This window comes from Adiantum capillus-veneris, chromosome 20, assembly GCF_014529385.1.
Source record: "Adiantum capillus-veneris isolate H3 chromosome 20, ASM1452938v2, whole genome shotgun sequence".
NCBI classification, from domain to species: Eukaryota; Viridiplantae; Streptophyta; class Polypodiopsida; order Polypodiales; family Pteridaceae; genus Adiantum; species Adiantum capillus-veneris.
Genome location: NC_140950.1, coordinates 12,831,213 through 12,975,391, shown reverse-complemented (window position 1 = coordinate 12,975,391; position 144,179 = coordinate 12,831,213). Strand labels below are relative to the sequence as shown.

Here is a 144,179-nt window from a genome sequence, read left to right as displayed (position 1 = left end):
GCTTGATGCAACTATGGACAAAGAAAACTATCAAAGTCATTTGCATACATACAAGGCATTGATTCAAAAGAAGAGAAGAAGATAGGAAGTAAAGCAACAAGAATTTCAAGTCCAAGAAAAGGCACATGCATGTGGAAGATTTTGGAGAAACTTGAGAGGCAAGCGGGTTGAGAATTTTGGTAACTTGAGTTTAGTGGATATGTACACACATTGTAGGCAATTATATGAGCAAGAAAATACTGAAAAAATGCCATTTTATGGTTCACTCCCATGTATGCCGTCTTTTTTTACTATTGAGGATGTATGCGGTGGGCTTGAAAAGTTGGCCACTCGCAAAGCGGGAGATCTTCAAGGTATCAAGCCGGAGATGATCAAATGGACGGGAGATTTTACCCATGAGTGGATGTGTGATATGTTCAACCTTTCACTTCAACATGGTATGCCTTATGATTGGAGTACTAATTGGGTTAAGCCTTTGCATAAAGGAGGGGATGTAAAGAATGTAAGCAACTACCGGACTATAATGATTGGGTCTCTTATGGCAAAGTTGTTTGGGTGCATAATGGAGATGAAATTGAGTGATTGGACTGAAGAGAATGACAAGCGTGCAAAGGGACAAGCGGGTTTTCGTCGATGCCATAGCACCATTGATCATCTTGTCACTCTTCGTGTTCTCATGGAGGAAAGTCGGTTGAAAGGCAAGCGATTGTATTGTTGTTTTGTGGACTTTAAGAAAGCCTTTGATATGATTCCACGTAACAATTTGTGGAGAAGGATGGAAGAACTCCAAGTGCCAAGTGAGTTTATGCTTGCGGTTTCTCGAATCTATGAGAAGGTGATTTGTCAATTGCGCATGGGAAGAGAAATTTCAAAAAAATTTGTAAGCACTATTGGGGTTAAACAAGGATGTCCATTGTCACCAACTCTCTTTGGTCTATGCATCGATCAATTGGAACAAATGGTACTTGACTTTATGCAAGAAGAAGGCATTGAAGAGGTCACTATTTGCAATGCGGTAATTATGCTTTTGTTGTATGCGGATGATGTAGTGCTTCTAGCACACACTTTAGAAGATGCACAAAAGCTTATGGTTGTCCTTGAGAACTTTTGCTTGCATAGTGGGCTGATTGTAAATGAATCCAAAACAAAGGTTATGCTTGTGAAAACCAACCATAAGGAGAAGCCATGCATTGTGTACAACAACGAGACACTTGAAGTTGTTGAGAGCTTTAAGTACCTTGGCCTTGAGGTTCCATCCAATCACAAGTGGCATGAATGTGCTATGCGTCGTTTGGAAGCGGGAAAGAGAGCATATTATGCATTTGAGAACATGTGTAATGCGGGAAACATCAAGTGTTGGGTTCTCAAGAAGTATCTTTTTGATGCATTGGTGACACCGGTTCTTCTTTATGGAGTTGAAGTGTGGGGCGGGAGCATCTCAAAGTCTACTTGGAAAGAGTTTGAGAATGTCCAAAAGAGTTTTCTTACAAACTTTCTCCAAGTCAAGACACAAACACCATATATGCTCCTACTTCTTGAGTCGGGATCTCTTCCAATTGAGGTTATGGGCATGGAAAGGGTTGTGGAGTACATGATAAAGATGCGTCAAAACCCCTCACATCGACTTCCTACAATTGCATGGGAAGCAAGCAAAAAAGTTCAAAAGACGCATAAAAGCAAGATCTTGAGCATGGGATGGATGCAAGACATAAAGAAGTGGTTTGGGAGATGGGATGCATTACACTTGCTACATGATGCTTCAATTGACTCTCAAGTGAATGAAGCTTTTCTACAACGCCAATGTATTACGGCTTGGGAGAAATCCGGTGGGTCACGCTTCATACATTACACCACCTATATTGCCCCCAACTACAAAACCATGTTCTTCGCTGAGAGAGGAAACCGTACTCACACTTACATGCTTGAGCCTATTCCCTTGTCCGCGATACGCACTATCGCAGCAATTCGGCTTAGCTCCCATTTCCTTCGATGCGAGATAGGGCGTTGGGGCAATGGAGAAGAGTCAAATCGATTGTGCACATTATGCTCACTGCAAGTTCGAGAGTCTGAGTACCACACACTACTAGAGTGCTCAACTTTTGATCACATCCGAACTTGCTTCTCTCACATTTTCAGCCATAACTTAGACCTACACACTTTCCTCTCCCAGCCAAAGTGTGGGCTCTCCATTGCGACTCTCATCACTACAATTTTGGAGCATCGAGAGTCACTCATCAGCCATACACATACTACATCACATGTAAATTTGGTCCCATAGGTCATATTTGACCTCCGAGGACGATAATAAAATCTATCTATCTATCTATCTATCTATCTATCTCTCTCTCTCTCTCACAGAGTACATTGCTGCCTCTCTCTCTTTGTGTAATGTCCAGATGTCCCCACTTGTTCACCTTTTGTTGCACCAGCCCCTGTTGACTTCCCCTAGCTCACGCTGATGACCCTCTCCCTCTTGCAACTTCCCCAAAGTTTCTTTTTATTTGCAACCATGTGAGCTTCTCTGAATATGGCTATGTGTAATAGAGTAAATAGATTTCGCATATAGATCAACCAACACATTGTCAAGCACATTATGTTTCTCCAACAACCCCTCATCCTGTCATGACTTCTCTCACCTATCGAATGGCTTCCATACATCCAAGCATAGATGAACACATTTGAAGACTCGGCCATTCCTTCAAATCCGCTAAAAACAGATTCGAAAATAGCACAGAGCTTCCTTGCCACATTTGAAGGAAGGCCATTCCTTTGCATTTGTTGATAACAACGGAAAGCTTCCTTGCCACACTGCTCTCTCTCTCTCTCTCTCTCTCTCTCTCTCTCTCTCTCTCTCTCTCTCTCTCTCTCTCGGGAAGGCCATTCCTTTGCATCCAGTGAAGACAAATCTTCCTTGCCACAATGCTCTCTCTTGCATGGCTATCTATCTTTCCATTTGCACACTAAGTAACACACTCTCATTTGTGTACCTTGAGCTTCCTTCATCTTCTCCAAGTTGTGTGCGTTTCTTTGCAACCCTAATTCCAACAATTGGTATCAGAGCAAGTGCCGTCCTCCCAGGCTTAGCCACCAACAACTCCAGCATACACATGCTCACTTTCTCTGATTTCTGTGAGCTTTGGCGAGCGTTTGAAGGTCGACAAAATTTCGGGTAAGCTCGTAGAGCTTAGTCTGCTCAGATTTCTGATTCGGGCTCATTTTGGCCTCCATTTCCACTACAGGTAGGTCTGCACAGGCAATTTTGTCATTTTGTGTAAAATTTTGTCAGTGCCATTTTTTGCATAATAGGTCCTATACAGTCTACATGTTGTGCTATATAACACGTGCTAGTCTCACTCAATTTCTCCTCATTTTGGGCAGTTTTCACATCAGGTGCATACATTTTCCATGGCTGGGTGAAAGCATGTATAGGTGAACCGCTTTTGCCACTATATAGTATATGGTTTTTGGGGTTGAGAAAATGGGTGGTTTAGGCGTTTGAAACAGTGGGATTAAATTCAAAATTTATGGAAAAAAAGGTGTAAAATTTGACGTGTAAGAATGGCGCTTACTCATTAATGATCACCTCAAGGTACGTTCAAGCACTTAATGCAAATATTCTCTTGAGTCTTGTCCCTCCCACTCTGTCTCGCTCGTTCCTCCCCCCTCTCTCTGTCTTGCCAGCGCCATTCAGGTTTCTGATTCCCTCTTTCCTCCTTCCTTTGCGTTTCTCTGCTAGCCGAAGCAACAAGCAGCAACATCACAATACCAGCAAGCAAATTCAGGAGGAGTACTTTTTGCTGGGCTGGTCATCAACTTCAGTAAAAATCCCCTGCAGCAGCAACAGGTATGTGTCATCATGTAGCTTGAAGCATTCTATCTCAATGTTGGTTGAATTTGAATGTGGCTGGTTTTCCTAGGTAGCATTTCCAGGTAGCATTGATCCATGTTTTAACATGCTTCATGCAGATGTAGAAGCGTTGTATGCTTGTCTCTGAATGTGTGGCAAGATAACCAAAGGGGGCTTGGCCTAGTGGTTAAAGTGAATGGGTGGGTGCGTAAGGACCCAGGTTCAACCCCTGGCGATATGGTCTGCCCTCTGTTGGGTGGCAAGATAATCATGGATTGTAACTATTAATGATGCATGTGTAAGTTTAGAATTTATTTCTGGAATGTATATGCATTGTGCACATCTAATTGATCACCCTTGTGAATGCTTTATAAGAATGAATCATGCAGCTTGAAGCATGAATGCAGATTTTATCAACTGTGTGTGCATGCTTATACGAATGCATCATGCAGGTTCAAGCATGAATGCATTTAACTATTGATCTTATATCTATGTGGCATTTGTGATTTTTTCAGGATGAAGAACCAGGCTACAAAAGGACCTTAAGACTCTGACAAGGGTACACCTAGGAAGGGAAAGAGCTCTATGCAGAAGTCACCTATCAAAACAGGTTAGATGCATCATGCATGCATTTCTAAAATTGGTTTTATGTCTTGTAAAATTTCTGAATTTTTTGCACATGCATGCTACAAAAAGAACTTATGAGTCCCCCAAGGGTACACCTAAGAAGCAAAATGTTCAGCAGGTTAGATGCAGGTATTTCCCCCATGGATTCAATTAAAGTGTTGCTTTATTAGGAAAAAGTAGTGTGCACACCACTAGTAAATATCAAGTGGGTGAACCCCACTTTTTATGGGTACATCACCACTGATAGGCTGTGTTGAAGTGGTGCACCTGCAGCACCCTTTAAAGTTGGGCGGAAACCATGGTTGCATCACTACATAGTTATGCTAATATGGTGCACCATCTCTTAAAAGTGATACTGGACCACTTTAAAGTGCTGGGCAGCACTAAAAAGAGGTAAGGTTCTAGTAAAAACTGGTGATACAATGGGTGCATCACTTTTCAGTGGAAAACCCTTACTATTTTGTGGTGAAGCATCACTTTTAAGCGAAGCATCACGATGGTGCACCACTTTTCAGTGGTTTTACATACTTTTAAGGTACCGAATAACGTTCTAGTTAAGAAGCACCACTTTCTAGTGGTAAACACAACTATAAAGTGGTGCTTCTTAACTAGAACGTTATTCGGTACCTTAAAAGTGTGTAAAACCACTGAAAAGTGGTGCTTTTTAACCTGAACGTTATTTGGTTTAAAGTGGTAAACACCAATAAAGTGGTGCTCATCGCTTTTTGTGGTTCAAATCACATTTAAGTGGTGTTTATAGTGGTGAAGACCACTATAAAGTGGTGAACATCACTATAAAGTGGTGCTCCTTAACTAGAACGTTATTCGGTACCTTAAAAGTGTGTAGGACCACTGAAAAGTGGTGCTTCTTAACCTGAACGTTATTTGGTATAAAGTGGTAAACACCAATAAAGTGGTGGTCACCACTTTTTGTGGTTCAAATCACATTTAAGTGGCGGTGCGTGATGGTCAACCACTTTCAGTGCTGTAGAACCACTTTTTAGTGATGCTTTACAAAAGTGCAATAATTGTTATTTCTGCATCTTTGCTAAAAGTGGTGGTTAAGTGCTTTTAAGTGATGAAGCTTTACAAGGAGATACCACATTCTATTGGTGAAGCACCACTTTTTAGGAGTGTAGCACCAGTTTTAAGTTATGTACAACAATTCACATCGGTGTAGCACAACTGAACAGTGGTTCAGTCCACTTTTATGTGTTGGAGCACCACTTTAAAGTGGTGAAGAAACTCCAAAAGGGGATGTATCACTAGAAAATAGTGGTGTAGCAGGACTTTTTAGTGTTACGTAACCAGTTTTAAGTGGTTGAGAACCATTTAGTGGTACACTACCACTTAAAAATTTTGCAGTACCACTGAGAATGGTGCAGAAATCATTTCAACCACTTCTTATTGTTGATAAAACAAGTTTAATTATGGCTCATTACATACTAACATGCATTCTTATATGTTTTTACAGGGAGGTGGACAGTACCACGAGTGGCCTTACCCACTCAAACAAAATTTTGCTTCACCAAGGAAGATTTTCATACCGAATATGGGCTATGCTTGGTTGGCCAGGATCCGAAGCTCCTATGTGATGATGATTTCTCACATGAGGAGTGGCTTAGTGTATGTCTTTACAAGTGCCACCAAAAGGAGAAGATGCATTTAAAGGGGCTGAGGCCTGAAATGTATGAAGAATGTCTCCTGCTATACCACAAAGTATATCAGGGAGCTCCCCCAAACAACGAGGTAGGCATGCATTTTGCACATGGATTTACTTGGCAGAAGTGCAAGGCCACTGAAGATTCTGAAGGTTTAGTTGCATGGGCTGTGTATACTGAAGGTGTTATCAAAATGTTACGCCAACAGAAAACTTTAAATAGGAAATTGGAGAAATGGAGGTCCACAAACGGTCCATGTCTTGGAAGCGAGTGGAAATTTAATGCAAAAAATATGCCTAATTACACTGACAGTACTAGCACAGGCTTTGACTGGCAGACATACTTAGGTGGACATCAATTTTTAGGGCAGGCTAAGGAGGAATTTCTAAAGAAGCGGGCCTTTGGCTCAATGGGAACATTTGGAATGTCAAATGTTTCCTCGACTACATTTTCTGCGTCAACGGCTGATGTAGCAGCTATTTCTAACATGAAGGCTAATGCTGCTGAAAAGTTAAAAGAGAAGCAGCAATGTCTTGAAGCAATAAAAATTACTTTAGATCAATCAAAGACAAAGAGAGATGAGCAGGTTGGTTTGATGCGAGGCGCCGCCAAGATCGTAGAGAGAATGAACAAGGATATGGAGGAACTCAAGTTGCATAAGGCTGGGCTTGTACCAAACGAGGAAGCAATGGCAAAGCTTGAGACCTTGATTCAAATCAGAAAGGAGGCTCTCAAAGACATGGGACTTGATATTGAAGTGCACAATCTCGATAACCTAGGTTAAGAGGCAGCACAGTTACAGGTATGTAAGCTTGATTGATTCACCTAGTAGTAGTTGATATTACTTAAAAGTGGTTAAACTCTAATTAGGAAAAAATGGTTAGAGACCATTTTATATGGTAAAAGACCACTTAAATGTGTTTATATAACACTCTTAAGTGGTACCACATAAAGTGATGAAGACTCTTGAAAGTAATGCACAAACACTTATACTGTTTTATAAAGTACGCAGTGCTATTTTTTTACAGGGTCAGCATGACACTTTGTTATGGGAAGTAGAAGTGGCGACAGGGCATCTTCGATTTGTGGAAACGATTATTAATTTGTTCAAGTCAAGAATGCCTATCCTTCCTGTCAGGCCGCCTGTTCATTTGGGATCGGACAATAGCTGTGTGCAGTTAGGTGATTGTGTTGCTTGTGGGATGTCTATCATGCAGACTGTTGTTACCGGTGTCTACATGCTCCGGTGTCAGCATCCATATCACCCACTTTGTTTTGTAACTGCCTGTAAGTCTGCCGGCCAGTGTCTATTTCATGGATGTGAGGAGCCTTTAAAAGATGCTTTGAAGCTGCTGGCACCTGGAGAGGCAAACATGGATGAGCATGTTGGTATACAGGTAATCGATGTTTTTATACCTTATGATATGAAGATGATTGTAGATTCATTTCTTGACCATTTTGTTTCTTTTCTCCATGTAATTGCAGAGAAAGATCCAATGGAAGGCATCTTTGGATCTCCTGCTAATGGAATTGGTAATATTCTGTGGAACATTCTTCTCTTTGAATGTTCACATAACTTAATATTGAGTATTATTACATTGTCTTTTATGTAGCACACTCCCAAACTGGGTCATCATGCAAGCCCAATATTGATAGTGTAAAGAAAGAGGATGCAAGAGAGCTACACAAGACAAGCACACACCACACAGAGATGGAAAGCTTCTTCTTCTTCGCACAGAAAAGAGAGTACAAAATGACTAAGTGCTAAAACTGAAAAGTAGCACATATGTACATGCGGTCACTAAGTGTGAACTCGCTAGAAGCGTACTAGGCTGGCACTATAAGTGTAGTCCAGCTGTAGAATCACTTGCAGAGATCCTCCATGTCAGTCACCTAACGCGCCAATGAGTAAATGTCGTAAGCGGCCAAGACCCGTAGTGGATGCCAGCTCAAGATGTAGAGCTCGACATCTCAACACTCCCCCTTGAGCTCTGCATGTCGCAAAGTCCAAGGATAGTCCGAAAATGTCAAAGCTTCTCAGCTCCGAGGGCCTTGGTAAAGATATCCGCTATCTGCTCCTCTGTGCTGACGTAGACCAAGTCGATGTCGCCCACCAACACTCGCTCTCGAACGTAGTGGTAATGGACCTCTATGTGCTTGGTCCTGGCATGGAACACTGGGTTCCTAGCCAACTGCATGCTGCTGAGGTTGTCACAATGGATGACAATCTACTGGTCCACGTGCACTCCCAAGTCCTCAAGTAATGTGCGTAGCCAAGCTACCTCGCACGCCGCAATTGCTGCACCTCTGTACTCGGCCTCTGTGCTCGATAAAGCAACCGTAGGCTACTTTTTGCTGCTCCAAGTAACAGCAGCACTCCCAAAAGAGAACATGAAGCCACTCCTAGATCTCCTATCAACAATGCTACCTGCCCAATCTGCATTTGTATACCCATACAATGCTAATGGTGCATCTGCTGCATAGAACAATGCGTAGTCAAGAGTCACTTGCACATACCGAAGTGTGCGTCGTACTCCATCCAAATGTGGCTTCCTCGGAAGCTGCATGAACTGACTCTCCAAGCCTACTGTGTAGCTCAAGTCTGGCCTCGTGATAGTCAAGTAGATTCGACTACCCACAATCTTCCTGTACATCTTGACATCCTCAACAACATCACCCTTCTCTGCACTCAGCTTTGCATTCACATCCAAGGGAATAGAAATTGGCTTACAATCAGCCATACCATACTTTGACAACATGTCCAAAGCATATTGTCTCTGTGACAGCCATACACCCTCTGGAGTCCTGATCACCTCAATGCCAAGAAAGTAGCGCAACTCGCCCAAATCTTTCATTTCAAACTCCTATTTGAGAAGACCCTTCACATGGTCAATCTCCATAGCATTGTCACCCACAATAATAAGATCATCTACATATATGATAATGACCACAATCCCCACATCACTCTCACGTACATAGAGTGAATGATCAGCATGAGCTCTCCTAAACCCAATACTGACAAGATACTTGGAAATTCTGTCATACCATGCTCTAGAGCCCTGCTTCAAACCATACAAAGCTTTGAGAAGTCTGCATACATAATCTGGGTAACCTGGATCGACATAACCAGGTGGCTGATCCATATACACTTCCTCTTGCAACTCACCATTCAAGAAGGCATTCTTTACATCCATTTGATGCATAATCCATCCTCTAGATGCAGCCACTGCTATGATAGCTCTCACAGTCGTCATCTTTGCCACTGGAGCAAAGGTCTCCTCATAGTCTATGCCATACGTCTGTGCATAACCCTTTGCGACCAGCCTTGCCTTGTGACGCTCAATGTTACCATCAGCCTTATGCTTGGTTTTATACACCCATTTACAACCAATAGATTTCTTGCCACTTGGCAATGGCACCAACTCCCATGTGTCGTTTGCTTCCAATACATCCATCTCTTCATTCATTGCATCATCCCAATGCACATTTCCAACTGCATCCTCAAAACATGTGGGCTCCACATCCTGTATCACCTTAGCCATGTAGGCTTGGTGATGCGCTAGATATCCATCATAAGTCAATTTTTGAACTGGATTTCTGACTCTGTTAGATCTGCGCGGTCGTGGGTCACTCCTTTGCCCTCTAGCATCTTCTTGTACTTTCCTTACACCAGGTGTCCTGACAGCCGGAATTCCAAATTCCTCATGAAGACTTTGTTCAGAACCATCTGAATCCATGTCTACATGTGAAAAACCTGATGATGCATCAGCCATAAAGGGAGGTTCATCAACCTTTTCCTTTCCTTTTCGTAATACATTCCCTATACCTGCTAGTGGAGTAACCTGCGTACGTAGTCTACCATTCCATGGCTTCTCAACAGAGCCACGAGAAGAGGACTCTTGTGGTCCACTCAAAACCTGTGACTGTGGCCTCACATTTTGTACAACCACATCATCTTTTACATCAGTCCCAATAGTGCCATGTGCATTAATGTACCAGCTGCTCATCTCATCAAAGACTACATCTCTGCTCACTCGTAATTCTCGTGTAGTAGGATTGTAGCACCTATACCCCTTTTGTTCAAGGGAATATCCCACAAGAATACATTTCTCTGCTTTAGGATCCAATTTCCTACGCAACTCATCTGGTACATGCACGTAAGCTATGCAGCCAAACACTTTCAAGTGTGCCAAATCAGGCTTTGTACCTGTAAACTTTTCCTCAGGCGTTACATCATGCACCGCAGCTGTAGGTGTCCTGTTCATAATGTACACAGCTGTATTTACAGCTTCAGTCCAGAAATGATGAGGCATGTTCTTCTCATTCATCAATGCACGTGCAACCTCTGCAATGTGCGTGTTTTTCCTTTCAGCGACCCCATTCTGCTGTGGAGTATATCTGCATGTAAACTGCCTGCGTATACCATGCATTCGCAGAAAATCTGAAAAATCATTGGAGAAGTACTCTCCCCCTCCATCTGACCTCAATGTCTTGATTTGCATATCTGTCTCCTTCTCAATCATGATTTTGAAGTCCTGAAAGTGACCAAACACTTCACTTTTGTTACGCATGAAGTAGACCCATACTTTCCTTGTATGGTCATCAATGAAAGAGACATAATACTTGCAACCATGTATACTTGCAGTATCGGTTGGACCCCAAACATCTGTGTGCACCACCTCAAGTGGCTTTTTACATACATTGCGCTCATGTGGAAATGAGCCCTTTGACTGTTTTCCAAACTGGCATGCTGCACACACTTTATGCATACCATCGACCTTGAATTTGGGCAAACCTTTTACAATCTATTTTGATTGCATGCTGCGCAATCTCTGCTCATTGACATGGCCAATCCGTTTGTGCCAAATGTCAACATCAGCCACAACACTTGTGCCCTGTGCAAATAATGCATCTTTTACCTCAGACATGTCTACATTCAGCGTAAACATTCTGCCCACACATTTTCCCTCTATGATCAGCTTACAACCATTCTGGAAATCTTCTACATAACATCCATTTGGATTGAAGCGAACGTGCAAACCCTGCTCAACCATTTGTCCAACAGAAACAAGATTCTTTGTAATGTTTGGGACATGAAGTACATCTACTAAGTACTTTGATTTGCCACTCTTCGTATTTAGAGGTATGTCCCCTACATGAGCAATGGGGTGAGCTGTGTCATCTCCTGTCTGCACATAGCCTGACACATATGGTTTGCGCATATCTCTAAACCACTCTCCACGAAACTTCATGTGATTAGAGGCACCTGAATCCACATACCAAACATCATCTTGGGTGGAATTCTCTGCAGTCATTGTATTCATTACATGCTGCATAATAAACATGCGCTCGTTTTTGCTGTCATCTGCATCTCTGCTAGTAGATGCATAGTTGCCATGTTCTCTCTTTCCACTTGCTTTTCCCTTTGGACAGTCATGTGACATGTGACCTCTTTCACCACAAGTCCAACATTCTCTGCTATCTGCAGTATGTTGCTGCCTGCTTGATCCTGCACCACGACCTCTTTGACTCCCCCTGCCTTGAGACTGGTTTCCCCTGCCACCTATATTGTTTTGATTTGATTGGCCTTCTTGAAATTGGCCCCTACAACCCCTTGGGCCTCGACCACGACCTCTACCTCTACCTTTATTGGAGTTAGAATAGAAGGCCTGCTCAGAATTATTTCTGCCATGAGAAGAATATGTGTCAAGGTTCTTCTCCTCAAGAATAAGCATAGAAATCAAATCTTGGAACACGGGGATGTCGTCTCTTGTATTCATGGAAGACCTGAAATGTACATACTCATCTCCTAGACCATCCAAGCATGCACGGACAATGTCATCGTCTTCCACTGAGACTTTAATAGATCCAAGAGCCTCAATGATACTCTTGATCTTCAAGGCATAATCATTGATGGAGAGGTTGTTCCTCTTAACTTGATTTATCTCCGACTTTAGTTGAAGCTTCCTGGCCTTGGTGTTCACCTCGAACACTCTACCTAAGTTTTTCCATGCAATGGCGGGGGTTTCAGCATCTTGTAGATAGCCCATCATGCCATCTGTGATGCTCATAGAAAGCCAATACATCACTTTGCTCTGGCCTTGTTGCCAGTCCCTCAAAGCTTTCCTTTGTTCTGCTGTAGCATTTGCCTCGGGAATCTCTGGTTCCTTTTCATTGTCTCCTTCTACATAGTCCCAATAACCTTTTCCTTTTAGGAAATTTGTTATTCTGAACTTCCATGCAGGGTAGTTATTTTTCTCAAGCTTCTCAGTGACAATCTGACTGAAACCGTTAGACATCTTGAAGCCCTAAGACAAAATAGCTGCAATCTGCAAAAACCTGCAAATCTGCAAAAACCTGCAAATCTGTTGAACCTGCTATCGTGGTACCTGTAACGCTTTCTACACTCAACGAGTGTCCACAATCAAGCGTACATACAACCACTGTACTTGTACAGTAAATCTCTGTATACTGCACTTTGGAGACCTATTCAGAAACTTGTACGAAAAACTTCGACATCTGGTCGTGGATTCCGAACGAAGGGATTGTGATGCTCTTGCTCTCTTAGCCTCTCTTGCCTGCACCAGGCTCTCATACCATGTAAAGAAAGAGGCTGCAAGAGAGCTACACAAGACAAGCACACACCACACAGAGATGGAAAGCTTCTTCTTCTTCGCACAGAAAAGAGAGTACAAAATGACTAAGTGCTAAAATTGAAAAGTAGCACATATGTACATGCGGTCACTAAGTGTGAACTCGCTAGAGGCGTGCTAGACTGGCACTATAAGTGTATTCCAGATGTAGATTCACTGGCAGAGATCCTCCGTGTCGGTCACCTAACGCGCCAGTGAGTAAATGTCGTAAGCGGCCAAGACCCGTAGTGGATGCCAGCTCAAGATGTAGAGCTTGACATCTCAACAAATAGCATGTGTGGTGGGTGCGGGGATAAGAATGCATCCCAGAAACAAGAAGGTGAAGACACTCCGGACCAACAAAAGGCTAAAAAAAGGGCTGAAAAAAGAGCAGATGTAGTGGGAGCTCAAGGTGATGCATCCAAGGAGTCAGCCGAGGTGCCTCTGAAGCCAGAACCTGCAATGAACAAGGACATAGAGGACGCTGAAAAATCATCTGAGAAGCCAATTGAAAAGGATACAACAGTGAACTTGTCTGATGAGGACTCAGAACTTCTTATTTCACAGGTTTGTGCAGAGATTTTGGGGCGTAGGAAAAAGAGGAGCAACACTGAAGAGCGCGCCACACCAAAGAAAAAAGCTAAGGTTGCATCCGAGCCTCCAGAGCCTACTCCATGAGGTAAAAAATCCAAGGAGCCTTCATCTACTCGGAAAAAAACTAACCTCCAAGCACCCAACCTTAAACCTCCCAAACCAAAGTCCCGCAAGAAACTTCTGTAGCCCCTATTAACCTTTTGTGCTTTGTAGCCTCTTTGTAATTTTGTCTTTGTACCCTCATTTTGATGATAATGAAACGACGGCTTTATTTTTCATTCACTAGTTGTTTATTGCTCATTGATTGTCTATTTATTGTACTCATATTATTCATTGACTGTCTATTTATTGTACTCGTATTGTTCTTTCCGACATCATCATGAGCATCTTCAAGTAGAGCTTATTTTTTCTCTCCAGTATCTCCTGCCAAGTGGACTGTTGCCATAGAAGTTCAGGAAACTAATGAAATGGAAATCAATAGCCTGGAAGGTATACTTTTCAAGTGTATTTTGAAAAGGTTAATATGTCAGTCTGATTGAGGTTTTTAAGGCATGCTACTTGTCTATGGCAGAACTTAGCTGGATTGGAGATGTTCAAGAATCAGATGAGAAGGTTGAAGACATACCGGCTAAGCAAGATGCAGATGTAACACCAAATAAAGTAGAGGAAGACCAGGAACCAGCAGTTTGCCCCAAAATTGAGGAGATTTCACCAAACTGCCCTGGATGGGGATATCTTGTTTCGAATTTCTTCAAGATCAAAAAGCTCATCATCCTTGATCTCGATGGACTATTCGTGAAACGAGATGTAACCAAACGTGATCCAAAGACTGGACAACTTAAACACCCTCCACGTCTAGCTTCCGACAGAGTTAAACTAAAAAGAGTGGACGAGAAGTTGTGGATCTACTACCGTAGAGATGTTGAGCAATTTTTTTGGGATTTGAGGCAAATAGCAGATGCAATGATTTGGAGCACTTGTACTGCTGCTAACATTGAGCATATCCTCAGTACATGTTGGCCAGACATATGGGAACATAGGACTTATTACTTAAGGGATCTCTTCTCAAACTGGCAATGTGAAAAGTGGTCGTATTTTGAAGAGATTGTTGGAGCTCCAAGAGACCTTGCAGGTGAACCTGTGTCTTTCAAGCCCCTTTACCATGTTTGGAACAAGTTTCTAGAATACGACTCCTCTCGGACATTGCTGGTAGATGACTCCAGATATAAAAATCTGCGCAATGTCTGGGACAACTGTATATGTCCACCCACCTTTGATCCTCTTGATGAAGAACAAGACCCTGATTACCTCACGCGCACACTGTTGCCATGGTTGTGCAGATGGGCACTAACCCCCAATACCCTGGAGTATACAAAGGCAAACCCCATCAGCAATCCCAAAGATGAACTTTCGAGTCTAGTCTTTGAGCACTTTGTTATAAATGAAGATGAATGAGATTGTACATCCGGAAGTGCCAAAAACGTTATATATTGTACATTCTTGGTGGATATGTAGACGTTTCTGGATAATTGTTGTAATATACTTTTTGTAATATACAGAAGTACTGGCACCTTACTGTCTCTGCACTATACATGTCTCTACACTTATGAATGTCTCAGAACCACTTTTTAGTGGTGCTAAACCCCTAAAACGTGGTTAAATTTTTATTATGTTATTGCAACACTTGTTCTGGAACTGCAACACCATTTAATGGTGATTTTTGGGGGGAGTGGTGAAGCATTCTTAACCACTTTTTAGTGGGGCTAAACCACTTTTTAGTGGTGCTAAACCACTTTAGTACCACTAAAAAGTGGTAAATTTTTATTGAGTTTTTCTAAAACTGCAACACTTTTTAGTGGGGCTAAACCACTTTAGTACCACTAAAAAGTGGTAAATTTTTATTGAGTTTTTCTGAAACTGCAACACTTTTTAGTGGTGATGTTTGGGGGGGGTGGGGGGAGTGGTGAAGCATTCTCAAAAACCAACATGTCAATTCCATCGTACGTTTACACCAATTCCATCTTGTTCAATCTTTCACTAGATGATATAAAATCAGATTTGATTTACAATTCAAAGGGCATGCTATTGTATATTGCCTCATGGTTTTCATTGGAAAGTTCGAACACTTCTCCTATGCCATCGAGCACTACAGGCTCCATAGGGAACTTTATTTACCTTATCAAGTGGGAATATATGAAAACTACTGGGTTGTTATCCCACAGCTCATACAAGTTTGCTTGTAGGGATTTATACCAATGGCCCGTGACCATATAAGTATGCTTCTCTATCTTGTTGCCCCATGCATCAATTTGCTCGTCAATTGTTAGGCCCTTAGCTACTACACACTTCAAAATGTAGAAGTCGACAGCCTCCTCATTATTCTCTTCAGAAGTGACAACAAAATTGTCTCCAGGTGTGAGAGCATCGCTTAACGAGTCATAATGACCTGCATAAGTGGCACCATGGAACTCCGTATGACTGGGAATCATTAGCAAGTGGCTCCAAAGTGTGATATTGCCATGTCTCCACATGCGATCTGTTCATACACTTTCTCCAATGGCCAAGCCTGCAAGGAAAACAAAAGCATGACAACCGTTTTGATCGCAATGCATAAGTGTTGTTCTCAGATTACCCATTCACACAGTGCATTGCTCTTGAGCCCTTCAATGGTTTGCAGTCCCATTGATGGGATCACTGAACATCGCCTAGCTTGACCTCCCAGAACACCCTACTGACCTCCCTCTTTTGCTTGTCATACATAGTAGTGGTGATGTTTGGGGGGGATGGGGGGAGTGGTGAAGCATTCTCAAAAACCAACATGTCAATTCCATCGTACGTTTACACCAATTCCATCTTGTTCAATCTTTCACTAGATGATATAAAATCAGATTTGATTTACAATTCAAAGGGCATGCTATTGTATATTACCTCATGGTTTTCATTGGAAAGTTCGAACACCTCTCCTATGCCATCGAGCACTACAGGCTCCATAGGGAACTTTATTGCCCTTATCAAGTGGGAATATATGAAAACTACTGGGTTGTTATCCCACAGCTCATACAAGTTTGCTTGTAGGGATTTATACCAATGGCCCGTGACCATATAAGTATGCTTCTCTATCTTGTTGCCCCATGCATCAATTTGCTCGTTAGTTGTTAGGCCCTTAGCTACTGCACACTTCAAAATGTAGAAATCGACAGCCTCCTCATTATTCTCTTCAGAAGTGACAGCAAAATTGTCTCCAGGTGTGAGAGCATCGCTTAAGGAGTCATAATGACCTGCATAAGTGGCACCATGGAACTCCGTATGACTGGGAATCATTAGCAAGTGGCTCCAAAGTGTGATATTGCCACGTCTCCACATGTGATCTGTTCATACACTTTCTCCAATGGCCAAGCCTACAAGGAAAACAAAATCATGACAACCGTTTTGATCGCAATGCACAAGTGTTGTTCTTAGAATACCCATTCACACAGTGCATTGCTCTTGAGCCCTTCAATGGTTTGCAGTCCCATTTATGGGATTACTAAACATTGCCTAGCTTGACCTCCCAGAACACCCTACTGACCTCCCTCTTTTGCTTGTCATACATAGTAGTTGCTCCAGTACTGAGATGCATTCTCAAAAAAGAGACAACTTCAACTGCACAAGTCAACCGCACGCTATTTTGCTTCAATTGCTCATGAGTTAGAGCCCTTTTAATGATAGCCCCAGCCCCATCATGTTCCCCCTTTCCATGTCCTGAGCAAAAAAAATTCCAATTCATTTCCATGCCAGTAAGGCTCCAATATCTAGCAACAAAGTAAAACGGTCGCTTTGCTTTAAATTGTGAAGCTGCGCCATCTGACCAAACCCAATGTTTTTTAAAGCTTAGCCCTTGATCTCTCAACCATTGAGCATGTAAGAGAAAAGCATGCTGCACAAATAAGGTGTCATGTTGTTTATCATCTGAGACAAAAAAGTGCATGGTCTTCTTTATTGCACCTGATGCGATGCGGAAATAAGTAATCGGGACAAAGATAGTGACCTGCTTAGTGTACCAATGCATTGACTGGATCTCATTTTGCTCCTTGAAGGAGTAGTTCTCTGCAAAGTCAACAACGGAGACAACCACATCATCTGGAAACAAAGAAATGCAGTCCTTGAACTGTTGTGCTTGCCACCTAAATATAAAATTGTGAGTGACATACTTCTTCAAGTGGTGTGGGTACACTTGCAAAAGTTCTCTAGGCAGCATTTTCTTGTGGACAATGTCTTTCACAGTGCTCTTTCTAGCTTCATTGTTTAATCCAGTGGCACCCACTATATTTTCAAAAAACTTCACAGATACTTGCTTACTCTGCTCAACTTCTTCTCTTGGACAGATCTGAATATTACCTACACCGCATGCATTGCATGTTCCCATTAAGCATTGGTAGCTATGGAAACTATGTTCTGCAAGTATAGGGCAGAGTATAGACTCCAACAGTGAAGTGGTGCTCATACCTGCATTTTTGTATGCAAGACATCCATGGTTGACAACTTCATCATGATGAAGGCATATAGGACAACTGCACATGCAGCAAGAACCATGAAGATCAAAACTTCGAGTCCGCATGTGATTTACTGCCTCTTTAAGGAAAATCATTTGTACATGCACAATACAACAGCAGGTGTAGCGATCCCTCAATTTTCGGACAAAGAACGGTTTCATAGACTCGAAGCAAAGTTGTGAAATTTGAATATCTGCATACTTTGTCTTGAATCTTAAATAAAGCTCCACCTGCAATATACATGTATACAAATGTTAAAAATAAACTTAGCATTCAAAACTGGTTAAATTGTTTTAAAACATTAAAAAGTGATTCTATATCACTAAAAACTGGTGTGCACCACTAAAAACTAGTAATGATACATTCAGTAGTATTGTTTTACCTGTGAAAATAATGCACCACAAATACAAATTAGTGTAGAAACTAGTAACCATACAAAAAGGTAGAATATTAAGAGGTTGTGTGAGGACAACTTAATAGTGGTGAGAAACCGCATTCAACGTAACTAAAAAGTGGTTTGGCATGACTTAAAAGTGAATTCAAACCACTTTGACGGTGATGAACCGCCAATAAAAAATGGTGTGCACTACTTGAATATGGTGGGCAACGATTAAAAAGTGGTGAGTAAGGACATGAAAGTTCTGGGGAAGTTCAGAACTAGCACTTAAAAAGTAGCTGGGAGGGACAAAATACTAGGCGACAGACCAGCATTAGCACTAGATAGTAGTCCAACACAACTTGAAAGTGGAGGAGCTCTTGTGAAAAGTGTTTGATGACCACTTTAGAGTGGTGAGCGACTAGTTCAAAGTGGCCAGTCACCAATTAAAATCTAGCACTTAAAAAGTAGCTGGGAGGGACAAAATACTAGGCGACATACCATCATCAGAACTAGATAGTGGTCCAACACAACTTGGAAGTGGAGGAGCTCTTGTGAAAAGTGCTTCATGACCACTTGAGAGTGGTGAGCAACTACTTCAAAGTGGGCAGTAACCACTTGAATGTGGATTCTGGTCACTTGAATGCGGTTTTTGGCCACTTGAAAGCGGGAACTTGCCACTTGATTGCAGTGACAAGGTTTTAGCTACCACTTGAAAGTGGTGTTTTGCCACTTGGGAGTGGTGCCTCATCACTTGCATGGAGTGATGATTGACGTAGTGACTTAGCACATGAAAGTGGTGTCTCACCACTTGATGACCACTTGAAATTAGTGAGCAACTACTTCAAAGTGGGCAGTCACCACTTGAACGCTGATTCTGGTCACTTGAATGCGGTGTCTGGCCACTTGAAAACGGGAGCTTGCCGCTTGATTGCAGTGACCAGGTTTAAGCTATCACTTGAAAGTGGTATCTCACCACTTGATGACCACTTGAGAATGGTGAGAAACTAGTTCAAAGTGGGCAGTCACCACTTGAACGCGGATTCAAGTCATTGGAATGCGGTGTTCGGCCACTTGAAAGTGGTGTCTCACCACTTGCATGGAGTGATGACTAACGTAGTACTTTGCACATGAAAGTGGTGTCTCACCACTTGATGACCACTTGAGAGTGGTGAGAAACTAGTTCAAAGTGGGCAGTCACCACTTTAACGCGTTTTCTTGTCACTTGAATACAGTGTCTAACCACTTGAAAGCGGGAACTTTCCGCTTGATTGCAGTGATAAGGTTTTAGTTACTACTTGAAAGTGGTGTCACACCACTTGGGAGTGGTGCCTCACCACTTGCATGGAGTGATGGACTGACGTAGTGACTTAGCACATGAAAGTGGCTTCTCACCACTTGAATGCGGACAGACACCACGTGAAAGTGGTTTTTATACTTGTAAGTGTTGTGTCCACCACTTCATTGTGGTGTGACAGCACTTGTAAGTGTTTACTAACAAAATGTGTTCAAACTCCACTAATATGGTTTTGGTTACCATCATAAGGTGGTGGGCACCATTTGTGCAGCAGCAGTAAAAAGTCTATGGCACTACTATAACTGCTGCACCATGACTAAAAGCTGCTACATCACTTGGAAAAAGTGAGTTGCACCACAAAAAATGTGTGCACCTGTAACACCCCTACGAGTTTGTAAAACACGTCTGTTAGCATTGGGTAAACAAGACTTTTTAGTGGGTGAACACCACTTTGTAGGGTTTACGGTGAAGCGTTGGTGCATTTCTAGTAAAAACTGTTTCTTAAACATTAAAACCTGCTGCAAAACATTAAAAACTGGTTCAAAGACACTAAAAAGTGGTGTGGAAACACAAGTAAAAGTGCTTCAAAAACATTTAGAACTATTGATCAAATTTTAGAAGTGGTTCAGATTCAATTAGAGACCAATATAGTAATGTTTCACCACTTTTTAATGTTGCAGCACCACTAGAAAGTGGTGCAAAACACCAAAACAAGCTGTAGCACTAATAAAAAGAAGTATAGAAACATAATGTTATGGCAGTAATGAGTTGTAGCACCAATAAAAAGTGGTATAGAAACATAATGTTGTAGCAGGAATATGAGTTGTAGCACCAATAAAAAGTGCTAAAAAAATATATCAATTACCTGAGGCTCCTCAAGAAGGTGGATTGGATGCTTTACATATGAACATCTAGCTAGTCTCTCACTGCAAACATCTTTCTTGTTGGGGGACACCCTCGTCTCATCCGTCCAAAATTGAAAGACTATGTCTTTAACAATTTGAGTGATGTGAGTTCTCCGTGCATCATCTCTATGACACTCAGATGCAGGGAACGAACCGTCGGATTCACTTGACACTATTAAGTGATGTTTGGCTGAATATAAGTTTCTTTTGTGGATCCCCATAAGCTTGGCAGCTTGCGGTATGCTCATGTCAGTGTTTTGCTCCTTGCTTCCACCATTCACCAACATCATCATTGCTGATTTCTTCACAAAAAACTCGTCTGAAGATCTTGGGACCTTCACATGATTCAAAGTGTTGCGGATGTTTCTCAGCATAATTGCTTCCAACTCTTTGGATTTAATCTGCATAGTAAGGAAGCAAGGATGTTGAAGAAAATCATCAAAGATTCCTTCCTACCACTTGCATCCATTCCCACGGTTAAGGTATCAAAGTGTTGTACCATAGATTGACATATCCTTCATTTCTTTCTTTCATCCATCTCCCTTGTATTGCTTTCCGTCACAAAGTTGACCGTTGCCTAACGTTGCTTTCGTTTCTGAGCAGCCCAATATTCTCTCATTAATTTTCTGTGTTGAAGTTGAGCTTCTCTACTCAATGACGATGAGCTGATAGATAGTTCTTCATTGTGCTTTCAAAGGATTGCTCTACAAGAAATACAATACAAATCATAACTACACGCTATACTTTTAATTAATACATGGCACTTCTTGCACTAATTAGCAAGATACTAACAAATCATAATAAGTGTTTACATACCTCAAGAATCATCAAGTAGAAGAGGAACCTATAGAGATAGAGTTTGTGAGAGAGAGAGAGAAAGAGTGCTAAGAGAGAGAGAGAGAGATGAGCGTGAGCTCAGACACAAGAGGAGCCATGCTTAGAGAGAGAAAGAGAGAGAGAGAGGGGGCTGAGCGATACAGAAATCTCAGCAAGAGCTCTGTGAGAGAGAGAGAGAGAGAGAGAGAGAGAGAGAGAGAGAGAGAGAGAGAGGAGCTAGATAGAGCTCCAAGAGAGATCTCAGAGACAAAGAAAGCTCAGACAGGTTGAAGCGGCCCAACGTTCAGCAGTAAATTACATTTAGTCTCATTAATTGTGGTACGTTACATTAGGAGACTTAATTGACGTACCTTAGGAGAGCGATATTCTTTTTGAGATTTGAAGCACTTTTAAAACACCCACTTTTAAGCGCAAAAAAGCAATGTCCTTGACATTACTTTCCAGGCCACCTATACATGCTTTCACCCGGCTGACAACAACACAGATGTGTTCATGATGTTTGCTGTCGAGGACAGGTTGGATGGGGACAATTATCCCTATGTGGGCTTACATGATGCAACATGTTCTTGTGTCAAAGGGTGTCTGAAACATTGTGCAAGGCATTGATGTACATCCTGGTTCTGAGGATGTAGGCGATGTTGGGGATGTTGCAGGTCTTGCTGCAAGAATTGCTGTTATTAGAGTTGTTTTGGCCATGGCAGAACAAGCTCGTTGGGACGTAAAGGATGCGCATGCTCATGCATTGATTGTGTTGTGTGTGAAGCGTACCATTACTCCTCACATTCATTCAGCGAAATTTGCAAAATAGGCTTGGGATATTCTAGCAGGTCTTTATGCAAGCCGCAATGAGGCTAAAATTGCTTTGTTGCATAAAGAGTTGGAATCAGAGATTATGCACGAGGAAGATGATATGGACACTTTCCTTGCTAGTGTCAAGGATATCAATGAGCAACTTATTTCGGCAAGTGAAGTCATTTTAGACAGCTCCCTTGTGTAGACTGTTCTTGATGGCTTACCAAATTCTTACCAGACTTTTGCTAGTACTTGAAGACTTATGACCCAAGGAAATCCTAAAGTTGTCAATTTTGATGCATTATGCACATTGCTGTTGCAAAATTCACTTTCCAGAAAAACAGGACTAGGTGGCGTACAATTGAACATGCTTTTATTGCTTCTTAAAGAAAGGGTGGTAACAACAATGCAGCCACTACTTATGGTTCTGCTGCTGCGAGTGGCAAAAATTTTGTTCCTAATGCTTCTGTTGGCAGCAATTCGTCTGGAAATTTTGGTGATAAGGGAAAAAAGAAGATGCGTTGCCATTATTGTAAACCTAATGATCACTTGATCAAGTAGTGTCCTAAGTTGAAGTCCAAAGAGGCTAAGAACAAATAGGGTGGCTCCACTGCAAATGCTGATTCCACTACAGATGCAGCCATTTTTTAGTCTTCTATGAAAGGAGACTATGATGCTGATGCTGATGTTGATGTAGAATGGGCTTTTAGTGCAGAGTGCACTTACAATCCTGTTGTCCATGATGCATGTATGTCGATTGCTGCAGATTCACATGGGTGGTATTTCGACAATGGTGCTACAAAGCACATTACCTCACATCGTGAATTGTTCACCTCTCTCAAGTTTGTCCCTCATGGGAATTCAGTCACTTGTGCCAACGATGCCTCTTATCCTGTTCAGGGAGTTGGAAAGATTGTGCTTACTGCTGCAAATGGTAGTTCTTTCACACTTGTTGATGCACTTTATGTACCTAGGATCAAGAAGAATCTTTTGTCTGTATCTGCACTTGCTAGACTTGGACTTGTAGTCAAATTTGTGGATGACAGATGTACAATTCATGATCTCAATTTTGGTGATGCAATTGTTGCATTTGGCCTTTTGTGGCCTGGGTTGTATAAGCTCACTTGCTATGACAAGTGTGGACAAAATTTTGCAAATGCAGTTGCAGATTCAAGGGGTGTTTCAGATGCAAAATTGTGGCATGTACGTTTTGGGCATCTGAATTTTGTCAGTTTGTTGCGTTTGCAGAAATCTGATATGGTTGCTTCTTTCCTGTCTCTTGAAGCACATGTCAAACATGTTTGTGAAGGCTATATTTTGGGTAAAATGCAGCATTCTAAGTTTCCAAAGGATGGGTAAGTTAGGGCCACATGCAGGTCGCAGCTTGTGCAGAGTGATATTTGTGGGCCCATGGAAACTCCGTCCTTGGGCAATTACCTATACTTTGTGAGACTTTCATTGATGATTACTCCAGGCATGCATGGGTATTTCCGCTTAAAACGAAGTCCGAAGTTTTTATGTGCTTTAAACAATTTTTGGCTATGACTGAAAATGTCTCGAAATGTACTGTGGGCACTCTCCGTTCTGATCGAGGGAGGGAGTATATCTCTCATGAATTTAATGCATTTCTGGCTAGTCATGGGATAAAACACCAATGTACAGTGCCTTATACGCCTCAACAAAATGGTGTAGCTGAGAGGAAAAATAGGTCACTTACGAAAATGGCACGATGTATGGTCAAAAGTCAAGCTTTGCCGCATTCTTTTTGGCTTGAGGCCATCATGTGTGCCACTTATGTACTTAACAGGTGTCCTACAAAAGCTTTGTATTCTATTACTCCATATGAAGCATGGCATGATAGAAAGCCTTCTATTGAGTACATGCGTGTTTTTGGCTGTTTGGCATATGCTTTGGTGCCACAAACACAGCGCAAAAAATTGGATGATAAGGCTGTCAAATGTATTTTTGTTAGTTATAGTGCTGAAAGCAAAGGCTACAGGTTGTATCATCCGCAAACAAAGTGTATTCTGGTTTCAGGGGATGTAGTGTTTGTGGAAGATTCTGTTCAGCCCTTGCTGTCATGTACTAGAGACAGTAATGTAAGCTCACATGACATTTATGACACTTTGTTGCCTCTTTTTAGTGGTGGAAATACGAATGTAAGTTCTAATGAGGCAAATGTACAACCTATGGGGGTTTCTGAAAATGTTACAGATCAATCTATTATTGATGCAGATGTTCATGATGTACTTGATGAGGAAAGGGCTGAAAATGAGTAGGCTAGACGTATGCCAAAATGGCTGGTGCATACATTGCGTGATAATAAATTAGATGCACCTTTGTCTAGTCATACTTGTTCAGGCTCTGGCCATGCATCTTATGCATCAAATTGTTATGCTTTGGCTGTGTCTAGCTTACATGATGTTGAGGAACCTCTGTCTTTTGATGAAGCACAGAATTAAAAAAAATTGGATGGCTGCCATGCAATCAGAATATGATGCCCTTATAGAAAATGACACATGGACTTTATGGGATTTGCCTCCTGGCAAAAAGGCCATTGGTACGAAGTGGGTTTACAAGTTGAAATGCAAGCCGGATGGTGAGATCAATGGCCATAAGGCTCGACTTGTTTGCAAAGGGTTATGCACAGTAAAAAGGTATAGATTATGAAGAGACTTTTTCTCCCACTTGTCAGGCTACTGTGCGTTTTCTATGTGCACTGGCAGCTCATTTTGGTTGGGATGTACATCAATCAGACATTGTTACTGCTTTCTTGAATAGTGACATATTTGAGGAAGTTTATGTAACGCAGCGTCGCGGTTTTGTCAAGAAAGGACAAGAGGACAAAGTGTGCAGATGTAAGAAGGCTTGTATGGGTTGAAGAAATCTCCTCATGTTTGATATGAGAAAGCCGACACTCATTTGGTCAAACAAGGCTTTCGTAACAGTTCAACAGAAAGCACATTGTATGTAAAGCATGAGGGTGATGTACTTCTCATTGTGGTTCTTTACGTAGATGATTTTCTGATCACTGGACCAAATGAGAGATATATTGCTGAATTTAAGGCTGATTTGAATGCTACTTTCAAGATGAAAAATTTGGGACTGCTACATCATTACTTGGGTATACAGTTTTAAGCAGTGTGATGGTGGTATTGCCTTGTGTCAAAAAATTTACATAGAGACATTGCTATGTAAGTTTGGAGACTTGAGGATTGCAAACCTATTGCCACTCCCATGGAAACAGGTTTAAAATTAAGTCTTCATGATGTTGGTGATCTTGCAGATATCACTCTTTGCCAAACTGTTGTTGGATGCCTCATTTATGTATGCAATACGAGGTCGATATTCAGTTTGTAGTCTCATAGGTCAACAGATTTATGCATAGCCTAGGGTCTAAGCATTGGCAGGCCATCAAGAGGATTTTTCACTACCTTAGTGGCACCTTACATCTTGGCTTGTTTTATTTCAAGGGGGGATCATTGCCACCAAACTTATATGCTTTTTCGGACTCAGATTGGGCTGGTTGTTTCGACATGTGAGTGTTCACAAGTGGTTTTTGTTTCATGCTTGGTAGTTCATGTATATCATGGTTGAGCAAGAGCAACCTATTGTGGCCACTTCTAGTTGTGAGGCTGAGTACATGGCAGTTTGCATAGCTACGGTTGAGTGTGTATGACTCAGATGCCTTATGGCTGATTTGGGTGTTGGACAGGACACTGCCAACACTATCCACACTGACAGTCACAGCACATTGGCAGTTGCGAGGAACCCAGTTTTTTATGCTCGCACAAAGCACATTGAGGATGCATTAACACTATGTCACAGAGAGTCTCTCAGCAGGAGAGATCAGCTTGGCTTATGTGCCAACATAGGACAACCTTGCAGATCTTTTCACAAAGGCATTGTCTCATGAGAAGCTCGAAGCTTTCCGCAAAACTTTGGGCTTACTCCCCTTTGTGGACCGATCATGTCCTCAGGGCATGGCACTTCCCTTTGCTCATGTGCTAGCTCTCGTTCACCGCATCACTACCACATGTATATGGTGACACTTACTGATAAAGGTTGTGCCTCCAAGTAGTTCTGCAAGCATTTGCATCACTCTCATCAATCGCATCACATAACAAGAGTTAATCTTCCCTCCAAGGAGTAGATGTCCTCCATATAGGAGTTGGAAGAGGCTTTAGTTGCTCACTTTGGGAAGATCTTCGAAGAGCCCCCCCCCCCCCCCCCCCCCCCCCCCCCCCCCCCCTTATACAAGAGGGGGACATAAAAAGAGTTAAACTTCCCTCCAAGGAGTAGACGTCCTCCATACAGGAGTTGGTAGAGGCTTTAGTTTCTCACTTTGGGAAGACCTTCGAAGCCACCCCCTCTCATACAAGAAGCTAGACAATCATGCAATATTTTCTATTGCACGTTGCTCCAATCATTTTTGTACAATAGGCACAAAATTTGGAAGTTGCTTTCACGGAGACAAAGTTTGCTAGACTTGGGCACATGGAAATCTCTTAGTTGGGATGGGCTTACTTTCGAATTCTTCCTATCCTTTTGGGAATACCTTAAGCAACCATTCCCTCTCTCTCTCGGAAGGAAGGGCTGCTCAAGCAATTGCCAAAGCATGCTTTATGTGAGCTATTTTTTCATTGGCAACCCCTCATTCTTATGCTAGTGGTCTACAAATTGATGGCCAAAATGATAGTCAATCATATTAAAGATTTACCTGCATCAAGGACTTCATCAATCCCATTATGGTTTCATACTCCATCGACAAATCACTGACAACTTGGCGAATGTTATCATTGGCATGTAATATGCAAAATACACTCAGCAAGATGTATTGGTCATGCAACTTGACATTGAAAAGGCCTTTGATATTGTGCTTCGGGACATTGCACAAACAATGCAAAGGCTAGGATTTGGGCCAAAAGTTTCACAGTTGGTCTTTCTCTTGTATGCTCGGAGTACCTCTATAGGTTTGTTGGGTGGTTCTCTCACAAGCCCTTGGGCTCTGGGACGTTTAGTCAAATAAGGATGTCCCCTTAGTGCTTTGCTTTATGCAATTTCCTCTCACCCCTTGCTGTTGCACCTTGAGGCCCTCACTTCTGTTGGCCATTTGCCTTCGCTGATGACTCTCTATTCATGCGTAGGAACCATAAGGAGAAGAATAGTAGATTATGCATGTTCTGCATTTGTTTGGTTTTGCAGTTGAACATCAGGTCAACTTTTGTAAATCAAAGGATGGGATCCAAGAGAGCTTTTGAAGGGAGATTAGGAGAGAGCTTTTCCAAAGCCTCTTCATGGAGCAATATTTTTGATGAAAAAGCTTTTTTCACCTCTGACGCAGAGAGTTTTTTTTGGAGGGAGCATTTTTCCTCTCACAAACTATTTGAAAATTCAAAACAATGTACATTCTCATCGGAAAAATATTTGAACTTTTGTAACCTTGCACATTCTCATCAAAAACTAGAATGCTTCGAACAGTTTGGAGGCACTGGTTCACACAGGCAGCCTCTGTAGATCATGGAATTCTCCATTAAAAATCACACACAATTTAGAATATAAATTTTCATTGCACATAGCACAAGATCAAAAAGATGCAATCCACTTTCTCAATTGATTAATTCCAAGAAAACTAATTACAATATAAAAGGAGTTACAAATTGTGCCGCAATTGCATATTGGCATCAAGGGTTGTTATCAAAACAATTTAATTATAGTTATGTATTATGTTGTTGGTGAAGACACAAAGAAAATCCTCACTCCTCACCTTGCTTTGATAGATAAACATATTGTGGTTTAAATCCATGCCAAAATAGCGGAGAAATATGTAGTAAATATGCTTGCAAGCCATATATTGCTTGCTTTGTGCCACTCATTCTGCAAATCCACATGTACACATCCGGCTACTTGCAATATCTACTTCATACCTCTTGCCTCGGACTTGTGAAGTAGATGTCTCCACCATGATTTTTTCATGCACGCTAACCTTAACGACAATGTGTTGCACAATACGAGCTTCCATGGTTACTACTGACTCAATTCTTTTAGAAGCTTGAATCGATAGTCTTTTGTCCGATAACGTACATTGTTGGTTTCCTTCACTTCTATATTTTCTATGATGAAGCCTCTTGTTTCCAAATCCAACAACTCAGAAGCATTCATGTTTATTCCCTTTTCCATTGGCCATATACTTGGGATCCTTGCAGGGCATTGAGTGATAGTGCTACATATTTTCCATGTGTGATCTACATTATCATTGCAAAACCACATGGATTGTGACTTTGAACGGTTTGCGTGCCCACTACCATCTCCTCTCTCCCATGTACAAATACCCTAGATGCATGGAGCAACAACACCTGCTCCCTTGTTCTTTATATTTTTTTTTACATTTTCCAACTCGGGTTCCTAACCACACTTGACATTGAACCCCGCTACCCTTGGGTATTTTGCGGATTGCCCACATTGTCTTATGGACGTCAGCTTCCACAACCAACCATTCCATCCTCGTGTTCGTTGACCAAGTGACCGGCCTCTCCAGTACTTCCATGGAGACCTCTCTGATTTTGAGGAATGTTTTCTGTGAGATACTCAAGTCAATGAGAAGCATTTTCCTCTTCATAGCTTACTCGTGCAGCTTGTTTTTGCTTTTTGGCAATAGTAACATTATCTCCCACTACAACAGGTTGTTGATAGAGTGGCGTAACGCCGATCCCATCCTCAATCTCTCTAGCAACAATTTTTGGGCGTGGTTCTCGACCCTGTTGTGCTCGACGTGCAAGTTTTTTTATAGATGTCCCGTCTCCATGATACCTACCCTCAACAAAAGCTAGCATCTTGACACTTTGTAGCAAATCGTTTGATAGATCAGACACACATGCACCATACAAGTTAAGCATTTCTTTGTTTTTCTCACCGACTAGCCAACTTGTGTGCTTTGTTTCCAACAAGTTTTTAATTGGAATGAACAAGATATCACACCTCATGTAATTCAATTTTATATTTAGGTATTGTGCTTGCACTCCATAAACCTTCAAACATGATTTACAATATTTACCCCAACAAAGTGTTTTCTCCATCATGGGTAGCGCATATGCCACCAACTCAACCAATAATCCATTTGTGACAAGTTATAGTCGGACACTTTTCTAGAAGCCCACCAAGCTTGTATAGTCCTGTACAAGCTTGTTGCCTCTTCTTCGCTCCTTGAGCAACACCATATTTCACACAAATGCTTGTGTTCATCCTGGAAATTTTTATGCACGTATTGCGTGGTGTGAATATGCAAGCTCTGCTCCCAATGAAACAAGGAAGAGTGTTCCCTTCCTTCCATAACATTGCTAGGTCCTCCATTGAATACAATTCGAACAACTTTCCAATTTACCGAATTCATCAATTCCCAAAACATGATTTGTGCGAGTGTCCTCTTCCTTCATTTTGCAGATTCTAATTGTTTGCATTTCTTGAATCTTGCACATATCATCAATACAAATTAAATCCACAAACACAGCAGTATCGTCAAGTCTTCCAAGCTAGCCTTACGCAAGATCGTAAACATGAGTTGACATTGTTGTCCACCCCACTACTCTATGTATGTGATAAAAAAAAACCCAACTTCTTCGCAAGTCTTCATTTCCATCTTGTCGCATTCTATTTACCAACTCGACACTAGATCCAGGCCCATTGATCGACATCTTGAAGACATGACAACGTTTGTTGCGGTCTGTGGATTGCCCTCGAAAAAGCATACCGTGGAAAAACCTATAGCCGCAATTGTTTTTCAATCGAATCAGTTGGGACTCTACATCGATTCCAATCCATGATGTAGTCGCTTCCCCCATCTAGAAAACCTAATCCATCAAGCGTGACGCCCCCTTGTATCAGCTTGCTATATATCTGACTTGGCCATGATCAAGATCAGCATATTGACCCCCACCATTCTTCCTCTCCATCTTCCTTACATAACCTTTGATATACACCTCCTTAGTTGGCTTGTAAAGACTTCCAAGACCATTTGAAGCTTTCGAAAGCATTCTGGCAGTTCAAACCATAGTGATGGCAGAAAAAATAACAATATATCGAGCTACCAAATACTCATCTGAATTCTAAAGAAAGCTACCAAGAGCCAATTTCTCCTCATAATGTTTACCTTCTTCAAATTGAAGCTCTACTTCCTGGTAGTATACTTTCTTGCAAGAGCCAAAATCATCCACCTCCACTTGCACCACTTGGAAAAGATGCTCTCAATTGAAATCCATTTTCATGTTCAAGTTATGCAAGGGAGGCCGGCCATTTTCCCATGCTGAATCCATATATGTGATAACATGATGACGATTGTGCGGACAAGCTCAATGTGGACGTCCCCTCGTAAGGTGAATTGGCTAAAGGACTCTAGGGAAAATTTGTCTAACGTGGGCACAATGGATGGATGGATGGAGGGAGCTAGAGAGAGAGAGAGAGAGAGAGAGAGAGAGAGAGAGAGAGAGATCCATAAATCCACGGAGGAACCCCGAATATATATATATATATAGATATATATATATATATATATATATATATATATATATATATATATATATAGAGAGAGAGAGAGAGAGAGAGAGAGAATAAATTGTGATGGATTTATTCTAAGCTTTATTCCAAGCTTTTTCAAAGAGCCATAGCTTTATTGCAAGATTTTTCTTCTATTTTGTTGCCTATAAATAGGCCTTGAGGCTTTCACTTTCTACCTTGCTTAAACTTGAATTGGTGAAGAGCTCAGCCTGTGAAGGTCTACTGGTTCAAGGTGTGGTGAATTCAATTTTGCTAATTCTTGTTTGAATTTAATCTCTCTCTCTCTCTCTCTCTCTCTCTCTCTCTCTCTCTCTCTCTCTCTCTCTCTCGTTCATGCTTGGGTGAGGTGGAGGGAGGGAGAGTTCTCTCCGTGTTCATGCTTGGGTGAGGTGGAGAGAGAGAGAGAGAGAGAGAGAGAGAGAGAGAGAGAGAGAGAGAATAAATTAGGAGGAGGTCGGAGATGCTACCAAGGTATCAAAGACCAAGGCTAGCACTCACCCAAGCATGAACCCGAGGGTGAGGTGGAGGGAGGGAGGGAGGTAGAGAATGAGAGAGAGAGAGAGAGAGAGAGAGAGAGAGAGAGAGAGAGAGGGAATAAATTAGGAGGAGGCCGGAGATGCTACCAAGGTATCAAAGAGTCAAGGCTTTATTTGGGGATCATCCATGGATACTTAGATCTAAAGCTCTCTAACTCTCTCCCTACCTCCCTCCACCTCTCCCTCGCGTTCATGAATAGGTGAGCGCTCACCTATTCATGAACGCGAGGGAGAGTTGGAGGGAGAGAGGGAGGTAGGGAGAGAGTTAGAGAGCATTATTCCAAGATTTAACAAGGACCCATAGATTTATTCCAAGCTCCTAAAATGAGGTAGGAAAAGGGAAAAGAGCGATCGAGAGGGAGATTGGAAGGGAGGGAGGGCATAAGGGAGGGTGAGAGATCCAATTTTTTGTTGCCTATAAATAGGCTCTGAGGCTTTTATTTTCTACCTTGACTTAAACTTGTTTTGGTGAAAATCTCAACCTGTGAAGGTAAACCTATTCGGCTCTCTTTTTATCTAGTTGAAACTTTATTTAGTTGTTTCAATTTGATGTATTTAAGTTGTGAGGGTTGGATTGACTCAGAGGGTGGGATTTGGTAACATTGTCAATAAAAAATGTGCTTTCTTCTCCATATCTATTTTAAAGGCTCTTATAGATATGCTCAAGATAGGATCAATTAGCCTCTTATAGATAGGCTCAGGATGCTTGGCATTTTGAATATTTGAGTTGAATATCTAAATGGTATTAAAGAGCATGAAAATAATTAGTTGAATTGAAAAACATCGTGTTATTTGTTTGCAGATCAAATCTTTGTAAGTCTGTTATTAGTTCTCTCTGAAGATGGCCAAGAAGTCTGATGTTGGCGCTTGTGTTGAGTTCATTTACAATGGAGTGGCCATTGGTATAGGTCGAATAGAGAAGACTTCAAACCTAGCAAAGCTACATGGAAGCAGATTGCCTTCAGGTTGCTTTCATGTTGCTGTGTTAGAAGTGTATGATGGTAAGGATGCTCCATTGCCTCATATTCCTTCAACGAATGATGAAATGACTACTTAAAGAAGGCAGAGAATAGCCTTGTTGCATGGCCAAAAAGCAATCTAGTAATTAATTTATTCATCTCTATAAACACCATATAGCATAATTTGTTGACTACCTGATGAAAGTTTGGTTGATAATTAATCTATATATACCATTTTTTTTAGCGGATCACCAAGGCTGCAAGAAAAGATAGAGACAAAGCTAAAGTGCAAGAAGAAGCATATTTTGGGTTTGTGGAATACAAGTACAACTCCGACGAGGAAACCGATGATAAAGAAATGGAGGCTTATTTAACTGCAAAGGCAAATGCTGGCGGAGAGTTTTCCATCAATGAAGACGTCTTGCTTCAAAGAAAACGATCATGGAGAAACTACCATATGTAGTGTACAACTGGATGCAGCAGAGATAGATAAAAGAGTTGGAAAGAAGCACTGGTACAATGTGCCGGCCGCACTAATGTCCCAGCTAATTCATCCGGTATGTCTTTTAGGATAGTTCAATTGTTAAACGACAAAATATTTGGATCAATAATTTCTTTTTATCGTTGTCTCCATATCTGCAGAAAAAATATACCCTTGCCCTAAAAAAAATTGTGGGAGAGAAAAATAAGATGTTGCCGACACAATTTCAAGACCAGTACAAAGAAGCATTCTTTGAGGCAGATGCGCAGCTAAAAAAATGACAAGATATGCATTGGCAATTGTTGATCCTGCATTGGGAGATGAATGGTGGAGGTGGGTTGATCTTGCATCTCCTTCAAAGCTATAACAAATTTTCAGAGTGCATATCTCCATTAACCACTTTCAACTACGTGCAGGACATTGCACGCAATCGAGTGGACCAGTAGATCAAAGTGGATAACGAAGGAAAGATTGTATGGGCTAGCATGTGCAAGTCTTCCAACGGAGAAAAAAAACATTCATCTTGCGAGCGAGGCCTCTGGTGATCCGAGAGATGTGAAGAGTTTGGACATTCCTCAAAATGGTGAGTGCATTCGATTGCCACATCGATAAACAATTGAGTCATTAAGATAGATTGTTTCAATATAACATATTCATTGTTTTCATTGTCATAGGGGAATCTGTTGTCTTTTGAGAGTGGTTGAGGATCGAAGTTTTTTGGTATTCCATTATGAAAGAGGCAGAGAATGTTTACAATTGTACTTGCACTATACATTTGCAATCAATGCCTGGGTTGGACCTGGAGTCGTTCATCGAGGACACTAAATTGATACATAAGGGAAAAACATTTGCTTATGAGTTAGGTGTGATGAAAACGGGAACACAGTCTGAGGTGAGCAAGGTAGTGGCAGATGAAGGAAAAATATGTCGTTGTAGGTATGTACACTTAGTAATGGAGGTCCAACTGAGATCTAAAATAATCCTCTAGCAGTTTTTATGCTTGTGTTAGATGGTTGCTAATGCGCAAGTTTAACATAAAAGGGGTCAGGAGCTTACATGCAACGCTCGAAATTAAAAAGCCAGAGCATATTTTTAATCCAATGCAAATAGCACGCAACTTTAGAAGCAGAATCTACCAGGATTTGCCAGGTTTCGACAGCTCGCTCGCCTAGCTTTGTTAACTTTAGATGATAAGGGTGTATTCGTGGTTGTGTGCCAAACAGATAATTATGGAATGGTGCGTCATATCGCCGTTGCTGTTGGATGGCGTGAAGACCACGTAAACGTGATTGTTTGTAAAGCAACGATATGCAAGAAGAATAGGAATGTGCGCACAATGTTGGTTTCTGCCATGAGAAAAGAGCGCACCTGGACATCAAAGGCAATTGACATACCGTTTGACGATGCTTGGTTCAATTCCCTAGAGGAAAGTGATTGGACGAAAGAGATGGATGGGGCACCTATGCGAGGTACACTTCAACACCATCTCTCTTTGGAAATAGTTTTTTCCGTTCTCTTTGACATTTGTTTGACGTGTAGGTGGTATGGAACGTGGGCATTGGTTACTTTGGCAACTACTTGCCCAATACACAAATAAGAATGACATTGTTGTCCAACACAAAGGAGACTGTGGAGCATTGGCTTTGTTAGGGAGCCAGATGGACCGATTGATGACGATATTAGAGAGCAATGAGGAATTCGCGACTAAACAACGCTTTGTTCTTGAAATGCAGACCCCATCAGCTTAGAGAGATGCAAGAGCGAGAAAGAAGACAGGCAAATGAGGTAGATTGTGCCCTGAAGGCAGCATCTCTGTTAGAGCCACATCCTAACATTGTGGAGTTAGATCCTCCAGTTCATTGACCTAGAGTAGATATTCTAGAGAGCACCTCCCATGGTGTGTGGGGAACTCATTTTTGAGAATTGCTGTAAATTGTCACTTTTGTTATTCTTTTGAATATAGAAAAAACGTTTTTTTTGGGTGTTTTTACTTGTAATTAGTGAAGGAACTACAATTTTTTGGTTCTTGTAAACTTATTTGTCTATTGTGCCTTACATTAATAGACTTCTCTCTTTCTTTGATTGAGTGAAAAATTTGTATTCCAACAAGTCTTCACAATAAACTTTGAAACACTTTAGCTATCTTTTCTTGGTGATTGAGCATCAGTATCGTGATTCGTCCTATCTCATCCAATCTCTCTCTCTCTCTCTCTCTCTCTCTCTCTCTCTCTCTCTAGAGATCTTCACATTTGTCTCGGCAAAACAGCAAGGACAATGTTACTGACACACAAAGGATGCAACATTGGCACCAGATGACGTGTATTTTGCTCGCTTATTTGTTACGTACGTCTCTCCCCTGTCTCTACCACTGTAATAATGTCTTGTAATGTGGCGATTCAATTTTGATTGATGGCGAAGAACTCTGGCAGCATTAGGTGGAGGGATTTTTTGCATAATATTAGAGAATCCAACAAAAAGTACATAGAGAGCTTTTTCATTGGATTTGCCAAAACGTTCCTTTGCCAAAAAAAGCTCCCTTCAAAAGCTCTCTCGGTTCCCCAACTCTGTAAATCCAAGTTACTCCTTTTGAATGAATTTGATTGGCACAAGCTTCTGTGGCAAAGGGAAATTATTCCTCCTCAAGTCATAGTGCATCACAGGGATATCCGATCGGCTAGAATGTGTCTGCAGCACAGAAACAGACTAGGTACTCCAAAGATTTCAATTAAAGCCGAGCTATTGGAAATTATCACTTGGCCATTGCATGTGCAACTAAGAATCGCTCAATGCATTATGATGGCTTAAAAACAATTGTATGTACAACTACTATCATGGCATTAGCGGTGCCTAGGGTCTCTTATGTCTTGCGTATTGGAGCATTTTTGGTGCACATCCTCCTACAAGAAGGGGTTGCGGTTTTTATCCATGTATAAGTTATGAACACCCAAGAGATTGGAAGGGCTTAATATTTTGGATCTACGTTGCCAGGTTCTGGCCAAGAAAGCCATGCTCCAGTCTATTTTGGTGGAATAGCAACAACCTTGGACGTTCATGGTTTCACATTTATGCGGTGGCATTGTTATGCCTTCTTTTGGTCACTGGTGCCCCTCCTATTGGGATGTCATCTTTGGGTAACTTGATGGGCATATTCCGGGATGTCCCTTCGTTTCGTCCTTGGTTGCTGACTGGAAGCTGTCACCTCACATTTGTCATGGCATGATCGCATGTCCCCTCAAGGTAATTCCCTGTGGTTGGAGAGCATTCAGTGGAGTAAAGCGTTCTCTCTCACTTTGGTTCAACGCTCTCTTCAACAAGCATACTTTCTTTCACAAAGAGGGGTACCCTAGGTTGATCAAGTGGTGGATGGCTCAAGGCAACGCCCTCTCCTTTCCTACTACTACTCTTCGTTATGAGCTAGGACCTCATTATCGACATTTGTTGGTTGCTAGTGTTTTCCAATGCCTCCACTACTTGAGGACTCCCGGCTTTCTGATTGGAATCTCACCGATATATTGACAAGGTCAATTTATGATTTGCTACAGTCTGATGCATGGATTGTGCCTCATGGAAATCAATTGTGGTCACTCTCCAAGTCTCAATTGTGGTGGCAAAGAACATTGTCTCGCATTTGGAAGAAGCATCTACCTCTCAAAGAGCGCATTTTCTTATGGCGATGTAAGGTGGGTGCTTTACCGGTTGGTACTTTGTTTCATATGCGACGCATCGCCTCCCCTCGTTGTGTTCGATGTCATGGAGCTGACAAGGATGTGACACATTTGCTTTGGAATTGCCACCACTCGATTTTTCATCAAGCAAATGTCCTCTACTCTTGCCTTCGTTTCCCCTTCGAAATCTTTAACAAATGATTAAGGATTTTTGGAGTCGTCCAATTGCCACAGCCTCTGTCTGAGGTCATCTTTTGTTGGGTTAGACTGTGATGTGGACCATAACTCTTAGATGTTTCATGCCATGGCAACTGACCCTTTTCCTTACTTCAAATTTTTGCTTGGACAAGCACTTCACTTTGCTCATGGTGTGGGAGACATCTCTCTTAAAGCTTATAGGATTTCCTTTGATTGTTTCTAGATTTCAAAGCCTCATGGTACTACGCCTTTTGTTAACTCTTCTATACCGTGGGTTTTCCTCCATTTGAGGTTTCCCGTAAATTGAATCAAAATTTACCCCAAAAAAAGTGTGTGTGTGTGTGTATGTGAGTGTGAGAGAGAGAGAAGGGGGGGGGGGGGGTTTTAATAAAAGTGCTCTTTAGCCAACCACATAACTGTGCTCCTTCCAAAAGAACTACAATCTAACTGCGTTGACAAAATCTGGTGACATCATTTAGATGAGTTAGTAAAGTTAGCTTGAAGAATAAAATACATACCCTCCCTCCCCCCGGAGCGGGAAAAAAGAAAGGAAAACGGCCTCGAAGGTAAGCTTAATTCGTGTCATATGGCATTTTTGCTGTATAGCTGATTCTTCAAGGGGTGCTTGCTTTCATCAATACCTCTACTTTCCTCCTTGACACCATAAGCAAGGCTTCCTTAGGCTTACAGTTATACCTACTTACACACAAAAGTTGTGAGCTTGTGTCACTCTTCCCTCCGATCCACAAACCTTCATCCCTCTACTGACGTCAAGTGGAGATGGGCGTATACACCTGTCATCACCTTCTGGTCTGAACCAACAGTGACATGGTTCACCCCAATGGAGCACCAATTTCGGTACTCTGAATGAAGAACTCAGAAAGCAAGCAACTATACTGTCGGCTTTTCAAACCTTGGTAACGGTTCAGAATCCTCATATTTTGAGCTGGTTCTTTGACCCTCTGATGCTGATGAAAGATTGGAAACATTGCCATCCATCTTCCTGGGCTTCCAAACTTGGGCTTGTGGATACACTTTTCTGCTTTCAAATCTTTTTGCTCCTTGCACCACCTTTTGATCGGCCCCCTTGATTGTTAAAGGTTCAATTGCACCCTCATTTCTGACAATGATGTCCTGTCCCAGCTTTGGGGGCCCTACATTGGAAGACGAAGTAGGCCATCCCTTTCTGAATTTGCTTCCCTGCCTATTTATGTTTTTCGAGACTGAGGCATAGCTTTTTCTCTCAATAAATGTGTTGGGTGACTGAGGGATAGTTAAACTTGAGCTCCCCGCAGACATGGGCATGGCCACGCCGTCCTTGCTAGACATCTCATTAGCAGGACACGCTTCATGAAAGCAGGTTACATCTGAATTTCCAAGAGTCATTGAACTTTGAGGCACCTTATGATCGGTTGGGTTCGGTGTCCTTGATCCTTCAACAAGCAACTCTCCCCCCGGAGTGATAGGGTTACTATCTGCTGTCTGTCTGATATTTTGTCTGACTTGCAAAAGATCATTTTCGGCGTATGTTTTTGATAGTGAACCATATTCTGCTGCTCCTCGACGATCCACGACTGCAGGTGAGATTCCTTCCCTGACTGATGCCAACTTCCTTGTGGCCCATGTTTTGTTGGAATTTCTGACCATCTTTTTAGGATATTGATTATTCTGTTCTTTTGATTCTGACTCTGGACCATTCACCCCTAAACCTCCACCAACTGTTGCAGTTGGTCCAGCACGGGGAAATTTTTTATTTTTCCTTTTCTTCTTCTTCAAGATTGGAGGACGAGAGTTTTCAAGTTGCAGCTGATCATGAAACTGTGCTTCAAAGGTGTTGTTGACCAGAATGTCTAATGATACCACTTTACTGTTAGCATTTTGGCATCGGTGGTATTGAGCCGCTTGCTCAGTTCTAAATTTCAATCGCTCATGTCTACGTTTCTCATCTTTGGAAAGGACCTTCGAGAGCCAAGATTCTAGGCCCAAAGCCTGTTTATCAGCAGGCCAAAGAAACAGGGATTCAAGCAGAGACGGCATTCCAATATCAATCTCTGGGCGAGATATGGCCTCTGCTGTAGATGTAAAGGCCTTGACGATTGAATTAAAGGTCTTGTGGTGCACCGACCGAGCACAGTTCTCAGAGCGATCAAAGGGATCTTCAATCTGTTTTAGTCCAAAACCAGTGAGAACACAAATAGTCTGTGTTCCGATTTTAACAGGACAAGTTTGAAAACTTACAGCCATCATGTATCTTTTGCTTCTCCACTTTCCACACGTCGAACTTCGATCAATCCACGCGCCGTTGAGAGTGCATACAGCTAGGCCTTGGCTCCAAAAGTCTTTCACAGCAGAAAACTGTACAATTAAATATCTCTCTCTCTCTCTCTCTCTCTCTCTCTCTCTCTCTCTCTCTCTCTCTCTCTCTCTCTCTCTCTCTCTCTCTCTCTCTCTCTCTCTCTCTGTGTGTGTGTGTGTGTGCACGTGCGTGTAACAACAACAGCGTGTCGGTGATTGTCTTCACCCTTTGCAAAGCGTTGGTAACTATGCACGAGAGCAGCAGCACATCCTCAAGTTCATTCGGCGCCCGTATCAACAGCGATGCATCGTCAGCTTCGGTAGATCGTCCCCGCCTTCAGTAATCTCTAGCACGTGTGTGTGTGTGGTGGTGGTGTACGAGTGTGAATCCTTCCACCATTCGTCCGTCGCGCAACTCTGCCCTGCACAACCTCTACCATGTGCAGGCCCTACACAGCTCGCCGATGGCTGCAGATTGTTCTCGCCTGCACGCGGCCCATCAGTCGGTTTGTGAGTGTGCAGCAGAAAGATTCTCATAGACAGTGTACAGCAAAGCTTTTCCTGATAGTTTGTACAACAGGAGCAGGGTTTCTTTGTTTTTTTCAATTCCACGTCTCTTGAAATTAAAAAAAGTGTGTGTGTGTGTGTGTGTGTGTGTGTTGTGGTTTCTCGAACGGATGGATTTGGGCGATCAGTGTATCTACAAGCGCCGAAAAGCTTCGGAGAATCCGGCTATGGATGCTTTATCTCTTATCAAAGATTGTCTTCATGCAGATTTTGAGGATGCACGTCGAGCATGGGAACTTGGAAGGGACTGCTTCTGATATGGAAGTGCGTATTCCCATCCAGGAGCTCATGGATCCCGTTGCTCAATATGCCCTTAATGCGGTGATTCTCTTCTTCCCAGGCAAAATGCCTACTGCTCAGGATGTAGGCCAGTGGGTTGATTCTCTACTCAAGAGGCAAGCAGTCCGAGGAGTTTACTTTGGTGCGAGAGGGTTTTATGAAGTGGATGCTCGAGATGCATTGCTTGAAATGTCTCCTCTCTTCTTCAGTACGCAAATGACTCATGTTTAGCCCTAGGCTCTCACCAAAGACTACCAGAGTCTTATTCGTCTAAGTGTCCCGTTTGGGTTGAGGTGGTGGATTTTCCCCGCACTCGGCGTCACTTTCTTCCCTTGTTGGCTGCTCAGCTAGGTAAGGTCATTTGTCCTCCTAAGTTGGAGGCGAACACCAATCGTTTCTGCATTCTGTGGGACACAGACATCCCCACTCCAACAAGCATTGCGGCTGTTGTTGTCGATTATGGGGATCCGGTGATCGTAAAGCGCCCTTTCAAGCTTAAATGGGGTAAATTTGCAAATTCTTGTTTTCGCTGCGGCAAATTTGGTCATGTGCAGTCTGAATGTCCGAAACAGAATTTGCAGCCACATCCTTCGGTTGTCCCTTTCCCTCAACCTCCTCTACCTCTAAAATCGGGGCGAATAAAGGCAAAGCAAAGCAATCCCAATCGAAGATGCTTCCTGCTTCTCTGAATGCAAAAGAGGCACGCAAAGAACAGGCTTTCTGTCACAAACTGGTGAAGTGGCTGCCCAGTACCCACACCCTCCGGCTGGCAAAAATCCCAGGGCTGACGTGGCGGCTGAAAACGTGTCAGGCTGAAGTGGCAGAAAGCATACGAAAAATCCAGCTTTAGTCTACGCAAAAAGGCTACGCAAGCGCTGGCAGTTTTGGCTATGCAAATCCTTTGTTTTTTTTTAACACAAGTTAGAGAGAGAGAGAAAGAAACTCTTTTGCTTTATTTTAGGGGCAGTTTTTTATGGACAGCTTTTTATGAGAAGCTTTTGGGGCTCCGTTTTTGGCATCCCTTGGACTCTTTAAATAAGCAGGCAGGGCCTCATAACTCAGAGCATCTGGACACAGAGTCTGAGTGTGAGCGCCTGCCCGCACTCTTGTACTTTGAGCATAGATTAATACAAAAAGAAATACCGAAAGGGGCGCCAGTCTTTGAGGCCAATATCTCAAGGCACGGAACTCCGCCGGGCCAGTGTCGAATCAATTGTGAACTGTGAACTGTTCGAAGTGATTATTTGTGGTACCGTGGTAGATTGTCGACTTCGAGTGTCCAAGTCTGTTACAGTGGTATCAAAGCACGGCCGATTTCTCTTCTACGTGAAATCCGATCCCTAAAAAATTTTCCGAGGCACTTATATGGCTTTAGGCAAAGATCAGTCGACTCCCTCTGCATCCGGAGATGCGGGAAGGGATCACAACAAAGATTCAGACAAGGAGTACGGCCCGCCTCTGCCTACTTAGGTGGAGCGTCAGAAGATGGAGCGTCGTCAATTGATCGGCGATGCAACAAAGATATGCTTAATTTTGCGAAGGACCCAAAATTTGCAAAATATATGAGTGAGACTTCTTTCCAGGAGGTGCACACGCAGTGGCAGAAGACCACAAAACCACCCCGAAAACCCACTCTCAAGAAACCTCCTACTCCCAAGAGATATACAGAGAAGGAATTATAAGAGGTGGTTGATGCACGAATTGCTCAGCTTTTTGACGCGCAAAACAAAGCTAAAGAGCACGACAAAAAGCTGAAGAAAGGCACTGACTTCCCGGGTTATTTGGGTCGTCAGTCGACATTTGAAAAGGCAAGAAAGCAGAAGAAGCGTGTTCGATTTGAAGGAGTACCGAGTTCTTCTTCTTCTTCTTCTTCTTCTTCTTCTCATAGTTCTTCTAGCTCATCTAACTCGAGCGAAGAAGACAGAAAAGGAAAAAAGCGAGGCAAAAAGCAAAGCAAAAAGCAACGCTTTAAAAAGGGCAAGAAAAAGGCAAAGAAGTCTAAATCTCGCCCCGCGGTTGACAGTTCTACAGAGGTCTCGTCTAGTTCGGACTCTAATGACAACAGCTTTTATGCAAAGCACAAGAAGTTTTACAAAGCCAACCAGTATGACTTTCTGGAAGACAAAAGCAAGAAAGTCCGAGAGTTTAAGAAAGGTGGACAGTCAATTAAATTTGACAAGTTTTCTGGTTATGGAGATGCTTCGAAGGCTTTGTCTTTTGTACAACAATTTGACATCGCTTTCGCGGGAGGGCGTTACTCCGAGCACTCTTAACATTCGGAGATCAGCCTCTTACTTTAAGGGGAATGCTCGAACTTGGTGGTCCACTCTTCTATTAAACAAGACTGCGCCAATTAAATGGCTGAAATTCAAGAGGCTTTTTATTTCTTCTTGGCTGACTCGAGAGTATGAACGCGATATACGAACTGCTTGGAACCATCTTTGGATGACCAAGAAGGATACAGTGGATGGCTCTTTTCTACCCGCCTCTTAATTCAAGAAGATCTCGTTCAAGGAACAAATTGAGCAGTTTACCTTGGGTCTTCCTAGAGAGATCTCAGATCACTGCTTGGAACAAAAGTAGGGTTCTATTCAGGAATTGATAAGTCATGCGAAACGGGGTTTTGCCATTCACTCTGGCAGCTTGACCTACCCCACCATAGAGATCATGACACAGAGCCAAACAGACTTCGACAAATGAAAGTAGAAAGAGAAAGAGCAACCTAGAAAAGAAAGATGCACGACCCAAGCTTACTCCTCAGGAGAGAGCTCGCTTCATCAAGGAAGGGAAGTGCTTTGGATGCGGGGAAATTGGACATATCTCCGCGAAGTGCCCTAAAAAGGCACAGAAAGAACTGAACAACAAGGACGACGAAAGGCCCGAGAGTTCGAGAGCAGATGAGGAACGTGGAAGAAAAGGCAAGATGAAAACAGGATTGGTTCCAGATTGCGTGGGTACCGATCCTAGCACGTTGCACGAGAGTACAGAACTTTGCCGAGCTTGGGGCAAAGTAAAAGACCAAGAAGCCCTAATCTTCTTTGATGGAGGAGCCAAGGCCAACTTCATTTCACCGAAATTGGCGGCGCGGCTCGAGATCACTCCCGATCGGATGAGACGACTTGCGGAGGCAGTTCTAGCAGCACCCGACAGGGACGTAGCCATTACACCTGTCATTGGCAAACTTCGGTTGCATTGTCACGGGTATTTGGGGCATGAGGACTTTTACATAATGCCTTTGGAAGGTTGTGATGTCCTCTTGGGAATTCCCTGGTACCACAAGAACAACGCCATGGTCGACTATCGTGCGAGGAAAGCGACATTGACCACAGAGAAGGGCAGAACCATTGTACCTGATATTAAACTTAAGGGCGAGTCTGTCCCTATTGTATCAGCTTTGGCCATTTCAAAGTTAATGAAATCCAGTCTGTTTGTTTACTAGATCTTTATGAAAGAATTGACTGATGAGGATAGGACAAATATGTCTGAACTTGGTAAAGAACGCCAAGATTTTCTCCACTCTCATGCCGATTGCTTCTCAGAGGGCTTGCCAATCGAGTTACCACCCGCTCATCCTGAAGATCATACCATTGATCTGATACCTGGGAGCACACCACCGAACCGGCCACCTTACCGTGTGAGCCGAGCATAGAACGAAGAGATTATGAACCAAGTGAAAGACCTCTTGGAAAAGGGTCTTGTCCAGCCTAGTAATTCACCGTATTGCTCTCCAGTGTTCTTGGGTTTGAAGAAAGACAGATCTTGGAGAATGTGCATCGATTATAGATCTCTCAGCAAAATCACCATCAAGAACAGATTTCCGATTCCTAGGATCGATGATATACTCGACAGATTACAGGGATCCTCGTGTTTTAGCAGGATTGATTTGAAGAGTGGATATCGTCAGATTCGAATCGCGCCGGGAGACGTCTACAAGACCGCCTTTTGGACGACTTTTGGGTTATTTGAGTTTTTGGTGATGTCGTTGGGCTTAACCAATGCTCTTGCGACATTTAACCAGATGATGGACAGGATTTTTAGAGAGTACAAGCTATTTGTTGGCACTTTCTTTGAAGGTATCATTGTTTTCTCCAAGGATGAGACAAAACATAGGAAATAATCTGCTTCAGGTCTTTCAGGCATTACGAGATCACAAGTTAGTGATTAATGCAAAGAAAAGTGAATTTTTCCTACCAGAGATACACTTTTTGGGACACATTGTGTCAACAGCAGAAGTGCAGTTGGATCCGGCCAAGATAGAGACTATCCGTGTATTGGCCCGATTTGAAGAATGTCCATGAAGTTAGAAGTTTCTTGGGATTGTGTTCGTACTATAGGCGGTTCATTAGAAAGTTTGCAGAGGTTGCTTCCCCTTTGCATATCTTGACACAGAAAGGAGTCCCTTTCTCGGGGGGACCCACAGAGGTGACTGCCTTTTAGACATTAAAAGAGAAATTGACCACGGGACCAGTTTTGACTTTGCCGGACTTGCAGAAGTCATTTGAAGTATATTGTGATGCTTGTGGTCATGGTCTGGGTGCAGTCTTAATGCAGCAAGGCCATGTCATTGCTTATGAGAGCCGATTGTTCTCAAGGCCGGAATTGAGAGCACAGATTTATGAAAAAGACCTTTTGGCGGTTATCTATGCTTTTACTCAGTAGCAAGCACTACCTACTCGGAGCGGATTTTACTGTCTTTACAGACCATCAGAGTTTACGCTACTTCTTGTCACAGAAGCAGCTATTGGAAAAGCAGATGCGGTGGACGAACATCTTGTCACAATTTCACTTCCAGATTGTCCATGTTCAGGGACAGAAGAATTTGGTGGCAGATGCTTTGTCTCAGAAGCCGTTGGTTCTGGCTATTTACGCGATACATCATAGGAGCTTCGAGGATATGATCGGTCAGTATGCCATGTATACAGATTTTGCAGACGTTTTCACACACATACAAGATGGGGAGACATTAGCGGGATATTCCATTCGGGATGGCTACTTGATGAGGAAAACCATGTTGTGCGTCACACAACCGTTGAGGGAAAAGGTTACGACTGAATGCCACTGTCTGCCTTTTACGGGTCACCGCAGCATTGCTACCACCATGAAAGGGGTAGAGAGATACTTCTTTTGGCCGAGACTCAAGAAGGATGTGAACGAGTTTGTGCGCAGTTGCTTGGTATGCCAGAAGGTCAAGTTTGACACGCATAAAGCACAGGGATTGTTACAGCCTTTGCCCATACCCACCCGTCCTTGGGAAAGTATTGCAATGGATTTCATTTTTGATCTCCCGAGAACACAGAGTGGTCACGATGAAATCTAAACTGTTATTGACAGATTTAGCAAGCAGGCTCATTTCATTCCAGTGAAGAAAACAGTCAAGCCGGATCACTTAGCGAGACTCTTTGTGGCCCAGATTTTCAGATTACATGGCATGCCTGAGACGATTGTCTTCGACAGGGACCCCAGATTTACGAGTTTGTTTTGGAAGGCAATTTGGGAGAACATTGGCACACGATTGCATTGCTCGTCATCTTTACACCCGCAAACTGACGAGCAATCTGAGATTGCCAATTCAGAAGTCTTATATCTCAGATCAGAAGACTCAATGGGAAAAGTATATACCTTTGGTGGAGTTTGCCTACAGTAACACGATACACTCTTCGACGGGGAAGGCGCCATTTGAGATTATTGAAGGTGCTGCGAAGGTTCCACCCTTCCTAAGCACGAAGGATAAGATTTTTGAAGCTGATGAGTATACGCGCGACTTGGACACGGCTTTTGCCAAGGTCCGCGAGGCTTTGCAGAAATCTCAGGAAAGACAAAAAAAGGCAGCGGATCGCCATCGTCGCGATTTGAAATTGAAGGAGAATGATTGGGTGCTCTTACGTTTTGAGAAGGCACGCCTAAGAAAGAAGAAGGAAAAGGAGAGGCTTTTTCCAAAGCTTAGTATGAGATACTACGGACCTTTCCAGATCTTTGAAAAGATCAATGATGTCTCCTTCCGACTGAAACTGCATGACACTTGGAGGATTCACAATGCATTTCATGTGAGTCTCTTGAAACCTTTCAAAGGTGATGTGCCTGAACATGGGGAGCTTGATGAGCAACCCAAAGTGGAGGAAAACATCCTTGTTCCTGAACAGATATTGGCACATAAGAACAGAAACATTAAGAGTAAAGTACGAATGCGGTTCTTGGTTAAATTCAAGAACTATCCTGCATTGGATGCGAAGTGGAGGGTGGAGGAGGACCTAGTAGATACTCCTCAGATTTTGAACCTTTACCTTGAAGCTTTTGGTTTAGCATAGTCTATTCCAAGTGGAACCCAGGATTCAGCTTGGCCCGAGATCTGCTGCAGTGGGTTTGCACAAGAGGGGAGTTACTCCGCTCCTTTGTCAACAGATGCCTTGATATTTAGAATACTAGAGTCACTGATGCCTCTTTGAGCTTCACGGATACTGAGAGCTGACAGTATTCTGCTGTATGACTTTATGAAATGGAATTCCAGAAAAATATGAAACTGATTTGTTCTTGACTTGTTTTTAAGTGCAGGAACTGATAGACGAAATGACTGCAGCATTTTGGTCGCGATGATCTCCAATAGACATGGTTGCAATAGGGGTTAGTCAATCGGGCATCGATGAGGTCCTGAGTGACTCTAGATGGGATTGTTAACTGCATTGCCGATAAATCATGGTCTAAGATCCGAATGAATGTTGAATGTGATTTGTCATGTGATGTCTACTAATGTCCTATGATGTGACTGTCGATTGGTACATGTGCTAGATGTGTGTTCCTAGTGCGTCGTTACTAACAGTCAGTGTCTGCTAAGGCAATTTATGGCTTCTGTCAATTTTGCAGGCGTAATCGAGGGCGATTACAATGCTTTCAAGAGGGGGGTATGTCACAAACTGGTGACGTGGCTGCCCAATACACACACCCTACGGCTGGAAGAAATCCCAAGGCTGACGTGGCAGATGAAAACGCCCCAGGCTGAAGCGGAAGAAAGCGCACGAAATATCCAGCTTTAATCTACGCAAAAAGTCTACGCAAGCGCTGGCAGTTTTGGCTACGCAAATCCTTTGTTTTTTTTAACGCAAGTTAGAGAGAGAGAGAGAGAGAGAGAGAGAGAGAGAGAGAGAGAGAGAGAGAGAGAGAGAGAGAGAGAGAGAGAGAAACTCTTTTGCTTTATTTTAGGGACAGTTTTTTATAGACAGCTTTTTATGAGAATCTTTTGGGGCGCCGTTTTTGGCATCCCTTGTACTCTTTAAATAAGCAGGCAGGGCCTCATAACTCAGAGCATCTGGACACAGAGCCTGAGTGAGCGCGCTTGCCTGCACTCTTGTACTTTGAGCACAGATTAATACAAAAAGAAATACCAAAAGGGGCGCCAGTCTTTGGGGCCAATATCTCTAGGCACGGAACTCCACCAAGCCAATGTCGAATCAATTGTGTACTGTGAACTGTTTGAAGTGATTATTTGTGGTGTCGTGGTAGATTCTCGACTTGGAGTGTCCAAGTCTGTTACACTTCCTCCTCTCAAACTTGGATGGTGCCTAAGAAATCTATTAAAGCCCGCCTCTTGGCATCTTCTCGCAATTAAGTGCCCCCCTTGAAGAATGTTTTTCAGAAACAGCTTCCTTGCAATGATAACACTTCTTTGGCTGAGGCATGGGATAAAGTTGCCCGCTCCTACAAGTGGTGACAGGGGAAGCCTTTGCATCGCACGGCAATACTCTCTTGAATCCTCCTGGATCTGATTGTGTTGCGTCTTCTCATATACCCACTGTAGATGAGGATGTGCCTATGGGCACTTCTACCCAAGTCTCCTTTTTCTTAGCTCATCGCTCATTGTATATACTGTACAGGATGCATAGTTCTTTGGATTACATATCCTATAATGTGCGTGAGTTATGCAATCACGATAAGTGGCGGCTTACCTGGCACTATGTACATACATGCAAGGCAGCCATTGTTGTTCTCCAAGAGCATAATCAACATCATTTTGTCGGTCAAACTTCTTACTTTGCAGGTTATTGTATTGCCTACGCAAGATCTACAGGTTTTTCTAGAGTGCTTATGCTTGTTAGACATGAGCTACTCCCGACTTTGGTTTTCAATGACCCAAATGGGAGATGGATGGTGTTCAATGTATTCTTAACACTAGGGCTGTGTGAGGATGAGCCACTTTTGTGGCTATAAGCAACATTTTTGTAAATTCTTGTTCTAATGAACCACAAAAAACCTCATCAAAACCTTTCAAGAATTGGTTCTTGATGCATGTAAGGAGTTGAAAAAAAATAGAAATAAATAATTTCATGTAAATTATTATTTTTTAGAGCCATCTTTTAGGTACAATCGAACAAAACTCACTCAAAAGAATTGATATCCCATGTAGACCCCTTAAAACCCTTCAAAGCACATTGAAAGTTTTTTGAAAAATACACGGATATGTATACAATGAGAATATATGCATATACTATTTTTAGAAAAATAACTTCCGGCTTGTTTAGGCCTCAAAAACGTGTATGGTATCAAATTTAAAAGCCAGTTTTGTGGCTTCTTACTATTTTTAGAAAATTAAAAATTTTAATTTTACACTTTTTTGGGATAAATGGTATACTAGAGTTTTCCTCTACGTCATAGGATCTCAATGGTATCCTATGATCATGGTTTATTGAAAAATTGACAGTCGTAGAAACAATTTTATAGAATGAGGTGCCAAGCCACTAATGTGGCTCAAACACAAACCTAGTGTTAATGGGGGAGTCTTTGAATTTGGCAGTCTATATGCTTTCATGGCTTCTGCTAAGAGGGCAAGGTTGTGCAGTGCTCTTTCCTCATATTGTTGGCGCTCCAATGCATTTCTTTGTGGGGATTTTAATAATGCGCCAAAACTTGCGGATAACACTACTGGCCACTCTCACATGCTTCATGTGGAATGACAATCATGGGACCATTTTATGCTCCATTGTCTAGCATTGCGGATGATCCAAGCTTCACATTTTAGCATATTGCTCGATCTATATATCGGGCTCGACTAGACCGCTCGTATCTTTTCAATATGCAGCAATATGATGACTTTGTATGTGACATGAGGATTGATTATACGCTTTGTCTTTCAGATCATGCTCCTGGATGCTTGAAGTTACATTTTGGCTCTATTGCTTCCAATGACTCCCTACCCAAGAAGTGACTTTTGCATGTGAACAATGCTTATCTTAAGCATGATCAGTTTCGCATTATGATTGAGGGTGTCATTCCTCCTTTGTCATCTCCGATGCTCCTTGATATGGACACAGCTTGGTTCCGTTTTGTCATGCGTGTTCAATGTGTCATCCAAGATTATGGCGAGTCTTACTTGTCGGAAATGAGAGAGAAAGTTATGCGGGCAAAGGATACCTGTCATAGATTGATGCAACTCGCCAACACTTCCTCTCTTGATGAACTCAGGTGGTTGAGTTGTTATCTGCTCGCACCTTGTTATGGCATAATGATGAGAGGAAACTGGCTAAATGGCAAACACGAGCTCGTCAACAAGCTCTTACAGACAAAGGTTGCGCTTCTAAGCAATTCTTCCGACATTCGCATCATTCTAGGCAATCTCAAGCTATTAAGAGAATCAAACTTCCATCGGGGGAGTGGATCTCCTCCTTATCAGAGCTGACTCGAGTTCTGCAATCTCATTATGGCAAGATCTTTGAGACTCCTTTACCTCCCACACAGAAAGCCTACAAGCGCGTCACTTGTTTCTTTCGCATGTTACTCCCATTCTTTCGATTCAGCAGGATCAAGATTTGGAGGTTGCTTTTACTGAATCGGAATTGTATGCTAGCTTGCTTGATTTGGGCCGTTGGAAAGCGCCTGGTTGGGATGGTCTTACGGTGGAATTTTTCATGTCTTTCTGGGATGACTTGAAGCTGCCACTGTTGATAATGATGAATACGGCCTGGGACAGCAGCAATTGCCCTCCTCTTGGGAAGAAGGTCTCCTCAAGCTGATACCTAAGCAAGCACTATGTGAAGAGTTCTCTCATTGGAGACCAATTACGCTCATGCTTGTGGTATATAAATTGATGGCTAAAATGATTGTTAATAGTCTCAAGGGTTTTCTGCATAAAGGCCTACATCAATCTCAATATGGCTTCATTCTGTGCCGTCAAATTACTGATTATCTGTTCAATATCATCATAGGCATGGAATATGCAAAAATATACTCAGCATGATGTATTGGTCATGCAGGTTGACATTGAAAAGGCTTTTGATATTGTTCTTTGGAACCACATTGCAAATGTTATGAAACAATTGGGCTTTGGGTCCAAGCTTTCTTGCGTGGTTTTTTTCTTGTATGCACATAGTTCTTCCGCGGACTTGTTGGATGGTTATCTCACAGACCCTTGGCCTCTCAGACGATTAGTAAGACAAGGTTGTCCTCTCAATGCTTTGCTCTATGCAATCGCTACCCACCCCTTGCTTGTATTCTAGATTTCTTGACTTCTTTTGGTCGATTGCATGGTCTCGCACTTCCATCTAGGAAGCATTTTGTTGGTCAGGCCTATGCGGATGACTCTTTGTTTATGCCTCGCAATCACTTTGACAATGTAGAATTGATTATGCATACTCTTCACTTGTTTGGATTGGCGGCGGGCCTCAAAGTCAATTATCGCAATCCAAGTTATTGCCTATGAATGAGTATGATTGGCATAAGCTATTATGGCTTGGGAGATTGTTCCTCCGCATGTCCTAGTTCACCAACTAGGTTATCCATTGGCCTGAGATGTATCGGCTGCGTATAAATTGGATTGGGTACTTCAGCGTCTGGAAATTGTCCACTTGGCCACTACATGTATGTCTCAGTGTCACAAAGTGATGACGTGTCTGCCCGAGAGCATGCGGGAAACCTTAGCCCTGATTGTTGCTGAAAACCCTAATTTTGCAAACCCTAACCCTAACCCTAACCTGTCCTAAACCCTAACCCTAACCCTACCAACAGGAGAAATTTCCGTGAAATGCGCTGGCATGATGACGTGGCAGAATCTGGATTTTATAGCGGATTTTTAGCTGCTGAGCGACGGCAATTTTGCTTTTTCACTACGCATTGAGCATATGAGAGAGAGAGAGAGAGAGAGAGAGAGAGAGAGAGAGAGAGAGAGAGAGAGAGAGAGAACTTCCCTTGCTTTATTTTGTAAAAACTCAAGTGAGTTTGTGAGAGAAAAAGAGAGTTTGCTTTTGGAACTGAAGCTTTTGGGGCTCTGCTTTTGGGCATCCCTTGTAAACTTTAAATTAGCGGTTTGGGCTCACTCTGCATAGCATCTAGACGTGGAGTCTGAGAGTGAAACCCTAACCGCTCTCTTGTACTTTGACATTGATTAATACATAAAGAAATACCGAAAGGGGTGCTAGTCTTTGGGGCCAATATCTCTAGGCACGGAACTCCGCCGTGCCAGTGCAAATCTATTGTGATCTGTGAATTGTTTTGAAGTGGTTATTTGTTGCTGTCGTGATTGATTCTTGACTTGGAGTGTCCAAGTCTGTTACAGTGGTATCAGAGCACGGCCAATTTCTCTTCTACGGGAAATCCGATCCCCAATTTTTCTTCCGCGGCACCTATGGCTTCACACAAGGATCAGTTGACTCCCTTTGCATCCGGAGATGCGGACAGGGATCACAACGAAGATTCCGGCAGAGAGCATGGCCCGCCTCGGCCTACTCAGGCGGAGCAAAGAGAGATGAAGCGTCGTCAATTGATCGGCGATGCAACAAAGATGATGCTCAGTTTTGCGAAGGATCCGAAATTGGCAAAATATATGAGCGAGACTTCGTTTCCGGAAGTGCATGCGCAGTGGCAGAAAACCACAACACCACCCCCGAAACCCGCTCTCAAGAAACCTTCTGATCACAAACAATATTCGGAGAAGGAATTAGAAGAGGTGGTTGATGCACGGATTGCTCAGCTTTTTGACGTGCAGAAGAAAGCTAAAAAGCACGACAAAAAGCAAAAGAAAGGCACTGACTTCCCGGGTTATTTGGGTCGTCAATCGACATTGACAAAGCAAAGAAACAAAAGAAGCATGTTCGATTTGAAGGAGTACCCAGTTCTTCTTCTTCTTCTTTTTCTGACAGTTCTTCTAGCTCTTCAGATTCGAGCGAAGAAGACAGAAAAGGCAAAAAGCGAAGCAAGAAACAACCTTTCGGAAAGGGCAAGAAAAAGGCAAAGAAGTCTAAATCTCGCCTAGTGAGGACTGACAATTCTACAGAGGACTCGTCTACAAACAGTTCAGACTCCGATGATGGAAACTTTTATGTGAATAAGAGGAATTTTTATAAAGCCAGCCAGTATGACTTTTTGGAAGATAAAAGCAAGAAAGTCCGAGAGTTTAAGGAAGGTGGACAGTCGATCAAATTTGACACTTTTTCACGATACTCAGATGCTTCGAAGGCTGTCTCTTTTATATAGCAGTTTGACATCGCTTTCGCGGGAGGACGCTACTCAGAGCACTCCAAGATTCGGAGAGCTACCTCTTATTTTAAGGGGAATGCTCGAACTTGGTGGTCCACGCTTCTTTTAATCAAGACTGCGCCAGTTAAATGGCTGAAATTTTAGAAGCTTTTTGTTTCTTCTTGGTTGGCGCAAGAGTATGAACGCGACATACGAGCTGCTTGGAACCATCTTTGGATGACCAAGAGAGATACAATAAATGCTTACTGTGAGAGATTCTAGAGCTCTTTTCTACCCACCTCTTCATTCAAGAAGATCTCGTTTAGAGAACAGATTGAGCAGTTCACCTTGGGTCTACCTACAGAGATCCGAGATCACTGCTTGGAACAGAAGTCAGCTTCTATTCAGGAGTTGATGAGTCATGCGAAGCGGGGCTTTGCCATTCACTCTGGCAATCTGACCTACCCCACCAATGAGGCCATGACACAACGAGCCGAACAGACTTCTGTGAATGAAAGTAGAAAGAGAAAGAGCAACCCAGAGAAGAAGGATGCACGACCCAAGCTTACTCCTCAGGAGCGAGCTCGCTTCATCAAGGAGGGGAAGTGCTTTGGATGCGGAGAACATGGACATATCTCCGCGAAGTGCCCTAAAAAGGCACAGAATGATAAGGACGACGACAGGCCTGAGAGTTCGAGAGCAGCTGAGGAACGTGGACGAAAAGGCAAGATGAAAACAGGATTGGTTCCACATTGTGTGGGTACCGATCCCAACACCATGGACGAGAGTACAGAACTTTGCCGAGCTTGGGGCAAAGTGAAAGATCAAAAGGCCTTGATCTTCTTTGATGGAGGAGCCAAGGCCAACTTCATTTCACCGGAATTGGCGGCGCGGCTCGAGATCACTCCCGATCGGATGGGACCACTTGCCGAGGCAATTCTAGCGGCACCCGACAGGGATGTAGCCATTACACCTGTCATTGGCAAACTTCGGTTGCATTGTCAAGGGTATTTGGGGCATGAGGACTTTTTCATAATGCCTTTGGAGGGTTGTGATGTTCTCTTAGGGATTCCCTGGTACCACAAGAACAACGCCGTGGTCGATTATCGGGCAAGGAAAGCGACTTTGACTACAGAGAAGGGCAGAACCATTGTACTTGATATTAAACTGAAGGGCGAGTCTATCCCTATTGTATCGGCTTCCGCCATTTCTAAATTAATGAAATCCAGTCTGTTTGTTTACTCGATCTTAATGAAAGAATTGAGCGATAAGGATAGGACAAACATGTCTAAACTTGATAAAGAACACCAAGATTTTCTCCACTCTCACGCCGATTGCTTCTCACAAGGCCTACCACGCGAGTTACCACATGCTCGTCCTGAAGATCATACCATTGATCTGATACCTGGAAGCACACCGCCGAACCGGCCACCTTACCATGTGAGCGGAGCACAGAATGAAGAGATTATGAACCAAGTGAAAGACCTCTTGGAAAAGGGTCTTGTCTAGCCTAGTACTTCACCGTATTGCTCTCCAGTGTTGTTGGTTTTGAAGAAAGACGAATCTTGGAGAATGTGTATCAATTATAGAGCTCTCAACAAAATCACCATCAAGAACAGATTTCCGATTCCTAGGATCGATGATATACTCGACAGATTACAAGGATCCTCCTGCTTCAGTAGGATTGATATGAAGAGTGGATATCATCAGATCAGGATCGCGCCGGGAGACGTCTACAAGACAGCTTTTCGGACAACTTTTGGGTTATTTGAGTTTTTGGTGATGCCTTTTGGCTTAACCAATGCTCCTGCAACATTTAACCGGATGATGGACAGGATTTTTCGAGAGCATAGGCTATTTGTTGGCACTTTCTTTGACGACATCATTGTTTTCTCCAAGAATGAGGTAGAACACAGAGATCATCTGCTTCAGGTCTTTCAGGCATTACGAGATCACAAGTTAGTGATTAATGCAAAGAAAAGTGAATTTTTCCCACCAGAGATACACTTTTTGGGACACATTGTCTCAGTAGCAGGAGTGCAAATGGATCCGGCCAAGATAGAGACTATCCCGTGATTGGCCCGATTTGAAGAATGTCCATGAAGTTAGAAGCTTCTTGGGACTGTGTTCATACTACAGCCGGTTCATTCGAAAGTTTGCAGAGGTTGCTTCCACTTTGCATATCTTGACCACAGAATGGAGTCCCTTTCTCGTGGGGACCCACAGAGGTGACTGCCTTTCAGACATTGAAAGAGAAATTGACTACAGGACCAGTTTTGGCTTTGCCGGACTTGCAGAAATCATTTGAAGTATACTGTGGATGCTGGTGGTCGTAGTCTGGGTGCGGTCTTAATGCAAGAAGGCCATGTCATTGCTTACGAGAGCCGATTGTTTTCAAGGCCGGAGATAACAACACAGATTTATGAGAAAGAGCTTTTGGCAGTTATCCATGCTCTTAATCAGTGGTGGCATTACCTACTCGGAGCGGATTTTACTGTCTTTACAGACCATCAGAGTTTGCGCTACTTCTTGTCACAGAAGCAGCTTTCGGAAAAGCAGATGCGGTGGGCGAACATCTTGTCACAGTTTCACTTTTAGATTGTCCATGTGCAGGGATAGAAGAATGTGGTGGCAGATGCTTTGTCTCGGAAGCCGTTAACTATGGCTATTTCCGCGAAACATAATAGGAGCTTCGAGGATATGGTCTTATATACATCATAGGAGCTTCGAGGATACGGTCGACCAGTATGCCACAAATACAGATTCTGCAGATGTTTTCACGCGGATACGGGATGGGGAGACAGTAGCAAGATACTCCATTCGGGAAGGCTACTTGATGAGAAAAACCATGTTGTGCGTTACACAGTCGTTGAGGGAAAAGGTTATGACTGAATGCCATTGTCCACCTTTTACGGGTCACCGCGGCATTGCTACCACTATGAAAGGGGTAGAGAGATATTTCTATTGGCCGAGACTCAAGAAGGATGTGGAAGAGTTCGTGCACAGTTGCTTAGTATGCCAGAAGGTCCAGTTTGACAGGCATAAAGCACAGGGATTGTTACAGCCTTTACCCATACCCACCCGCCCCTGGGAAAGTATTGCAATGGATTTCATTTTTGATCTCCCGTGAACACAAAGCGGTCACGATGGTATCTGGACTGTTATTGACAGATTTAGCAAACAGGCTCATTTCATTCCAGTGAAGAAAACAGTCAAGCCGGATCACTTAGCAAGACTGTTTCTGGCACAGATCTTCAGATCACATGGCATGCCTGAGACGATTGTCTCCAACAGAGACCCCAGATTACGAGTTTGTTTTGGAAGGCAATTTGGAAGAACATTGGCACGCGGTTGCAGTTCTCGTCATCGTTCCACCCGCAGACTGGTGGGCAATCCGAGATTGCAAATTCAGTGGTTCTAGGTTTATTGAAGTCTTATATATTAGATCATAAAACTCAATGGGAAAAGTACCTACCTTTGGTGGAATTTGCCTACAATAACACGATACACTCTTCGAAGGGGAAGGCGCCATTTGAGATTGTTGAAGGTGCTACAAAGGTTCCACCCTTCCTAAGCACGAAAGATAAGATCTTTGAAGCGAATGAATATACGCGAGACTTAGACACAACTTTTGCCAAGGTTCGCGAGACATTGCAGAAGTCTCAAGAACGACAGAAAAAGGCAGCGGATCGCCATCATCGCGACTTGAAATTGAAGGAGGATGATTGGGGGCTGTTACATTCTGAGAAGGCACACCTGAGAAAGAAAAAGGGAAGGAGAGGCTTTTTCCAAAGCTTAGTACGCGATACTACGGACCTTTCTAGATCACTGAAAAGATGAATGATGTCTCCTTCCGACTGAAACTGCCTGATACTTGGAGGATTCACAATGCATTTCATGTGAGTCTCTTGTAATCTTTTAAGGGTGATGTGTCTGATGATGGGGAGCCTGATGAGCAACCCGAAGTGGAAGAAAACGAGGAGATCCTTGTTCCTGAACAGATTTTGGCACATAAGGATACGAAGAATAACGGTAAAGTCTGAAGGCAGTTCTTGGTTAAGTTCAAGAACTATCCTGCATTGGATGCGAAGTGGATGGAGGAGGAGGACCTGGCAGATACTCCTCAGATTGTGAAACTTTACCTCGAGGCTTTTGGTTTAGCATAGTCTACTCCAAATGGATTCCAAAATTCAGCTTGGCCGGAGATCTGGTACAGTGGGATGCACAAGAGGGGAGTCACTCCGCTCCTTTGTCAACAGATGCATTGATTTAGATACTAGAGTCATTGATGTCTCTTTGAGCTTCAGGGATACTGAAAGCTGACAGTATTCTACTATATGACTTTATGAAATGGAATTCCTGATTATGATACTGATTTGTTCTTGACTTCTTTTAAGTGCAAGAACTGATAGACGAAATGACTGCAGCATTTTGGTCTGATCGATCTCGAATAGACATGGTTGCAATAGGGGTTAGTCAATCGGACATCGATGCGGTCCCGATTGGATCTAGATGTGAATGCAAGCTACATTGCCGATAAATCATGGTCTAGGATTCAAATGAATGTTGAATGTCATGTGATGTCCTGTGATGTATAGTGATGTCGTGTGATGTGACTGTCGATTGGTACATGTGTTAGATGTGTGTTCCCAGTACGTAGGTATTTACAGTCAATGTCTGCTAAGACGGTTTATGGCTTCTGTCAGTTTTGCAAGCGAAATCGAGAACAATGCTTTCAAGAGGGGGGTATGTCACAAAGTGATGACGTGTCTGCCCGAGAGCATGTGGGAAACCCTAGCCTGACTGCTGTTGAAAACCCTAATTCTACAAACCCTAACCCTAAAACCTGCTAACCCTAAAATCTACCAGAAACCCTAACCCTAACCCTAGCAACAGGAGAAATTTCCGTGAAATGCGCTGGCATGATGACGTGGCAGAATTCGGATTTTACGACGGATTTTTAGCAGCTGAGTGAGGGCAATTTTGCTTTTTCTCTACGCATTGAGCATGTGAGAGAGAGAGAGAGAGAGAGAGAGAGAGAGAGAGAGAGAGAGAGAGATTCCCTTGATTTATTTTGTAAAAACTAAAGTGAGTTTGTGAGAGAAAAAGAGAGTTTGATTTTGGAACTGAAGCTTTTGGGGCTCTAACCCTAACCCTAGCAACATGAGAAATTTCCGTGAAATGCGCTGACATGATGACGTGGCAAAATCCGGATTTTACGGTGGATTTTTAGTTGCTGAGGGACGGCAATTTTGCTTTTTCTCTACGCATTGAGCATGAGAGAGAGAGAGAGAGAGAGAGAGAGAGAGAGAGAGAGAGAGAGAGAGAGAGAGAGAGAGAGATTCCCTTGCTTTATTTTGTAAAAACTCAAGTGAGTTTGTGAGAGAAAAAGAGAGTTTGCTTTTGGAACTGAAGCTTTTGGGGCTCTGCTTTTGGGCATCCCTTGTAAACTTTAAATTAGCGGTTTGGGCTCACTCTGCAGAGCATCTGAACGCGGAGTCTAGAGTGAAACCCTAACCGCTCTCTTGTACTATGACATTGATTAATACATGAAGAAATACCGAAAGGGGTGCCAGTCTTTGGGGCCAATATCTCTAGGCACGGAACTCTACAAGGCGAGTGCAAATCTATTGTGATCTGTGAATTGTTTTGAAGTGGTTATTTGGTGCTGTCATGATTGATTCTTGACTTGGAGTGTCCAAGTCCGTTACACTCAAAATTGTCCATTGCATTCTCATGGCTTATGTGCAGTTTTTCTCACCCTTTTACCTTGGTCTCGGTTGCACTTGCACTCCCTTATGTCTTTTTCTTTGGAGCACTTCTGGCGTACTTCATTTCACAAGAAAGGTCTCCGACTTTTGTCTCTGGACAAGTTGTGTTCTCTCAAGCGCCTTGGCGGGTTGAATATTTTGGATTTGCCCACTCATGTTCTGGCTCGGAAAGCTATGTTGTTACCAATCTTGGTGCAACAACATTAGCCCTCAACACTTAGGGTGTCACACTTATGGTGTCATTTCCAGATGCAACATCCCGCTTTCGCTTGGGGCACCATTACTCTTCCCTCTGGCGGGAGATTCTGACGATGCTTGCTGACTTTTCCCCTATTCTTCCTTTGAATGAGGACTCACATTTTTTTCATTGGAAGCTTGCTGACTTGAGCTGGACTTCATTTCTACTGCCAATATTTATGCTTTATTACAATCTGATGTGTGGATTGTGCGGCATGGTAATCAGCTGTGGTCTCTCTCCAAATCAGCCTTGTGGTGGAAGCCAACCTTGGCTGATACCTGGCACAATCATCTACCTATGAAGGAACGTATTTTCTTGTGGCGCTGCTTGGTGGGAGTTTTACATGTTGGCAACTTGTTGCGTGCTTGGCATATTGCGCCTTCTCATTGTCTCAGATGTCATGATGCTGAGGAGACTGTGCCGCACTTATTGTGGGGCTGTCATTGCTCCTGGTCCTTCATACAGATGTCTGCTGCTCTTCGGTTGCGTTTTCCCTCCGCCACTTTTCACAACGGTTTTGGCTTTTTGGGGACCTTCAGTCTCTACAGTCTCAGTTCACAGTTTTCTTTGGCTAGGTCAGATTTTGGGTTCTGTGGACCACTTGGCACCATCGCAAGTCCTTGATGTTTCAAGGCGTTGTTGTTGACCTGTTTCCCTACTTCAAATTTTCGTTGGGTCAAGCGTTGCATTTTGCTTATGATGCTGGGGACATTACTCTTGATGCCTACAGGATTTATTTTGACTCTTTCTAGCCCTTGGAGCCTTATGTTGCTCCACTTTTTGTATCTTTTCTATTTGGTGGTTTTTCCTTGCTTTGAGGTTTCCCACTTGTAATTTGAATCAACAAGATTTACAAAAAACAATTGTGAGTGTGTGTGCGCGCGTGTGTGTGTGTGTGTGTGTGTGTGTGGGGGGGGGGGGGGGGGGGGGGGGGGTTAGACAAGGGGCTCTATTTTGTGTACATAAGAGACCTTGGGAGATGCTCAATGGTCTGTCGCCCAGAGGAAGTTCAAAAGAGGAGTGACAATGTGTAATAGACTTGGACACCCCAAGCCAAAGATCAACAGTCACACGAGAGAAACTACAAATAACTTGATGAGAGAGAGAGAGAGAGAGAGAGAGAGTCGACACGACACGGTGTAGTTCCATGCCCATATGCACTGGCCCCAAAGACTAGCGCCCCTTCTCAATATTTCTTTATTATTATGCTTCACGAAGTACAATGTCCGAGGGTCCTCTGTCTGGCGATGCTCCCAAACTAACCTGCCAACAGTGAGGCCCTGTGTACACTTATAAAGACCCCTGGCTTGTCCAAAAGCAGTTACAAAGTACAATGCCCAAGGGTCCTCTCTCTGGCGATGCTCCCAAACTACTCTACCAAGAGTGAGGCCCTGCGTACACTTATAAAAGCCCCTTGCTTGTCCGAAAGCAGTTACAATGAAAAGCAAGCTCTTAACTCCCAAAACCATGTGCCCCATGGGCTGTCCATACGTAGCTGCCACGTCGACAATCCTCTGCAAATCTCGCCGCAAAATGCGGGCATCCGTATGGCCTGCCACATGAGCACCCCACGCAATTTTGGGATCCTAGCTCTATTTTTCTAAATGGTTTTAGGCCCCTTGGCTGGGTTCCGTAAGTTCAAAGGGTTAGGTTTTTATTCCTAACCCCTCTAGCCACTCGGCATGAACTTGTAAATTGGAACTTCTTCTGCTTCATTTCACTAGGGTTTCGGACCCCTCCGTCGGGCTCTGTCCTTTAGGCCATGCCCCATCATCACTTTATGACATACCCCCCTCTTGAGAGAATTGTAATCGCCCTCAATGACGCCTGCAAAGCAGACATAAGACAACAACTAGTTCAGTAAAGACTGACTCTAAAGTACTAACGTACGAGACCACACATATCGATCACTTGCACGAAGAAGACAGTCACTGAACATTCACATCACTATCCCCGTCGAGATCTTCGATGAGAATCATGATCGTTGTAACTTATTTAGCAATCACATCCAGATCGCGCTCAAGTAACCAAGACAAAATGTTACAATCACTTCGTCTTTCAGACACACACTCAACACATATGAGAGAGCACATGTAGCAGATTCATTTTACGAATTCCCATTTACAGTACTTCTTTACGTAAAGTCATTCAGTAGAATATTGTCTAGGTGATGGATTTCAACTTGGAAAACATCAGAGTTATCTGAGATCTCGTGAATCTGAATCGAAGGGCGGCCTTGCAGCTCCTTGGGCGGCTTCTTGGGGTAATCTTTGACTTGGTGGCCCGTCAGGCCACACCCGAAACAAGCCCTCTTCTTCACTACATCAGCAATGGTAGCATTCCTAGCTTTCTTCTTCTTCTCCTAAGAACGTCTCGACGTGGATTTGGACCTTTGTTGGAATCGAGGTTGCTTCCTCAAAGTGCCCTCGCTAGATTGGTACTCTGAACTTCTTTTCTTCTCATAATTCGCTCCATTTATCAAATGGAACGTTCTTGTCTTTGCCATAGCGTCCGCGACGTCGGTCGGGGCTTTATCTTTGATCAAAGCCCAACGATAGTGTTCATGCAAACCCAACAGGTACATGTGCACAACATGTGTGGAATCCACCTTATATAAGGTGAGCACTTCTTTGAAAGTTGTCGTATATTTATCAGAAGACAAAGTTTTCACCGAAAGACTGCAATTTTGTGTAAGCTTTCAAAGGATCCATCTTTGCGAAATCCTTCTTGAATTTCACACAAAAGTCAGCCCGCAGCATAGGATTCTCTGTCATGTTGCGCCACCAGGTAAGCACCTTGTTGCGCAAATAGAGAGGAATCGTGGTCCACTGATGAAGCCAATTATTTATCACCAGTTCCATACACTCTGTGACAAAGTGATGACATGGCATGGCCAACTAGACGCACTCCGAACAAAGGGAGGTCCAAACCTTAGTGAAAGACGTAGATAAAGTTATAACAACTTGCACAACCAATTCCGAGAGGCCAAAAATGAAAGATTCTATTTTAGAAGTTGTTCAAACTTATAGGGTCATGTCAATGGACACAAGAACCCTAAAATAAAGCACGTATCCCAATTTGCGTAAGAATTGCTGACGTGGCACCACTAAACGGACATCTCACAAATCGTGTTGGCTGCTAACGTGGCATTTGTACGGATTTCCACGATTTGCGCTAGCAACTATTGGCACTAAGCTTCGGGACCATATGCTTTTAGACTTGAAGCTTTTGATGTACACTTCTTTTGGAAGGCCCATGGTCTATAAAGAAAGTGTTAGGGCCTCTCTCCTGCCAGTTGTACGTGTGGAGCGCGACAGAGACGAGGACCCTCGGACATTGTACTTTGTGAAGCATCAATAATAAAGAAATACCGAAAGGGGCGCCAGTCTTTGGGGCCAAGTTCTCGGGGCACATAACTTCGCCGTGCGTGTCGTCTCTCTCACAGTTTTGTTCAGTTTGTTAATTTGTTTTCAATTTCTCACGTGTGTTGCATCAAATTCTCGGCTTAGGGTGCCCAAAAGTCTATTACAGTGGTATCAGAGCTCAGTTGATTTTTCCTTCTACAAAGAATACGATCCCTTTTATCACAGCACACATGAATTCAATTGACGAATCCCGCCAAGTAGGAAACTGTTGCACTTGACCACTCAGGTTCGGGGGGAAACACTGAAGATTCAAACGGACGTCGACCACCTTCTATAGACTCGGAAGGGGAGTACAGGCCACCTCCAACTACGGAGTATGAACGAATGGAGATGCAGCGTCAACAGCAAGTTGATGCCTGTGTGCAGCACATGCTCCAGTATTCAAAAGATCCTCACTATGTAAAATTTTTGATCAAGCACCCGATTGATGAAATGCATTCCCGATGGCGTACACCATCCGTTCACCTCTGAAGTCAACTCTGAAGAAAACACCTACATTCGCAACACCTACTCAAAGGGTGTACTCGGAGGATGAATTTGATGAAGCAATAGAAAGGCGAGTCAGTCGACTCATGAAGACCAAGAAGCAACAGAGGAGACAGAATTGAGCAGCAAACTATCCTGGCTACTTGGGTCGGACATCTACTTTTGAGAATGTACAAAAGACAAAGAAGCGTGTGCGCTTTGAGGGTGTTTCCAGTTCATCCTCATCCTCTTCTGATAGCTCAGACAGTTCTTCCTCCTTTGACTCTAGTGACGAGGACAGAAAGAGCAAAAAGAGGAGAAAGACTCAGCAAAGCAAGAAGAAAGCAAAGAAGAGCAGATCCCACCGGAAATCTCGGAAGTATTTTGACAGACCCGTCGAGGACGCGTCTTCCTCTGAATGTTCGGACTCCGATGAGCAGACGTTTTCTACAAAGAGAAAGTAATTTTACAGAGCCAATCAATACAATTTTTTTGAGGATAAGGGCAAGAAGCCGAAAGATTTCAAGAGGGTGGGCAAGCATTAAAATTTGATACTTTTTCGGGTTTTCGAGATACCCACAATGCCCTCGCTTTCATCCAACAATTCGCAATGCCTACTCCGGAGGACGCTAATCAGAGCACTCCAAGGTCAGGAGGGTAGCATCTTATCTTAAGGGAAACGTGCAAACATGGTCTACCCAGTGTTACCAGGGAACACCTCCCTATGGGTTGGGAACGCCGGAACGGCGTTCCGGAGGGTCTTCATGGCCCGGAACGGCCAGACGTTCCGCACGGGTTTTTGGTACCGGAACGGCCAGCTCGGAACGGCCCGGAACGGCTGGGAATGGCAGATTTTCAGATTTTTGAGCTTTATCTTGTGAGGCTCCCCCTTCTTAAATGCCCTTCCCCCCACCCCTTACCTTCACAGTGCACACAAGCTCTCAAGGGTGAAAGCTCAAGCTCTACCCTCTCGAGTCTCGAGTCTTGACTCTCAAGCTCTAGCCTTGTTAGTCGGCAAGGCTCTCTCCCTCTCCCCCTCTCTCTCAAGCTCTCTCGAGAGTCGAGTCTCCCACTTTTAAGCTCTCTCTCTCTCTCTCCGCGTCCCTCCCCCCTCAAGCTCTCAAGCCTATACGACATACGTTGGCCATAGTAAGGTTGAATGGTCTTCAAATCAAGTTTTCTGTGAGTATTAGAGTCAAAGGACTCTGACACTACTATATTTGAATCACACAGAGCTTAAAATTGCATTATTTGGGTGTTTTTATGCCTCCCGTTCCGCGCCGTTCCCGTTCCGGACCCCTCACCGTTCCCCCGTTCCGCGGGGGATCCCGTCGCCGTTCCCGTTCCGCGTTCCGGGTAACTGTGGGTCTACCCTACTATTACGAAGGGAAGCACCAATGAAGTGGCTACAGTTTAAGTGAATTTTTACCTCTTTCTGGCTCACTCAAGAGTACGAACGTGACATGATCATCGCTTGGAATCATCTATGAATGACCAAGGAAGATACATTGGACATCTACTACCAGAGATTCTGGGATAGTTTTCTACCGGCCTCTTCTTTCAAAAAGATCACCTTTAAACAACATATTAGCGATTTTGATGTGGTCTACTTAAAGACATGCAGGACTATAGTTTGCTGCAAAAGTCCGAGTTCATGCAACAACTAATGGGGCATGTCAAACAAGGATTTGCAATGCACGCAGGTACTCTTACGTATCCTATTGATCAACTTTTGAAGGCGCAGACCAGACAGAATTCGAACAACAGTAACTGAAGAAGGGGAAAGCTTCAAAAAAAGAAACCTTCAGACCCTCAGTTGTCAGTAGAGCAGCGAGCTGAGTGTCACAAAAGACGGAAGCGTAAACTAACTTTTAAATAAAATTCATATACTCAAGAGAACTTAGAAGTGAGAGAAAAGCTTGACACATCATTGGGGACGAGAAGATGGGTTGGTCCCCTCCCATACAGAGAATATCTTTATTGCTAAGAAAAAATCTTTACAAGCATAGGAACATGGCAATCGCCCGTCTTCAATTCTTTCTTGTTCTTTTTCAAATTCACAGAGAGAGAGAGAGAGAGAGAGAGAGAGAGAGAGAGAGCCAGAGACTACTCCCTAACTGCTAAGAGGATTTTCCCCTCTTCTGTGAGATTTTGGAAGCTCTCTTAAATGAGAGTCTATCTTCCACAAACCTCCTTGAAAGCTCTCAGAGAAGAGAGTCTATCTTCTGCTAACTGATCCCCTTCATATCTAATCATTCCTGCAATGAGCACAAGAAAGAAACACGCAAAACGCACACACATACGCTTGCTGTAATTTTCTGCACATAACCTGAAATTCTTACCGGTGCATCTTCCAATGCCGAAACGGAGGCCTTTTTCGCGATGGAATTGCACCAAACTTTGCATATGCGTAGAATAAAAAGAGAAGTATGAGATTCTATGAGTACTTTGCTGAAAATCCCCCTAATTAAGATTATTAGGGACTGAAAACAGAAAATTTATAGCCACTACACTCTAGGAAATGAGCGTTTGCTGCAACTTTTCACGACAAAACTTCTCAAGAACGTGGCTATGGTTGTGGGAGCCCTTGTTCTAGATAAAGTTTCCACATATGTCACAAGGGGCTGCTCTCAAGCTCCAATGGAGAGCTCCATCGCATAGAGCATGCTCACAATAGGGGGGGTAGCAGCATTGCCAACCTCCCAAGAGGGAGAGGTGCTGCACTTAAATAGACAAGAGCAAGATGAGGGGGCACTAGGAGATGAGGGAGGATGAGACAGAGAGCTTGCATGGGTAAGTATGCCACTTGGCACACTTAATTTAAAACTTTAAAACCCTTCTACTTTTAAGTTTTAAAAGTTGACTAGTCACTTTTTTTAAAAATGTGCGACTCACAAATGTTAACATTAATTCTACCCATGAGAACCTTAAAAGGTTCCCGACGCAGTGCTCGTGCATTACTTGTTCACACGTCCGACCATTTGCCCGGGCACAAATAGTTAAGGTTAATTTAACTTGCTTATCCTAAGGGTTTATTAAAAATAATAAAGGCCTTAAGATTACTATTCTAAGGACCCCATCTCATTCCTGTGCTCGCATTGACACGCGCAATTTTTATTAGCCTAAAATCTGAGGCTACTGTCTACCCCTTTTTGAAGGCCCGATTTTCCAATCACTAAGGCTTGATGGTATTTTCTGCTAGAGTCTCCCTAAGGTGTTCTAGCCCGCATTTTGGTCACACCTGAGGACCTAGAACTACTAGTTCTATTCTGATGTGCACACAACTATTTAAATAATTATTTTCTAGTAAATAAATTAATTATTTACAAAGGCTAGCATTGTTATATCCCTCTTGGTTCTAAGTAGATGAGCTCACCTGTAGAGCGTCAACATAATTGTGCAAGATGTCTGGGTAATCCTTGAGATCTGACTCAGTCATCCACTTTGCATCTAAAGGGGTGTAGTTTTAAACTTGACTAAACACTTTCGATGTAATCTCCCGAACTTTAGTTGTCTCTCCGAGTGGTGTATTATGTGTTCTGGCTAAAGGATTTCCTCAGTCTCACCGACTGCTGGAGGATCTTCCTGTATTGGAACCACAAGAGGAGAACCAACATACGGTTAGAGGAGACTTACATGACAAGCATTATGGATGCACCAATAAGAAGGAAAATCCACTCTAAAAGTCACATTATACACTTTATCAGTGATTTTGAACGGCCATAAAATCTATGGGAAAGTTTAACATGTTTTTTCAATCTAGCTTTCTCAAACTTAAGCAGGATGTATTGTCCTTTTTGAAGATTGAGATCCCTTTTGTGCTTGTCTGCTTTTCTCTTCTGCTTCTCTTGAGAGCGAAGAATCGCTTGTTTTACTTGTTGATAGGCAGTATCAATATCACGCACAAATTCGTATGCGGCAAAGATGTTTTCTCTGGTGACTAAAATAGGAAGTGAAAGTCGCTTCCCATAAATAATTTTGAAGGGAGCTTTACCCGTTGAGGAATGTTGGTATTGTTATTTGCAAACTCAATTGATGGTAAATATTGTTTCCATTCGGATTGTCTTTCCGAAACATAGCACTTGAGAAGGTCTAAAACAGTGGCATTAGCGATTCCGCTTTGACCACCTGTATGTGGATGATAAGCTGATGAAAAATCAAGCTTAGTTTCCAAATTCTCAAATAGTGCTTGTCAAAATAAACTAATCACGCGAGGATTTTTATCGCTGACAATAGGTTTTAGCAATCCAAGATGTTTAAAAATCTAAGCTAGAAATACTCTAGCCATGTGATCAGCTTTGATTGTTTTCTTAACTAGAAGGAAATGTGCTTGCTTATTGAATCTGTCTATAATAGTCCAAATTGCATCTTTTCCATTCTCTGATTTAGGAAGTTCTATAATAAAATCCATGGCAATACTTTCCCATTGCGTGTTAGGCACAAGGAGTGGCTGAAGCTTGCCATAAACTTTATGTCTGTCATATTTCACTTTCTGACATACTAAACACTCACGAACATATTTCTCAATGTCCGTCCGAAGAGTTGGCCAGAAGAAAAACCTTTGGAGAGCATTAGTACTTGCAAAAATCCCTCGATGGCCTGCATAGGGAGAATCATGTACTTCTTCTATCACCTTCTGTCCTAAGGGTTGAGCTATACATATAGCTTGTTGATGATATAATGTATTATCTTTAAAAGCGTAAGGTGGCCTTGAGTGTCTTGCTTGGAGTTCGGCCCAGATCGTAGCAAAATCTAGATCTTGAGGATACATCTCACTAAGATATTCTAGTTCCTCATGATAAATAGTTGTCAAAGTAGCGACCTTAGGACATCTAGAAAGGGCATCTGCAACGGCATTCTTGTTTCCAAAAGTATAAAAAATCTGAAAATGAAACATGGAAAGAAAGTTGGCCCATCTCATCTGCTTTTTTGATAACTTTCTTTGTGTGAGGAAGTAGCGAAGACTCTAATGATCAGTCTTAATTACAAAATCAGCTCCCAAAAGATCATGTTTCCATGTGGAAAGAGCATGAATTACTGCCATTAGCTCTTTCTCATAAATGGAAGCATGCAAATCTACATCTTTAAGGCACCGGCTTTCATAAGCTATGGCGTGACCCTCTTGGTGCAGTACTCCTCCTACACAATGTCACGGGGACGTGGCAACTGTTAACTATGTCACGAGGACGTGGCAACTGCTAACTTTAGTTGTTGGTTTCTTTCCAAGGGGTTTTGTTTTATTCATAGTTACGAGGGACGGGGGGGACGGGCCCTAGGGCCGGGGAACGGCCGTAACCGGGCCGGGAACGGCTGGGAACGCCGAGGGACGGACGGAAAACGGGCAGGACAGGCGGGTCGCAGGGGGGACGGACCGGGGACGGCCGGGGCCGGACGGACCGGACGGGGACGACAGGGGTCGGCCGGGGTCGGATTCAAAAAAGTGACCGTTTTTTACCGTTTGCAACGGCTCTGTGCAGCCCCAACTGCCATATTTTTTAAGCCTTGGCCCTTGGGTGGCTATAAAAGGCTCCCTTGGGCCTCTTAATACTCATAGTCTCAATGCTCAATGCTCATTCCATTTCCCTCAAGCTCAAGGCTCAAGCTCATTCCATTTCCCTCAAGCTCAAGGCTCAAGTTTGAACTTTGAAGCTCTCCTCTCCCTCTTCTACCCACTTTGAAGCTCTCCTTTACTCTCTCTCCACACAAGCTCTCCTCTAACCCTTCTAACTTCTAAGCTCTACTCTCTCGAGTCTCTCCACCATCATGTCATCTCAAGCCAACTCCACTTCTCAAGCCGCTTCTTCTCGAAGGAGGCCCGCCGTGCAAACGTGGTCGTGGTGGGATGAAGTCGACTTTAGCTCGCGTGGCAAAGGTGGCGGTGCAAGACCATGGACGTGCAAGCTATGTCCATACAAGAGAACGGGTGGTTCAAACAAAGTGCGAGCCCATCTTCTTCATGAACCCGGTCACGAGGTGAAGTTTTGCCCTCATGTAGCTCCCGAGAAGAGGTTGGATCTTCTTGAGAAACTCACGATGTATGAGGTTGCGGAAGCGGCCAAGAGGGGCCGTTTTGTTGCCGTTGATCCCTCCGCTACGGCGACACCGCGAGAGCAAAGGGAAGCCAACTTGACGACATCTCTCGAACCTTCAAGAGCCATGGATCTACACCGTCCTCTTCCCTTCCGCATCGCCAAACCACTCTCAACGAAAATTGGAATCCTAAATTGAAGGAAGAGGTAGATAGGTCGGTTGCCCGATTCTTCTTCCACGACCACATTGCCTTCCATGCTTCGCGGTGAGTTTCCCTTGGCATATGCACATTGCAATCTTCCATTTTGTATTCATAATGGGTTATAATTTCTCGACTCTCCATACTAACGCAACATGCTCTATTTTGTGTGGATAGGTCTCCATACTTTCGAACCATGGTTACGAAAATAGGGGAATATGGTTCCTCTAATGTGCCACCTTCATCGGAGAGGCTTCGCACCACCCTTCTTGACAAAGAGAAGCTTGTCGTGGAGCAAGCGGCCCAAGCAACAAAGGATTTGTGGGAGACCAATGGCGTCTCTCTTCTTGTAGATGGATGGAGCGACACCCGCAAGCGGTCCATCCACGGGGTGGTGGCCTACTCTCGGGGAGAGATGTACTTTGTGGAGTCACATGATGCATCCGATAGTGGCAAGGCCGCCGAGATGCTTGCTGCGGAGTGGACAAGCACCATAGAGATCACCTACCCGGAGAATGTCCTTTGTATGGTTGCAGATGGAGAGGCGTCAAATAGGGTAGCCGGAGCTATCATTGAGGGCATGTATCCCAGCATCCATGTCACATTTTGCATGGCGCATTGCCTCAATAACCTCCTCAAGGACATAGGGAACTTGTCATGGATTTCACCCACCATTGGTGACGCCTCTCGAATTGTCTCCTTTGTGCTCAACCATCAAAAAGTGCGCCATGAATTCTCAAAGAGGAGCCAGTTGTCTTTGCTCAAATATTCAGAGACAAGATTTGCATTCAATTGGCTTATGCTAGGCCGCTTGTCTACATGTGGCGGAGCCTTAAGGGGCCTCTTTCTCAGTGATGAGTTCCAGGCCATGCCGGAGTCTACATCAACAATAGGATTGAAATGCCGAGAATGGGCCGACAACGCCGCTTGGTGGGAGGAGGTGAAGACTCTTGACGCCATGGTCAAGCCTATTCTACACCTACTTCGAGTGGTGGATGGCTTGCAGCCATGCATTGGCAAAGTCTACGAAGCCATGGATCGGATGATAGAGGCACTTGAGAAGCTTGTGCCTGACCCTGTTCAGTATGCGGAGATTCATGGCTTGTGTGAGTCGAGGTGGAATGGATACTACTCTCCACTTCATGCGGCAGCTTATGTGCTTGACCCTGAGTTTCAAGGAAGGCGTCAAGAGACCAACAAGGAGGTGAGCAAAGGATGGCGGCTTGCATTGGAGCGCCTTGAGCCTAGCAGTGACATTAGGCGCAAGATTAGAGACGAGCTACTCAACTACAGGCAAAAGAAGGGCTCCTATGGATGTGTAGATGCACAGCTTGATCGCAACAAGATTGGCTCGGTTTTGTGGTGGGAGGACTATGGAGGAGATGGCCCACATTTGCAGCGCTTGGCTGTTCGTGTCCTTAGCCAAGCATGTACCACTAGTTGCTTGGAGAAACTATGGAGTGTGTACAGCCACATTGCCTCTAAGAAGAGGAATCGCCTTGGCGTTCAGAGGGCCAATGATTTGGTGTTTGTGAGCGCTAACTTGCGCATGCTTGCCAAGAGCATCACACACAAGGCAGATCCTTTCACTGAGTGGGAGATGGCACAAGAGAATCCATCTATGGCCGATACTCTTTTGGAGGAGCTAGAGGAGGATTTCGAGCCTCAATGCGAGCCTCCCGAGCCGGAGCCCTCATACGTTGCTGACGACCTCGACTACGACGACAATGTGGAGATTCAGCAGGCGAGCACTTCTTGAGTTTGATGATCATTGATCACTCGACTCTCGAGTCTAGACTCTTGAGTCTACGACTCTACCTACTACATAGCCCTTTGTACTTTTTGTTATCCTTGAGGCCTCAGGCTTGTCCTAAGTCCTTTAGGCTTTTTGACTCTTGAGCCCTTGTGGCATGCACTTCTCATTTTGTATCCATCGATCATCGATATTTTATTAGCACATTTCAGCCTATATGACTCGTGTTCTTTGGTCTATTTAGTGTAAATTTATGGTCAAAGTGATGCTCTATGTGTGTGGCATGTGTGCAGGTCAAAAAATGCCAAAAAAACTCTCTTTTTCTTTTTGCCGTTCCGACCCCCGTCCCCGTTTCCTGACTTTTGCCGTTCCCGACCCCGACCCGCCGTCCCATGTAACTATGGTTTTATTCTTGAGACCCTCTTCTTGAAGTAGCAAACGGTCGGACATTGCATGGCCAATGTGAACGGTAGTTTCACCTGCAGATGGGTAGTGGTCGGCACTGGAATTCGTATGGTAAAATAATGTCTAGGCTCAGAGCAAGATCATATAGGTCACCCCGTCGCACTTAGCAAGTTGGTGGATACTAGGAAGCGAACTCAATAAAGGCCTAAAGTCAGGTGTGACTACCAACTGAAAGTATCCGATAGTTGGGCCACATTGCATTTTTGGATGCGGTCCCAATGAGGATAGATGGTCAAAAGACCAGTGGGAGCCCAACGGAAGCATCTCCTAAAATTTAGGGAACTGCTATTTTGGGCCGAGAAATGTGTTCGCGTCATTACCTCCGGTATGACTAGGGGAACATTTTACATCTCTGCCGCGAAGTCAACTGGGCAACCGGTCAGGATTTTTTTTAAGCGGAGAACCCGAAACGGAAGATGCTTGTAAATGCGCCCAGTGGCACATTTCTGTGCACTTGCCTCACAAGGGAAAAATGGGCGCTGATTTTTAAGCTGGGAGGAGGCCTCTTTTGCATTCTGTCACACAAGTTAGAGCTATGGAGTGCTTCCTTTCCCTCTTATGTATAGTGCGGTGCCAGGAGTGATGCCCTGCACGCTACACTCCTCTCTCTCTCCCCTACGAGCAGTATGTTATGCCCCACTAGTGGGCTTTTCATTTGACCAATGTACAGTTATGTGGGTTCATGCGCGATTGCCGAGGCAAGAGCCTCTTGCACAGGTACCGGATTAGCTAGCAGCTAATCCCCCGCAGGTACAGGTGAATTCGGAGAGGTTTCACGCCAGAAATCTCGTCCGATTCAAAGGGCAAGTAGCCCTACAGGTGCGGGAGCTCGAGGTCTTGCTACTGATGCGACCGGCACGCGAAACGGAGCCCAAAACAGGGAATTACAGCCTGCTGTGTATTTTTGCAGGTTTAGGGTTTCGGCCCTAAACGGACCCTAATACCCCCAGGAAGTTCGGGGACGCGAGGGGACCGCTGTATAGGTGAACTGGCGCATTTTCAGGGCAGAAAACAGAGAATTCAGCATGCTGCAGATTCTCGCCAGGTTTTGCAAAGTGTCCGTATGCGTCGGGAAAGTCACCTATTGCGTGGGGATACTGACTGTGAAGCGTCCTAGTACAGTTATGCTGCCGAAATCGGGCCAGAACAAGTGTTTCTTAGCCTTGATTGTGCAGGGCAGCTCGTAGGAGATCACAGGTTTTATTCCCTTTGTTAAAGAATAAAGAAATACCGAAAGGGGCGCCAATTTTGGGGCCTACAGGTTGTCAGTGTCTGCTCGGAGCATTCTAGCTTCCGAGCCGTGTGTGTACTTAGGTGTTAATCCCCGTTACAAGTTATCTTTGCAAAGTACTCTGTGTGTGTCTAAAGTAAAGAATTTCGGGTGAAAGCCAACGCCTACCGCCCCACGGGCCGGTTTCACACAATCTCCATATGCATCGCAATACGCCTCAAAAGGTTTGCAAAGATTAGGGACGGTGAGGATAGGTCTGTGACTAAATAAACACTTAAGCGTTTCAAAAGCTTGTTTTTGTCCATGTCCCCAATGGAATGGAATCCGCATCTTAGTTAAATCATGGAGAGGACTAGCTATAGCGCCAAAGGCTCGAATGAAACACCGATAATAGGAACAAAGGCCAAGAAAATTCTATTGAAAGTTGTTGGTGTATTAGTGAGTCCAAAAGGCATCACTGAGAATTCATACAACCAAAGATTGTTCTAAATGAAGTTTTATGCACATCCTGAGGAGCAATGTGGATTTGATGTTATCAGCTCTTCAAGTTTATACGACTAAAAATACTTGCTCCTTGTGACTTGTCAAGAATGTCATCAATCGCAAGGATTGGGAATCGATTCTTGACTGTGATCTTGTTTAAAGATCTATAATCTGTGCACATACGGAATGTGCCATCCTTTTTTTGTACTAACAAGACAGGTGAACAATATGGAGAAGTAGTAGGCCTTATTAAACCCTTCTCCAAAAGTTCATTAACCTTCTTGAGTATCTCCTCTTGTTGCATTAAACTGACTCTATAAGGGGGCTGATTTGGAGGAGAACTCTCTGGGATCAAATCAATTGTATGATCCTCATGTCGAGAGGGTACAAGTTCATTTGGAAGTCCATCCGCAAAACAATCTTCAAAACATTCTAACAACTTAATTCTAGTTTGCTCTAAAGAGGGAGAAAGTTGTGAAGAAGACACATCTCTCTCTCTCTCTCTCTCTCTCTCTCTCTCTCTCTCTCTCTCTCTCTCTCTCTCTCTCTCTCTCTCTCTCGCAAAATTTAAGTACGTTGAAACACACTTTTTCATTTCCTTCTAAATTGCAATGTAGTTGGCGATGGGAATACGCAATCACCTGCATCAACAGTTACAACATGATGCTTTCCTTTATGATAAAAGGACAGGGTTTTTTGAACATAATCAGGGATAAATCATAAGATGCATCTTGTAGTGCCAAGGCATTCCCAAGATTACATCACATACCTCAAGTGAAGCTAATAAGAAATATTCTTGATCTTTGTAGTTGTCTATCTGTAAATTCAGCTTCCCCTATGATAGGAGTAGAACTGGAGTTTTGTCCTTTAAAAGCAGATGATGCTTAAAAAAAGACACCAAAGCGGTTGGGCTGTAAATTGAGGTCTTCAGCAAGCTTCATAGAGATGAAGTTATCCGTACTGCCTGTATCAAACAATCTAAGTGCCCGCTGGTTGTTAATGTTGCTCCATTCCTTTAAAACAGATCTTTCTTTACCATCCTTGGTGGTATTACCCTGCAATCTGTTACTGCATTAGAAGAAGGGGGCTGTGGGGTTTTAGTGGGGCAATCACCCTTCACATCTCCAATTTCTCCACACTTGAAACATCTCCCTTCACTCATATAGGTTCTCAATTCTACGGGACAAAGATATTTCCCTCTCTTGGGCTGATTAAGTTTTGCTTCTGCATCTCAGACGGTTCTTTTCTTCTTTTGCGAAGAAGAAGTAGAAGAGGTCCGATTATTAAGAGCTTTCTGCTTAGTATGATAAGTGCTTTCTGGTGTATAGCGTCAGCTATGCGAACGGATTCCGTAAGTATTTGTAAATTGCTTTGTGGATAAAGCTTCATAGCCTTTTGCAAGGCTTCATGCAACCCACCTTCAAACTTTCGCATCTTCTCTGAATCTTCAATCTTCTTGAATGGAGTAACTTTCAAGAGAACGTCCTTTAGTGGCAGACGTGTTATCTCGCAAGCCATTGGTTTTGGCTATTTTGGTGATTCATCATGAAAGCTTCGAGGATATGGTAGATCGGTACGCCACCAACCCTGATTTTGCAGTCACAGCGTGGGCAGACAGTTGCAGGCTATTTTATTCAAAAGGCTATTTCATGTGGAAAACAATGTTGTGTGTTCTGCAGCCGTTGAGGGAAAAGGTTATGACAGAGTGCCACTATCCACCTTTTTCGGGCCACCGCGGCATAGATACCACGTTGAAAGGCGTCGAGCGTTACTTCTATTGGCCGAGGCTCAAAAAGAATGTGGACGAGTTTGTTCACAGTTGTTTAGCATGCCAAAGGGTCAAGTTTGACCGGTACAAGGCATCGGGTCTTCTACAACCTCTACCCATACCTTCCCGACCATGGGAAAGCATAGAAATGGACTTTACTTTTTATCTACCTAAGACTCATAGTGGGCATGATGGCATTTGGACAATCATTGACAAATTCAGTAAGCACACTCACTTCATTCCGGTAAAGAAGACAGTTAAGCCCGATCATTTGGCTAAACTGTTTCTCTCGCAAATTTTTTGATTACATGGTATCCCGAAGTCTATTGTTTCGGACAGAGATCCCCGGTTCACAAGTTTGTTTTGGAGGGCAATCTCGGAGAACATTGTCACACGATTGCAGTTCTCATCCTCATTCCACCCACAGACTAACGAGAAATTTGAGATAGCCAATTCAGTGGTTTTGGACTTGTTGAAGTCATATATTTCAGATGAAAAGGCTCAGTGGGAGAAGTATTTGCCCTTGGTGGAGTTTGCCTACAAAAACATAGTTCATACGTCGCAAGGAAGGCACCATTTGAGGTAAGAGGGTGCTAAGAAGGTTCCACCTTTTCTAAGCACCAAAGATGAGATTTTTGAAGCAGATCAATACAATCTGAATATGGACACTGCTTTTCCTAAAATGCGCGAGGCTCTTGAGAAGTCTCAAGCACGGCATAAGAAGGCAGCGGACAAGCATCGACGTGACTTGCAGCTGAAGGAGAATGATTGGGTGCTTTTACGGTTTGAGAAGGAACGCCTACAAAAACGAAAGGGTAAGGAGCAGCTTTTTCCAAAGATAAGTATGCGATACTATGGCCCTTTCCAAATTCAAGAGAAGATCAATGATGTATCCTTCACATTGAAGTTACCAGATACTTGGAAGATTCACAATGCATTTCATGTGAGTCTATTGAAACCTTTCAAAGGTGAGGTACCAGTGGACAGGGAGCCTGAGGAGCAACCTGAAGTGGAAGAAACCGAGGAGATTCTCATTCCAAAACAGATACTGACTCACAAGGAAGAAAAGTGAAAGGTAAAGTGATACGGCGATTCTTAGTCAAGTTTAAGAACTATCCTACATTGGATGCAACGTGGGATGGAGGAGGAGGACCTAGCAGATACTCCTCAAATTTTGGAACTTTACCTTGAGGCTTTTGGTCTAGCTTCGACTATTCCAAGAGTTCCCAATGATCAATGGGTTGAATCTAGTGTAGCTGGGACTGCACAAGAGAGGTGATGTGGATATGATATTAACAAGATTTAGTTAATCACGACATTCTCGTGAGATCGGTGAGATCTCGACGTGAATGCTAAATATGTTACAATAGATCATGATTTTCATCCAAGATCTTAACGAGGATAGTGATGTGAATGCGGTTTGAATGTTCAGTGATTGTCATCTTTGTGCGAGTGTTGGATATGTGTTGTCTAGTGCGTCAGTACTTAGAGTCGGTATCTACTAAACTAGCTTCTAGCTTATGTTAGTTTTGCAGGCGTAATTGAGGGCGATTACAATTCTTTCAAGAGGGGGGTATCTCACAAAGTGATGACGTGGCATGGCGACTGGACACACTTCGGACAGACGGAGGTGCAAACCCTAGTGAAAGATGCTTATTTAGTTAAAACAACTTGTAGAACCAATTTCGAGAGGCCAAAAATGAAGATTCAATTTTATAAATTGTTCCAACTTATAGGTCCTGTCCAATGGGGCCCAGGGGACACAAGAACCCTAAAATAAAGCAAGCATCCCAATTTGGGTAAGAATTGCTCACGTGGCACCGCTGAACGGACATCCCACTAATCGCGTCGATTGTTGACGTGACCTGTACGGATTTCCACAATTTGCGCTAGGCTTTGGGACCAAATGCTTTTAGACTTGAAGCTTTTTATGTACACTGCTTTTGGAAGGCCCACATCGTAGAAATAAAATGTAAGGGCCTCTCTCTTGCCAGTTGTACGTTGTGGAGCGTAGCAGAGACGAGGACCCTCAGACATTGTATTTTGTGAAGCATCAATAATAAAGAAATACCGAAAGGGGCGCCAGTCTTTGGGGCCAATCTCTCAAGGCGCGGAACTTCGTCGTGCCATGTCCTCTCTCGCAATTTTGTTCAGTTTGTTAATTTGTTTTCGGTTTCTCTTACGTGTGCTGCATTAGATTCTCGGCTTGGGGTGCCCAAGTCTATTACACACTCCTTCTCTTTCCCTGAGAAATTGGTTGGAGATGGATATCATTCTCTGAAATACGCACACTCGTCAATTGAGCCGTATTTTCGAGAGCGGCAAGACGAGCGTTAAACCCTTGCACAGCCCCTTCAAGAGAGGACAAGTGAATGTTCATCTGAAAATTGGCGTTTTCCAGAGTTGATATACATTGGTCGAGGCTTTGTAAAGCACATGTGAACCATGTGTACAGAGCATGCGTGAACAGGATTTGAATGTTACCTAGTGTGTTGTCACGTTGTGCATCCGAGCTAGCGGAATCGGTAAAAAACTCAAAATTTCACACGAAACCAAGCCTTTTCTGCACTTTTTTGTTGCAAAAAGTCGAGCAAATGGGAGAGAGGAGCGTCGGGAGGGAAGAAGGAGGCCTGAAAATGGATTTTCTGCAAAGTTCTTGCGACTCTCTGTAAGTGAATTCTTTATAATTTGCAGGTTTCAAATTTTTGCCTTAAAAAAGGCCTTGGCCACACTAGAAGTATTTGAAAGAAGGCCTCTTTTAAAAAACTCAACGCAAGGCCAAAGGGCTGCAAGCGAAAAAAAAGAATCAACGCAAGGAGAGCCGCGTCGACGCGTGGAGAAAAAATATCACCCCTCCCTTTCTCGTGGCTATGCGTGCCCAACACACGCCATAGGTTCCACCTTGGAGCCAGCGCATGCCCCTCCCTCCATGTTGGATGGTTGACAGAGCGCAAAGTTCCTTCTCGCGCTACAACCCACATGGGCTGTGGACTATCGCGCCACCTGTTGGGGCTGCCCACCCTCTCTCTCTCTCTCTACATTGGCTACCAGCACACCATGGCCACATGAATGACACTGTGAACCTGCGAATTTCCAGAAGCAGCCTCTCTGTCACGTCCTCACCTACACGCACCATGGGACCCAAACCAATACAGCAAACAACCCCCCCGAGACCTGAAATCATGGAAGGGAATACGCCAGCATGCTCATTACGAGACATATGGGGACTCATCTCCTCGATGCATACCACCATCATGAAGCAGAGCGATGAAATCAAAGACCTAGCTCTAAAAAACCAAGAATTGGAACACAAGCTCCAAATGCAAGACCTACGAGTTCGTCACCAAGAGGAGAAGATGCAGGATCTCCAGGGTGCTCTTGATAAGCACACAGCTACAATGTAGGCAAGAAGAAACCCGAAGCAAATCGGGCAATCGTATGCACACTTCTGGATGCCCGCAAGAGGGCTATTATCCTCGAAAACACCCGCATCTACTTAAAGGATAGCTCACTATACATCAGTGAAGATAGAACGCCGAACCAACAAAAGACCAGACGTGAAGCATATGAAGCTCGCATGAACAAAAAAACAGCCCAAGCGGACACGAAAGGGGAAGAAAAAGAGGAAACAAAATGACAATGCGAGACCCATGGGTTCACGGAACTACACGTGACAAGTTGGAATTGCAGAGGCTTCCCGTGGCATAAAGGAGAAGGATTAACAGAAGTCCTACCACAAGCCGACATTCTCTTTTTATTGGAAACATGGGAACACGATGCATGTAGAATACCACACATTGAAGGATGTCACACACTCCCTACGGATGCCATGTACAAAAATGAGGGGACAAGGAGGAGTCGCGGTGATATACCGAGAGGAACTCAGAAAAATGATCACAATTTGCAAGACAGATGCTCATAATCGGTACATATGAATCAAGTTTGACACAAAACCTAAACCTATGTTCATTGCCGGGTGCTACATCCCCCATAGAGAGTCACCATTCTATGGTGCCTTCAATGTAGAGAAGAATTACCCTTTCGAGGATCTGTATGCCGATATCCATGCCTATGCACAAGAAGGGATGATTATGCTTATTGGGGACATGAATGCTCGCATAGCACATGCGCAAAATCAAATGGTGGATCTCATGACACCTCCAATGCTTGAACATAATGAGATACTAGATCCCACATGGGAGAGATATTCGAAAGATCTCATTACAAACCCGCAAGGTATTGCATTGCTCAGTATGATGACATCCTTACAACTAATCGCCGTCAATGGAACAAGTAAGTTTGAAAAATCGGGAGAATGCACATGCTACACGGCCAACAAAGGCATGAGTGTTATTGATTATGTATTGATTGCATATGAGGCATCCCATATTGTAAGTAATTTTACAATTGGGAAGAGGTCACCCAATTCGGACCACACCCCAATCCATGTATGGCTACAAGTTCCCACTTAAAAAGCACAAAAACAGCCCCATGCCCGATCATGGACATACAAAATGCAAGTGGACAAGAAAAGAATGTATGCAGAACATCTAGACAATGCACTTGCTCATGTACCCATGCCATCACACATTGAACAAACATGGCCAATTTTCAAACAAACTCTAGGTGACGCCGTGGAACAAACAATGGGAAAAACGCATCGGCGAGGAAATCATGTTAAAGGGCTACCGCATAACCCATGGTTTGATGAAGAGTGCAAGTATGCAAAAAAACAATTGCGGACACTGTCAACTACGAACACAGAATGGGAAACTCTATCAAAAGACTACACAAATCTCAAGAGGAGGAAAAGAAGAAACTATGAGCTATGCATGGAGACACAAGCCATAGCCAACTTCAAGAAAAACCCCAAAAAGGAATGGCTGAAAATAAAAGAACGAAGACATGACATTATGGGGGACATAAGCTCAGATGACATGTACATGTATGTGGAACAACTATATGTGCATAATAATGCGGAAGAAATGCCACACATGCAAACCGATCTCCATGCCCAAGACCACTTTGATTTCGAAACGGTTAAAAAAGGCATATAGAAACTTGCAAATGGGAAAGCTCCGGACATACTACACTTGAACTCAGAAATGCTTAAATGGTCAGGTATGAGAGCCAAAGAGTGGATACATAGAATGCTAAACCAAGCCATTGTTCAAGGGCTACCCGAGGATTGGCAAAAGAACTAGATCAAAGCACTTTACAAAAAAGGGGATGTAAATCAGCCTACCAACTACCGTACCATTATGGTAGGATCTTGCATGGCAAAGCTTTTAGGAAGCATCTTAGAACAAAGCATAAGCACATGGGCGGAGACAAATGGAAAATGAGCAAAAGAACAAGCAGGTTTCCGACCAAAACATAGCACCATTGATCACCTTGTTTCACTCAGGGTATTAATGGAAAAGAGTTGGCTAAAGGGAAAAACATTATACTGTTGCTTTGTAGATTTCACCAAAGCCTTTGACACGGTCCCGAGAATGGGTATATGGAAAAGGATGGAATGCATAAAAGTACCGATGCATCTCAGGAGTGCGGTAGCACGTCTCTATGACAGAGTCATATGTCAACTAAAAACGCACAAAGGGCTGTCCAAAGCTTTCTCAAGCAACATGGGGGTCAAACAAGGATGCCCTCTCTCCCCTACTCTTTTTGGATTGTGCATTGATCAAATAGAAAGCTTCCTCCCTCAACTAGAAGGAGATGAACCAGCCATCGGGATGCTTACACTTCTCATGCTCATCTATGCACACGATGTGGCTCTTTTCACCCATGACATTACAGCTCTACAAAAATTGGTCGATGCGTTACATGCTTTTTGTGAAAATGTGGGTCTATCAATCAATGCAGACAAAACAAAGTTCATGATTGTAAAGACTCGTAAGATGGATATCAACGCCCCCCTCATGTATCAAGGGAAACAAATTGAGAAAGTCGACAGTTTCAAGTACTTGGGGATTGACATCCCGTGCAACTATGCTTGGGGACAATGCGCACATAATAGAATTGACATCGGCCATGCCAAGTACTATCAATTTGAAAACATGTGCACACAAAGGAGCATAAAAAGATGGGAGATAAAAGCGACCATTTTTGAGACATGCGTGGTGCAAGCCATCCTCTACGGAGTGGAAATCTGGGGAGCAAGCATTTCAGCCCACACATGGAATGAAATTGAAAAAATTCAGAAAAAGTTTCTATGTCGACACATGGGGGTCAAAAAGACGACACCATACTCCGTGCTACTCTTGGAGACAGGCAAGAGACCACTAGAAATGAAAGCATTGCAAAAAATGTACACGTATATCATGAAGGTCAAAGCGATGCCTACTACTCGAATCCCCCACATTGCATGGGAAACGGGATGTGCCCCACAAAAGAAAAAAAAAAGCAAATTTCTGTCATCGAGCCTCATACAAGACATTAAGAAATGGTTCGCTAAATGGAATGTAGAGGCATATGTGGACATGCTTATTGAGGAGGGCAAGGAGGGAGAACACATGCTGAATTTTGACATTGCATTACTAAATAGCCTCCACACCAAGTGGAAGACAACGCAACACCGCTCGAAATTTGAATACTATTGCAAGCATGTCAACACAAAGTATTGGGAAGGCTATAGCACAAACCCAATGGAAGCCCAGGCCCACATACGAACACCCATGCCCCACATGGCACGAAGAGCCATCTCTTTGATGCGCACAAGGTCACATATGCTCAAAATAGAAACAGAGGGCTGGCTGAAAATTGATGCTTCTAAACGGATATGCACATCATGTACAATGCAAGCTCTTGAAGATGAAGCACATGTGACATTGGAATGCCCAGAATACGCTCACATCCGGGCTAATTTTCAACCACTTCTAAGCGGTTGTTCTACCTTTGCGGACCTATTATCCAAGACAGACCCCTCCCCTACAGCTCTCGGAACATACCTCACCCGCATACTTGAGCATCAAAAGACACTCATAGGAACACAAAAAGAGAATAACACACACCACACCTTACACCCCCGTGAGGGGAGACTATGTATCACTTTGAGGTCCCATGGGTCATTTATGGCCCCCCGCGGACGTTGATACCAAATCAAATCAAATCAATCTCTCTCTCTCTCTCTCTCTCTCTCTCTCTCTCTCTCTCTCTCTCTCTCTCTCTCACACACACACACACACACACACACACAGAGGGACTCTCTTTGCTCCACACTCGAGGCAATGGAGAAGGAGAGCCAATGCTCTCTCTCTCTCTCTCTCTCTCTCTCTCTCTTTCTCTCTCTCTCTCTCTCTCTCTCTCTCTCAGGAGCGAGTGGCTCAGATGAGGGCCGACCCGACAGCTTTCATCCGGGTAGCCTTGGCACCAGACCCGCCCATGTACCACATCTTACATCCCCCCATTAGTACAGGATGGAGCTAGATAGCTTGATGCATTCTCATGATTGTACTACCTTGAGCATATAGACATGCATATACCCCTAGAGATAGAGCTCCATCCCTCCTCAGATACTCCACTACCTACATTCAGTTCAGTTTTGTTTCATTTGTCTTTCCGATAGACGGATGACATACACACCATGTACATTTGATTTGTCTCATAGGCCGATTTCGGCCTGATATAGACGTTAAAAATCTTTCTTTCTTTCTCTCTCTCTCTCTCTCTCTCTCTCTCTCTCTCTCTCTCTCTCTCTCTCTCTCAGAGGGACTCTCTTTGCTCCACACTGGAGGCAATGGAGAAGGAGAGCCAATGCTCTCTCTCTCTCTCTCTCCCCCCCCCCCCCGCTTCGCACAGAGAGAGATTTTAAAAGGTATTGTATGCTGAATTTTACTGCAAAATTAGTAAATCAATAGATAATTCACTGATTTTCATCGAAAATCAGTAAAATCAATAAAAAGCCTCTAATTTTCAGCATTACCACCTGTTAATTTTCTGATTTTCGATACAGAGCATTAATTTTCACCTATACATATGCTTACGAGAAGAAAAACAAACAATTTCAGCAAGTAGTCATTAAAAATTAGACTAAACCAAGGTTATCTGACTCAAACCGATCCATCGGTGTGCACATGGTCCTTCCTGTAGCCAAGCCGGCTCTGATACCATGAAACGAACACGCGGAGAGGATCTCCCGGTTACACGGACCGCCTATAGACGCGTCGGAAAAACCACCCGGCCATAGCCAACATCCGGTAGCACCCACGTGCTAGGGCCAATGTCCGAGGACATAGGCATGCACTTGTAAGACCAAGCGTCCCATACCACCCGGCATCACCTCCTCGAGGTGACCTCGCGCACTCCTAGCCTCACGGGCTAACCATTGACACACTACCGGTGGGGGTCGATAACTACAAATGAGGTCTTGGCCTCCCTTTTATAATAGTGGCCGACCACACTGGCCGGGTTCACACTACATCCGCCCGGACACCGGATGCCCATCCCCACGGGGATCCCCTCTCTCGTGAGTGGGACATAACAACATGTAGTAGAGGGGAGTAGCAACGGCACAGGCCAGGCAAGCAACGGACAACGCTGGTTGGACGGAGGTCGATAATGCTAGTTAGAACAGTGGCATACGCAAGCGAGGATGTGGCGGCCCGCGGGTATATTGGTAGAGGTTGCATGAAGCGTAGCGTGAGGGCACGGGGATGGCTGAGGCTCGCTAGGGTTAGGGTTAGCGACAACTCTCTCTCTCTCTCTCTCTCTCTCTCTCTCTCTCTCTCTCTCTCTCTCTCTCTCACACACACACACACACACACACACACACAAAGTGGCTTTATACTATGAACAAAAAGACATCTAGAGATGCTCATGTTAGAGTTTGTCACCCCTCCGGCTCAACCTAGAGGAGCTACCAGTGCCTTGGTTTCTCCCAGGGGCTGGTCATAGGGAGTGAGGGTTGTTTTGTGGCTGTGCCCGGCCTATGTGAGGTAGTTTGCTCATTATCGGCCTATTCCAGCCATTGTTTTGTCCACCTTGTATTGCTTGCAGTGTCATATAGTGTGCCTCTTGGTTGCCCCATGCTAGTACCACTAGATTCCACCTATAGCAGGTTATTTCCCTATTTTAAAGTTGTGGGGTTATTTATTTGTTGGATGATAGCAAGGCAAATCTGGGAGTCCCTATATAGGGACCCCACCCCCTTGTACTTCATCCACATTGATCAAAGCTTGCCAACGTTTAGGGCTCTCTCCCCCTAGCATTTTCTCTCCTTCAACAATTTCTCCCTCTAGCGTTTTTGCTAGATCGCCATCCCCCTCTGTCTGCCTTTGCATTTTTGTTGGATCTCTCTCCTTCTATGCCCTCTCTTGCCCTAGGCGACTCTCCCTCTTCGCATACATTGCATATCTAGGAGATCACCGCGATGGGGTTGCTCTTGCAGGTTCCACATTCAAAGGTTGTTGCTGTCCACCATCAGATCTAAGGGATTGTACACCTGTTGCCGCTGTTTACAGCCAAATCTGTCCATCTTCCGCTGCCACTTCTCACTACTCAAAAGGCCCATCACCTGGAGGATGTACAAGACGGGGGTTACAATGTGAGGGCTATGTATACATCAAGGTGGCCTGTATGAAGAATGCAAAATGAACCACTGTGGAGGTGTGTAGTGCAATGTGATGTGACCATGGTCCAGACTGAAAAGAACTAAAGATCGTCCATGTCTGAAGAAAAGAGTATCTACACCTCTTCGCTGCCTTGGAGAAGCCTGCTTAAGCCAATGAAGACCTCCTTAAGCCGTTACAATGAAGCATGCATGTCATGTGTACATGCAGTGTTTACACATTCTAAAGCAATCTAGTGTATCAAACTCGATGAAGGTTTTACTTGATTGATGAACGTGGTAAAAAGTTCCGCCACAGAGCTTTTGTTTTGAGCCCCAAATTTATTCCCAATGAACGGTTGAATCTTCTCCCAGCAATCTTTTGAAACCTCCTCTGTAAGATTCGCACAGCCTGTAAAAAAGTGCAAGAAAGTGGAGAACTTAACTTGCTTACTTGCTGCGTACACAAAACTCAAAGGAAATGGTTGCCTGCCAGAGTCTTACCTTTTAGTTGTTTTCCAGTGTCTTCATTTAGCACAGAGCTTAATGGGGGTAGCACTGGTGGAGAGCGCGTCTAGACACAGAATTACAATATACAGCAATGTAAGAGGCCAGCCTATATCAAGCCTGATCCTTGAGCGTAGAGCACACATTCAAATTTGCTCCTGCTTTTGTTACACAACTCACTTGAAGATGAAAAATGACAAGAAGGCAAAGTGCGAATGAATTGAGAGTCCCCAGTTTTGGATCATTGATGTCATGAGCCTTTGCCCAAAACTTAACCTACAAACAAAGACAAAGAGTTCATTTGGCATAACACAATGCCTGCTGCAAATCTTCATTGAAAAAACAGCTCCATTTTTGAAGGCAACTAATGATCTACCAGGAAAATCAAGTCACGGCATCTTGAATCGACTTCACATAACCATCGCAACATCCGGGACTTTACAATAGCAGTATCATTGTCAACAGAAACATCACAAGAGATACTGTGTTGCGAGTCCTCAAAAGTGATAAGTGGCACACGCGCATATGGAATAAACTGCACTTTACGGGCTTCACCTGCGTCCACAAGCGACATGCATAAAAGTCTTATCTAATCAGACAAACAATTTTGTGACCTCCTCACTAGCCCCTCTACTTAATCGAAGAAACTCCCTCCATATAAACTGAAAACAAGCATGACTTGAGAAAACACTCCTAGAAAACTATTAAGTTAGGAGGAAGTAGAAAAAAACCTTTTCTTGCCAGTGTCTTTGACAAGGCATTTAGAATTTTCACTTTCACTTTCTTGCTGATGGGCTGTAGCAAGGTGCTCCTGTCTGGTAACTCCAATGACAAGTCCAGGTCTGCCCATCGAGTATACAAATTGGACTCAAAAGATCCAAAAGTAGAAAGTGTTGAACCTGAAACAAATAAGGTTTCAGTTCAACATAGCACATACATGACTCAGCAGGTGTGCAAACCTGAGTATAGGTCATGTGCATGATCAAGATTGTCTGCACATATAAATGCTTAAAACCCAGATTAGCGAACTACTGTCAATCCCAGTTCTAGCTTTAAAAAAATGTCGCATGATAGACGTTGTTGAGCATAGATTTCAATAAATGCATGACCAAGAGATGTATACTAAGGGTCATGCTACATGCCATCATCATTTTCAATACATAGAATAAGCATAGACAGCAACAGATAGCGTAATAACTATAGGATATATATCCCTTGATGAAACCAAGAAACTGCCCAGATGTCCACATGTAACCATTTACAAGCTCGCTCAATCACATTATCCCTTAAGTATTATGGCTGTTAGATGCAATGGGATTTAGAGATCTGATGGAATCGAGCAATCACACAATCAAAATCCTTGTTACCTTGTGTTGCTAAATTGGCTTTATCTAAAAGAAATATAATTCTAAATGAATTATTGGATATATAAGTAAAAGGGTTTTCTTGCTTCTAAATGAATTATTGGAATTATAATTGAGAGGGTTTTTCTGAGACATCCGAGTATAGCTATTTCTAGTGCGTCATTCAAAGTAGTGACGGGAGCACTGTGAGCGGGGATATATGTAGCGCCACCAAGAATGGGTACTACTGACATGTCACATTGCATGGGTGACAGGAAGCATCGGGAAGAAGTATTCGACCATCCAAGAGCGGACATCTCTGATACGTCATAGGATGGGTGACATAGAGCACCGCGAAGGAGATTGTACCGTAAGTTCGGTGAGAAAGGACTAGGTGATGGGTATTCTTGATGCGTCACAAGGTGGTGACGGGAGCATCAAAAAGGGAATATTCCATATTCACAAGGAAATTCCGAACTGGGTTAGAATTGCGCACAAGAAATGAGCAAGCACTTGATGAAAAGAAGTCAGAGGAAACTTTGAGGAAACATTGTTGCTTTCTGAGAAAGCGGGTTGCTTTTCAGGAAAGCAGATGCTTTTTCGTAAAAGAGGTCTATGTTAGCATTGCATCTGTGCATGAGACTGCATCCAAGGACGCCTGGGTTGTGAGTGTAAGCATTGTTTTCAGCTTATAAGGGCTTACTGAGTTTTTAGCAGGTTCATATCATTTCCCTTAGCCACCTACTTAACAAGTGGGCAACCACAGATAAATAAAGCAACAAAATCCAAGCATCCCCTTTCTCTCTCTTTTTAGCAAGAGAAAAAAAAAAGATATCCTCTCTCTCTAGCCCTAGGCACCCCCCCGCTCTCTTCTTATCTCGGCAAGACCACCCTATTCCCACCAGCTGCTAGGAGCTATAAAAGCAAGCCCTCTCTCACTCTCAGACACAAGAAAAACCCAGCCCTAGTGACAAGGAGGTGCTGCTGCAGATTTCAGCCACGGAGAACACGCCGACGGTGATGCCCATGGCTGCCCCAAGTGTACCGGATGTCGCCAAGACCGAGAAGTTGAGTTCCATCACAAAGAAGTGCCTACGGAGAGTGTTTCCTTCGCAACAAGTTGCTGTTTTTCTCTGTTTTCAGCCCATAAACGTCGTAGACCGGGCTAATTTACAAGAAAGAATCCCAAAACACACCTCTTCTATGTGTAGGATTGGAAGAAATGTAGAAATCTCTTCCGGCAAGTTGCTATTCAAGAACCAAGTTGCGTTCCGAGTGTTGAGACTTCAAAAGTTACATTTTTCATGCATGTTTTGATCTCTGAGTGTTTGTTTGCAAGAGTACTTCCTCCTCGCAAGGGAGTAGGAGCAGAGGAAGGCATGAGCCTCTGCCGGAGAAAAGCGCTTTGAGGAACTAGAGCCAGATCAGCCGAAGGGTTTCATAATGTAACGATTCTAGTTACTAATCCTTAATTAAGTACTTAAACTCATGTTTAAGACTTAAGAAACTTGCACTTGACTCGGAGACAAGGCTCAGCAGACTCTGTGTTTGATTGATTGAATGAATATTGAGTACAATAGGCTCCTTATATAGGAGATGAACAGGTTCATAGGAAAAAGAATGACCCTTCACAAAGAGACACATCCTTTAGGCGAATAGACACATCCATTTGATGAAGAGCCACAACCATTGGTTGAAGGGGCATGACTAGTCGTCAAAGGAGTGTGGCTGTTGGTGAAGAGACATGACTTTAGAGCGAAGGGTTGTGTCCATTCAAGGACACGGGTCCTCCTGGGTTAGTCACACTTCGCATCTGCATCTGTAATGAATCAAGAAGAGTGTATAATGTAACAACAAAGACAAAGAATACATCACAATCGTGAGATTCCCTACCATTTAAAATAAAACCAAGGGGTAGTTGTAGAAACTCCAGGAGAAGGAAAATGTATTCTGTAGTGCTTCTGCATCCAAAGCTCTAACTCTTCAGTCCCATGTCATGGCACTATTATTGACCATATCTAGCTTGCCAAACTGAAAACGGATCAAATCTGCAACTTGTCTCATCTTTGTTAAAAGTATCAATGTCACATCTGCAACTTGATTATTAGTGCCTTTGTCAAATTCATTTGTAACTTCGAGCTTTGTCCAAGAAAAGATTGAATCTTTATCTTCTTCAAGTGAAAGTATTGGTAAACTGACTTGAGTTTTCTGTTGAGTGATGACCATTGGTTGGAAATCTGCAAGGTGAATTTCCATTGGTTTGTCTAAAACAATAAAATCCTCTTGAAGGGATGTCGTAGACTGAGACAGAGTAGTGTTTGGAGGTATAACCATCTGTAAAGGTTTATCAAGAGAACAGTTGTGTCCAAAGATTCAATTGCAACGACGAAAGTCATGATGCAAGAGTCTACATCTGTTTTATCCTTTGTACCATTGAAGGTAAGGATTGGTATCTTCAAGTTTGAAAAATTGTCATTCACCATTGCATTTGGTATCTGTTCAGAAACAAAGACTTTATTCTGTAAGGGCGGTGATGAGGCGAATTTTTATGCCTGGTACACGGCCAAAGAAGGGGTTATGTGCTTGTTGGTTGTCACACAAGAACTGGAATCTTTTGAATCTTCAGCTTTCTCAGCGAGTATTAAGGCTTCCAATTGAGAAGGGGGAGGTCGAGGGAGTTGTTGCCTCTTAGACTTGTGAAGATCCTCTTGCACAAGGAAAGGATAAATAAATCTTCAACTTAACCACCATCAGATAAGAAAGACTTAAATGTAGGGCATGGCTTGCGAGGGGAATTTTGTCCGACGTCGCGGCATTCACGACCGAGTACTCGACTAGGGTCGGATATATGTGCCACTAAGTAAGCCTATCTTGATATGGTTGATTTCTTTTTAAGATGAGATCCTTTGGAAGCTTCATGTTGTTGATGATTCCCATAAGAAGTAGATTCCTTAGAGCTGTAACATTTCCAAGAATATTCATGTTGAGAATTTTGTTGCTCGCATGAAGGTATGTTGTGTCTAGTTGTCTCTGAGAAACCATGCTTTGAGTGAGAAAATTTGAGTTCTGAAGGCTTTTGTTTGAGTGGTTCTTCCTGGTCGACCATTGAAGCTTCAAAAGAAGATAGCGGAGAAGTAACATTTGTAGTCCAAGAAGTAGTAATATGACTCCGGGAAGAGGTTTGCGTCTGCATCTGCTCCAAACGAGTGTGAATTGATGTAAGACTTGTCGAAAGTGCTGCCATCTGCTCTTTGAGAACTGTTATCGGGTCATTAGGTGGAATAGAGTTCTTGCCATCTTGTGATTTGGCCATGCCAATTGTTTCGAGGGAATAATTGAAATTGTGGCATGACGATGTGTCACATACAGCCTGTATTCCTGCTGTATGGGGTTGGCCTCTGAAGCAAGTAACGGGTGTTGTGGAACCGATTCTAGAAGGAACTCTCTGCTACATGTGCCAATGAGGGAACAAGTTTGGGTACTTGTTCTGGGAGAGGCTCTTGGGTATCGAAAATGATAATGAATTCAGGTGCCGAAAGAGGGTACGTCGGCAATTCTGTGTCGGGAAGCTTGTCTATGTACAAGCGAAAGGGGATCGGAACATGGAAGTCATCGTCGGCCATGACGACGAAATGTCCCGTACTGCAAAGTGCGAACAAGGCCAGCGCGAAAGAGTGGGAGAGAGTGTGGCGCTGATTGTAAACGAAGGCTGGAATTCATTTTGAGCTAGTGGGTGTTATGTTTTTGAACAATACACATTCGTTTAAAAAAATTGGGTAGGTACGTGTAACAATGTCAGACTTTTTAAATAATTGATTTATTTACGAGAAAATAGTTATCTAATTAGTTGTGTGCACATCAAAATAGAACTAGCAATTCTAGGGCCTCAGTGTGTCCAAACTTGGGCAAGAGCACCTCAGGAAGACCCTAGCAGCAAACAAAGTGACTCGCCTCGCCTCCTTAGAACAGTAATCCTAAGGCCTGGATTATTTTCAAGGCCTTAGGATAAGTCAGTTAAACTAATTTTAATTGTTTGTGCCGAACCAAGGCCAGACAAGTGCGAACAGGTAATGCTTGAGCAATGCCGGTACGGCATTGTGTCGAGGAGCACTAACGTTTTCATAAGTAGCATTGATGTGTGCAATTGTGAGTTAATTTGCACATTTCATTAATAGCCTAGAAACTTTTAAATGTGAAAGTTGAACGGTTTTTAGTTATTTAAGTGTGCCACTTGGCACACTTACCCATGCGAAGTGACTCTCACTCTCTCTCACCCTCCCCCTCATCCTCTAGCACTCCCTCTTCTTGCTGGCTATATAGGAGCACTCCCTCCCCCTCCTCACAGGTTGGCAGTGCACCTACCCCCCCTAAAGCGAGCGTGCTCTACGCACCAGAGCTCTCCATTGAAGCTTGAGAATCAGCCCTTGTGGTGTATGTGGAGTCCTGGCGCTCCCAAGGTTTCTCTTTATCATAGGCTGTTGTGAGGGAAGATTCATTGCAAAAAGTAGAAGGGAACTCTCTTTCTCTCACGCCTAGCTGCTGCAAATTCTCTGTTTTCAGCCCCTAATCACCTCTATTAGGGTGAATTTCAGCAAAGTACTCATAGAATCTAGTTCTTCTCTACCTACACTACGTGTACACAAAGCTTGGTGCGATTCCATCGCGGAAAAGGTCTCTATTTCGACTTTGGAACGTGCTCGGGGAACATTTTCAGGTTATGTGCAGAAAATTACAGCAAGCATGTGCACGTGCATTTTGCGTGTTTCTCCCTTGTTTTTACTGCAGGAATGATTATGCATAAAGGGACACAGTTAGCGGAAGGTAGACTCTCAATTTTGAGAGCTTCCATGGAGTTTTGTGGAAGATAAGACTCTCGCTTACGAGAGCTTCCCAAAATCTCACAACACAAGGAAAACTCTCGGTAGTCAGAGAGTAGTTTTCTCACTCTCTCAGTCAAAAGCAGAAAAGGAACAAAGAAAGAATAGAGGACTGGCTTTTGCCCCGTTCCTGTGCTTGTAAAGATTCTCCCTTAGTAATAAAGATATTCTCTTTATGGGGGGGACCAGCCCATCTTCTGGTCCCCAATGAAGTATCAAGCTCTCTCTCTCTCTCTCTCAGTATATGCTGCATCCACAGGACAATCGCCTTTCTCTATACTAGATGATGATATATGGGAGTTTTCTAGGGACGGTGATATCATCCTCCTAGGGGACTTCAATGCCCGAACGGGCAACTCTCAGACAGTCTTCTACGACACTTCAAATGAGACGCTTAGAGAGCTGGAGAGAGTTGGACGTGGGTGTTTGGGGCTTGACAAATTCTCACACGACAGAGAGTAGACGGAGTATGGGAGATACCTCACGGAGATGACGAGTTCACATGGGTTAGCCATACTTAATGGCTTACAGCGATTTCCTGGAGAAGCCGGTTTCACATGCTTTCCACACAGACACGGGGCCAGTACAAAGGACTGTTATGGCACAGCCGAGCTTTATTCCTTGCATTCAGGATTTCATAGTGGGAGCCAGACTAGTGGGTGTAGCAGTGGATCATGCACTTTTTGACATTTTCTGTTTCATTTCAGTATAGTACAGCCCAAACATCAGGAGGTAGGTCACATACCCATTATACATTTACACAAGAGACCGACTCGGTTTATACAGAGGAGATCTATGGCCGTCTATGCACAGCTGGTCCTGGCCTCTCAGTGGAGAAGTGCACCACTTTACTGACTGAGACACTGCATGGTGCAGCATCAGAGGCATACCCACACACTTGGCCGGGTCGAAGGCAATATTCTGGGAGCATGCCCCAAAATAGTCGGTATGATGAGGAGTGCAGAGAGATGAGAGCCCAGCTTCAGGGGGATCTTATTTTAGGAGTCATCACTTACACACAATCTCGGATTGCTTCCTGACGCCTTGTGCAACGGAAGAAACGAGCTTACTTGGCCCAGATGGAGCGAGACTTGTATCAGTTGTTCTTGAGTAGAGACTCAAGAGAGGCATGGCGATTCTTTCATGAGCACTCCCCTCCCCCAGTGATTACTTCTCCTGATGTGTGGGGCCAGTATGCCTCATCATTATATACGGTTCCTGGACAGGACCCCCTTCCAGATCCTACAGAGCCATGCCCACCTACCAGCACCTTATTTACCACTGAGATGGTAAAGAGAGCCATTGACAGGATGAGGACCAACAGGGCATATGATCATGATGGTCTAGTAGCAAAGCACTTTACACATGCTAGAGATATGCTGGTAGAGGTTCTTGCAATGTTGTTCAATCGTGCCATGCGTGAGGGGTTACCTGAGACTTGGAGGTTGTCTACTATTGTGCCTATCTTCAAAGCAAGTGATCCTACAAAGCCTGGGAATTACCGCACTATTATGGTTGGGCACACATTGGCACAGTTGTATGCATCCATTCTTGAGTAGCAGCTGAGTAATTGGGCAGCGGGTGAGGGTGTACGAGCAAAGGGCCAGGCTGGTTTCAGAAGGGGTTTCTCCACTCGATCATATTCTGACACTCGATCATATTCAGAGGGTGAAGTTACTTCCATATTCTCCACTCGATCATATTCTGACGAAACAGGGGACGGGGGGACGAGGCCCTTTTATGCGGGAACGGGACGGGAACGCCGGGACGCAGACGGGGACCTGTTTTTGGGACGTGGGGACGTCCCTCACAGGGGACGGGGCAGGGGACGGGTCTCGGGACGTGGGTCCCCGGTGACCAACACGGATGGGACGCGGGCAAGGGGCGGGGCTGCAGCCATTCAACTTTCAAAACGTTTTTAAGCGCCCACTTTTTGGGGGGGGTTTCAAACTTCAAAAGCACCCTTTTGGGGGGAATTTCAAAAGCACCCTTTTGGGGGGGAATTCAAATTTCAAAATCCCACTTTTGGGGGGCCTTTCAAATTTCAAATTCAAAGTTCAAACCCCCATTTTGGAGGGAGCTCTTTCTACTTAAGAGCACCCACTTCCAAGCCTCAACCTCATAGCCTCATAGTATCTACTATCATACCCAAGCCTCAAGGCTCAAGGCCACTTCCTTGAAGACTTGAAGTTCCTCTCTCTCTCTCTCTCTCTCTCTCTCTCTCTCTCCCCCATCAAGCTTTCTCCTACTCTTTCCTTCTCTTCAACCCTTCTCTAATATCTATCATCAATGGCATCTCAAGATGGATCCCAAGCTTCTCTAAGCCCTCCTCCTTCTCCTTCCTCCGGCCCCGCCGCCGCTTCTCAACCCCCTTCCTCCGCCGACGTCACATGGACATGGTGGAATGAGGTGATTGCTCCCAAGTCCGGTGTTGGAGGTGGAAGCAAGCCGTGGAAGTGCCGCCGTTGTGGCTACGAGCGCAATGGTTCCGTGAGGAAGTTGCGCGCCCATTTCCTTCACGAAAAAGGACATCAAGTTCAATTTTAACCGGCTCGGAAGAGGAGAAGCAAAAGCTCCTAAATCTTGAGAAGACTCTTGCGGATATAAAAGAAGCCAAGAAGAATCGTACCAAGTGTCGCACAGTGAATCCGAGGGAGATGGCCACGGCGGCTTTCATCCGAGCATCGGCATCCCCTTCTTCGGCAGCATCAACCGGCACCGACGGTGACCGCCCACCTCAACTCTCTACCAACCCTTCATCGTCATTTGTCCATCATTTTCGTCCACCCAAGCGGCAAGCAACTCTTGGAGATAGTTGGAAACCGGCCTTGAAAGAGGAGGTAGATGTCGCCGTAGCAAGATTTTTCTACCACGACCATATTGCTTTCAATGCAGCGCGGTAAGCCAAGCTAAGCTTTAATCTTTAGTTTATACAATGTATATCACTCAACTTCAAGTCTCATTTACACTTTTTTTTTGACATAAAAGATCTCCATATTTTAAAGAAATGGCACGGAAGATCGGAGAGTTTGGATCCACATATGTCCCTCCCTCTTCAGAGAGCTTGCGCACCACTCTTCTTGACAGGGAGAAAGTCATGGTGGAGGCGGCATGTGCATCCACAAGGGCTTCACGGAAGAAGAATGGGGTATCTCTCATTGTGGATGGGTGGAGTGATACCCGTCGCCGCTCCATTCATGGCGTGGTGGCATAGTCTCGGGGGGAGATGTATTTCATTGACTCCCATGATGCATCGGGGACCGGGAAGAGTGCACAAGTACTTGCATCGGAGTGGGCGCTTACCATTGAGAAGGTGGGAAAGCATGATGTCATTGCCATCGTCACCGATGGAGAAAATAGCAATCGTGCTGCCGGAGCCATCATTGAATCCCTTTATCCAAAAACCACGGTCACATATTGCATGGCTCATTGCCTCAACAATCTTCTCAAAGATATAGGCGCCTTGGAATGGATTTCCCCCGTCATTGAGCATGCGAATTCAATGGTGACTTTTGTCAATAATCATCAAAAGGTAACCATTAAGTGTTAACCAATCTTATTTCAATTCGAATCTAATTTCAATATGGAAGGCCAATTCTCGTCTTAAATGTTGAAACTTGATTTTTCTAAATAGGTGAGGGCTGAATTTTCAAAGAGGTCAAAGCTAGCTCTTCTCAAATACTCGGAGACTCGCTTCGCCTACAACTTTATTATGCTCCATCGCTTGAGTTCATGTAGTGGGTCATTGAGGGGACTCTTCATTAGTGATGAGTTCTTGGCAATGCCCGAGTCAAAAAGTGTCAACGAAGTGGCATGCCGAGCACGGGCCGACATGCCGGAATGGTGGGAGGAAGTAAAGACAATCTCCAAAATGGTAAAGCCTATCATCCACCTCTTGCGGGTGTTGGATTCCATGAAGCCTTGCATCGGCAAGATATATGAGGCCATGGACACCATGATTGACTCTCTTGAAAAACTTGTGACCGACCCCGATAGGTATTCACGTCGCACGAGTCACTTTTAAGTTTTCCCTATGCTTTACAAGTTTACTCGCTTGAGTTTTAACTTTGTTTTGAATCTTCATAACATAGGTACGAGGAGATCCAAGAATTGTGTGTCAAGGTGGAATGCCTACCATTCTCCTCTTCATGCAGCCGCTTATGTAGTGGATCCACAATTCCAACAAGGGACCCAATGGAAGGACAAAGAGGTGATGAATGATTGGCAAACCATCCTTGCCCGCCTTGTGCCCGACCCAAAGGAAAGGACCGAGATTCGGAGGCAAATCAATGTCTACAGGAATGGAAAGGGAGAAATTTGTCACATGTCCGATGCACAAGCATCTCGCTTTGAGATGGGGAGTGCTCTTTGGTGGGAGGAGTTTAGGGCGGGATTGGGCGGTTTACAGGATTTGGTTATTCGCATTCTTAGCCAAGCATGCACTACGAGTTGCTTGGAGCAACTTTGGAGTGTGTATGCTCATGTAGCCTCAGAGAAGAGGAATCGTCTTGATGTACAGAAAGCCAATGATCTCCTATATGTCTCATCCAATTTGAAGATGCTTTCCAAGTCAGATCAAAGTGATGATTTCGCGGAGTGGGCACTTGCTGAGGATGATCCTATCTCAGAGACACAGATAGATGCAGAGGTGCCAGAGGCAGAGATTGAGACAACACCACTTGAGGATGATTTTTTGGATCAAATGGACTATGCAGAACCAGTTGACATTCAGTTGGCACCATGGGCCAACATGTAGAGTCTAGAGTCTAGACCTCTTGAGTCTTGAGTCCTTCCCTTTTTGACTCTCATTTATACTAAACTCTACTTATCCACTCTTCACTTGTACCTCATTATGTTTTGCCCCTTGGCGAGGATGATTGACGCTTGATCACCACACCAATGGTGTACTGTGTCGCGCACGCCGCACGCCCTTTGTTATATTTTGGTGTTATGTAATATGAATGCAAAAACCACTTTTTCTTTGCAATCTTGTGCTCTAAGTGTTCACTATTGTCTCGGTATTAAATTTGCAAAGAATTAGTGTTTTCTAAAGCGCGTCCCCCGTCACCTGTTTTGCAACGTCCCCGTCCCCAGGACCCACCATGTCCCCGAGACCTGTCCCCGTCCCTGCCTCAGTCTTCTAAAGATGATCTCACGAGGATGTGGCTCAAAAGTATGTATGGTGGCTGGCAATATGTCCATAGTGCCCTATCAGTAACCAAACTCTATCACAATGAAAACGGAATCCTTCCATTTTCCCTCACAACTACGGTGAGAAAGCAGACCAACGTGAGTTATCAACCATAAGAAATACAGTATATGGGGGCTGGTCCGCAAATCCAGAGGAAAGACCAAAGCCTTAACATGAAAGCATAGGATAGGCCAACATCCAGCCAAGACTGCAGTCGTGTGGGCTCCAAACCGTACGACACAAAAGAATATGCTGAGCAATGCTAGCAGAGTACTCGAAGAAAAATACAAGAACCAATCTCTTCTTATTTAAAAAAATGACAAATACTCAAGCGTGCGAAACGACCACATAAGATTAGCGAGAATTGATGGGTGTTAAAAAGGTTGGTAATGATAGGGGAAATACCACCAAACGCGTTTCGCTCTTAAGAGCTCATCAGTGGTGGTGTTGGTAAAATGTGTTTGTAAGTAAGGGGGAGGAGGTAGGGTTTTTATAAAGGGTGCTTGGTTAAGATTTTTTGAGGGCTAACAAAATTTTGAAAAGAGTGGAATTTAAAGTTGAGTACCAGGGTACATGGAGAGGAAAGGTATTCAAGACTAAGTACTGGGGTACAGGGAGGAGTTAAGGGGAGTTAAGGTGATTTAGGTGCAGGTCAAAATCCAAGGTACCAGAGTACAAATTTGAGAGTAGGACTTTTTGGAAATGCAAGAGAGGGTGGGGTAGAAATGTACATAAGGGGCATCTTCAGGTAAGAAGAGTATGTAAAAATTTAAAGTGGTTCAAAGTGAGCTTTATGAGGGTGGCATAAAAAGGGTCCAAAGGTAACTCTAAGGGAGAGGGGTAAGGAATCAAGTGTTGTTAACGGTTTTGAGTTACAAGGGGTAAATTATAAGAGGAAAGATGGAAGGAAAATCTGACAAACTGAGAGATTTTTTAGCTATAATGGGTAGAGTGTGGGAGAAAATACGGAAGGAAAGATGAAAACTGAAAGTTCTTTTAAGAGACTAAAAAAGTAGACCAGAGGGATTGGGGTGGTGTGGAAGGTATACATAGAAAACTTGTGGGGTGAAAAGTTTGTATTAAGGGGGGTGTAAACTATGTACCAAAAGGCTGTGAATGTTGGGCCCGGAGGTCCAACAGATGGTAGGTCTAGGGAGGTGGGAAAGATCGGCATCGAGTAGGCAAGCTTTAGCAATGGGATTGCTAATACATTAGGCAGGTAGCATTTTTCTAGTGGTGGGTGTGAAGGGAATTTTGAGCACAGTGGGTGGATTTTTTGTTATTTTGTGCGAGGGTAGGAGGAGTGAGGTGCGATTGAGGTAAGAGACTTTGACAAAAACTTTTAGGAGAAAATTAGCCGGGTAGCCCTTAGCTCGAAGGCGTAGATAAAAAAGGTTGCGAAGGTGGAGGTATCCCTTCAAGGTTGATTCCCGAATAATATACCTTTTGAGTTCTGAGATGATGAAGGCAACCTTTTGATGGGTGGGGTGCCAAGAGATCCAAGGGATGTAGTTGTAGGCATTCAAAGGTTTTTGATAGCAGTGGGAGTCCAAAAGGCTAGATGAGGTGAAGCGGACACCTTCAAAGAATTCGATGTCAAGGATAATGGCACGGGTATGGGAGATGGTACTGGAGATTTTAATGTGTTCTTGAAGAGGTTTACCGTAAGAGTTTAAGAGACGGGTAAGGGTACTACGGGGTCCTTTCCATAATCCAAAAGCATCATCAACATAGCGCTTCAAATAGAGGAGGTTGGGGTTGAGTAAGAGGAGGCAAGAGGTTTCCAAGTGACAAAGGAAGAGACAAGCATATACTACGGCAAAGTTTGAGCCCATGGCGGTGCCTTTGGTTTGTTTCCAAAAGTTTTCCTTTGAAGGTGATGTAATGATGTGATAAGATAAGGGAGGCAAGGGAGAGAACAAAATGGGATTTGTGAGGGTCAAAAAAATGAGAGATGATAGATTTGAGAGCGGTGAGGCCTTGAGGAATGGGGATGCTAGGGTATAGGGCTTCTACGTCAAAAGTAAAAAGGAGGGTGTTAGGTGGAAGGGAAAGTTTGTCCAAGTCTTGGATTAAGATGAGGGAGCTTTGTAGGTGTTATTTTTGGCAAAGGAGGATTGTATAGAGCTGCAAATGGAGCCAAATAGAGGCTTTCTCAAAGAGGTAGCCTTTATAGGAACATATAGGTCGAGAGACAATTGATGGTTTATGCAGTTTAGGGATGAAATAGATAGGACAAGGTTTAGGTGATTTGTTAAGGGGGGAGAGGATAAAGTTTCGTTCAATAGAGGGGAGGGCGGAGAAGCGGAATGTGATAGATGAAAGAAGGAAAGCGAAGAAGGCAAAAGGAATGTTAAGGCAAGGCTCATAGGTGGAGCGGTCATTGAGATGTGAGAGGGCATTTTTCTCATACCAATCTAATGGTAGGATAACAACACCAAGGTTTTTGTCGACAGGTTTTATGATTATTGAAGGGTCACGGGAGAGGCTAGATAAAGCTTCAATGACAAAACGGGATCGCTTTGAGAAGGGAAAATTGCAAGCATTCAAAATGAGGTTAAAGTTATGCTGGTTAGAGTACAAAATTTGGTGAAGGTTGGAATTTAAAATAGGTGGTTTCCAAAGGGGGTTAGTTTCCTTGAAAGGGGAAGGGGAGGAAGGTTTTAGGTCTTTGAAAAAGAGCTTGAGGTTGAGATTTCTTGATAGATTGTAGTGTGAGTCGAGAAGTGAGAGAGGGAAAGGGTTTAGAGTGGGAGGGATGTATTTTAAGCCCATGGTGTACTATGTCGCACACGCCGCACACCCTTTGTTATATTTTGGTGTTATGTAATATGAATGCAAAAACCACTTTTTCTTTGCAATCTTGTGCTCTAAGTGTTCACTATTGTCTCGGTATTAAATTTGCAAAGAATTAGTGTTTTCTAAAGCGCGTCCCCTGTCGCGTCCCCCGTCCCCTGTTTTGCCACGTCCCCGTCCCCGGGACCCGCCACGTCCCCAAGACCTGTCCCCGTCCCCACCTCAGTCTTCCAAAGATGATCTCACGAGGGTGTGGCTCAAAAGTATGTATGGTGGCTGGCAATATGTCCATAGTGCCCTGTCAGTAACCAAACTCTATCACAATGAAAACGGAATTCTCCCATTTTCCCTCACAACTACGGTGAGAAAGCAGACCAACGTGGGTTATCAACCACAAGAAATACAGTATATGGGGGCTGGTCCGCAAATCCAGAGGAAAGACCAAAGCCTTAACATGAAAGCATGGGATAGGCCAACATCCAGCCAAGACTGCAGTCGTGTGGGCTCCAAACCGTACGACACAAAAGAATATGCTGAGCAATGCTAGCAGAGTACTCAAAGAAAAATACAAGAACCAATCTTCTCTTAAAATCTGAAAAATCCTAAGAACTGGCTGCCAGTAATTTGAAAGCAAGCAAAAAACTTCTGAAAAGCATGGGTTAAACTGCTGAATATAGTACAACACTTGCCTCTGAAGCTATTCATGAGGCAAAGAACAGATGCTAGTCGAGCCACAATGTTCAGCCTCGCTAGATGGTCCTCATTTTTAGGTTGCAGCTCCCTCAGAAGCTCTTTGAGAAAGTTCTGAAATTGACCTAATTTGTCTTCTCTCCAAGATGAAAAGTTAACTTCTTGTAGCACTTGGTTCTCCACTTTTGACGCTTGTGTGGCAACTTGTGACGACAAAGACTCATCATCACTGAGTTCTGAAAGTAAGAAATCTCAATCAGCTTGACTCAATAGGATTTAGAGAAAACCCAAGCACCAAGATGCTTACCTAGGTCTTCACCAACAATTCCGAACTCAAACTCTAGGGCAATTTGTGATTCGCCATCCATGATTGCAGGGAAGGCCTCAGAATCCTGATTGATCATATGTATTGCCAAATCAAACACCTGCAGCTGAAACACTTGGTTAAGGATCGGAACATAAAAGCAAACAAATGGAGCACACAATGCCAGTTTCTAATGCGGCCTGAACTAAACTCCAGTCTAAAACCTGTACATCCTTCGCTGGGCAGAATATTTTCCAGGCAAAAGATCTTGCACAAACCCGACAGTTGAGTTCTTTGTATGTAGAACGATTTGCAATGCTCTTCTGTTATTTTGCTTAAGATCCTGCACGACTGCAGCTCGAGATTCCAGCCATTGTGCATGCACTCACTTGCCGTGAAGATTTGCGAATTGGACAACTCTCTCTCTCTCTCTCTCTCTCTCTCTCTCAACCGACATGATATTTGCTACAGAGCTTGAGAAGCTGGGAGAGCGAAGAGTAACCTGACGGAAGTTCGACGCGCCAGCGAGGATCTCATATTTGCCAAGTCATTCCATAGGTCGTCTGAGTCTCTGACAATCGAAAGCGGCGGTCATCTTAAATGGAGTGTTCCTTGGTGACTTTGAGGCCAGAAGTGACCACGTGGCTCATCAAGCATGTTATCCAAAACAGTTAAAACAAGGTCCTCTACAACAGACGAGGGACTGCCTTTGATTAAAACTTGGAATTATTTCTTAATACATTCGTTCTGGTTAGACGTATTATCGAATTATACGTGTGAGAAATCATATTGGTGTAATTCATGCTCGATGGTCGATGGTAACAAAATAATATAAGTTGTGGCTTGAAAGCAAAAGTAAATGGATTAGCGAACATCGGTAGTTGTGTATCCTAAGTAAGAATATACAATGATTCTCATGCTTCTATCCCAAAAAACGAGCATTATTGAGCTACATAAGTTGTGGTACATAAAAATAATAAATTGTGACCAGGGGAAATAACTGAATTAGAGGACATTGGTGGTAGCATATTCTAAGTACAAATATACAATTTTCTTCATACTTCTATCCTTGGCAATGTAGCAATAAGTTTATCAGTAGAGGAATTGCAAATTAGCTACCAAATGTGCTATTGCTAAGCACATTTGGCCACGTAGATACAAATGGTGACTTGTTGCAGGATGTAAAAATGCACGCTACTTGTCTTAGAGGCTTTGAAGGAGTAAATTCCATTCTGAGATGATTCTTGGGGAAGGCATGCATGAGAAGCAACAAGCTGATGCCATCCATTTGTTGTCTAAGATAGAAAACACAAGTAAGGATATATGGCCATGTAAATACAAATGATAGTCTATTGCAAGATCCAGAAATACAGGCTACGCATCTTGGAGACGTTGATTCTTGGGAAGGGTATACTTGAGAAGCAACAAGTCGATGCCATACATTCATTGTTTGAGTAAGCACTAGTGCTATAAGTCTTGAGACACTAAAGTGTCCTGCATTTCTAGCAACTTGTCACAATTATTTGGTGAAGCTAGAAAGAAGATTTAGAGGTCATGTTCATGTCTTAGGTCAGTTATGAGGGAAAGAACATAGCCTTTTTTTTTATTTTGAAAAAAATTAATACCATACTAGATTATGGTGATAAGTTAAAATCATAAATATTTGGTGCAGTTTCAACAAAATTTCATAAAGTGGATATAACTTCCTTTCAAAATAAGATTTTTTATAGGTCACAAGGTTTATGTATAGGAAAAAACTTGTTATAACAAGAACTCAAGCTTTACACACTTTTTTGTCATCCTCTCATATAGGCATTGTGACTTTTTCTCCATGTCTTCTTCCATGAATTGTAATATTTAGACTAGTGTAACTCTCCCATGCCAACTAAGAACATAACTCCACTAATGCATCTATGTTGTGTGGTTGTCCCCCTTGATTCTTTTTCTGTAAATCAACAATTTGAAATCCCCATGTCTTGAAAGAATCCATTTAGCTTTGATTAGAAGATATGGGAAGGTCTTGCAAAAAATTACAACAATGGAATGAGTCTCATTGCTCATAATATCACCCATTCTAAGAGCCCAATAGTGATCACAAGTCTAAACTTCAGCTAAATTTCATTGTGGTCCTAGTCTCATCAATATTATGTGGACTTCTGCATGCAATGTACCACGATACATACAAGCAATGGATGCAACACCTACTTCGCATAGAAGTTGTGGAGGCTGTTCAAAATGCAGAATGGAGCTACGGAACAAGATTCCAATTCCCACATGCCAAATGTATACATACACATCATTCTTGGAGGCAGCTCAAAAAAATTGAGCTTAGAGATCACTTTTTATTATGTTATATGCAATACACTTGCAATATGTCATATTGTAAGAGCAACAATGGCTTACATAACACCATTACTGAGGGAGAAAAGGGAAGTAGATCTTTGATAGTTCCTTCAAAAATAAGGTGTTGCAAGCTATCCACATCTCAAACCTAGGTTCCACAAATGGAATTCTTTGCAAGGTGTGGGCTTCCTTATTGTACCCAATTCTCATTGTTACAAAATAATGCTTGCTAAGTTATTGATGTAGAATCTGTGCAAGAAGTGGGTGAAGGTGAGTCCTAAGTGTAGCATGTGTGTGCATAAGCAGGTGCGTGTTGTACAAAGGTCAATCATGGAGCAAAAATGAAAGTTCATCAAGTCATTATAGTTGCTAGGCAGTGTAAGTGGCATGCAAGAGGGGGGTGGTATGTCCAATGTAGCACAAAACTTGTGCTTGAATGAACGAAAAGCATTTTAGGGCAAGAAATAAGTCACTTTCTTTCTGTATATTACATGCAGAGATCTTGGAGCTGTTCTTTTTTGCTTGCTCCACTACATCAACATGCAGTGAGATGTAGTTTTTCATATGAAAACTTGGAAGAGTCACATATGTACACTTTCCCCTCTTCTCATTAGCACGCAAGCAAGGCATGGTGATGACCAATATTTGTGATCAATGCTTTGCGGATTTCATGGATGTGCTACATTTGGCAAAAGAATACTCAATCGTGTCGCAGCTGGAGTTGAACCTGCAAGTTGTTGCTGGAGCTGAGAGTAGCAATCAACGCCTCTTAATCCATGAAGATCTCTAATCAGGAAAAAGAATGCACCATCAGCTAGTCGTAATCCACGAAGCAATCCAGTCACACACCTCTTCCTTCTCATCATTATCGCCATAACTTTACAATCCTATTGTTTGTCTACACTCGCTGCTCTTACCTCCATCTCATTTTCTAGCTCTCCATTCTTTCAACTACACAAGTCGTCGTCTCCGCTTTCTCTAAAGCCACCCTCTTTTCTTGCTGCTGCTGCTGCATGAAGTAGGGCCTCAAACTGTGTTCTTCCACTTGCACACAATCTCCAAAAGAGACCTTTACGCAAGTTAATGCCTTCTTTTAGGGGTGTGTTTGTGTGGTGCTTGTGAGTGCAAGAAGTAAAATTATGAATGTGTGTACATGGCAACACTAGGTGCATTGTGCATGTCTGTGTGCATGAGGACAAGAGAAGACAGAGAGAGACCTCCATTGAAGCTGTGCAGTAGCCAACAAGTCTCCACATTCTATCAAACACACCTTCTCCAAAACTATGGTCTTTGCAAGTCCCAAGAGCAAGAAATTTGCAATTTATGCCTGCAAAAGTCACACAAATCGTTTGCTAAGCAAAACTTAACAATGAGTTTTTGTTGGAGACCATGGAGAGAATAAACATTCACAAAGAGGATACCGTTTGCAGAAACTTCATGTCCACTCCGTTCATGATTTCTATAGTAGAAGACAAAATCTCTATCGTTGCCCGAACATCTATCGGCACTTTCAGAAAGACAACATCAAGAGGCAACACAAGAAGTTTTTGAGAGCAAAAAACCAGAAAAGGCATACAACACACGCATACAAGCAAATTGCACCAGAACACTACACACAGAATGAGGAGCACGCAATATATTGCAATTCAATCATGGAAAACCTTAGGCACTCCGATAAGTGGCACTCTCACGACATCCGCCTCAAGACCATTCATAAGACCTATCAAAGTAGACGCATGTCCTGGTAGGAGGGTTTCACAGTCTTCGAGTTGCACAGCCTGAAAGGTCGTCAAATCAATCAATCTTCCACAATGGCCACCACATACAGCTTTGCAGTGCAAGATGGAATAGTTAATTGAAATTAGCCCTTACATTTGCCGTAATCACAAGGTTTATCTGCCTGCATGAGCCCGCTTCTTTCACCTTGCTTTGTGGCTACAGACATCCGCATCCTCAGAATCAACTATGCAACAAGCACTGCAAATTCCACAAGAAATCTTGCTGTCCTTCCATTTAACATCACCAATCACTTACACTATACTCTACAAAATTTTAGCAGCATCCTAAGGCCTCCAAAGTCTTCACACACTAGAGAACTATTGTAGTGACAAAGGGTGTCAGGTAAACAGGAAAATGAGACGCTTAGGAAGACACATTCTTTCTTATGATGAGAAACACCCCAAACATTACGTATCTGATGATATAATGGCATGTAAGTGCCATGCAAGTGCTATTCATGTTCCATACCTTGTCTACGTCTTGAATGTTTGAAGCTTCACAAGCAAATCAATTCTTTGAGGTTTGGCAATTTCATTGGCAATTAAGTAAATCCCCAAAAAGCCCCCAAGTTACAAAGTAGAACATGTACTCAGGCCTACCATTAGCTCCACCCCACTAATGTCAACGCTGCCAAATAGTGGAACTAGGTGCCAATATATGCTCCTACACACACACACACACATACACACACGCGTGCGCGCACAAGCATACATGGGTACAAAGTTTTGCATACTTAATTTTATCATGGCTCCAAATATAGAGGGGGTGATGAAGCCTATACCTAAGCCAAGTATTTGACCGAAAGGTTGGAGTTAATAAGTAGTTGATAGGGCACACACAACATTAGATAAAAAGAATGAAACCCATATTAACTCCTCCAATCCGCACTTCAAAATTTTGAAATCTACATGTATCTAAGACTACCACGTAACTAATTGTGAATGTTCAAAATCAAGCTGTAATAAGAGTGCTAGTTGCTACGGGTGATGGAACCTATAGAAGATTGTGCGTGTGCTCTCTATTCTCCTCATGGGCTTAACACTAGGTTGGTAATGGGACACTTTTATGTCCTGGGACACTTTTATGTCCTGTTAAGTGACCATTTTCCTTGAATTATGTCAAGAGTTTCAAAATGGATTTTGAGGTGCTATCTATCTAGAAAGTTGTATCATGAGCTGAAAAAAACTCGACATTTTTTTGGAATATCAATTCCATCTTTAACATTGTCCTTGCACAACATTTCATAACCTAAACTGTGTGAAAAAACGGGTCCTGTTTTTGGCTTTTTTCAACTTTTTACAACTATACCACTCTAGAATTCATGTTTGTGAGGTCTATAATGCTAGAGAACTATCTTTAGTAGTCCTCAACATGTCCTGATGCTTCTAGGGAGAAATAAATATTAAAGTTGTAAGTTATAACCAAATTACAAAAAATGTCAAATCCTGTTTTTTAGCCAATTTTAGGTCTTCTATGATTTTTTTGGTGGATTTCATGATATCCAAATGCATTTTTTATTTTCTATGTCGCATATTGTAACATAAAGCTAACATTCCTTGAGTTTTGGGGCACCTAATACCCTATTTTGCATAGTACACAACGATGGTTGATTTTTTCAATTATAGAAGAAAACGAAACATTCTAGTATATCAAGTATAGCTTTTTCAATATTGTTAGTTTCTTGTGACAACTACATGCATTTTGTAGGTAGTAACCATATCTAGTCATAAGGATCAAATTTGGCTAGATATTGAATAGTTTCTATGGGATTCTACAACTCATAATGTTGAACCCAGTTTTTTCATGTTTGCTGTATTAAACACTTCATCTTTGTCCCCAAGATTCCCCTTGGTAAGAGATGTATTATTATTTTGACATGCTCCATGGCTCCTTATGAACATAAAGGACAATAGGGAACTAAGAAGACATGTATATATTATTTTTATTGAGCGTGGCTATAGAAACTTTGATGATATGTTTGCAGAATGGTAAAAATTCAACTTTTTTGTACCTATTTATTTTGGCAAAACAAAAAATAGTGAGTGAGAAGCAATCATATGTTCTGATCACCAACCCATTGAAGTTAACTAGGGAATTTATCTCAAGTCCTACAAAAATCCTAAATCTTATTTTTATGCAACAAACGTAAGAAATGACTGTTTTGATGAAAATGCACTCATCCATCAACTTTGGAGGCTTGGTGTGACCAAAAGATGAGAAATATTACAAGTTTCTTATTTTTTCCATGTGTAGTAGGCCTTGAACTATAACCTCATGAAAGGATTCTACAAAATGAGTGGATGTACTATGGTTTTGGAGGTTTTTTTCAAAACCCTGAAAGGACACTTTTATGTCCTGTTAGGTTACCAACCTAGTGTTAAAAGTCCAATCAAATGTTTGGTATGATATGAGATGAGAGGCTAGACATGGGATAGAGCTATGGGATTTGAACCCAGGTCTGTACATAGAATTGTTGATATACAGGATCGGAACCTAGATCTATAGATTGAAACCCAATGCATGAAACAAAGAGATTGCATTAGGGCTATTTAGTCTTAATTCTTGACCACTTGCGTGTCTGACATGGGCTACCAACTTTTTTCCCTCATTGTGGTGATTCGTTGTATCCGATGATTTTTCAAGTCCACTAAGTTTCCCAGCAACGTTGGAGAAACTCGGTATGTAGACCTTTGCGTTCGATCTATGTTCGTGCCTGTGTGCATGTGCATGGATGACATTAGTGGGGATGTTGTAGTATATACTCATTACTATGCAAGTTGGAGTCGATGCTTGAACTGTTTTGTGGATAACTACCATAAGTATATAACTTGCACTTCTTGAGTGTGATTCATCCCTATGACAACCCCTCCCCCTCCATACTTCTCTCTCACCCACACATGAACCCTATGTGACAGTTGTAGAAGCTTGCACGCACATAGCAGGCTGAGTTTTGAGCATTCACAAAACGCCATCACAACCATCGGTTATGGAGTAGTCTTAAGATCATGGGCTTCCTCTTGTTGACCCATGGATTGATTGTTTTTCCGAGTCTCAAAATTGAGATTTAGTAATCTTGGAATGTTGCTACACCTCCCATTCGGGGAAACATGAGACATAAGCATTGGGTGCGCTGCTCTAGTCTTGGTGGGACTTGCCCAGCCTCAAGAAATAGACAGGGTTTGCATCGGTCTTGCCTAAGAGGAGGGTGATGATGGACATTGAGGGGTAGAGTGACCTGACAGTGTTGCTCTAACAGGTGTTAAGGAACGAGTAGAACCAGAGACTTTCAATCGTCTGATGCTTGCCATCGATGTTGCATCCTGCAAGAAACGAGCTGGAACAACGGTCACTCTTGGTTGAACATTGGTTCGAAATGACACAAGTGAGAGACCTCCAGAGGAGGAGCTCTCTATATTTAACCCATTGTCATCATGACAATTTGCACACAATAAAGACCCTTCCATGTCCTCTGTGTTTCATAAAATCTAATATATAACCAACCCAAATGATTTTCTCATATTAAACTGATCATTTAATGTGGGATAATAAACGGGAACAAGGGTTAGAATATAGACATGTGCTTACGGATCTATCTCAACACGGGGCCAATGGTAAAGGGGTCCAAATGAGAGATGGTCTGTCAAAGAGCAAGGTTAACTAATGGAGCTTAAAAGACCTTAGGGTTAGCTTCATTAAAGACCTCCAATGGTTAGTGTTAAAAGTCCTTTGACCTTAGGCAAGCTAGGGTTGAGCTTGAGGTGGGAACTTGAACTAAGCTTGAGGTGTTTGTCGTGCTTGATGCCTAAGGTGCTTGAGGTGCTTGTCGTGCTTGATGGCTAAGGTGCTTGAGGTGCTTGTCATGCTTGATGACTAAGGTACTTGTGGTGCTTGTCATACTTAATGACGAAGGTGCTTGAGAAGCTTCCCATGCATGGGGGATAATGTGCTTGAGCCAAAAAGAGACCCTACAAACCTAATGAGGAAGGTGCTTGAGAAGCTTCCCATGCATGGGGGGTAAGGTGCTTAAGTCAAAAAGAGACCCTAATAAGGAGGGGGAAAGTCCCAAGGAATCTTTGACTTAACCTCCCACTCACCCAAAGGGCGCCCCTTTTCTCAAGGGGCACATGGGACACATGTCAGACTCTCCCTATGCTTAGCCACATGGTGTGCTTGAATGCTATTGGTTGGGCTAAAGAGGGGTCCAATGAGCTTCTAGTTCCATCCAACAAATATTTAGATATTTTCAAGCTCTCTCTCTCTAAGGGGTAAGGAGGACACTTGTCCAAAGACTACCCATGTGAATGCATGCTGCATGTAATTGGCTAGGGGGAGAGGGGTCCAATGAGCTTGAAGCATGTGGAAAGGCTAGAACTCCCCCCAAGCAAGCAAGGGGGTGTTGCGGGGGTATACACCACACACACACACACACACACACACACTCATTTTGTGGATGATTCTCACTTGGTGAAAGTTGAGGAACTCCACCTCCTTCTCCAAGCTTGTGAGAAGTGAGAGCCTACACCAACACTCTTGGCTATGGAATGCAAATCCTAACAAGAGCCATGCTTCAATGGTTAAGCTTGTCATCTTCTCCATCTTCATTACTATGCTATTATGTATGCTAGCAAGAAGAGTGATGATAAGTGAGGAACTATTTCTTTCTCCTATGGAATGTTTCTTCTTCCTCTTCCCTATCCTCATTCCCCGCTAGCTCTCTCCACCTTGGAACGTGTTTGAGGCCTTGGGACTGAGGCTTGGGATAGTTAATGCTTTCTACAAAGTTTATGTTATGCTTGTGATGCATGAAGATTTCCATCTTCATTGCATCACCTAGGTCACAAGGAACACAAAGATTGTATTGTACCAAGTCTCTCTTGTTGGGAGAAACTATAATACAAATGCCTATTGGAGGGGGGACCGGCTCCGTATGAATCGGGTCTCAACTATTGTCATTTTCTCTAAACTCTCTCTCTTGCAAAAGTATTGTTCATGCCAAGTTAACTAAGTACCATGTTTATGTTGCTACCATCAATTAAGTTCACCCGCTATGCTCACAAAATAATCTCACAAAAGTGCTTCATCTAATTTCCTGATTCCGCTACTCTCAAAGTTCATAGGCCATTTCCATTACATTGCTATTAGAGCATTTGGTTTCTCTTTTCTTGCTTAAGAAGAGAGGTCCTTAAGTAGCCTATTAATGGTTGATTTTGTTAATTATATTAGGGTAAGTGGGACTGGGATCTATTATCGGTTTTGTTGAGCCCACTATGTGGGATATGGTGCACACCTCGGGAGCTTTGGTCATAATAATGGAGTCTTTTTAGACTTGCCTACGGCTTTACCATTATTGAGCTATAAGAAGTCCAAAAGGAGTTATCCTTCTACAACTTCGCTATGTTAGACTCACTCCACTACTCTCTATAATTAACCAATTCGAGCCGTGGGTGTAGATACTTAAGTGCCTATTTTCAAAGGCTAAGAGGAGTAGCAACTAAGGTTTTGAATTGCCAAAGCATACACTAAGTAAACACATAAGTTTAATTAACATGGCTGACAATAACCAAGAGAGTAGAATGAACATTGATAACTTTGATTTTGCACATGAAGGTGCTAATGATGATGCCCCCATGTTTGTTAATTATCTTGTCACTAGGTTGCAACAAGCTATGGGCAACCCCGCTTTGCAAGCCGAAGTTACTCAACAACTTCGTGCTTATGGAATTTCCTTTCCTCTCCAAGAGGGGAGAGAGCTTAGAAGGCCTCTTGATGAGACCCCCAAAAGAAGACTCTCTCCCATATGAGAGGAGGAATCCAAAGATCAAGAAAGTAATGAATCCCTAAACCCTTCCGAAGATGTGGCTCCACAAAGAAGGCAGAATAAACGATTGCCAACTCCTCCCAAGAGAAAACAGTTAACCCATAGTCCTTCTCCTCATCACTCCAAAAGGGAAGAGACGAAACAAAGGAAGAAAAGGGCAAGAAAGAGGTCACCCTCTTCTCCTTCTTCTTCACCTTCCTCCTCTACCGATGAAAGCTATAGCTATTCTCCTAGAGAATAGAAGAGGGGAGGACATCACAAATCTTACCCTGCATGGCGAAGGTCACAAAAGCTAAAGAAGTTCAAAGAGGGAGAAATGAGTATCTCTTTTCTCACGTACGATGGCACCTTTGGTGCTATCGTGAAAGTATTGGCCTTCATCCAACAATTTGATGCGGCCTTTGGAGACGAGGGCTTCACAGAGTCCTCCAAGCTACGCCATGTAGCTATGCACTTCCAAAAATCGGCTTGTCAATGGTGGGCTAGGGCTATCAAGCACGACAAGCACCTCAAGCACCTTAGTCATCAAGCATGACAAGAACCTCAAGCACCTTAGTCATCAAGCACGACAAGCACCTCAAGCTTAGAGGTCGGGTTCCCACCTCAAGCTCAGCCCTAGCTTGCCTAAGGTCAAAGGACTTTTAACACTAACCATTGGAGGTCTTTAATGAAGCTAACCCTAAGGTCTTTTAAGCTCACTTAGTTAACCTTGATCTTTGATAGACCATCGCTCATTTGGACCCCTTTACCATTGGCCCCGTGTTGAGATAGATCAGTAAGCACATTCTATATTCTAACCTTTGTTCCTGTTTATTATCCCACATTAAATTATCAGTTTAATATGAGAAAATCATTTGGGTTGGTTAGATATTAGACTTAATGACATTACCTCTCTCTTGAAATCATAGTTGTCCTTGACTTGAGGTAAAAGAAATAAAGCCATAGTCATTAGTCAATTTGTCTTAGCGGGTAGAGGATCCCTTTTTACCCTATGACATCATTCCAAGATGGGTGAATAATCCATTTGGTAATTGGGAGACATAGCTGCCGCAAGCATGTCTGCTTTTGAATCCATTTCATCCTCCCAAGTAGAGTGACAAATTCTACATGGTGTTTGAGAGACGTCGACATCTCAAACAGGATATTAGTATGCATACTACTTAAATTTGTGCACAATAAAGAGAGAATTAGTCTTATAAGACAAAAACATTGATCATTTAAAAGAAACATGTACATTTGCTTACTCTAATGTAGCATTGTAAGCATTGACAAGGTTCATACTATCCTTAGGCTGGATTCCTTGCATCCATCTAGCATCTTCAGAAGGATAATTTTTGAACTTAATAAGATACCATGAGATAATCTTACCATGTCGTGGTACCTTGTCTTCATGCCGAAGGATAGCTTCGGGTTGTAGCACCTCTTCTTGGTCTTAGATTTTGGGAGGGTCTTCAATAATTGGTTCATTTGGAGGCTCTCCTTTGTAGGGCTTAAGTAGGCTCACATGAAAAGCATTGTGTATGAGCCAATGGTTAGGAAACTTGAGTTGATAAGCCACCTCATTGATTGGCTTCAAAATTTGAAAAGGACCATAGTATCTTTTTGCTAGTTTAGCATAATACTTTTGATGGCCCGTAGGATTTTTGCCCGTTGTACTTAATAAGATACCATGAGATAATCTTACCATGTCGTAGTACCTTGTCTTCATGCCGAAGGATAGCTTCGGGTTGTAGCACCTCTTCTTGGTCTTAGATTTTGGGAGGGTCTTCAATAATTGGTTCATTTGGAGGCTCTCCTTTGTAGGGCTTAAGTAGGTTCACATGAAAAGCATTGTGTATGAACCAATGGTTGGGCAACTTGAGTTGATAAGCCACCTCATTGATTGGCTTCAAAATTTGAAAAGGACCATAGTATCTTTTTGCTAGTTTAGCATAATACTTTTGATGGCCCGTAGGATTTTTGCCCGTTGTTTGCCTCAATCGTTAAGGCCCTTCTGTGCTTGTCAGCAGTAGCTTTATGCCTTAGTTGGGACATGAGTATAACCTCCTTAATCTTTTGAAAAGATGCTTGCAGGTCACAGCTATACTCATCGGCAACGAAGATCTTCTCATGTACTTTAAGTAGCAAGGGACTTTTAGGTCTTCCCTCTATGATTTCAAAAGGTGTTTTTCTCGTAGAAGTATGGATAGTCTTATTATACGCATACTCTACAAGAGGTAAGTACTTTTCCCATTGTGAGCGTTGATCTACTTCTGTAACATAGGTCTTTAATAGATCAAGAATCGTAAAATTGGCTATCTCACTTTGGCCATCCGTTTGTGGGTGATAGGTTGAAGAGAAATTCAATCTTGTAGCTAGATTTTTGAAGAGACCTTTCCAAAAATTACTGGTCATTCTAGGATCTCTATCTGACACGATAAATGTTGGAAATCCATGGTGTTTAAAAATCTGGGATATGAAGAGAGTTGCCATTTGGTGTTCCTTAATAGTTTTCTTGATAGGAATGAAGTGTGCTTGCTTGCTAAACCTGTCAACTATTGTCCATATTCCCGTATTCCCATGGATAGACTTGGGTAATCCAAAGATAAAATCCATGGATATACTTTCCCATGGTGAATTAGGGATTGGAAATGGCTAGAGTAATCCAAGTTGCTTCCCTCTATCATACTTGGTCTTTTGGCATACCACACATTTTGAAACATACTCTTGTATGTCCACTTTCATGGGAGGCCAATAAAAGTACGTCTCTACTCCTCGAAGAGTAGGTTGATTGCCTCTATGTCCTGCATAGGGAGGAGCATGGGATTCATACATGACTTCTCACGAAGGGAGTGGGTAACACATAGCCTATTGCCATGGAGAAGATAACCGTCCTGCAAGGTGAATGGTTCCTCTTTATTCCCCAAAGCAAGGGCTGACATTATGTCTTTAAAGTCAGGGTCAGTAGCATACTCATCTATCATAGAAGATAGATCATTGTGAGTTGCTATTGACACATCATTAACTTTTGGTCGTCGTGAAAGTGCATCAGCCACTTGATTGTGCTTACTAGCAATGTGAGCAATGTGGAAATTGAATTGCAAAAGAAAATTTTCCCACCTCATTTGTTTGTCGAAAAGATTTGTTTGCATCCTGAAGTACTTGAGACTTTGATGGTCTGTTCGTAAAATGAATGGAGTCCCCAATAGATAGTGCTTCCATGTGTCTAGGGCATGTAGAACATCTAACAACTCTTTCTCATAAATGCCTAAGACCCGTTCATCCATGTTGAGCCTTCGGCTCTCATATGCTATGGCATGTCCTTCTTGAAGCAAGACTGCTCCAAGGCAGTCACCACAAGCATCACATTGGACCTCAAATGGCTTTGAGAGATCCGGAAGCATAAGGACTAGTTGGGAGGCAAGCTTCTCTTTGAGCTTGTCAAAAAGCACTTTGTTCCTTAGCAATCCATGAATACTTGACGTTTTTCTTTGTTAAGTCATGTAATGGTCCTACTATTTGAGAGAACTTTGCTATGAAGCGTCTATAGTATGTACACATACCATTAAAGCTTCTTAGCTCATGTAGATTCCTTGGATTAGGCCATGCTTTTATTACCTCCAACTTTGATGGATCCATACAGATACCATCTCGAGAGATAATATGACCTAAGTACTGAATCTCTTGAAGGAAAAAATCGCTTTTCTTTTGATTGAGAAAAAGCTTATTCTCCCTTAATGCTTGAAAAATCACTTGGAGATGTTGCTTGTGTTCCTCCAAGGAATTGGAGTAGATGATGATATCATCAAAGAACACCAGTCAATTTGCAATAGGGTCTAAAATTTTTCTCCATTAATCGATTGAATGTAGCTGGTGCATTAGTCAAGCCAAAAGGCATGACTAGATATTCATAAAGACCAAACATTGTACGAAATGCGGTCTTTAGGATATCTTAATTCACTATCCTTATTTTATGGTAGCCACTTTTAAGGTCAATCCTATTGAAGTAGGTAGATCCTTGTAGCTTATCAAATAGATCTTCTACCCGAGGTACGAGAAATCTGTTTTTGATAGTGATATGGTTTAGTGCGCGATAGTCCACACACATGCGGTATATACCATCTTTCTTTTGCACTAAAAGGACTGGAGAAAAAAAGGGAGAGGAGCTAGGCCTCACCATCCCTTTGTCTACCAATTCTTGTACTTGCCTCATGATCTCCTCTTGTTGAGCTTGGGAAACTCAATAAGGAGGTTTGTTAGGCGGTGAGCTTCCTGATAGGAGCTCAATTCGATGGTCATCATCCCCTCATTTTGGAGGTAATTCTATAGGGATATCATCGATGAACACATCTTGGAATCCTTTTAAAAAGTTAGACAAGTCCAACTCTTCTTGATTCCTACCATTCACCTTTGATGAAACATTAGGACCTTTTAGGGACTCTTTGACAAAAACCATGTTCACAGTAACTGAGCTCTTCATTGATTTATCAAGGGCAAGAGGATTTACAAGTGGTATAGTACGACCAGACTCATTAGCCTCTATATAAATATTTTTTCCCCTGTAGGTGAAGTAGATTCTCCTTTCAGGGAACTTCATGTTGGCAGCCATGCGGTTGAACCATGATACCCATAGGATAGCATCCTCATGTTGGAGAGGAGAGATAAAGAAGTCTTCTTTGTCGACATAGCTTTGGGCATGAAGCCTCAACTTCCGAATCAAGGGAGTAACGGAGGCTTGCTGTCCCTTGAAAGCAGCATCAACAGTTACAGCATCTCCCATCTCAAAGGCTTGAATGCCCAGCTTGGTGGCCAACTTCATTTATATGAAGTTGTGAGTAGAACCAGGGTCAAACAAGATGAAGGCATCATGCTCCCTTACCTTTCCCCAAGCATAGGAGAGAGGTGATCCTTTGCAATGAGCATCCTCTTTCGGAGCTTCGATAGTGGAAGCTCTAGGAGTCTCATTGCGAGCATTTCGTTTGGGGCAAGCACAATAACCATGTCCTTGCTCCCCACACTTAAAACATTTGTGATCCTTGCAAAAAGTTTCAAGCTCTTCAGGAGAGAGTTTGTTTTTACCTTTGTAAACTCCTTTCTCCTCGGATTGATTGTTGTTGTTGTTGTTGGAATGGCCTTGGGAAGAATTTTGGGCTTTAATTTTTCCCTTTGCATCACTTTTGTATTTATTTTCCATGGGCTTGACATTTCGTTTAACCCCTTGTTGGAAATTGATGCGTGAATCAACCATGGTACGGTGGATTACTTCATTGATAGAACCAGGCTATTGAGAGTTGACATACTCGGCCATCTCATTAGGTAATCCCGCACAGAATTGTTGCTTTTGCTCAACAAAGTCTATCTTTTGAAAGACAGTAGCCTTGAGATGTAAATCCCAAAACTTGTCCACATATTTGAGGATAGACTCATGAGAGAGAAGCCTCAAACTCCGCCATTCAGTGAGCACTTTGTCCTTTGCATCGCTTGCAAGGAATTGCTACATCATGGAAACTCGAAGAGTTTTCCATGTCTTTGGGGCTTTGCCATTGCCATGAAGGCTAGCCCACCATTGACGAGCCGATTTTTTGGAAGTGCATAGCTACATGGCGTAGCTTGGAGGACTCCATGAAGCCCTCATCTCCAAAGGCCGCATCAAATTGTTGGATGAAAGCCAGTACTTTGTCGGTAGCACCAAAGGTGCCATCATAGGTCAAAAAAGAGATACTCTTTCCTCCCTCTTTGAACTTGTTTAGCTTTTGTGACCTTCGCCATGCAGGGTAAGATTTGTGATGTCCTCCCCTCTTGTATTCTGTAGGAGAATAGCTATAGCTTTCATCGGTAGAGGAGGAAGGTGAAGAAGAAAAAGAAAAGGATGACCTCTTTCTTGCCCTTTTCTTCCTTGGTTTTTCCTCTTCCCTTTTGGAGTGACGATGAGAAGGACTATGGGTTAACCGTTTCCTCTTGGGAGGAGTTGGCGATCGTTTAGTCCGCCTTCTTCGTGGAGCCACATCTTCAAAGGAATTTAGGGATTCATTACTTTCTTTATCTTTGGATTCCTCCTCTCGTATGGGAGAGAGTCTTCTTTTGGGGGTCTCATCAAGAGGCCTCCTAAGCTCTCTCTCCTCTTGAAGCAAAGCACGAAGTTGTTGATGAAGGAGTACGAGCGGAAGTGCGATGCGAGAGAGAGTGCGAGAAGAAGAGCACGACGATATGGTAACCTCCCTCTACTGTAATGTGTAGAGCATAGTGAGTTCTTATTAGGTTTTTACAAAAGAATATGTGTACATACCTGGCGGCCCGCCCACTTACCTAGGCGACCACATTGGGCTTTATACCCCAACAACCTCCCACTTAAAGTCCAATGTGGTACTTTAAGTGTGAGAGAAGCTACTATACAAGCTAATATGCAAAAGATGTAGAGAAGTGATGTACTACCCTACACCTAACTGCTTGCGAAAATGCGCAAAGCTCTCTGAGGGAAGTCCTTTTGTAAGTAGATCAGCAGGATTTTCTGTGGTGTGAACTTTGACAAGCTGAAGTTGCTTATCCTCGAGCATTTCCCTGATGAAATGATACTTCACATCCACATGCTTTGTCTTTGAGTGATAAACTGGATTGCGAGCCAACTGTATAGCACTTTGACTATCACAATATAACACATGCATCTCTTCTTTGATTCCCAAATTTGTTACTAGTCGATTAAGCCAAATTGATTCTTTGCATGCCTCTGATGCTGCAACATATTTAGCCTCTGTAGTAGACTGAGTAACACAATCTTGTAATCTAGAATGCCATGATACTGCTCCACCAGCCAATGTAAAGACATACCCTGACGTAGACCTTCGGTTGTCTAAGTCACCTGCATAATCTGAGTCACCTTCGGTTGTCTAAGTCACCTGCATAATCTGAGTCTGTAAAACCCTTTACACTTAGCTCCTGACTCCCATAGCATATACGCATACTCTTTGTAGCTTTCAGGTATCTGAATATTCCTTTCACTGCCTCCCAATGTTTCTTGCCTGGGTTTGACATGTATCGACTTACTACTCCCACTGCAAATGCAATGTCTGGGCGAGTAGCAATCATTGCAACTACCCATTGCAGACGCACATGGAATCTTATCCATTTCAGCCTATTCTTCCTCAGACACAGGACAATCTTGTTTGCTAAGTTTCACATATGGTGGCAATGGAACACTCAATGCCTTTCCCTTCTCCATATTGAAACGTTGCAAAACCTTGTCAATATACTCTGTTTGAGATAACCAAATCAACTTCTTTGATCTGTCTCTCTCAATGCGCATACCAAGTATATGACTTGCCTCACCCATGTCTTTCATGTCAAACGATTTTGCCATCTTTGACTTCAAAGCTGAAATTTCTTCCAAGTGCTTGCCAGCAATCAACATGTCATCCACATACAAAATAAGGATCAGCCAATTGCCATCCTTAGCCTTCTTTGTATATAGACAGTGATCGAACTCACTATGTTTGTAGCCTTGAGAAAGCATAAACTTGTGGAACTTATGGTACCATGCCCTCGGTGATTGTTTTAAGCCATAAAGACTCTTTAACAACTGGCATACCAAATCTTCCTTGCCTTTCTCAACAAACCCTTCTGGCTGCTGCATGTAAATTTCCACATCTAAATCCATGCAAGAACGTTGTCTTGACATCCATTTGGTGCAACACCAAATCTAATATGGCAACCAATGCAAGAAAGCATCTCAATGTAGTCATCTTGACCACCGGAGAGAAGACTTCATCAAAGTCAATGCCTTGTTCTTGCTTAAAGCCCTTGGCAACAAGCCTTGCTTTGTACTTTGGCTGACTATCATGAGCGGTGATCTTATACCTGTAAACCCATTTACAAGGTAGAGCCTTTTTGCCCAGTGGTAATTTAACTAGCTTCCATGTCTGGTTTTTATGCAGAGCTGTCATCTCTGACTGCATGGCCAATTGCCAATTCCCGGAGTCCTTCATTTGCACTCCTTCCTTGTGAAGGCTCATTGCAATCAGTCAGCATGACATAGTTCATAGATGGAACAAACCTATCAGGAGGTCACGTGATACGTCCAGTTCTACGCACAATAGGTGGCTCAGGCTCAGCCACAACCTGTGGTTCCACTCTATCCTGTCCTTGCTCCTCTTGAGCCCTGACATTTTGTCTTGCACGTGCAGGTCCATCTTCTTGGAAGACAACTCTTCTAATCTCCTCAACCCTCTCTGGTTTAGAATGATATTTGGATTCATTAAAGTGAACATCATTGCTGCGGATAACCTTTCTAGATTCGGGATCCCAAAGTCTATACCCCATCTCACCAGAATTACCATAGCCTAGAAAGATGAACTTTCTACTCTTTGGCTCAAGTTTGTTCCTAAATTCCTTTGGAACGTGAGTATATGCCTCACAGCCAAAGACTCTGAGATGCTTGTATGAGGGCATTTTGCCTGACCATACCATCTCTGCCACTGAATCCTTCTGCAAAACCTTGCTAGGAGATCTATTTATAAGATGAACAGCTGTTGATACAGCTTCAGCCCAAAACCCATTTGGCAGTTGTGCATTAGACAACATACTTCTGACCTTCTCTTGTATGGTCCTATTCATCCTCTCAGCAACACCATTTTGAGGAGGATTGTAAGGAGCAGTAAGTTCACGTTTTATACCTTTTGACTCACAAAAGTCCTGAAAGGCCTTTGAAACATACTCTCCACCATTGTCAGTGCGTAAGCATTTAAGCTTCTTACCACTCTGGTTCTCCACAAGTGTCACAAACGTTGTGAAAACACTAAACGCTTCATCCTTGTGTTTGAGAAAGTAAACCCATACTTTCCTCAAGTAATCATCCCCCTAGAGATAGGTTAGGCATAGGTCCACACAAATCACTATGAACAAGTGCCAACTGTGTATCTCTTCTACTGCTTCTATGCTTATGTGGCTGCTGTGTTTGCTTACCATACAGACAATGTTCACAGAATTCGAAATCATTAAATGACAAGCCAGGCAAATAACCAGAACGAGACAAGATTTCCATTCCCTTCTTGGACATATGTCCTAACCGGCTATGCCACAAAGAAACGTTCGGCTACTCGGTTACATTGATTACATTTTTAGAGACATTTGATACATAAATCATGTAAAGTCCTCCATACTTTACTCCATGTGCTACTGTCATAGAACCCTTGGATATCTTCCACATGTTCTGTCCAAAAGTGGTGACGTAGCCAGCATCATCAAGTAAACCTGTGCTGATCAAGCTCTTTGTAATTGCGGGAACATGTCTCACATTCTTCAGCGTGAAAGAAGAGCCATTCTGAAACTTCAATTGAACATCTCCAACACCTAAGATCTCACATGTCTGCCCATTGCCTAGCCGAACATGATCTTTAGTGGTCACATAAGAGGTAAACCACTCCTTGTTTGGAGACACATGAAGTGATGCCCCTGAGTCTATAATCCAGTCACTCAGTGCATTTCCATCAGATGCTGTAAGAAGAGCTGAGTCCGTTGTATTTTTCAAGAAGTAGATATCTCCTGACACTAGAGTGTCATCCTCTGCAACAGTGTTTGTCACATTTATTTCTTGAATCTTCACTGAGGACATGTTCTTCTCAGCATGTTGTTTTGCTTTCTCTTTGCCTTTTTCTGCTTTCCATTCTCTGCAATCTCTTTTCATGTGACCCTTCTTGCCACAATAGTAGCATTCTATGTCACTCTTGCCTTTAGCACTGCCGGACTTGCTACGAGACTGATCCCTCTTTCCACCTTTGTACTTTTCTTTGGTCCTTCCCCTGACAACTAAGACTGTTCCTTTGCCTTTGTCCATTGTCTTTCTATTGGTTTCTTCAGTAAGTAGACTGCCTTCTACACCTACTATGGTCAAACCATCTGGAGGTGCAGAATTACTCAAAGCTGTGCGAAAAGTGTCCCAACTTTCCGGCAATGTGATCAACAGGAACATAGCTCTAACAGGTTCATCAAACTTGACACCTTGAGCTGACAAATGACTGTAGATGGTGTTGAATTCATTCAGATGATTGGACATAGGTGTCCCTTCTTTCATCTTCAAGTCAACAAGCTTCTTAAGCCAGTATACCTATGAAGCTGCACTTTGCTTCTCATAAAGATCACTCAACTTTGTCCATGCTTCATAAGCCAACATCTCGTCTGCTACATTGAAGTAAACGCTTTCTGCCAAAGTCAGCATAATGGTAGAAAGTGCCAATTCATCCATTTCGCTCCATCATCTTCGTCCATATCTTCTGGTTTTATCCCCTTGAGCTTTATAGGTTTTATCTGCTTCTTTTGTACCAACACGTGCCAAATCTGCTTCTTCCACAATGGGAAATTGGTTCCATCCAGCTTCTTGATATTGTAAAGAGCAGTGTCCTGTGATCCAGCCATAGCTACGCTTCACAGTAGTTTACTTTCCTGGGAAAAATTCGCCAGAGTTTCCCTTGTAAACTGACCTCTGAACCAATATCAACCTGTCAAATGAACCAAGAAAGCTTCAGATTCTGCAAAAATTTCGGCAAAGTATCCTTTGTAAAATGGCTCTGGTGTACTAAAAAAACAGACCAAAAACAGCTCAAAAAACCACTATCTCTCTAACACTGTAAGCTGTGGGTAAACCTGTCCTGCACCTGTACTATCTCTCACTGTCCTGTCATTGTCATGTAAGCATAGACTGCGACAATGCCTCAACAGCAGTAAAGCAAAGATGCAATCCCAACTGTCTAACTCACAGTCAATACATCCTAGCTGCCTATCTAAGGGTGCTCGAGGGATCGCTCCAAGACCTGTATCAACGAAAGGATCTCAACATTCGAGAATCCCCCAACTCAATAAAACCTCACTCGACCCTCAACAAAGGCTGCAGTAAATCTGACAATACATAGACTTCCCACAAAGTCATACATCCACAAATTTCCCACTATATGCTGTAACCGCTGCGACGGTTGTTTGCTGCGTGACTCACAGCCAGCAAACCCTCAACAAGCATACATCATCTCTAACAATACATCCCATGTGGAAGTACCTGTAATGTCAGGATGAAATCTGGAATATCAAGCAGCAAACACAAGCTACCTGATAAACTAGTGGATGTCGCCTACAGTCTGTGTGTAGATGCGCCCGTGTCGTATGTGACACGCCTCCAAGAACTGTGAGCCGTCCTTTGTTGTGTAGACAACCATAAATCAGCACTCTGGAAGTGTAGATATCCTCAGCACTTGCAGTCGTAGGCCGAAACCCCAAATTTGCAGAGTCCGATCTGCACCTGCCGAGACCACGTAGTCGAAAATGGACTGCGCAGAACTTTGTCGAAGCCGAACGGTGGCCGAGATGACCTCAGAATGAAATTCTGAGAACACCGAGCCCTTCGAGCTCGCCCACAGGATTTGGGGCCGTGTCTTCGCCTGTCGAATCTCACTCCAATCTGAGCAGGTGACTGGCTACCTGCAAATGCTGCCCCGAGCCTCGATCTGAGCTCTGATACCAGTTGAAGGAGTACAAGCGGAAGTGCGACGCGAGAGAGAGTGCGAGAAGAAGAGCACGAAGATATGGTGAACTCGCTCTACTGTAATGTGTAGAGCATAGTGAGTTCTTATTAGGTTTTTACAAAAGAATATGTGTACATACCTGGCGGGCTGCCCACTTACCTGGGCGACCACATTGGGCTTTATACCCCAACAGTTGAGTAACTTCGGCTTGCAATGCGGGGTTGCCCATAGCTTGTTGCAACCTAGTGACAAGATAATTAACAAACATGGGGGCACCATCATTAGCACCTTCATGTGAAAAATCAAAGTTATCAATGTTCATTCTACTCTCTTGGTTATTGTCAGCCATGTTAATTAAACTTATGTGTTTACTTAGTGTATGCTTTGGCAATTCAAAACCTTAGTTGCTACTCCTCTTAGCCTTTGAAAATAGGCACTTAAGTATCTACACCCACGGCTCGAATTGGTTAATTATAGAGAGTAGTGGAGTGAGTCTAACATATCGAAGTTGTCGAGGGATAACTCCTTTTGGACTTCTTATAGCTCAATAATGGTAAAGCCGTAGGCAAGTCTAAAAAGACTCCATTATTATGATCAAAACTCCCGAGGTATGCACCTATCCCACATAGTGGGCTCAACAAAACCGATAATAGATCCCAGTCCCACTTACCCTAATATAATTAACAAAATCAACCATTAATAGGCTACTTAAGGACCTCTCTTCTTAAGCAAGGAAAGAGAAACCAAATGCTCTGATAACAATGTAATGGAAATGGCCTATGAACTTTGAGAGTAGCGGGATTAGAAAATTAGATGAAGCACTTTTGTGAGATTATTTTGTGAGCATAGCGGGTGAACTTAATTGATGGTAGCAACATAAACATGGTACTTAGTTAACTTGGTATGAACAATACTTAACTTGGCATGAACAATACTTTTGCAAGAGAGAGAGTTTAGAGAAAATGACAATAGTTGAGGACCCGATTCATACGCGGTCCCCCCTCCAATAGGCATTTGTATTATAGTTTCTCCCATCAAGAGAGACTTGGTACAATACAATCTTTGTGTTCCTTGTGACCTAGGTGATGCAATGAAGATGGAAATCTTCATGCATCACAAGCATAACATAAACTTTGTAGAAAGAATTAACTATCCCAAGCCTTAGTCCCAAGGCCTCAAACACCTTCGAAGGTGGAGAGAGCTAGCGGGGAATGAGGATAGGGAAGAGGAAGAAGAAACATTCCATAGGAGAAAGAAATAGTTCCTCACGTATCATCACTCTTCTTGCTAGCATACATAATAGCATAGTAATGAAGATGGATAAGATGGCAAGCTTAAGCATTGAAGCGTGGCTCTTGGTTGGATTTTCATTACATAGCCAAGAGTGTTGGTGTAGGCTCTCACTTCTCAAGCTTGGAGAAGGAGGTGGAGTTCCTCAACTTTCACCAAGTGAGAATGAATCCCAAAATGAGTGTGTTTGTGGTGTATATGCCCCCAGTACCCCCCTTGCTTACTTGGGGCGAGTTGTAGCTTTTACACATGTTTCAAGCTCATTGGACCCCTCTCCCCTCTAGCTGATCACATGCAACATGCATTCAAGTACATGGGTAGTCTTTGAATAAGTGTCATCCTTACCCCTTAGAGAGAGAGAGCTTGAAAATATCTAGATATTTGTTGGATGGAGCTAGAAGCTCATTAGACCCCTCTTTAGACCAACCAATAGCATTCAAGCACACCATGTGGTTAAGCATAGGGAGAGTCTGTCATGTGTCCCATGTGCCCTTTGAGCAAAGGGGTGCCCTTTGGGTGAGTGGAAGGTTAAGTCAAAGATTCCCCTAACTTTGGGACTTTCATGCATAGGAAGCTTCTCAAGCACCTTCCTCATTAAGTTTGTAGGGTCTCTTTTTGACTCAAGAACCTTACCACCCCCATGCATGGGAAGCTTCTCAAGCACCTTAGTCATTAAGTTTGTAGGGTCTCTTTTTAACTCAAGCACCTTACCCACATGCATAGGAAGCTTCTCAAGCACCTTCCTCATTAAGTATGACAAGCACCTCAAGTACCTTAGTCATCAAGCATGACAAGCACCTTAGTCATCAAGCATGACAAGCACTTTAGTCATCAAGCACGCATCTTAGTCATCAAGCACGACAAGCACCTCAAGTTTAGGTTGGGTTCCCACCTCAAGCTCAACCCTTGCTTGCCTAATGTCAAAGGACTTTAAACACTAACCATTGGAGGTCTTTAATGAAGCTAACCCTAAGGTCTTTTAAGCTCCATTAGTTAACCTTGCTCTTTGACATACCATCTCTCATTTGGACCCCTTTACCATTGGCCCCGTGTTGAGATAGATCCGTAAGCACATGTCTATATTCTAACCTTTGTTCCCGTTTATTATTCCACATTAAATGATCAGTTTAATATGAAAAAATCATTTGGGTTGGTTAGATATTAGATTTAATGACACCCCTTTTCTCAAGGGGCACATGGAACACATGTCAAACTCTCCCTATGCTTAGCCACATGGTGTGCTTGAATGCTATTGGTTAGGCTAAAGAGGGGTCCAATGAGCCTCTAGTTCCATCCAACAAATACTTAGATATTTTCAAGCTCTCTCTCTCTAAGTGGTAAGGAGGACACTTGTCCAAAGACTACCCGTGTACTTGAATGCACGCTGCATGTGATTGGCTAGGGGGAGAGGGGTCCAATGAGCTTGAAGCATGTGGAAAGGCTAGAACTCACCCCAAGCAAGCAAGGGGATGCTGCGGGGGTATACACCACACACATACACACACACACACACACTTATTTTGACGAAAATTCTCACTTGGTGAAACTTGAAAAACTCCACCTCCTTCTCCAAGCTCTTGAGAAGTGAGAGCCTACACCAACACTCTTGGCTATGGAATGCAAATCCAACCAAGAGCCATGCTTCAATGCATTAGCTTGCCATCTTCTCCATCTTCATTACTATGCTATTATGTACGCTAGCAAGAAGAGTGATGATAAGTGAGGAACTATTTCTTTCTCCTATGGAATGTTTCTTCTTCCTCTTCCCTATCCTCATTCCCCGCTAGCTCTCTCCACCTTGGAACGTGTTTGAGGCCTTGGAACTGAGGCTTGGGATAGTTAATGCTTTCTACAAAGTTTATTTTATGCTTGTGATGCATGAGCTTTCCATCTTCATTGCATCACCTAGGTCACAAGGAACACAAAGATTGCATTGTACCGAGTCTCTCTTGATGGGAGAAACTATAATACAAATGCCTATCGGAGGGGGGACCGGCTCCGTATGAATCCGGTCCTCAAATGTTGTCATGTTCTCTAAACTCTCTCTCTTGCAAAAGTATTGTTCATGCCAAGTTAACTAAGTACCATGTTTATGCTGCTACCATCAATTAAGTTCACCCGCTATGCTCACAAAGTAATCTCACAAAAGTGCTTCATCTAATTTCCTGATTCCGCTACTCTCAAAGTTCATAGGCCATTTCCATTACACTGTGTTTGCATTGTCATCATCCACAAAATCCATTCGGTTCTTCATTCGCTAAAGGTGAGAATAAGTGACTATTTGATGCAACTTTGTCAGCTCTTGATGAACGTCTTTCTACTAAAGATGTTGTAGCTTTTCTTAAGGAGCTTTCCTTGCCAAAACTGAAATCCATGCTTTTGGTCAATATGGGCTTGCCATTTCCCACATCATACCATCTTCGCATGTCAAGTCTGACAGAATGACCATTAAACAAGGGTTCAAAATTCTCTGTTTGCTCAGTCACTTGAAGAGACCGTCACAGGGGGAACTCTTTCTCGTTGGAGTTGATTTGCCTTCTATTAATTTTGTACTAGAATTCCATGCCTTGATAGTCTCCTGAGTGGCTACAGTACGGGCTTCCTGACTATCACTAGATATATTTCCTGCAAACAAAAAATGCCTTCTTTATTAATACAGTATTTGCAAAGATGTTGCACTACCATGAAGAACATGAAAAGAAAGAGACAAACAAAAAGCATGCAAAAAAAGAAAAGGCATACATCCTGTGAAAATAACCACACCAAGAAAAAATACATTATAGCCTTACAAACATTCACGATACCATATAGTGCAATCAAGCAACTGAAGCCTCAATTTTCACCATGAAAAAAAGTTAATAGCATATTGCTAAGGTTGCCATATACTGAAAGTGAGAATGTAATGACTAGTCCTCCAAAGGATAAGGTTTGATGACTATAATAAGAGGGATGGCAATCAATTGCAATAGACAGAAATACCTTTGAGGTTTTGCTGCTTTGCTGTATTGCCATTGGACAAGGAAGAAATCGAGGTATCTAATTTAATGGATGAAGACAAACTTTGCACAACAAGCCTTTTGTTGCAGATCTCGGTGAGCTAACTACATTATGAGTCGCAGGCATTTTGTGTCAACAGAGTTAGGCCTTCTCTCTGGAGGAGTCATCTTTGGTACTGCATCAAGGCTTCTCCGATCAAAATTTGGGGATGGGATCCGACCACAGCTGGTATCGTGAGGCTGTGGATGAGTCCCCTGCCATCCTCAGTAGTAGAGCGTACCCGGTGTGACACACAAATACGTACTTTCGTTAAAAATTCACAATCTACCCTCTAGACCCAGTAAAAATAGCAATTGCATGCATGTCCTCCACATCGGCAAATCTTGATTGGCCAAAGCTGTTATGGCCATGGTAGAAAAATTCCTTCCCATAAGCCCTGCCTTACCGGCAGTGCCAACAAGTGAGGGTTACGATGGCTTCCAAAAATAAGAAGAAAGTGATAAAGTCATTAGGTTGAGTTTAACTAAAATCAGTGTTCAGGAAAGGATTGCCTCAGCTTAACCTTGAGCTGATTGAAAATCGAGACTAGCCAATTGCAAACCATGGTAAAGAGAAGAAAAACGGTGAAATATGTGAGAAAATAGTTCAATATCTTACAAATTTATACTGGTATTTTCGGTTCGCTTCTTTGTGAGGAGGAAATTTGGTCGACGGCTGCTTAATAAAAGAGACTTTCTCAAATATTGACGAATTAATTTATAAAATGCAAGAAAAGTCAAGCTGAAAATGTGAAATAAAAAGAATTGATCAATATGTGTGTGTGCGTGTGCGTGTGTGTGTGTGTAGAATTTACTAGAATTATGCAAGGTCAAGCTTCACTTTAACATTCTAAAACAAGTGAAAGAATCACGGTGGCTTTCTAAAACAATTAGAACGTGATAAAATCATTAGGTTAAGTAGAATCAGTGGTCGAGAAAGGATTGCCTCAACTTAGCCTTGAACCGGTTGAAAATCAAGACTAGCTGGTTGCAAACCATGGTAAAGAGGAAAAAAAATGGTGAATTAATATGTGATAAAATAGTTCAAAAATATTGCAAATTTTAAATTTATGTTAGTATTTTCGGTTCGCTTCTTTGTGGGGAGGAAACTCAGCCGACGACCGCTTAATAAAATAGACTTTTTCATGAATATTGACTATAATTAAGTTATAGAATGTAAAAAAAGTCAAGCCAGGTGAGGCTATGAAATAAAATGTGACATTAAAAAAAACTCATATATATATATATATATATATATATATATATATATATATATATATATATATATATATATATATATATATATATATATATATATATATATATGTGTGTGTGTGTGTGTGTGTGTGTGTGTGTGTGTGTGTGTGCGCGCGCGTGCATGTATCCATAGGATTTACTAGAATTATGCAAGTGAAGTTTCACTTTAACATTCTAAAACAATAGAATGCAAGAGAAGTCAAGACATGTCACGATATGAAATGAAAGTGAAATAAAAAGATCCATTTACTATTTTAACATTGAAACAACATTTAAGGTAAGTCTCAATCATCACTGAAAACATTGAAAGTATGCCTAACCAGACTCAACTCTAAGGCTTCTTCTAGAAAGCCAACAATAGAATGCAAGAAAAGTCAAGACATGTCACGATGTGAAATGAAAGGTGAAATAAAAAGATCCATTTATTATTTTAAAACCGAAATAACATTTAAGGTAAGTTTCAATCATCAGTGAAAACATTGAAAGTATGCATAACCCAACTCTTCTCTAAGGCTTCTTTTAGAAAGCCAAAAAAAAAGGAAGCGGCTTATAGAGAAAATAATAAGAAAAGTGAGTCGCAACATCAAAAATGGCACAAAGCACCGACGAACGGCATTGCAGAGGTGGAAGAAGTCGACAGGGTGTGGGAAAGCAAGGTCTACTTGCAGTAAAAGAACTAACAAAAAGCCAAAGTATACGAGAGCACGAGCAACACGTGGAGGGCGGCCTCAACAGCAATGATAGTAAAAGATGGCTGGGATGGCCATATTTAGGGGTCATAACCCAAAGACTAAGGATTGGGTGATATCAAGGGAAATCTATAAAACAACTATGAGCAGCAAAGAGAGCACGGGTCGCTCTTATAGAGAGAGACGAGTTGCAAAAGGTTGACAACAATGACAAGAGAAGGAGGTCGATGTGCAAAAGAAGAGAAGGGTGACGAGTGAGCAGCATTTTGGGAGAGAGGCAAGCTCTTGGAAGATGAGATGAGCTCGAGCACAGAAGAAAGAGAGTCAAAGAGCCTTGGCGTTTGCAAAGCAACGAGCAGAGCGCAAGAGAGCACCGAGCTTGGAAGCTGGCAAAAATGGACCAGCGGCTCTTAGAGGGCGACATGCAGAGCTATTAAGAAGGAAGAGAACGTTGAGGTGCAACGTTTTTTTTTTAGAGTGGCGAGTAGAGAAAAAAAAATTGGATGAGGAGACAAAAGAACGTAAATTTTTTTTATCTCTCTTTAACTTTGAGCTATATCCTGCATCTTTTGTATTTGTCTTAACGGGTGTTTTGTTTCTGACAGACAGGACATATATTCACAACAGTGGACGTTTCGATTGCACAATCACGACTCCAGCTCAACAAAACGGCAAGATCCATTATTTTCATCCAATGTCCCATGCCTATATGTTTCCTTGGTGCAACACATAAATGCTACGGGACAGAGCATGGCTTCCATTTTTTATAATTTTTGGAGAGACCACAGTGCCAACTCTCCACCATACTTTTGTGTCGCACTTCTGCATGACGTGCATTGTATATTTAATATTCTCACTTTGCGCCTAACCACAAGACAAAATGTTTAACTTTCATATTGATTTTATGTAGCTTGATTCAAACATTGTCCTCCAGCTTGCACAATTGGATGACACCCATACACGATTACTAGGTCGGTAGTGCAATTCATTTTTTAATGTGTTGATGCTTTCTAGTTTTGTTTTTTAGTTTAGTTTAGCCACATGTTTTTTCCTCAGTAGTGCGTGCTCAATCTCGCTCATTCAAATAGACATGCACTTCTTTTCTCACACTTTGGTAATTCAACTTATGTATTGCAGTACTCAATGCACTCTACACATTGAGTCTATATATAAAATAGACACACATTTTTTTTCTCCCAGAATTCAACTTATGTATTGTAGTACTCAATGCACTCTCTACATGTTTACTTTATTCCCAAGTTGTTGATGTGAATCTACGTATGTCCTTGTTTGGCAATGCATTTTATATATTGCAAGCCAACATTTTCCTCTGCATAACCATTATGTAGCACGAGGACGACCCTTTATCCCAACTTTTTCCTCCTCAAATGTGTGACCAATAGGTGAGACTCCTTGCTTCCTCTGATTGTGACAACATGTGGACTCTCTCTCTCTCTCTCTCTCTCTCTCTATATATATATATATCATGTTCTACAAGAAATAAAGGAAAATTGACTACGCTTGATTGAGAATAAGACGGGTCCACGATCTAGCGACTAAATGATCAATATTACTAGGTTGAATAATGCAATCTGCAACAAACAACTACCAAAGTAGGTTAAGGAGTAGGTTGAGTTGCAACCCTTTTGCTCAATTCAATTACCCTCTTTAGTAGACCTTTGTTGTATAGGGGAGCACTTTGGGACACAACTTGCTTCTTTCCAATGCTCATCGAGTCCCAAGCTGAGCTATTATTGGTGCATATCAATTGGTTCTACTCATTTTCTTGTGTTTCACAACAAAACCCAAGACGATAACAATCACAACCATTAAACTAATCGAGTAACCAACTGAACTTGAAAATCTATTAGATTATGTACGGCAAAGGCCCACCAAGCAAGACTAGTTGCAATGTTGAGGGAGAGAGAGCGAGGACTTGTGCTTTATTGGATGCACAAGGCCTTAGTGTGCAATTCCTAGGTATTTCCATAGATTCCACCTTGACTTACGTAGCTGCTTTCGATCTTTCTCAAGATCCAAGCGAACACGGCAAAATATAACCCCCAACCTGTAACTTCACACAAAGCATTCCGCCTTGAGCCAAGACAACACGAGTGCTATACTTGCCATCCCTACAAGCTTCAGCGTATGTAAAAAAATGTTTTGTCCCCTCAATATTGTGTGCACCACCTGATTGTGTGTCCTTCTATCACGGAACCACTGTCGCTTGCCACATGGACCCCCCTTCTCTTTTCACTTTATTAACTTTTCATTTGCTAACTTGCCTTCAACATCTCACTACATTCCCTCTAAACAAATGCGTCCAAAATCGTTACTACATACTAATGAGAGGTTGATGGACAATCACATGAAAACTTGTGGACATTATGAATGCTTCCTGCAAGTAAATTGCGATTATGTCATGTTGGACTTTTGACACCCCTCAATGCGAACTTCATTGCCAAGGTCAACATCATATAGGATTGATGAATGATGCTAAATCCACTAACATCAAATCTCAAAAGAGTGAGTTGTTTAATGAGGCCAGCATGGCATCACCTTCCCCTTAGAGGATTTCTTTGTGGGATATCTAAAAGTAAATGGAAGGGTTTTGCCGTCACGTTCTCCTCAAAAGGGTTGTCTATTTGGTGGGGAACCATCTTGAGTTGTTTCAAGAGGCATGAGGGTAGCCACCAAGATTGGCCAGAATCCATCAATCAACGGCAACAAGCAATGTTGCAACAATGGTGTTGGCCTTATTTGCAAAGGCAGTAGCTTTCGTGAGCCACCTTTTCCCTAATTCATGAAGGTTGGATGCATGTTTACATCTTGTAGAGGTTTGCATTGCTTGTTTGTGGTGGGGGGACCATCATGTGCCCATTTGGTTGGGAAAAGAATTGTTGCCCAATGTAAGGGTTGAAAACGAATTAAACCCACGAGGAATGTTTCCACTTTATTGTTTGGGTTGATCAAGTCCAAGGGGGTTGTAAGACGAAAACTAACAATCAGGCAATGATTTGTAGGGTTGCATGTGTCCTTTGTAGGTTCATGGGGTAGCAAGGCAACATATAATTGAGTACATTGCGCCTCTTGACTTATTAGTTGGTTGAGAATGGTGGGAATATTTCCAATGAAGGAGTTCAAGTAGGTGTTGACATGGTGCAAGCTTTGACAAGAGGGATGTGGGAATTAGGCCTGTTGTAATTTTTTTAGAGAAACCAATAACCACCAATTATGGCAGTTATAAAGTTCAAGGTAGATAATGAAATGAGAAGGCTTCAAAAGTTGCTATAAATAAGATTAAGGAAATGTTAAGATGTTTAAGTATCCTACATTGGCCGATACCCATCGGGAGGCCATATGAAAGGCTGTTGTTTAAGATGTCAAGCCACTATACATGAACCTCTTGAACAGAAGCATTAATAGGCCTTGGAATGACTCAAACCGTTTTACTAGCATACATTCTCAAAGTTGGCTTTGTCTAGAGCAACGAGTGGAACTTAATTGTTTTGATTCCAAGGTTATTTGAGGTTGTTTTGGGAGAACATGCAAAGACATCCAGCTTCCAAGAGTGCATCATCATGAAGTGGTGGTCGGGACTCGAGAGTATGTGCAAAGATAATAATGGTTGCTTGAGGTAGCCTCATGAAGGGTACCATCCACGTAGTAGCCATCCAAGAGATAACAAAAATACGGGCCCCAATGCCCATAAATGAACACTCAAATCATTTGATAGCAATTCAACATTGTCTTATCTTTTGCCATCCTTTTGAGTCATGGCAGTTGGACAAGGTTGCACCCGCCTTTGCCTTAGAATCTCGTGATTGTTTGTGGAAGGTGGAAAGATATTATAATTAATGGTTTCAACCTTAGGTGTAAACCGCTAGTGGATTGCATATTGAACATGCATAGTGGGTCAAAATTATAAAGATCGTCCTTTGGATGCAAGGCAAGGGGTACTACCACCGTCCGTGTGATACCATGTTGGAATGAAGATGGAGCACTAGCAATGGTCAGATTTGAAGGGCTCCCTATTCTTTCAAAAGAAGTAATTAGTAAATGCTACCCTTCCTTGTGGAAGGTCATGTTTCCCTTTGGCACTTCGAATGACAAAATATCATAAAAGTCACATGTCGATTGTTGTAACGTAGAGACATGTTTGATGAAGAATATAAGAAAATTGTGTGCTTGTTGAACAATATTAATAGAATTTGTATGAACAAGCCTTTGTGTATATCAAAATAGTTTCCATTAGAGTTTTGGAGACATGCGAAGACCAGACTAGAATCCTATTTTACATTCTACTTTCTTAATTTCAATGATATATGGTGTCGTGTTTTCTAAATAAGATGGGTATCTCAATGTGTTTTGGGCTTTCTAAAAGAAGCATTAGAGGAGAGTTGAGTTAAGCATACTTTCAATGTTTACACTGATGATTGAGCCTTACTTTAAATGTTATTTTGGTTTTAAAATATTAAATGGATCTTTTTATTTCACCTTTTATTTCACATCCTGACATGTTTTAGAATGCTAAAGTGACGCTTTACCTTGCATAATTCTAGTAAATTCTATACATACATACATACATACACATATATATACATACACACACACACACACACACATATATATATATTTACATATACACATATATATTAATGAGTTCTTTTTATTTCATCTTTCATTTCAAAGTCTCACATGGCTTGACTTTTTTTGCATTCTATAGCTTAATTTCAGTTGGTGTTTGGGAAAGTCTTTTTTTATTAAGAGACCGTCGACCAAGTTTCCTCCTCACAAAGAAGCAACTGAAAATACTAGCAAAAAATTTTGAACTTTTTTCTCACATATTTCACTAGTTTTTCTTCCCTTTACCATGGTTTGCAATTGGCTAGTCTCGATTTTCAACCGGCTCAAGGAAAGCTAAGGCAAAATCCTTTCCCCGATAGTGATTCCTATTAAACTCAACCTAATGATTTAATCACTTTCTTATTGTTTTAGAAAGCCATCGTGACCCTTTCACTTGTTTTAAATTGATAGATACCTTATTTTATTACCCATTCTGGTAAAAGTGCATCCCCTTCTCACGAGAGACTCATGAAACTTTTAATTACTCAAGACAGAGTGTAAGTATATTTATTTGTGTTATATTTCAAATATGTGCACCTCCTAAGGTGGACACTTCACAAAGTGAAGGTAGTATCACTTCTACTCAAGCTCTTGCTGACAAGAAATGAGCAGCATTTTTTGATGTGTTTAAGTCTGACGTATGTTCTGGTTTGCCTCCATACAAGAATGTGGAGCACAAGATTGAGCTGGTGTCAGGAGCATCTCCAGATGAGTACTTGGAGAAGGGCTTCTTCTGACCCAGTTTTTTTGTCCATTTGCATCACCCATTTTGCTCGTAAAAAAGAAAGATGGATCATTCAAAATGTGTATTGATTATAGGGCTTTAAATAAAATTACTATAATGCACACATATCCTATACCTAGGATATACGATCTCTTAGATACCCTATATGGAGCCATTATCTTTAGTAAGATAGATTTAAAGAGTGGTTACCATGAGATTAGGGTAAGAGAAAGGGATGTATATAAGATAGTTGTAGGACCAAGTTTGGTCATTAAGAGTATTTAGCCATTCTTTTTGGTCTTATTAATGTGTATATAGGCCATTTATGGTCTGTTTTGTGGTTGATTTTATAGACCTTGTCCTTGGATTATAGTAGGAATTTCCTTGATTATAGTAGGAATTTTCAAGAACATGAACCAAAATTGTATGCAGTCTTTCAAGCTTTGAGATTAGAGACACGTTTGTATGCTAATGTGGATAAGATTGTTCTATGTATGGCTGAGATTGATTATTTGGGCCATATCATATGGATCCAAGAAGGTAGCATTGATTTTGGTGTGGCTAGTGCCACAAAATATAATAGTCTTGCGATTATTTCTTGGTCCCTTAAGGGTTTTCTCATAAGTTTATAAAATTATATTCATTCATATCAGCTCCTATGACTGATTTGTTGCAAGATAAAGTCCCTTATCAATGGACTAGTAAGCAACAAGAAGGTTTTGAATAGTTGAAGCAAGCAGTACCTTTAGCTCCATTGCTTAAGGTTGTAGATCCAAAAAAGCCGTTCAATCTACATACGGATGCTTATGGTATCACTGTTGGTGCGGTACTAAGTCAAGATGGAAGGCCAATAGCTTTTGCAAGCAAGAAGCTTTCATCTCCACAATTAAAGTGGTATGTACATGAGTTAGAGTTGTATGATATAATTCACGCATTTAAGATTTGGTGCCATTAACTTTATGGTGCAATGTTTATACACAAATCATCACACCTTGAATTACTTTCGTACTTAGATTTGAGAGGTAGTAAAACTCGATGGGCAGACTTGATGGTGTTACCATATACATGTGGTAGTGATGTGTGTAAACACACTAGGACCATCGGGGCATTTTTTCCCTCTTTAGGAGGTTTTCCCCCCCGAGCATTGTATATACGCCCATCACTCTAGGGCTATCTATCTTTCCATTGCACACTAAGTAACACACTCTCTATTGTGTGCCTTGAGCTTCCTTCATCTTCTCCAAGCTGTGTACGTTTCTCTGCAACCCTAATTCTAACAATTGGTATCAGAGCAGGTTACGTCCTCCCGAGCTTAGTCACCAGCTACTCCAGCGCACGTCTGCTCACTTTCTCCGATTACAGTGAAGTTTGGCGAGCGTTCGCAGGTCAACAAATATTTCGGGAAAGCTCACAGAGCTTAGTCTACTTAGATTTCTGATTCGGGCTCATTTCGGCCTCCGTTTCCACTACAGGCAGGTATGCACATGCAATTTTTTCATTTTGTGCAAAATTTCTGCTAGTGCCGATTTTTGCATACACGTGCCTTACAGTCTTCTACGGTGTGCTATATAGCACGTGTTGTTCCCGCTCCATTTCTCCTATTTTTGGGCAGTTTTCACATCAGGTGCAGCATTTACCATGGCTGACAACAACACAGATGTGTTCAAGATGTTTGCTACTAAGGACAGGTTGGATGGGGACAATTACCCTTTGTGGGCTTATATGATGCAACACGTTCTTGTGTCAAAGGGCGTTCTAGAATATTGTGCAGGGCATTGATGAAGTCCTGGTTCTGAGGATGTAGGCGATGTTGAGGATGTTGCACATCTTGCTGCTGTTAGAGTTGTTTTGCCTACGGCAAAACAAGCTCGTTGGGATGTTAAGGATGCGCAGGCTCATGCATTGATTGCATTGTCTGTGAAGCGCACCATTGTTCCTCACATCCATTCAGCAAAATTTGCAAAATAGGCTTGGGATATTCTAGCAGGTCTTTATGCAAGCCGCAATGAGGCTAAAATTGCTTTGCTACGTAAAGAGCTGGAGTCGAAGATTATGCATGAGGAAGATGATATGGACACTTTTCTTGCTGGTGGCAAGGATATCAATGAGCAACTTATTTCTGCAGGTGAAGTCATTTCACACAGTTCCCTTGTGCAGACTGTTCTTGATGCCTTACCAGATTCTTACCAGACTTTTGCTAGTACTTGGAGACTGATGACCCAAGGAAATCCAGAAGTTGTCAAGTTTGATGCATTATGCACATTGCTGTTGCAAGAGTCACTTTCCAGAAAAAACAGGACTAGGCAACGTGCAGTTGAACAGGCTTTTATTAATTCTCAAAGAAAGGGTGGTAACAGTAATGCAGCCACATCTTATGGTTCTGCTACGAGTGGAAAAACTTCTGTTCCTAATGCTTCTGCTGGTAGAAATTCGTCTGGAAATTATCGTGATAAGGGCAAAAATAAGATGCGTTGCCATTATTGTAAAGCCAATGATCACTTGATCAAGTCGTGTCCTAAGTTGAAGACCAAAGAGGCTAAGAAGAAAGAGGGTGGTTCCATTGTAAATGTTGGTTCCACTACAAATGCAGCCATTGTTGAGTCTTCTGTGAAAGGAGACTGTGTTGCTGATGTTGATGCAGAATGGGCTTTTAGCGCAGATTGCACTTACAATCTTGTTGTCTATGATGCATGCTTGTCAGTTGCTACAGATTTACATGTGTGGTATTTTGACAGTGGTGCTACAAAGCACATTACCTCACATCGTGAATTGTTTACCTCTCTTGAGTTTGTCCCTCATGGGAATTCAGTCACTTGTGCCAACAACGCCTCTAATCCAGTTCAGGGAGTTGGAAAGATTGTGCTCACTGCTGCTAATGGCAGTTCCTTCACACTTGTTGATGCACTTTATGTACCTGGGATCAAGAAGAATCTCTTGTCTGTATCTACACTTGCTAGACTTGGACTTGTAGTCAAATTTGTGGGTGACAGATGTACAGTTCATGATCTCAGTTTTGGTGATGAAATTGTTGCATCTGGGCTTCTGTGCCGTGGGTTGTATAAGCTCACTTTGTATGACAAGTGTGGACAAAATTTTACAAATGCTGTTGCAGGTTCAAGGGCTATTTCAGATGCAAAACTTTGGCATGCACGTTTTTGTCATCTGAATTTTGCCAGTTTGCTGCATTTGCAGAAATCTGATATGGTTGCTTCTTTGCCGCCTTTTGAAGCACCTGTCAAACATGTTTGTGAAGGCTGTATTTTGGGTAAGATGCAGCGTTCTAAGTTTCCAAAGGATGGTTCAGTTCGGGCCACATGCAGGTTGCAGCTTGTGCATAGTGATGTTTGTAGGCCCATGCAAACTCCGTCCTTGGGCAATTACCTGTACTTCGTGACTTTCATTGATGATTACTACAGGCATACATGGGTATTTCCGCTTAAAGCGAAGTTCGAAGTTTTTATGTGCTTCAAACAATTTCTGGCTATGACTGAAAATGTCTCGAAATGTACTATGGGCACCCTCCGTTCCGATCGAGGGGGGGAGTATATGTCTCATGAATTTAATGCATTTCTGGCTAGTCGTGGGATAAAACACCAATGTACAGTGCCTTATACACCTCAGCAAAATGGTGTTGCTGAGAGGAAAAACAGGTCACTGACGGAAATGGCACGATATATGGTCAAAAGTCAAGCTTTGCCGCATTCTTTTTGGCTTGAGGCCATCATGTGTGCCACTTATGTACTTAACAGGTGTCCTACGAAAGCTTTGCAGTCTATTACTCCATATGAAGCATGGCATGATAGAAAGCCTTCTATTGAGCACATGCGTGTTTTTGGCTGTTTGGTATATGCTTTGGTGCCACCAGTGCAGCACAAAAAATTGGATGATAAGGCTGTCAAATGTATTTCTATTGGTTATAGTGCTGAAAGCAAAGGTTACAGGTTGTATCATCCGCAAACAAAACATATTCTGGTTTCTCGGGATGTAGTGTTTGTGGAAGATTCTGTTCAGCCCTTGCTGTCATGTACTAGAGACAATAACGTAAGCTCAGAGGACATTTATGACACTTTGTTGCCTCTTTTCAGTGGTGGAAATACGAATGTAAGTTCTAATGAGACAAATGTACAACCTATGGGGGTTTCTGAAAATGTTACAGATTAGCCTATTACTGATGCAGATGTACATGATGTACTTGATGAGGAAAGGGCTGAAAATGAGCAAGCTAGAGGTATGCCAAAATGGCTGGTGCACACTTAGCGTGACAATAAATTGGATGCACCTTTGTCTAGTCGTACTCGTTCAGGCTCTCACCATGCATCTTATGCATCAAATTGTTATGCTTTAGCTGTGTGTAGCTTACATGTTGAGGAGCCTCTGTCTTTTGTTGAAGCACATAATTCAAAAAATTGGATGGCTGCCATGCAATCAGAATATGATTCACTTATAGAAAATGACACATGGACTTTATGTGGTTTGCCTCCTAGGAAAAAGGCCATTGGTACCAAGTGGCTTTACAAGTTGAAACGCAAGCCGGATGGTGAGATCGATTGCCATAAGGCTCGACTTGTTGCAAAGGGTTATGCACAACAAAAAAGCTTAGATTATGAAGATACTTTTGCTCCCACTTGTCGTATGACTACTGTGCGTTTTCTATGTGCATTGGCAGCTGATTTTCGTTGGGATGTACATCAATCAGGCATTGTTACTGCTTTCTTGAATGGTGACATATTTGAGAAAGTTTATGTAACGCAACCTTGTGGTTTTGTCATAAAAGGACAAGGGGACAAAGTGTGCAGATGTAAGAAGGATTTGTATGGGTTGAAGCAATCTCCTCGTGCTTGGTATAAGAAAGTTGACACTCATTTGTTCAAGCGAGGCTTTCGTAACAGTCCAACAAAAAGCACATCGTATGTAAAGCGTGAGGGTGATGTACTTCTCATTGTGGTTCTTTATGTCGATGATTTGCTGATCACTGGACCAAATGAGAGACATATTGCTGAATTTAAGGCTGATTTGAATGCTACTTTCAAGATGAAAGATTTGGGGCTGTTGTATCATTCCTTGGGTATATAGTTTAAGCAGTGTGATGGTGGTATTGCCTTGTGTTAAAAAAGTTACATAGAGACATTGCTATGTAAGTTCTGACTTAAGGATTGCAGACCTATTGCCACTCCCATGGAAATAGGTTTGAAGTTGAGTGTACATGATGCTGGCGATCCTATTGATGTCACTCTTTATCAAACTGCTGTTGGCTGCCTCATTTATGTATGCAACACGAGGCCAGATATTCAGCTTGCTGTCTCACAGGTAAGCAGATTTATGCATAGCCTAGGGTCTAAGCATTGGCAGGCTGTCAAGAGGATTTTTCGCTACCTTAGTGGCACTTTACATCTTGGCTTGTTTTATCCCAAGGGGGATCATTTCCGCCAGACTACATGCTTTTTTGGACTCAGATTGGGCTGGTTGTTTTGACACGCGAGTGTCCACAAGTGGTTTTTGTTTCATGCTTGGCAGTTCATGTATATCATGGTTGAGCAAGAAGCAACCTACTGTGGCCACTTCAAGTTGTGAGGCTGAGTACAAGGCAATCTTCACAGCTACAGTTGAGTGTGTATGGCTCAGACGCCTTATGGGGCTGATTTTGGTGTTGGAAAGTACATTTCCAACACTATCTACACTGACAATCCGAGCGCATTGGCATTTGCAAGGAACCTAGTTTTTCATGATGGCACAAAGCACATTGAAGTGCATTACCACTATGTCAAGGAGAGGCTCTCAGCAGGAGAGATCAGCTTGGCTGATGTGCCAACACAGGACAACCTTGCAGATCTTTTCACAAAGGCATTGTCTCATGAGAAGCTTGAAGCTTTCCGCAAAGCTTTGGGCTTACTCGCCTTTGTGGACTGATCATGTCCTCAGGGCATGGCACTTTCCTTTACTCATGTGCCAGCTGTCGTTCACCGCATCACGCCAGGGGGGATTTGTTACCATATACATGTGGTAGTGATGTGTGTGAACACACTATGACCGCCGGGGCATTTTTCCCTCTTTAGGAGGGTTTTGCCCCCGAGCATTGTATATACGCCCATCACTCTAGGGCTATCTATCTTTCCATTGCACACTAAGTAACACACTCTCTATTGTGTGCCTTGAGCTTCCTTCGTCTTCTCCAAGCTGTGTGCGTTTCTCTGCAACCCTAATTCCAACAGATGGCAAAATTTCACATGGAAATTATGTACAAAAAGGGCAAGGATACTATTGTTCGATGCATTATCTCGCATTATGAACAATATGAATCTTATTATACTAGAGAAAAATTTGCTTGAAGGAATTAAGGAAGCGCAACAAGAAGACCCTTATTTGCAATCAATAAGTTCTAAGATCAATCTACAATTTATTGCTCTAAATGATGCAACTTTTTTTACTTCATGGAGTAGCCCTCAACCAAGTCCATTTTTGAATTTCTACGTGGAAATGCATTTCTTAAATGGAAGATTTATGTTCTTTGTACACGGGAGTCAGAGCAATTTTGCATGATTCCATGATAGCCCTTGCGTGGGCCATTTCAGCATATACAAGACTTTATAATTAGTTAAGCAGACATTTTGGTGCCCCAATTTCAAGTGAGAAGTCCACAAATATGTCTCTAAATATTTTTAGTGTCAAGTTACCAAAGCAAACAGAGTTAAGGCACTTGGGTTGTTACAACCATTACAGATTTTGAAATAATTGGTAAAGCATTTCTATGGATTTCATAGTGGCACTACCAAAAACTCAAAGAGCCAAGGACTCTATTTTGGTAGTGGTTGATTGTCTGAGAAAATGGCTCATTTTATTCCTACCGTAGAGACTATGGAGGTCCACAAGTCGCAAATTTATTTATTTAGAGTATTTTTTGACTTCATGGATTACCTCAATCCATAATTATTTGATAGGGATCAAAATTCACATGACATTTTTGACGGTAAGTGTTCGCTAAATTGATTGTCACTTTTCATATGAGTAGTAGTGGTCACCCCAAGTCCTATGGTCAGATGGAGAGGGGAACCAAATTTTAGAAGATATGTTTAAGAGCCTACGTGTCTGACAGACAAATAGATTGGGACACATATGTTCCCTTGGTGGGATTTGCTTATAATAGTCATCCACATCGAGCTACATGATTCACACCATTTGAAATGAATTATGGTATGACCCCTATAGATCCAACAATTTTAGGTTCTCATACTAGTTTCCTTGTTGCCGTAAGTTTTCTTGCCAAAATGTAAGATATGGTAACTTTAGCCAGAAAAGGATTCAACAAGCAGCTAATAGGCTAAAATTTACGTAGATGAGAAGAGTTTCTTTAGGACTTCCAAAGAAGGAGAACGAGTGTTTCTCCAAGTTCCTTCAAAGTCTACTTCTTTGTCGACCAATAGATGTCACAAGCTTTCACCAAGATACTGTGGTTCTTGGAAGATTAGTAAAAAGCTTCGTGATGTAGCCTATCAACTGGAGTTACCTCCATAGTTTCGATTTCATCTAGTTGTGTCATGTTAGTAAATTGAAAATAATTATTTCAAAAAATCATATTAATTGATGGAATTGTTCTTTTACAGGAGTTAGTAGAGTATGACCATAGTCTAGACAAGATACTAGATAGGAGAGAGAAATGGTTGAGAAATCATATCCGCCAAGAATTTCTAGGTGCCTAAAAAGGTCTTCCACTTATTGGTGCTACTTGGGAGCATTAGGACTTTGTTCTTCGACACTTACCTACATTTCTCATTGACGAAAGTGAACTTGTTGAAGGGGGAGAGAATGTTAAACGACAATGAAGTTCACAGTTATGAGGGCCGGTTGGGTTGGCCGAGAAGCTTGTAGATCAAACATGCTAGCTTGGGGGTTATTCCAAGTGAGGACCATGCAAGTGTGAACATGGATAGAAGGTTATCAAAGGGGATAATGGTTGAGTGGAAAAGTGGAGCGATGCAATTGAATGTGGGGGTTTATAGAGACGAGCATGGAGAGAAAGGGAAAGCTCGAGAGCTTGAGGGGAGATGTGCAGGCCATAGACGAGCTAGGGGCCAGGAATGAGGAATGAGGCCAAGCCCCTCTCAGATATTATGCAAAAAACTTCAATCCAAATTGAAGAAAAAAAAATTAGATGCACATTTTGACATCTAAAAGGTTCTCAATTATCACAATGTGTCAAGCTACTATGCTCTTTTGATCATATGCCCCTCTCTCCAACTGTCCCAAATACACACTTTGTTAAATTAACATACATCTACTTTCCAAATATAACTTTTCTCTACTTGCCATTAAGCCTTCTTAGAAGGCCACCCTAAACAAGGGAGTTGAGAATACATCTAATGTGAAGTATTGGTTTATTGGAATCTTTTTTGGTATTTAAGGTTGTAAAAGAGTCATTTCATTAGACAACCTCATATGGTCCATCTCTACTCTTTTTTAAAGAGCTTGAACCAAGATGAAAACTCACAATGGCTTACATAATTGCATAAGGCTGAAGGAATGTGGAATGGCAATGTTAAAGGTGGGTGAAAGGCAACACAATGTATGTGACGTAGTGATTTGACTAGTGAATGGAATTTATCCAAGTTTCAAATTGTGGAGCTAGCCTATACATGGTCCAAGGGAGATCCATGGTTTGTTGTAACATATGTTATTGATTGCCTAATGCCAAATTTGTTAAGTGATAAGATAAGGTGATTAAAGGAAGGATTTGGGATACTAATGCCAATGTTGAAGCCACCCAAGATTATGATTGAAATTTCCATGTTCAAAGATATGAAGTCAATGTATTGATTAAATTTGTTAGAGGTATTGAGGGAGGATTGTAAAGGGAGACCACTTTGATGATTTTGGTACTCATGATCTTGATGGTTGCATGCAATATCTCTCGGCTTGGACACGAAATATGCCCATAACTCAAGTGCACGAGTGTTTTTGGCGTAGAATTAAAATACCTATTTTTGCATTAAATTGGTGTTGTAAGGAGTTTGACATGGCATGTGGCAAGCTCCTTGTTAGTTTTGTCTTTTGCAAGCAGAGCACATGCGATGCCATCAATCAAATTTTTTTATAATCTTTCTTATGTGTTTATTGAAAGACACAATGTTGAGTGATTGAATGATGATATGTGTGTTTGAGAAAGCTTCTAATGATGTTTGGGTAGAGATCCATTTGGCTTGTGCTTGTAGAAGGTGTAATTATTCCAGCACGCTTTGGTCAATTTTGGTACAAAAAGACTATATTCTTTTGAGGAGGTAGATATTAGTTGGGTCTTGCATATGAGATAGTGTTGTGTACACAAGGCCATGCGTTCTTATGTGTGCGGGGTTGAAGGGAAATTTTTGCAATGTAAGTCCTTGCAAACAGTGAATTTTTCGTGCACCAGCTAGTTGCAAGAGGAATTGTGATCTTGAAATTGTTATCATATACATGTGGTAGTGATGTGTGTGAACACACTAGGACCGCCAGGGCATTTTTTCCCTCTATAGGAGGTTTTTTCCCCCGAGCATTGTATATACGCCCATCACTCTAGGGCTATCTATCTTTCCATTGCACACTAAGTAACACACTCTCTATTGTGTGCCTTGAGCTTCCTTTGTCTTCTCCAAGCTGTGTACGTTTCTCTGCAACCCTAATTCCAACAATTAGTATCAGAGCAGGTTGCATCATCCCGACCTTAGTTGCCAGCTGCTCCAGTACACGCGTGCTCACTTTCTCCGATTACAGTGAGGTTTGGAGAGCGTTTGCAGGTTGACAAATATTTTGGGATAGCTCGTAAGGCTGAGTTTGCTCAGATTTCTAATTCGGGCTCATTTTGGCCACCGTTTCCACTACAGGCAGTGCTGCACAGGCTATCTCTTCATTTTGTGCAAATTTTTGGCAGTGCTGTTTTTTGCATAAAAGGTGTCTTACAATCTTCTACGGTTTGTGCTATATAGCACGTGTTGTTCCCGCTCCGTTTCTCCTATTTTTGGGTAGTTTTCAAATCAGGGGCAGCATTTACCATGGCTGACAACAACACAGATGTCTTCAAGATGTTTGCTGCTGAGGCCTGGTTGGATGGGGACAATTACTCTATGTGGGCTTATATGATGCAACATGTTCTTGTGTCAAAGGGTGTCTGGAATATTGTGTAGGGCATTGATGTACATCCTGGTTCTGAGGATGTAGGTGATGTTGCAGGTCTTGCTGCTATTAGAGTTGTTTTGCCTACGACAGAACAAGCTCGTTGGGATGTAAAGGATGCGCAGGCTCATGCATTGATTGCATTTTCTGTGAAACGCACCATTGTTCCTCACATCCGCTCAACAAAATCTGCAAAACAGGCTTGGGATATTTTGGCTGGTCTTTATGCAAGTCGCAATGAGGCTAAAATTGCTTTGCTGTGTAAAGAGCCGGAGTCAAAGATTATGCATGAGGAAGATGATATGGACACTTTCCTTGCTAGTGTCAAGGATATCAATGAGCAACTTATTTCTGCAGGTGAAGTCATTTAAGACAGTTCCCTTGTGTAGACTATTCTTGATGCCTTACCAGATTCTTACCAGAATGTTGCTAGTACTTGGAGAGTTATGACCCAAGGGAAACCTGAAGTTGTCAAGTTTGATGCATTATGCAAATTGCTGTTGCAAGAGTCACTTTCCAGAAAAAACAAGACTAGATAGCTTGCAGTTGAACAGGCTTTTATTGCTTCTCAAAGAAAGGGTGGTAACAGCAATGCAGCCACTTCTTATGGTTGGCTGCGAGTGGCAAAACTTCTATTTCTAATGCTTCCCTGGCAGCAATTCGTTTGGAAATTTTGGTAATAAGGGCAAAAAGAAGATGCGTTTCCATTATTGTAAAGCTAATGCTCACTTGATCAAGCAGTGTTCTAAGTTGAAGGCCAAAGAGGCTAAGAAGAAAGAGGGTGGTTCCATTGCAAATGCTGGTTCCACTACAAATGCAGCCATTGTTGAGTCTTTTGTGAAAGGAGAGTGTGTTGCTGATGTTGATGTAGAATGGGCTTTTAGTGCAGAGTGCACTTACAATCTTGCTGTCCATTATGCATGCTTGTCAGTTGTTGCAGATTCACATGTGTGGTATTTTGACAGTGGTGCTACAAAGCACATTACCTCACATCGTGAATTGTTCACCTCTCTTGAGTATGTCCCTCATGGGAATTCAGTCACTTGTGCAACAATGCCTCTTATCCGGTTCAGGGAGTTGGAAAGATTGTGCTTACTGCTGCTAATGACTGTTCTTTCACACTTGTTGATGCACTTTATGTACTTGGGATCAAGAAGAATCTCTTGCCTGTATCTGCACTTGCTAGACTTGGACTTGTAGTCAAATTTGTGGATGATAGATGTACAGTTCATGATCTTAGTTTTGGTCATGAAATTGTTGCATTGGCCTTTTGTGCCGTGGGCTGTATAAGATCACTTTGTATGACAAATGTGGATAAAATTTTGCGAATGCTGTTGCAAATTCAAGGGCTACTTGAGATGCAAAACTTTGGCATGCACATATTGGTCATCTGAATTTTGCCAGTTTGCTGCATTTGCAGAAATCTTATATGGTTGCTTCTTTGCCGCCTCTTAAAGCACCTGTCAAACATGTTTGTGAAGGCTGTATTTTGGGTAAGATACAACGTTCTAAGTTTCCAAAGGATGGTTTAGTTCGAGCCACCTGCTGCTGCAAGTTGCAGCTGCATAGTGATGTTTGTGGGCCCATGCAAACTACGTCCTTCGGCAATTACCTTTAATTCGTGACTTTCATTGATGATTACTCCAGGCACGCATGGGTATTTCCGCTTAGAGCAAAGTCCGAAGTTTTTTTGTGCTTCAAACAATTTCTGGCTACGGCTGAAAATGTCTTCAAATGTACTATGGGCACCCTCTGTTCTGATCGAGGGAGGGAGTATATGTCTCATGAATTTAAATGCATTTTTGGCTAGTCGTGGGATAAAACACCAATCTACAGTGCCTTATACACCT

The 144,179-nt window shown here is 42.7% G+C and overlaps 2 protein-coding genes and 3 pseudogenes across 5 annotated transcripts; 2 read left to right on the top strand and 3 right to left on the bottom strand.

Annotated features, from left to right (window-relative positions):
- Positions 1-36,888: 36,888 nt before the first annotated feature.
- Positions 36,889-99,799, bottom strand: LOC147432117 (uncharacterized). Of its 4 annotated transcripts, none has more exons than XM_086492121.1 (10): positions 99,651-99,799; positions 99,152-99,269; positions 98,844-99,080; positions 84,679-84,846; positions 84,324-84,502; positions 84,128-84,223; positions 83,945-84,014; positions 83,725-83,852; positions 38,728-38,844; positions 36,889-38,652 (listed from the first exon to the last, which is right to left on the bottom strand). In XM_086492121.1, exons 2-10 carry the CDS (start codon positions 99,246-99,248, stop codon positions 37,381-37,383), a joined length of 2,364 nt encoding a protein of 787 aa, XP_086348247.1. In that variant the 5' UTR covers positions 99,249-99,269; positions 99,651-99,799; the 3' UTR covers positions 36,889-37,380. The 4 variants fall into 4 exon arrangements, with proteins under 4 accessions (XP_086348247.1, XP_086348249.1, XP_086348250.1 ...); XM_086492123.1 differs by having other exon boundaries at positions 99,152-99,275; positions 99,651-99,791; XM_086492124.1 differs by lacking the exon at positions 99,651-99,799 and adding an exon at positions 99,427-99,644 and having other exon boundaries at positions 99,152-99,275.
- Positions 38,873-39,867, top strand: LOC147432119 (uncharacterized; annotated as a pseudogene).
- LOC147432118 (uncharacterized) lies at positions 92,625-94,923 on the top strand. The gene is made up of 5 exons (XM_086491482.1): positions 92,625-93,066; positions 93,156-93,315; positions 93,436-93,699; positions 93,802-94,171; positions 94,259-94,923. Exons 1-5 carry the CDS (start codon positions 92,825-92,827, stop codon positions 94,921-94,923), a joined length of 1,701 nt encoding a protein of 566 aa, XP_086347608.1. The 5' UTR covers positions 92,625-92,824.
- A 2,360-nt stretch (positions 99,800-102,159) lies between the features above and the next one.
- On the bottom strand, positions 102,160-106,299 carry LOC147432116 (uncharacterized; annotated as a pseudogene).
- A 165-nt stretch (positions 106,300-106,464) lies between these two features.
- On the bottom strand, positions 106,465-124,981 carry LOC147432115 (uncharacterized; annotated as a pseudogene).
- Positions 124,982-144,179: the final 19,198 nt, after the last annotated feature.

Bases quoted from the DNA above. Each gene is read 5' to 3' on its own strand.
- LOC147432117 (XM_086492121.1), bottom strand. From the start codon at position 99,248: ATGATCAATCAGGATTCTGAGGCCTTCCCTGCAATCATGGATGGCGAA. The intron at 84,224-84,323 runs GTAGATCATTAG...CTTTGTTTGTAG, and splicing joins GCCGTGACTTGATTTTCCTG to GTTAAGTTTTGGGCAAAGGC. The intron at 84,015-84,127 runs GTGAGTTGTGTA...TTCTGTGTCTAG, and splicing joins TTGTCATTTTTCATCTTCAA to ACGCGCTCTCCACCAGTGCT.
- LOC147432118 (XM_086491482.1), top strand. From the start codon at position 92,825: ATGGCCACGGCGGCTTTCATCCGAGCATCGGCATCCCCTTCTTCGGCA. The intron at 93,067-93,155 runs GTAAGCCAAGCT...TTGACATAAAAG, and splicing joins ATTGCTTTCAATGCAGCGCG to ATCTCCATATTTTAAAGAAA. The intron at 93,700-93,801 runs GTAACCATTAAG...TTTTCTAAATAG, and splicing joins TTGTCAATAATCATCAAAAG to GTGAGGGCTGAATTTTCAAA.